Raw genomic sequence first — 144179 nt, 5'->3', positions numbered from 1 at the left:
TAATTACGGCCATAATCGATGTATTGGTTTGCAATAAATTAGTTGTTTGTGTACCGAAATGGCCGGCTTTGTAGTCTTTGGTTGCTTAGCAAATTCATTATGATAATTATTGTTATAGAATGCCCACATTACCTAAAATTCTGATTAGATTTCACTTTAAATTATTTCTAAAATTAATGAATTTATTTATTTATGCTTTATTTAGTTAGTTCACAATATTTTAAGAACTGATATATACTTTTAATAACATTACAATTTTTTTATCAAAATTTCTCAATTACATTTTTTTTAAAAATCAATTTTAAATATTTCAATCTTTTTTATCTCCTTTATTTCTTCAGGTAACTCATCATACAGCTTCAATCTCTTGTATAATAAATTTTGAGATTCTGTTTTTCTCCTCATTGGTAATCTTATCTTTTTTTTATCCCGTGTTTCATATATTATGTATGGCATTGTTGGTTAAATTTTATTAATGTTTTTATTTTATTCATCCCCCTAATTATTTTATGTATAAAAATTGTTACATTGTATTTAATTTGCTGCTTTACTGTGAGCAATTCATTTTTTTGTGCATTAATTCTACATTAGAATAGATATTTCTTTTGAGTATAATCCTCATTGCCTTATTTTGAAGAATTTGTATATTTTTTATTTCTCTTTCATTACATTAAAAAAGAATGAAAGACCAGTTATTTGTTCGTGGACATATGATTGTTTTATATATAAGAACACTTCTCTTTATATATATTAAATTTCTCAATCTTCACATAAATGTTTTTTTTTGTTACATATTGAGAATGTGTTTTGAAATTCAAATATCTATCCAAGGAAACCCCGAGATACTTTCTTTCGTCCACAGAATTTATATTTAAATTATCAATATGAATATTTTATCATTGGGGTATATTTTTTCTCCCAATATTAATTTATTTTGTTGTTGAGATATTAAATTTTAATTTATTCACTTTTAACTATTTTGATTATTAATATTTTAGGTAATTACAATAATTCGGTTAATGAATAATAAAAATCTACATTTCTTGCAACGGAAAGGGAAAACATTTTTGAGAAGGGAATATTTATGATCTTAATAACTCACTAGGGCTTGAAACTCAGCCTGTCTACAAACATTTGGACATACTCAAAATATTGCTGATTAAACTAACTGGTTCATAACTTGAAAATAATCTTCAGGCGTTGGCTAGTAAGTGGCGGCCTCCGTGGTGTAGTGGTCAAGACGCTTGACTCACACACGGAAGGTTCCGGATTTGATTCCCGGTGAGAACGCAAAAATTAAAAGTGATTTTTCTTAAGCCTGGGTGTTCTATAATGTAATTCACCACTGTAATTAGGCCTCCTGGCCTGTTGTGGTGCAAAAAAATTAAATAAATAACTAACCTTATATATAGTGATATAATACAGCCAGATTAATTTAACCCGCAATTATAAAGATTTCAGCTCTTTTATTTTAAAATAGATAACAGATAAAAGAGTTTAGGAAATGTGGATGTTTAAGCATCGCCAGAATGGTGAATGTTACACAGTTTTTAAAGTGGCCACTGAAACCAGCCAATGACAGTTCATGAACCCTGTAAATGCTTAGACTTGTATATTTCCATCTCAAAAATGTTTTCACTCTATGCTTTTCAATTTATTTATTTCATACGTTTATGTACATTTCAAAAATATATTCAAGGCACATAACACGAAAAAAAAATAGCGATACTATTTGAATGTGACAAAATGGTAAAATAAGCATGCCTAGTAATAAGAGTGAAATCCTCTTGAGTATTCTTTCAGTAACACGACAGATGTCGATATCCGAAGAGATATGGTTGAGTATAAACATTGCTTTTCCTACTGGCATTACCAATGGCAGGCTGGTTCTGCAAGCAGGAAGATAAAACAGCTTAAGATGCCTTTGTCTAAGGTATCATTACTAACATAAAGAAAAATACCCTTCATTATACCTAAGCTGATCGTAATACCACGGATCAATCGGGAAAAATACAGTAGCAAATATGCCTTTCTTCTTTTCTCCAAACTAATGTAGCCAGCCATTCCCAGTACAAAGTCTTACGTTTGTTGCAACAAATTCTAAATTGTTGGATCGATTTTAAATAGCATTCTCGAAGATCGTGCAAATTTGGAAGCGTATTTCATAAATACATGTGATGTTTTTCAGTATCGCCGCATTTAATAACAGATCTAAAAAAACTGAACCGTAGATTCAGTACCTTGGAAACACGTTTTCAGTCAGATCTGAAATTATTCTCTTTCCTTTATATTTAACGCTTTATTTTTGGATGAAAAAACACCTGAAAACAGATATTCATAATTTACATCCGGGACCTCCCCCATTTTAGGGAAATTTCCATGCAGGAAGGAATCGAGCGGATATAACCCTGAAATGATTTAATTTCCATACCATTTTTGCTGATTATAAAAGCACTTGAAATGTAGGGCATCTGGGGTTCAGGCGTCAGGTTTCCTCCTTAGTTTAAGCGTCTGTTTTTGCTGTGAATTATTTTTCTTCGTTTAGTCTAAGACTGAAAAAAGACATTTTTTTATTTACTTAATCAATAAAGTATCTTACTCTGTCTTCAGATTTTTGGGGGGGAAACGAACATAACAGGTTTTGATTTGCATTTCTTACCAAATTCTTAAGTGGATGAAAATTACGGTAAAAATTAGCATTCAAAAACATCATGATGTTTTTATAAATATCCTTTTTTTGTTTCACAAAATACTTCTTTTTCATATTCTTTATAAAGAACTCACTGAGCAGAACTCGTGTCGAGTCATTCATTTACATTATTTATATTATGTTTCTAGTTCTTTTTTCTTTTTGTAAGTGGTGGGGGTTAGTGCTATGCAAGCTCTTGACGTCACTGCGACCTGTGAAGATCTTTTGTGACGGGTCCCCGTAAATAGTTCTCGCCCTCCAAGCCCAGGTCTATAAAGAGCCGGAAAACTGTGCGGAAGGCGAGAGTTTACATTTTGCTAAATCCTTCCTTCCAAGCCCAGATCCATAAAGTATCGGGCTATTAGGTGAGGGGCGAGTTCTTTAACATCCTCAGGTTTAACCAGTGGTCCCCTGAGGATGAGGCTCCTTTTATGATGTTAAGCATCACATTCACGTTTATTTTTATTTTTTATTTTATTGAAATAAACGGCACTTAGTGCCTTTTACATATTAGTTACAAATACAATTAAATATACATACATGTAAGCATAAGTAATACAGAGCATTTAAAACAATATTATTAATTAAGAAAGTCTAAGAAATAAAAACTATATAAAAGAATAAAATATTACCAGTTATAGAATTATCGATAAAAAAAGATAATTTGGTATTAGAAATACTTTGAACCAATTAAAAAATAACTAAGAAGTCAATTTTGAATAACATTAAAATATATATATATATATATATATGTATTATTATTGAAAACTAATATTTAGGTAAATAGTATATGTTTATGTATAAAAATATATAATGATGTAAAAAAAAAATGATAAAGCAAAATATTTTTTACTTATAAATTAATTAAGAAAAGAAACGAAAAAAGAAAAAAAAACACTAATAAAGAAGTTTAAAACAAATTTTTAACAAAAGTAACAAATAGTTACCTCAAACTATTACCAACAAAATAAAGAAGAAGAGCCGTTCTATATGTAATAAATTTCATGTGAAATGTATAGGCGTTCCCTCATCTGCACTGCAGAACCTCCATCTACAAGTTTCGGAATGGTTCATTCTAGCAAGGTGGTAGTTCAATCTGCAGTGCCCTGGGCGGGCTCTAGTGATAACCCCAACTTGATTTCGGCTGAGCTTTATTAGGTATGTTTCTAGCTACAATAGTTGGTAATTGGTTGGTTGGAAGAAATTGCCATTTGGCAATAAGCCCGCCAATGTACAAATAACATTATGTACAAAAAGTTAAATAAATAAATATTTACAATAATATATACAAAATATACACACATGAAAATGCATATCTGTAACTTAGAGGATAAAACACAGAAGTTCACTTTCTTCTGTTTTGAAGTTAAAAATGCAGAAATTATCGTTAAAAGCTGCTTTATATGTGAATAAAACACCGAAGTCCACTTTCGCCATAAAAATGCATTTTATGGTTAAAAAAAAATCTAAAGGTCACTATGTTTTAATGCAAAAATCATCAGTAGTCCCGTCCCAGTAATTATAATTTTAATGTGTACTATTGTTATCAAAGTATATATAATTGATTTTTTACATTGAAAGTTCTTTATGTATTGAAATTATCTCATTTTTCACCAATTGTAAATAATTTACTATTAGAAAATGGAGATCAGTTGTGATGGAATGGGGTTTGAACCTCGGATCTCTGATCTGCGAGTCCACGAAACTAGCCATTGGACCACGAACCAATTTAAATGCATACAATAGCCCAGAAATGATGTTTTTCACGATTTTACGGTTCGATTTTATTTTCGATCGGTGAGCTTTTCTTAAAATTTTCCATATTATGTTAAGTTTTTGAGGGATTTTTTATATTTTTTTAACTATGAGATCTTTTGGAATCATAAATCACAAAATCTTGTTGCCTGAATATTTCGTTCAATGTGATTTCCGCGGTTTATCCTTTAAGGTACAGATATCAATACATACGTAAATAAATACTAAAAACTAATAAAACAGAGTTAATATAAGCACAAAAATATAAGTACTGTACTGAGCCGAGAAACAAGCCTGTGTCACGGTATATTACTTTAAGCTTGTGCCTACAGCTAAGGAATTGTTTTGCGCTTTTGCCTACATTTAGTTATGATGATTTGTGTCGACGTATTACATACAAAAATAATAGCTTGTTTGTACTAAACATTACTTATTTTTCTTAGCGTACATATTTTAATATTTTTCTGTTTCGGTTTTGGCCAATAAAACTAGTCTTCTCCGCGGTTTCGGCTCAGCTAAAACCTGGGGTCAGGATGTGTCGGATTACGTTCGGCTGTACTCGGGTGCATCTTATGGCTCGTGACTCCAGTAAAGTTCTCGTGAGTTATAATAATAAAAATATTTTATAGTTTTATTCCACTTTTATTTATAATTATTTTATATTTTTTTACCAGTGACCGGTCTGACGATGTCGGTCACGACGAAACCCGGTCACAGGTAAAAATTTATAAATTAATTATAAATAAAAGTGGAATAAAACTATAAAGTATTTTTATTATTATAATTAAAATGCAGTTCCACCAAGAAATGTCAGTCGAAAAACTCAATATATTCTCGTGAGTTCTTATATCTTTTATATTTATATATTGTAATTTATTTATAGTTAATAAGTTTATGTTCGTATAGCTACATTGAATAACTGTTACATATTATACAAGTTATATGTATAGCATAACATCGAACCATTCAATTTATGCCTTTTATTTAATTGTGTATTTTATTAAACACTTATTTTAATGAGAAATAAAAACGCCTAATTTTGAGCATTTTGAAGTAACAAACTAACTAAAGACAAAGTGTAGGACGTGCAAGGAGCCTTTATGAGTGGACGTAGATGCACCGATCAAATTTTCGCGCTACGATTTCTAATGGAGAAGTTTTTGGCAAAAAGTCAGAAACTATTCTGCGCATTTGTTGATTTGCAAAAAGCGTATGATAAAGCAGATAGAATGAAATTGTGGGCCGTGTTGGAAAAGTATGGAGTAAACAATAAACTTATACGTGCAGTATCATCTCTCTACGAGGAGAGTTCAGCGTGTTTAAGAGGGGGATTGACATCATGGTTTGCGATCTCAACAGGCGTGAAACAGGAATGTGTAATGTCACCATGGTTATTTAATCTTTACATGGACAACTGTTTGAAAGAGATATAATGTATGGGTATTGATAACTTTTCAGTAAACTGAAAAAATGGATAACTTTTAAGTAAGCTGCTTGTTGTACGCTTATGATGCAGTTCTTTTAGCAAGTGGCTAGAAGGATTTACAACAAAGAGTCTCTAGAATGTATGCCTGGAGGGCGAATAGGTGATAAACGAAAGTAACTCAAAAGTGATGGCATTTGAAAGGGATAATGAGGTTACTGACTGCATACTAAATGTAAATAACCTGGGAAGCATGTTTTCAAGAGATGGAAGAGTAGAAAAATATGTTGAAAGGAAAGTGAATGCGGGCAACAAAATGAACGGCGCACTAAGCACAGTAATTACCAATAAAAATATGTCAATCTAAGCTAAACTGGCACTGCACAGCGGAGTTTTAGTCCGAACACTTGTGTATGGAAGTAAAATATGGTACTGGCTGAGGAAGGACGAAAGCCGAATGAACGCGGTCGAAATGCAATCTCTTGGAATGCGTGGGAAATCAGTCAGGCTTACGAATGATAACATCAGGCGAGAATGTAAATTTGAGTTAGGTATAATTTATAAGTTTATAAGAGATTCTTAAATAGTTTAGTCATGTAGAACGAATGGATGACGAAATAATGGTAAAACAAGTATATATGGCGAAAATGAACGGTAACGTGAGACGAGGACGACCAATGAAGACGTGACATGATCGGATAAACTAAAATCATAAGTCTGGTCATGTCAAAAGCAAACAGAACCGAAGGTCATGCATGGCAAGATGTATAAATGTAAAAAGAAGCTATAAATGTATCGGTTTCGGCCGAAATTAGAACAGAAGTCGAAATTCGGCCGAAAATCTTGTTTCGGTCGGTCACAATAAATTAATCTTCTCTGGGCTTCTCTGTCAACTACCAGTCTGCGACCAATTCAGCCATAAGAACATGGTTTAGGCTATCTGCATTATGTCACCGTTTACTTAACTTACGTGGACTTTTTATCTTTTATTTTCAATGTTTTAACTTTGGCTATTACATTTTAATATCGCTCTTTTTCCACCGAGGTGTGCTTTTAAAAATACCTTGTCCGCCTGTTTATTGGTCGCTGGGGGTCAATTTAAAAGAGTTTTTTAATGAAAGAAAAGGAGATGAATCGGCGGTAAACGACTGTTCTTGTACTCCCACTCGAGATATTATTTTTAATATAATATCAAGTTTTTAATTCCAGCTATTCATACACCGTTGGGTGATCCAAGCATAAATTATTATTTCAACTGTAGTCAACTAAGGATATAAAAATGTAATTTGTATTATGTATTCGTTTTATTTTAGAAATTATTATTTACGGTGCCAGGGTTATTCCCGAACAACGTTTTTTTTTTAATTTAGACGAAACGTATTCTTACGCTAGACATTTTTCTTTGATATATTTCACATACTGTTTGAAGTTTTAGAGAAATTGATATTTATTTCATAACATATATCGTTGCCGTAGAAGTCCCTAACCAAAATACAACATTTAAGAAACGCAGTTTGAAAGTTAAGAGACCAAGGAAAAATCTGATGTTTGAATTTTGATAGTTTTATGCACGCAACAAAATTTATTTATGTTTTTTTAACAAATTCTATATTTAAAATTTTCTCTCTGATACATTAAAAATTATCTGGAAGGTTTTAAATGAGGCAAGGAGGCTAAAATTTGCTGGTTTATAATCTGGACAAGGCAATCCATGAGAATAGGAAACTGTCACATACTACGAATACCGATAAAAATATATTAAATGGATTTAGAACAATAAATTGTTCTTTCAAAATCAATATGGATATTCTTGAGAAATGTTTTCATACATAAATGCAAAAAAAAATTGAATAAAAATACGTGTTTGGCCTTTGGTTGTTGTGACGTGAAGATTCGTGATAATGTTCTAAACGAATTAGCCAGGAACAAATAAACATGAATCAGGACGTATTAAGGGCGTGGCCAATGGAATGACCGTTTTTGCAGGCTTTCAAAATTACATTTTTTTTTTTTTTTATGCGTCTAATAATTAGCAAACAATTTTTTTTACTGGACAGTATTTCATAGGCCTTTATTTTTTTACTTTTTATTGATTTTTTTTTTTACATTCACGTATAAAAACATTTCTCTACAATATCCATATTGATTTTGAAAATACCATTAATTATTCTAAATCCATTTCTCAGAAAAGACTCAGATTATGTGCAACAAATCCTGTCCTGACCCTGATCAGCCTCTCTATAATAATGGACAGAGGATTGAGAAAGTTGACAGATTTAAATACTCGGGAGTACACATAACTGAGGATGGAAGCACTCATAAAGAGCTCGCAACCAGCCTAGGAATTGCTGGAGCAACTTTTAACATGATGCGTATTCTCTGGAACTCTAGTCTATACTAGGTCAAAACAAAATGCCGATTATTTAACTCTTGTATAATGCCAGTTCCCCTATATGGGTGCGAATCATGGCACCTTACCAAAGCTCAAAACACTAAACTTCTGAGTTTTGAGAGTAAGTGCTTGAGAAGAATATTAGTTATAAGGTGGTTCGATTTTATAACTAACATTGAAGTCCGAGAACGGACGCAGCAGCCTCCTATAACGAGCGTCTTGAGGATGCGGCGGTGGACCTGGCTTGGACACGTGCTGCGCATGCCTCGGGCGAAACTAAACTCAAGATGCCTCTTCTTTAAACCTGCGGGTCATCACGTCGTCCCGGAAGGCCGTCAATGACGATCTTTAGACTTTATTCGGTGGAATTAATGGGCGCTGGATTGACATGGGAAGAAGCGAGAGTGCTGGCTGGCGATAGGGTCTCCTGGAGGCAACTGGTGATGTCCACATGCTCCACAAAAGAAGAAGAAATCCATTTCATATTTTTTTATCGGTTTTCGTAGTATGTGATATTTCCCTATTAAATACTACCCTATTAAATATTTTTTTTATTACCAATTTCCCCTAGCACTGAACTTTTAATTGTCGTTATTATACAAGTGAACTCTCAACAAATAATATAATTCTAGATCAAATCTCACCTTAATCTGGCCTGAATACAGCGAGCAGTTACTGCGATCAAAGTTTAGCATTGTTTGTGCGCTTGTAATCTGTTTATCAGTTCAAATTGATTGCAGTCCCACGTCTATACTCCAACTTTACTCTACCTACTAACTACTAGATTCTCGATACCATCACCCAACACTCAAATCTCGGGGCTCAGTTTACCGATTTAAGCTATCATTGACAAATTTTATAAATTATCAATTAAAAATACCCGTAAAAGCCTTAAATTATGATTTTCTTAAAAACTAAATGAGATTTCTATAATCGTCAGTCCAAAGAGTTATATCTGATTTGTTATTCTTATTTATTTATTTATTATATATATACGGCCTAAGCCAATTACAACAGTTACATGAAGAAACATAAATGCAGGAAACTGAACAAAGAGAACATAAAACTATTTAGCAAAGACAAACAAGGGGAAAACAATTATAGTGTGCAATATATTAAAAAAACGACAGACCAAAAACTTTGAGCTAAACCATGCCAATCCAACTTCATCCCACACCGTTTAGTCGCGAAGAGATCTACGAAAAGCCGGAAGATCTATCCCAAAAAATTCCAAGTCGTGTGCTGAATTGACTTATCTACACATTCTGAACATTGGGGCATAAAAACCAAAGTTGCTCTTAGAAGATTTTATAAATAGCAGATTTTGACTTCTGGTGACACGGTTGGGAACATGAAAAGAAATTGATTGCAACAGAGATGGGACATCACTTAAAGCATTAAGTATTTTGAAAATGCATAAAAGGTCCATCTCAGTTCTAGGTCTCTTATGTAAAATAATGAAACCCATACACATATACACACACCCTCACACACCCTAAATATATATACTCACCCTAACATACTTGTAACAGTAATAAAACGGATACACTAAATAAGAGTACGCATTGTTTTTTATTTTTTTAATTTTATTGTGACTATTATTACTATAATTATTGATATACATTAAAAAAATACTTATTTCTATTACAAGACTTTATTAATAATCTAGTAAATTATATTCGATTGTATAAATTGCATCTATCTTAAATTTTATTTTATTAAAATTAATCTTATATAAATTCTAATACACTGCTTTAATAACATATAATGAAAACTAAATTTTGGTCTATATACAATTTGTTTTTCGTGACTATTGGTGTTCACATATAATTGGTGAAAGATGTGTAGTGTTATTATTTTTTTTTATTTTATAAATTGTATCTGTATTGTGATATCTTTTACTGTTTGTGAACTGAAAATAAATAAATCAATAATTGACATTCCTGCTCTACTTGAACGTATTCAAATTTAAATACCTGGTAGGTGCACTAGAAGTAAAGAATATTTTTTTGTAACAATTCTTGAACCAACTTCAAAATGCATTCACCTTTATCCAGGATACATAGGTATGGAAATAAGTTTGAACAAATATTTGATATTTTCAATACAAACTCTGTGCATTCAAATGTAATCTCATTGTAAAATTGTAAATATAATATATGCCTGATTGTAAATAGTAAATTTATCGAACTGTTTAGAGATGTAATTATTTCTATATATATGGCATTTATACTAAAACTTATCTTTTTACAAGTATGTACAAAACTGATTTAAAAAATCATGAAACCTTATTTTACTTATAAACTCTTTGTGTATAACACGGATTAATTTTGAATATGAAAACATAAACTGCAAGATGAGAATATGCGATATTTTATGGAAAAGGGATATATTTGAAATGTGAGATAAACATAAATACTTATACCGACTATTACTCATAATGTTTAACCAAATTAATGTTAAATTAAAATTTCCATTTGCACTGTAAATAATACATACCTCTAAAATAACAAAACAATATTTAAGAACAATGTTTGATTAGGTCCAAATGCTTGCAGACTGGCTGGATTTCCTCCCTAGGGAGTTGTTCATATTCAAATTTATTTTAACAGATAGGGAAAAAAAATTTGAGCAGGGAATATGAAAGTCTAGGCATTTACAGGGCTTATGACTTGTCATTGTCTGGTTTAATGGAATAGTTTTCAGGCGTTGCTTAGTAGGTGATTTGGTTCAGCCGGATGAATCTCACCCACGCGATAAAGGTTTCAGCTCTTTTACTTCACAAAAGTCCACAGATGGAAGAGTTGAGGAAATGTGGAGGTTCAAACATTGGCAGAATGGTGAATGTAACACAGTGTGTAAAGTGGCCACTTAAACCAGCCAATGACAGGTCATAAGCCCTGTAAATGCCTAAACGTCCATATTCCCTTCTCAAAGATCTAAATTTCGCTGAAAACCGCACTTAAATCGGTTCAGTACTTATTCAGTCTATCGAGGACACACATACGAACATTGCCTTTTATATACTCGTATATAGATTTCTATGTAGTGTTTAATCGAACCAAAGTTGGCCGGCCAAACATAAAATAGCGGCCTTCGTGGTAGAGTGGTCAAGACGCTTGACTCACACACGTAAGGTTCGGACTCGATTTCCGGTGAGAACACCAAAATGAAATGTGGTTTTCCCAAGCTTGGGTGTTCTGTGATCTAATTCACAACTGTAATTGGGCCTCCTGGCTTGTGGCGCAAAATATAAAATACTATTCGTTTTGTTTTTTATATTATTTACTCCAATAGAAGATTAATCTTTTAAAATCATCTTTCCCAATATTTTTCCCGCAATTTTCATCGGTTTATAGAATTTTTAGCTTAAATCAAAACGAAGGAGGGTAATTTAATAGCATTTATAAATCAATTTCCGTTCTTAAGTAAATTAAAAGGTTTTCATTGTCTGGCCTCGATTAATCTTTTAAGCTTTCGAGCAGTTAAGAGCTCTTACAATAATAATGAATTACTCACAAAGATTTAATAATTTTCAATTCTACAGGTAAGCACATAATAATTGTTAAGCAGTCGTCACTAAATCTTAATTTTATTTTGCATTACCTGTTTTATGTTGAAAATCATTGATATTTTTAATTTATTTATTTCGAAGTTTTAAAGTTATTTTGATTATGAGGACACAGGTCCAAACCCTATGGGATTCCAAATCCTGTTTGGGTAGGGAAATATTGTAACATAAGTTATCAAACCAATATGAGATTTCTGGCTAATCTTCTTGCAAAAAAAATTAGTGGATTAGTTACGACCGACGCCGACGTAGACATTTACTTCCACTTTCCATTAAAACAATAAGTTACTAGGAAATGTTTAAAAAGGCTGTATAAAATTAATAGTGGAGGTAGGTATAAGTAAAATGGATTGTATCATTCGGCCAAACCAATTTTGAAATACATGCTCCACAAATTTATCATTTATGTTTAAAAAAAAATTACGTTTTATCATACAAAATAAAATATGGATATTTAAAATAACGTATAGAAATTAAATATACATATGTGTAGTGTTTTAAACTGTTATAATTTTTTGTAAATTTCTCTTATGTATTTTATGTTTTCTATGCATATTCTTACATATAAAAAAATAAAAAGTATATTGTTATAATATGTCCTCGGCCCAGGTTACCTCAGTGAAGACACATTATTTTTACCATTTAATATTGTATACAATGCGCAAAAAAAATAGTTTGCTTGGTCATAAATAAATATTGTGAACGTTTTGAAAAACTGGATTCTCCTTTATCTTTGACTGGTTCTAGAGCGGTAGGACTAAAGGAAATCCGCACCTAAAGGCATCCACTTGTACGTAAACACAGTTAGATACAATTAAGTTACCCCGAGGAAGTTCATTGCTACGGGAAATCAAATAATAAAATGTTTCCATTCGCGCGGTAAAAAATAGAATATTAAATTGTACTGCGAAGGTTCTTAAAAATAATAAAAACGAACTTCTTCGGCGTCACTAGTTCTTAAATCAACCAACGATAGAGTATTGTGATAGATTTCCGGTTTACATAGGCCAAAACCCCAATCTGCAGATCTCATCAAAGAGACCTTGTGGCGTCACACGCGAAGTAATTTCAAAATTACATAATTTAAAAAAATCATTCTGCTGATACATATTATACTCCTAAAATCATATTATATTCATAAAAATATTTTTCCATTTTTTTTTGCGTTGCTTGATAGTCTATTAATATATTTTCTTAAAAAACGCATAGTTTGCAATATTGTGTTAAAAAAAATCCAAATGTTTCGTCAATTTTTAATACAGAATGTTTTTTGCAGGTTTTTAAAAATTTTATTTTATTTGGAATACCAACAGTTCTACATACATATTTACTGTAAACAAACATATACATATATAGTGCATAAACTCAGAACCAATAACAGATTTCTACATCTTCTAAGTATATAAAGCTTGTGAAGAAATTATATTACATATTATATAAGTACATGTAAAAATTTTATTTTCATGTATATATTTTTTTATAATCAAAGTTTTTTTTTTAAAAGAACAGTAAGTTATTGTAAATTGGGCGGGATTAGGACAATGATGCATGAAGATATGATAAGGAGGGGAAGGGAGATGTACATATTTATTATTAAAATGTTTACTAAGTTACATAATGCATTTTGAGTGTAAATTTTAAATCAGACCGAGAGACGTTTGTGTAGTTTATGTCTTTAAATTTTGTATTGTACACTGAAAAAGTCCTACGAAAAAAGCATTTTTTACATACGATGTTTTAATTATGGGTACATGAAACAGGTGCTACCGTCTACAAATCCTGGCTGGCACATGTTTTGTTATTAAACTAAGTAATTCTCCACATTCAACTATTCCTGTCATAATTTTGTGAAGCCGAAGTTGGTCCGCACACACTGCGGTATTGTAGAGAAGTGATTCCATGGTAGGTGGAGGCAGCGAGAGTTGATACATAAGAAATACTGGTTCTGTATTTTATGTACTTTATAAATTTGTTTCGAATATTTTCTATTCTTTAGTTAATGAGAAAACATTTCAATTTCATGCATTATGCAGTTTTAAAAAAAAACAATTCATCTGTTCTGGGTGATGTTATGAATTTTTCATCACTATCTTCCACATTCTCTCTTTCCGACTTCCTGACAAGCCTCTAAAATAAAGGCTAAGAAAGTAATTCCTTTAAATAAATAAGAATAAATAAAAAACTTAGAGAAATATTAATGTTTAAACCAGACAAAGACATACCAGAAGCCCTGTTTTAATGCCTTAACGTCTATATTCCCGTTTTAAAAACTTATCGATCTCTACAATATTTGAGTTTGTCATGTTCGTAGACAAAAGACTGGATTTCACCCCCTCGGGAGTTATTAAGATTAACAAATTACAACAGGGATGGAGAATACCTTGAATAAGGTAATATTGAATATATTGTAATTAAACCAACTGGTCCAAGAAGAAGTGTAAAAATTGAAAAATTGTTTCAGGCGTTGCTTAGTATGTGAAATAATTCAGTCAGATGAATCTCTTTACAACAATAGAGGTTTCAGGTCTTTAATTTTACTAAAATCAACAAATGGAAGAATTGAAGAAATATGGATGTTCAAACATAGGCAAAATGGTGAATGTTACACAGTGTGTAAAGTGGTCACTTAATCCAGCCAATGACAGGTCATTAGCCTTGTAAATGCCTTGACTTCCATATTCCCTTATTTAAGGTATTCTCCGTCCCTGTTGTAATTTGTTATTGATCTCTGTTTAAATGTATATCGGTAAAACATTGGTCGTAATGCAACTACCGTCGACTGTATCTACGTTTAGTATTTACGTATTAAGTTCGTAATCAAAGGTAAAATAAGCTTTGTAACTAAACAACCCTCGTTAAATCTAAACCCTCTATTACTTGCTATACTCAATGACAATAAATAGATACGTTATTCAGCTTAAGCAAATATTACGTTGTCCTCAACAATTTAATATATACACATGCAAACATTCGTGTGAGAAAGGGATCCATATTTCCTTAGTCCGTACTTCTTTGTTATTATATACACTTCTTTTTTCCACATCCGCTCCAAAGTGTAGGATGTGGACATCACCAGACGCTTCCAGGAGATCATATCGCTTAACAGCACTCTGGCCTCTTCCCGCGTCAATCCCGTCTGCCTTAGTTCCGCCGAATAAAGTCAAAAGATCGTCGTCGACAGTTTTTTAAGACGACAAGGGTCCGTCAGTGTTAAGAAGAGGCAATTTGGGTTATGTCTCTTGTCTTGCTCTTAATCATTTAATCAAATGCAATACCACTCCTTATCAATTTCCTTGTTTTCCTTCGCACTGTCTTCTTGTTTGTCCATATTTATTTTATTATAATACATAGTATATTTATTATTTATATACCTAGTTTAAACCGTCGTCGCTTTATTGTAGTAAAATTAAGTGAATACATATTATTAGATGGCAAGCCCTATATATATATAGGCCCAGGTTACCTCAGTAAAGACACATTATTTTTACCATTTAATATTGTATACAATGCACAAAAAAAATAGTTTGCTTGGTCATAAATAAATATTGTGAACGTTTTGAAAAACTGGATTCTCCTTTATCTTTGACTGGTTCCAGAGCGGTAGGACTAAAGGAAATCCGCACCTAAAGGCATCCACTTGTACGTAAACACAGTTAGATACAGATATATATATATATATATATGTTTGGATAATTAATATCGCGCCATTTTTATGAAAATCACCTTAAGGGGGCTGTACAATAAATAAATATCCCAGCACGTCTTGCAGCTACAGAGCGCTTGGACGGTTGGGATTCTAGTTCCTCGTCTCCAATTATGATATATAACAATTATGATATATAGGATCTAGATAACAGGACGTCTTGCAGCTATGCGCATGGACAGTAAGAAATCTAGCCCCTATTTACATTTTTAAATTTATTTTTTTGACATTGAAGTTTCAAGTTTAAGTGATATTTTAAAAACGAAATAAAAAGCAAATTTATAAAAATAAAAGTTCGATAACAATAAGTCTTGCAGCTACCGAGCGCATGTACGGTTGAAATTCTAGACCCCATTTACTAAATTTAGATATTTGGTAGTTGATAACATTTAAATAATATGATAAATTTAATTTTTACAACAGGCCAGGGGGCCTAATTACAGTGGTGAATTACATCACAGAGCACCCAGGCTTGAGAAAAATCACATTTTAATTTTTGTGTTCTCACTGGGAATCGAACCAGGAACCTTCCGTGCGTGAATCAAGCGTCTTGACCACTACACCACGGAGGCCGCCTGATAGCTAACATCACAAAAAGTCTCGCAGCTTCAAAACGCATTGACAAGTGGAATTTCAACAATATAAGAATGATTTTGAATGGTAACAATAAAAACAATATTGAAAAAAAACACAATAATAATACATCGAGCAAAGAACTAGTAAGTATGGCAATTAACTACTATGTATACATTTTTTATAGTTTTTATTTATAATCATTTAACCTGTACATCTGTTTTTTTCGAAATAAATTAAATGAAATAAGACTCTCGTTAAGACGTTTTTTTATAAAAGCTGCGGCGTCCGTTCTTGGACTTCAATGTTAGTTATTACTACAAACGGAAGCTGAGTCTTACAGATATTTATGTTTAGTTTTACTAATGTTATTATTGTTATTATTGGAGCACATAGGGGAATTTGCTTATGTGTGCCCTACTTCAAAGTTTAAAGTTACTGTTATATTAGTATCATTTAGCCTCTTTGAAAACAGAAACAATTAATACTAAACTAGGTACTACCAGAATACACACTACATAAACACCACATCTTATACACATCACTCCATACACCTCACTCCACGCACTACATTTCATACTCACAACAATAAAAACACAATCACTAGTAAATTCACACAAAGCACACATTCTTCTTACATCTTGTTGTACTGTTAGATAGTTGTTTCATATATTGTGTTGTGTACGTAATTGGTGCTGTGTTAGGTTTATTTTTTGTTCGTAATATTGTCTAGATTTATATTAACATAGCACTGTGTGCACAACATTAAATTTAAACAAATAAATAAACAAACAAACAAATTAAATCAAGCCGCCTTATATTCTCCTCAAGCACTTTCTTTCCAAATTTGGAAGGTTGGTGCTTCAAATTTTGGTTATGTGCCAGAAATTGCACCCATATAAGAGTACTGGTATTGTACAAATGTTGAATAATCGCAAATTATTTGTCTTTTGTTATTGTTTATTCAGGTACTTTAAAATTGTAACAAATGTACTTAAAGGTATGGCTAATTGTTTCCTTAATCAATTGGATTGTATTTTTCACAGCTGTGGTTTAATAAGAGCATTTTCTTACCTCACAACGGCATTTTCTTGCGTAGCGTTACTTCTGGCCATGGCAGTTGTTCGATCAAATATGAAACCAACTATGGTAATTACCTACCAATTGAAATGCCATCGACTACGCGCCTTTACTGTCATTGGTTGTACCTGATCCGCTGTTACAAGTTATTTTTAATTGTCTACTACTACTACTACCACCATCACGCCATTTCCCAGTAGGGGTAGGCAGAGAGAATGGACCGCCACACACGTCTATCCTGGCATACATTCCTAGCTTCCTCCACATTCATACATCTTGTCAAAATTGCCCTTCGTTTCTGTCTGCTTTTGACATGACCAGACTTAATATTGACTGTGGAATCATCTCCCATCCACCATCAAAGATGTTACTACATTATCTCTATTTAAATCACGTCTGAAGAAACATCTCCTTTCTCTTCCTTAATCTCTCCTCCTTTCCTTTTTCCTCTTTCCGCTTTTTTTCCTTTTTCCCATTGAGTAATAGTTTTGATTTAAGGTAATTTATAAACAAATACGTTTATTTCTATTTTTATATATTTTTCACTTTTTAATCTTTTTTTTTTTTTTCTATTGAATATGTTCTGTTACTTGAATTATAAAAATAAAACTTTTATTTTATTGGTTGGTTGGAAGAAATTGCCATTTGGCAATAAGCCCGCCAATGTACAAATAACATTATGTACAAAAAGTTAAATAAATAAATAAATAATATTTTCGTTTATCTGATCATGCCACGTCTTCCTTGGTCGTTCTTGTCTCACGTTGCCGTTCATTTTCGCCATATATACTTGTTTTACCATTCTTACGTCGTCCATTCGTTCTACGTGCCCAAACCATCTCAGAGACCCTTTCTTAATCTTATCAATTATACTTGACTCAGATTTATACTCTCGCCTGATTTCATCATTCGTAACCCTGTCATACATTGATTTCCCACACATTCGTCTAAGAGATCGCATTTCAACCGCGTTCACTCGGCTTTCATCCTTCCTCTGCCAGTTCCATGTTTTACTTCCATACATAAGTGCTTGGGCTAAAACTCCGTTGTGAACTGCTAGTTTAGCTTCGATTGACATATTTTTATTAGAAATTACTGTGCTTAGTGCTCCGTTCATTTTGTTGCCCGCATTCACTCTTCTTTCAACATCTTAATTTTAATTATCTATTAAAAAAAACGCATTTTCAAGATATATATTAATCGTATGATTTTTCGAAACACGTTCAATTACTGGTTCCTGACGAAGATACGTTTTTTTTTATATACAAATATGCACATTTTCGCACAGGAAATCGATTTTACTTTATAGACAATTAAAGATAACTCTGTTAACTTTCCACTGTAATCGAGGCCCTGACTACAATAATATTTCCCCGACTGACTGTTTAAAGAAATATTTTTACTATGTAATAAAAATGGGATTTGGGATTACAGTCAAAGCGTTCGTCTTAAACTGGAAAATTTTTCGAATGCTTTACTTGACGCGTTTGGAAAGAATGTTCCAGCTTTAATGTGCCGTTCCTTTAAGTTATTCCCTAATAAATTCTTTGTAGTTTTATGATCATCCTGTACGCTTTTATTGTTATTTATATAACAATTCCGATATAAAATAATTATAATCAGTATATATGTAAGAACGATATTGTAGAAATGATTTATTTTCTTTATTATTATTAATATTTAAAGCGTTTACTATGTCGTCAAATATTTCAATAAATGTCAAAAAATACAAATGTCATTTATTTTTTTGAATAAATATATTTTTAAAATTTTACTTATTAAAATAAAATAACAGCCGTTACAACAAAAAATAAATATTTATGTAAAAACCAAAATTATAGGTCAAATATAGTTTTCTATACATTGCTAAATATAATGTGGACCTTATATGCATTTTCAAAATACTTAATGCTTTAAGTGATGTCCCATCTCTGTTGCAATCAATTTCTTTTTATGTTCCCAACCGTGTCACCAGAAGTCAAAATCTGCTTTTTATAAAATCTTCTAAGAGCAACTTTGGTTTTTATGCCCCAATGTCCAGAATGTGTAGATTAGTCAATTCATCACACGACTTGGAATTTTTTGGGATAGATCTTCCGGCTTTTCGTAGATCTCTTCGCGACTAAACAGTTTGGGATGAAGTTGGATTGGCATGGTTTAGGTCAAAGTTTTAGGTCTTTCGTTTTTTTGAATATATTGTATACAATTATTGTTTCGCCCTTGTTTGTCTTTGCTAAATAGTTTTATGTTCTTTTTGTTCAGTTCTTGCATTTATGTTTCTTTATGTAACTGTTGTAATTGGCTTAGGCCGTATATAAATAATAAATAAATAAATAAATAATGTCAAAAAAGAAGAAAAAAAGCGTACCTTTAAAAATCCACTCCGTATCATTCCACACGTAAAAAAAAAGTGTACTTCGCTTACCAACTTTTCTATGTTAACTGGTTTCGAGACGTTCAACATCAGGACACTGATAAAAGTTGCAGAAACGTCCGAACGAATCCAACGGACACGGAATCACCCAAAAAAAAATTGTTTATTTTTTTTGTAGTTCACCGCTTACTGCCTGTGTTGAGTTAGGATACAACATAATGGAAAGTGTAAGCATGCATATTTTTTAAGAATACCAAAAATAAAAATTATTACATTAACATACACATTACATTACATTAACATACATACATAACATACATTTAAATAAACTTACATACATTTACTTACATACATTTACATACATTTACATACATTTACATACATTTACATACATTTACATACATTTACATACATTTACATACATTTACTTACATACATTTAAATAAACTTACTTACATAAATTAAGATACATAACATACATTTAAATAAACATCTGGACAACTCGCTTAGTAGTACATATATGCAATGTCTCGCAGCAGTCTCCTGCAATGGTCTCTTTCCTTAGACAAAATCCAAACTTTTACACCTCTCCTGAAAATGGCTTTCGTTTTGGAGAACTAAATATGTTCATCTAAGACATTGAACACTCTTGGGGCTATAAAAGAAAAAAATCTCTGAGCTAAAGTCGTACGTGTTTTGGTATTAAATATTTCAAATTACAGAAAAACCTCGTACCAGCTTTCTGCTCAGATATGAAGACTTCTTTTAATTTGTGAACAACTTGTGTCAAAAATTTTAACAACGTTACCAAATTGATAACCAATAATTTCCAACTTATTAATAACATTATTTTAAGTGACGTAAGTTCGGCAGTTTTCTTCTTTAAATAACATTTGTTGTCTTATTTGTCTTTACGGCACACGTGAATCATACATATTTAAATAATAGGTATTTTTACTAAGAACTTTTTCAAACACAGTCAAATGTTACATAGTCCGTAAAACCATGAAATTACAGGCCACAATTCCAGTAACAGCATAGACTTTAATTTCTTAAAAGTATTACAGTTTAACTGAGATGTGAATTTAACACATAAATAATTTAAAACACCCAGTTAATTTACTACCTAGCTTTATTTTTATCAGTCATGTAATGAATCTCCGTTCTCCATTACATTTTTTCAGTAAATCTTCCAGTAAGATATTTTAAATAACTGACGTAGGGTCCGGAATTCAAATTGGAGATTTTCATGATCATCAACCCCAATAAATCGTCACCGGACCTTTGGGCCAAATGATAAAGATCCTATATCGTGCTTGCTAAAACGGAAGCACAGAACTTTCTAGTTTTTTGTTGAAAACTCGTTATAATATCACTTCAGTGAATTGAATCTGCGAAAGTAATCGTTACTAAAATACAGGTTTTTTCTGTTTACACGTACAATTGGACTTTTATGTCAGTTTTTTTTCCCTTTTAAAATATTGTGCATTTCTCAATTATCAAGTTTCTTGGACACGATAGCAATTAGTGTCATATACATGTTCGCAGCCAACCCTTTCAAATGAATTATTGTATTTATTTCATAAAGGATTTTTACAGCTATTACCCAACAATAAAAATAAATATGTTAACAATGCTAGCGCGAATTTAAAAAACTGTTAATATAATAATACATAGGTAATATAGAAGTAGATATTTAAATTTATTTCAACAGAGAGGGAAAACATTTTTGAGAATGGAATACGGAAGTCTAGGCATTAACAGGGCTTATGACCTGTCATTAGCTGGTTTAAGTGGCCACTTTACACACTATGTAACATTCACCATTCTGCCCAAAGCGGCCACTTAAACCAGCTAATGACAGGTCATAAGCCCTGTTAATGCCTTGACTTCCGTATTCCCTTCTAAAAAATGTTTTTCCTCTCTGTTCAAATAAATTTAAAATGAATAACTCCCTAGGGAGGAAATCCAGCCAGTCTGCAAGCATTTGGACATACTCAAACATTGTTAGAAGTAGATATTTAAGATAATCGTGTGTGTTCAACGTTCGTGTTTATGTGTGTGAGGTTGCGTATGTGAATGTAAGGGTACATGTGTGTGGGTGTGAGTTAAAATGAGGAAATTCAGTGGTTTTTTGTTTTTCAATTGTTTGTTAAAAGGGCTATAAAACTAAGCCAAAAATATATTTTTTAAACATTTTTAAATATCGTCTTATCAGCGCGCTGATGATTGATAGATGATTTCTAAAAGTTTTGTATTTCTGAAATTACTCCGCATGTGACGTCAAAAATTCTCTTCCGCCTATTCTCGGTCAGTTCTGCCGATTGGTCTGTTGACTGTAAGTAAACAGGATATCTTTCGCAGCTCTCTTATCATTGGTTTATTCATATCGTCGGGACCGTAGAACAACGACGGATGTGCGAAAAATGACTTTTTTTTATGTTTGATTTTGAAAAGTTGTATAAAGTTTTTCTTTTCCAGGTTTGTAAAATAAAAATATATATATAAATCACTCTAGTATCAAATGGTATACTTTTGTTCTTATCAAGTTGTGACATAGTGTCAAAAAAAAATAATCACATTGCTCTCACGTAAAGTTGAAGAAAATCACATGCGTCGTTATTCTACGACCCCGACGATACGAACAAGTGACGTTTTTCAAAGTAGTTCGTTTATATTAAAATGTCTTTTATTATTTTTTTCGTACATTTTCCAGAATTTTTGCCGTACAATTTAATGCTGTAATTTTTACCGCGCCCAAGAAAACATTTTTTGTATCCAATTTCCCATAGGGCTCTCATTGACAAATTGAGTATGTCAAAATATTTGTAGACATGGCAAAATTTTATTCCAGTGAGTCATCATGATTTTAATTTATTTCAACAAAAAGGGAATTCATTTTTGAGAAGGGAATATGGAAGTCGAGGCATTAACTATATCCAGCCAGTGACAGGTCTTAAGCCCTGTAAATGCCTGGACATCCGTACTCCCTTCTCAAAAATGTTTTCCCTCCCTGCTGCAATAAAGTTATTTATTTTATTTTTTTTTTAAATTAAAAAAAATATTAATGATTAAGTGTTAATTTTAAAATCTTGAAAAAAAAGCAATAGTGTTCTAAAACAGGTCAGCGTATTTTTTTCCTTATACTGGAACGGGCCAGGAAACCTAACTACGGAGATGAATAACAACATGGATGCCCCAGGCTTGAGAATTTTTTTATTTGTACTTTTACAATGTTTGTATTCTTTTTTTATACAAAATAATGTTCCCTCACTGGGGTGTCCCATGCCGAGGGAAACATTTTACAATAAGTAAAACATGCCGTAAATTAGTTATTTAACAAAGTTAACATAATAATAAAATAAAAACGTTATTAATCTATTTAACCATAAGGTGATAATAATATCATGAACATAATAAGCATAAGTCTAAAATAATCATAAAAAACATAACCAATTAAATATAGACCTGCAGACCAAATTTCATAAACAGTCCACAAATTTTTACCTATTTGGCTTGATCCACTCATCGATCCGTGCGCAACCCACCTCCACTATCCATTTCTTAATCAAATTAAATTTTTGTTTTCTCACCGGGAATCTAACCAGGAACCTTCTATGCGTATTTAGTACATTTGAATTGAGTTTTTTTAGGTGATTTTTGCCTACTGTGGTGGAAAGAATATAATAATTAATATAATGCGTTATCTGAAATAAAATACTGTCAAATGCAAACCAATAATAGATGTATTAATTTTCTGCTTTTAATTACACTTTTCCGTGATCATTTTCCTTTCATTATGGGTCTGTAAAAACCCTACGTTAGCGTGGATAGTCATTTCCCTTATGAAAAGGCGTTGACATGTTTCAGATGCCCCAATTAAAAGCCTTGAGCCTATTACATCTGGTTTGAATGTTTGTTTTAAAGCTTCATCGCTCTGTTTTACCCTTAAATATATTCTGACTCGGATAAGTAATGAATTTGCATTCTCGTGGGACTCAATTTGTGTTTTTAGTTGATTGGACGGGCTGGGTAAGACGTTCAAAGATAATTTTTAATCCTAAATATTTTGATCATGTCCAAATGTTTCTAAAGAAGGCTGAATTTTACCCCTTAGGGAGTTATCAAGACTTAAACCAGCTTCTGACAGGTTTTAACCCCAGTAAATGCGTACACTTCCACATACCCTTCTCAAAAATTGTTTTTCTCTCTGTTGCAATAAATGTCAATCTTAGTAAATCCCCACGGGATGGAATCCAGCTTTGTCTACAAATATTTGAACATAGGTACTCAAAATGTCGTTGGTTCAATTAAATGGTGTAAGTTATTTATTTATTTATTCATTCAAAATTACACTAGTTTATTAATGAACTTATTAAGGCTTTTTAGGCTTTACCCGTGTCAAGCCACAATAAATAACAATAAAAATTCACAGTAAAATTAATAAGATCAAATTATAATGACATAGAATAACAATTTAGAAAAAAAAGGAAAAGTAATAAACAATAAAATTCCAAAGAATACAATGCAAAAAAGATAATCAGAAATAATAGCTAAAATATAAATTATACAAATTAAGAATCACACATAATCAAATATACAAAATAATTGTATTATAAAAATCCATAAAACAATTGTAAAATATAGTAGTATTAAAAAAAACAAAATTAGAGTATCATTGAAATCAACAGAAAAAGAATATATATATATATAAAAACATAATTGAAATGACAATTGAGATAATTGAGAAAGTTGTGAATAAATTGAAAGTATTTTCGGACGTTGCGTAGCATGTGAAAAAATTTCTTCCGAAGTATCTCACCCACATCAATTAAGCAGTTTATGAAATTGGGATGTTCAAACATATTTATTTATTTTGACACTTTATATTTATTTTTTATTCATTTTTTTCACATTATCACATGTACACTTTACATACATTTGCATAAAGGCGGGCATATTGTCTTAAGGCATTTTTTTCCCACCAACCCAAACCGTTCAATTTGAGAAAATCAGTGCTTATAAACATATTGCAGATGTATTATAATGTTTTCATTATTAAACAAAACAATTTATGAGTGTTTATTTTTTTGAAATTGTCTTAATATCTACACTATACTATGGAGAGAGGAGGGGGTAAAGAGTGAAGAAAAGAGGGAGGAGAAAGGAAAAACTCAAATATTCAGGATGTGACATCTCGATCGTTATTGGAATGTGAAAAAGAAGGGGCCACATTAATGGGTAGATTATTCCAAAATCGAATAGCTACTACTGTGAAAGAGGAGGCAAAAAAAATAGCGGTGAATGGGTATTGAAAGGGTTCTCTCATATTTACAAAGAGATAGCCCATGCTGTGATGGAGGTTGGAAGAGCTGTCTCAGGTAAACAGGCGAAGGGGGATTTTGTAAAATATTGTGAAGAAGTTATAGAATGTTTCTATGCCTGATACTGAGCCAATGCAGTTGCGTGCAATATTCAGTTATGTGGTCAAATTTGTAAAAAAATAAGTAATTACGTTTACATTTCTGCAATTGTTCCATTTTATCAAACAATTCAGAAACATAGGCAGAATGGTAAATTAAAATAATAAAAATACGTATATTGTTTTATTCCACTTTCATTTATAAATTTTTACCAGTTACCGGGTTTCGTCATGACCGACATCGTCAGACTGGTGGGAGACTAAACAAATTTCTATGTTATTTACAAGTTCACGCAGGGGTTGTAAATCATGATTTTATATAATTATAGAAATAAAAGAATATAACAAATATAAAAGAATGATAAATAGTACACGCTATAAAGTGACCCTTCAAATTATCTGATGACAGGTTGTAAGACCTATAAATGCCTAGATCTCTTTTTTCCGTTATGTAAAATGTTCTTCTTTGTTATATGTTAAAAAAATCATAAATATGGTTTGATGTTTTGAAACATCTGTACTTAAAACTCCAACGAAAACAAAAATATGTTTTGTACAAAATATTTTATTTTCTAATTACCTTCCTCACCAAGTCACTCAGCAACCTTGTATCGAGACGGGAATCACTCTTTTTTCGTTTGAGTCAGTGGGTTACTCAAACACACCTCATTACAAATGAATTCTTTAACTTTTTATCTATTCTCCATCTATTTATGTCCACTTTTTTATTTTTTATTCCTTGAACTTCTGCGGCTAGCCGTTAAAGACTCTTGATCCTATGAACAGGTGACTTCGCTGTCCGTACAACGTTAATTATTTAGCTTATTTAATAAGTTATTTACCTGAACATCTCGTTTTTGTTTGTGTATATGCATGTTATATTGTATCTTTTAAGATCTGAAACAGAATAATTTTTAGAAAGCTTTTTTTTGGTGCTCATTTGCTCATTTGCTCATTACGTTGAACCATATCAATACCCCTTTTGTGGGTGTACGGATGAGCGCTTTTAAGAGGACTTTTTAATTAATGTTTTTTATTTTTGCTTTCAGATTTTCCAAGACCACTACCATTTCCACCACAACTCCGTCAGGCGAAGGTCAATATCGCCTTCGAACTACCACCACAGAAAGCTGTCTGCAGACGACAGAGTCAGGTGGGCGAAACAACAGAGGATACTCTCCAGAAAGAAGCGAGACTTCCTCCCCTTTACCGATGTTCAAGGGACCACCTTCCAACCGGTTCGAAACGAGCCATCAACTGTACAAAAGACTGTTGATCCTACAGCCAGTAGTCAAATTGTAGCGTCAATCTCAACTAGTGCAAATTACAAAACGACGGAGAATAGTGCTTCCAATGTTGGACAGAGTACTGTAAATAATTTAGTAGCGAGTACAGCGGGACCCAATAGGACAGACAGAGATCTGTTACTTCCATTTATGACAAAATTACCTAGTAATTCTTATCCACCGGGAGCTGACACAAAATTTCCGCTCAGCGATTCAAAATGGCCGCAAATGTGGTATTTGGTGAGTAACATTTTGATTATTTATATTTTTTTAAAACCTTTTAGATATAAGTTACTATTTTTCTATTACTGTACTGTATTTCTTTTTTTTTTCTCTATTTTTTTAATCTGTGATTCTCCTTTAAATCTCGTTTTAGTTCATTTAATTTTTAAAAAATTGTTGCCTATTATTATATATTTTTTTTAAGTGCTTAATTTTGCTTGAGTTTATTATTTATCATTTCTGTTTTTGAGAGTAGAATTAGATGTTGAAAGAAGAGTCTCTAGAATGTATGCCCGGAGGGCGATAGGTGATAAACGAAAGTAAGTCAAAAGTGATGGTATTTGAAAGGGATAGTGAGGTTACTAATTGCATACTTAATGTAAACAACCTGGGAAGCATGTTTTCAAGGGATGAAAGAGTAGAAAAATATGTTGAAAGGAAAGTGAATGCGGGCAACAAAATGAAAAGAGCACTAAGCACAGTAATTTCTAATAAAAATATGTCAATCGAAGCTAAACTGACAGTGCACAAGTTTTAGTCCCAACCATTATGTATGAAAGTGACACATGGAACTGGCAGAGAAAGGATGAAAGCCGAGTGAACGCGGTTGAAATGCGATCTCTTAGACGAATGTGTAGGAAATCAATGTATGGCAGGGTTACGAATAATGAAATCAGGCGAGAGTGTAAATCTGAGTCAAGTATAATTGATAAGATAAAAAAAGGGTCTCTGAGATGGTTTGGTCACGCAGAACAAATGAACGACGAAAGAATGGTAAAACAAGTATATATTGCCAAAATAAGCGGTAACGTGAGACGAGGACGACCAAAAAAGACGTGGCATGATCAGATAAACTAAAATCTCAAGTCTGGTAATGTCAAAAGCAGACAGATTCGAAGGGCATGTATGAATGTGGAAAAAGCTAGAAATATATGCCAGAATAGACGCGTGTGGCGGTCCATTCTCTCTGTCTACCCCTACGGGGAAATTGCGTGATGGTAGTAGTAGTAGTACTGTTTTTCATTGAACCCTTTGCAGAACGAGTTTTTTTTGTTTTGTTTTAATCAGTTTATTGTGTTTTGAAATAATGAAGTGAAGAATGATAAGTGCTGTTTTAATCATATTTTATGAGAAAAATTAAATCATAATATGTTTCCTATAGGATAGGAAACGCCAAGAAAAGGGCTAAATCTCGTTTAAGGTTTTATGAATTTAGATTTTTGTAGCTTTTTTTTATTTGTTGAATTGCTGAATTATGCTTAAGTTTATTTTTTATTATTTTTGTTTTAAATTTATTTGAAAAAAAACTTCATTAAATATTATTCTTGTTTTTTTTTTAAAAAAAAAAACACCATATGGATATTAAAAAAAGTGGAACAAATTCGTACTGTCGGATAGTTGCAAAATAAATGATTTTTTTTGTTTTGTTTAAAGAGCTTACTTGTTATCGTAATTATAACATTGAAGTTTGGAAAGGAGGAGTAATTTAACACAACCAAACGGATGACAGCTCTACGCAAAACTGATCCCCAGGAGTCATTTTTGGAACGAATCACTTCAAAATGACTGGAACTACTAAAAAATGACCAAATATATACCGACCGTTATTAGTTACATCGATTGCATTTTCATGTAAGAGAAGTATGAGTTCTTTTATATTTGGTCAAATTTGTTTTGACAGGGAGCAAAGGGTTAACCAATATGCAGGAAATTTCAAATTGAAAATTTAAGAATTACGAATTAAGTTTTACAAACTAAAAGTTTTATATTCCTCTGGTATCTTTACGTTCCCTTTTTTTATTATAAAGTTAATGTTAAACTTCTCGAAACGGAAACTGTAATACGTTAAGGAATATGTAGGAAAAGGAATGACTTCCGTTGAAGCATGTTGGTAAGGAGTACCTTTTGAAAGAAAAATTCAGTTTTTTGACGTTTTTTACTTCAACACAGCGCGCTTTTCACGTGAAAGCCATTGTGTTTCTTCATAGATATAACATAACGACCAAATGTGGAAAATGGACCATTCCTTTTACGTGTATGTTTTATCATAATGCTTAGAATGACGTTTATTCGATTCGTCTTCTCCGTATTTTCAAACATATTTTGTATCTTCTCGAGAGAAAAAAGCGTTGTTTAATACAATTTTTTTTTAAATTCTTTTTGTAATATTTATTTTACTTAAAATTAAAATATTGAAATACATAAAACATCACGTAATTAAATTCGGACGATTTAAAATTGCAATGGGAAAAATATGCACGCAAAAGCGCCATTTTTAGGGTGGTCAAAAATAAATCACCCTCTCCATTGTTTTAAGAAGGAACGAAGTGAGACTGATTGGTCTGTAGGACTTGTCCTCTAATCCGCTATCAAACGAGCATTTTTATAATTGTTTGTTATCACCACAAGATATGAAAGGCTTGATATACAAAAAGACAACTCAACTAATATCTCTATGAATGAAAATAAATTTATCTCTACCCACAAAACTTACTTCTCTTGACAGGTGTCACTTTCTTGTCTTCTTTGAACACTCTCATTCTCTTTGTGTTTCACCCTTGTGAGGGAAAAAACTACTTTTATTTGTTTTCTTCTCATATCTGTTAAAATACTACACTTCTGATACTATTACTGTACGTCTAATATTTTTTTTAAAAGATAAGAAATTATCCTTCCTAAAATATTCTGTTTTAATAAAGACTGTACACTAATTTCATTATGCATATATTTATATTATGTGTAAAATAACAATTAATTTATTTTCACGCTCTGATATAGAAACCGTTCCACATTTTAATTTTTTTATTTGTTCACCTCCATAGGACTATTACTTTAAGTTATCTTATTTATCAAAGTGCTTTTGTTTGTTTTTTTAAATTTAATTATGACATTAAATTTATTTTAAATTCAGCGAAACACGGTGACTCTAGATGGTGCTTTATCACCAAAAGTCGCAGCGAGTTGATCGGCACACTCTAACGGACGGTATCGACTGGGGCGAGATGTATAAAATATCAGATGTAAATGAAGCGGTACAATATTTTTATTGTATTGTTGAAGGTGTATTTGATTCCTGCTTCCCTAGAAAATCTCAGGCTACTGGTGGGAGGCGATATCCGAAGTGGTTTTCTAGGGATATTGTTAGAAACATACAGACTAAGCATTTCTATCATAAAAAGTGGAAAGCTTCTGGCTGTCGCGGTGATTATGAGATGTTTGGGTGTTACAGATCTGTCGTAAGACGTAGCATTCGATTGGCGTACCGGGAGTTCATTTCCAGCATGGAAAGCAACATTCTTCATGATCCTAATACCTTTTGGGACTATATAAGGTCACAAAAGGCGGATGGTGGGAGTGTTGACTCCATGACATGGGGTGAAAAATTGGTTCGAGGTGCAAACATAGCTGAAGCGTTTGCAGGTCATTTTAAAACAGTATATAGCAATGAACCTCCGCTTCTAGATGTTAATATTGCTAAGCAATGTTCACAGACCGGTGCACAGTTTATTGATGTTCAAAATATCAATGAGAAGGATGTGGCCGACACTATCAAAAAATTAAGTAATACTAATTCTCTCGGACCAGATTTTATTCCGACATTCTTCCTAAAAGGTTGTGTGGAACTGATCAAAAAACCCCTCTGTTTTTTGTATAATCTTTCTTTTAATACGGGAGTCTTCCCAGAAACATGGAAGACGTCAAAAGTAACACCTATACATAAAAGTGGATCTAAGTCATCAGTAGAAAATTACAGACCTGTAGCTGTTCTTTCTGCACCAGCGAAGGTATTTGAAATTATCATATGTAGAATCGTCACTTCCCGAGTAGAGCCATTTATTATTGATGAACAACATGGGTTCAGGAAAGGCCGCTCGGTTGAAACCAATCTAATGGTTTTTACAAACTACGTCACGGAAGCTCTGGATGCAGGACATCAGGTAGACTGTTCATATAATGACTTCGCCAAGGCCTTTGATACTGTCGACCATGATGTCTTATTAAATAAGCTGTATGAGATCGGTTTCTCGGATGGTATGTTAAAATTAATGGCGAGCTACCTCCAAAACAGAAACCAATACGTCTCCTACGGTCTATTCGCGTCAGAGTATTTCCATACTTTCTCGGGTGTCCCGCAAGGCTCTAACCTGGGTCCATTGTTGTTCTCAATTTTCATTAATAATATTAAAAATGTAATTTTGAACTCGCGTTTTCTGTTGTTTGCGGATGACTTAAAACTGTTTTTAAAGGTGACAACTTCTGACGATTTTCGTCTTCTCCAAGCGGATATATCTAATATATCTGAATGGGGAAGGCGAAACAAACTTGGGTTTAATGTTTCCAAGTGTTCGGTCACGTCCTTCACTAGGGCCCAAAAAACTCTTTTTTTTCGCTACAAAATGAATGACCAGAATCTGATACGAACATCGAATGTTAAGGATCTGGGCGTTAGATTTGTAAGCACTCTGACATTTCATGAACACATAGAGACAATCAGTGGTGATGCATTGAAGATGTTAGGATTTGTTCTGCGTACTGCCAGGGTTTTCGAAAATACCCGCGTACTGAGAACTCTTTACAACTCCTTGGTGCGAAGTAGACTCGAGAGTGGCTCGATGATTTGGGGGCCACATGAACTGAAGTACTCTCTTATGATAGAGAAAATCCAAAAGAAGTTTCTGAGATATCTCTACATGAGAGAGTGCGGGTATTATCCTTGGCTCTACCCGACCGAGTTTCTCCAGGGTATGCTTGGCTACAACAGTTTAGAGACTAGAAGGAATGTGTATTTGACCACACATTTTTATCGATTGTTGCGCGGTATGATCGATAATTCTGAAATTATGATGAGCATTGGTTTGTATGTTCCTGATAATTACCTAAGACAGCGTCAGCATAGATTGTTTCATATTCCGATATTCAGGACCAACCTGCCTATGGTTATGCCTGTTGGAAGAGCTACCGCTATGTTGAACAACATCGCTCTGGATATTGATCTGTTCCATGTATCCGAAGGGGTTTTCCGGAGCAGGATTCTTCGGCTCCTTTGACATGAGTCTCTTTCGTGTATTTTTTTTCCTTTTTTATAATATGTACGTATTGAATATATTTTTGTAATGTATATGTTATATTTAAAATAAATAAATTGAATTGAATTGAAATTGAACTGTATGTTTTTATGGTTTATTATTAAATCAAATAAAATAAAAGAAATAAACCATATTTAAGGCATTAGAAATTGGAGAATGAACCTCTTTTTTATATCTGTTACATATTTTCATTTTTTTTTGCTTATGGTAAAAAGATTTTCAACGATATTTTATAGAATTAAGACATAATATTATATATATGTATATAAGATCAAAGTTAAATGCACCTACTGGCGACCTATAGTCGTGCAGTTCAATTAGACTTGATAATTTGTAATATTTTTGTATATAAATAAATAAAAAATAAATAAACGACAAGTTTTATTAAGAAATTAAAACAAAGCTCATCGTTTATTTAAAAATAAACTTAAAGTGGTGGATGATGCTTGTCAATTGGCAGCATATTACCAGGGAACCACTCAACTATTAAATTTGTCATTTGAAAACTCCAGATCTTTAAAAACGTTTATTTGATTGATTTTACGCAAAATAAAAACCTGCGTTATTAAATGACTTAATATTGTCCCTACACTGGCCCCTGAATCGTAAGACTGATCACCTTACATTTAGAATAATAATAAATTTCGACAATTTTTATAGCCCTGTTTTCGTGTGTAATCACAAGGGCGCTGTACATTATACTTAAATTTAAAAAGTTATATTTATTTATTTATTTTCTATGTATGTAACAGACGCTATCATAAACACAAAACAAACAAGACACTAAAACTACGCTCTATCGTTTTTGTTCCGTTTTTTTTCCATCAATGTAATGGATACATATATGCTTCTAATTCCTTTAAAAATACACTACGACAAATTTTACCTTGCTGCGGTAAATAGACCGTTTTTATACCGCAGGAAAAAACCACCCGCCACCACGTAATAATATAGGGTGGTTTTTTAAAATGTATTGTATTTGCGAGTTATTTGTTTTTGTTTTATGCGAGGTTTTCTCGAATATTGATAATTTTTCTTGAAATTGTATACAGTAGACTTTAACTTTCTTCCACCGAAGATAACAATAATAAAACATAATTATTTACATATCACTAAGAAGCAAGAAGCATTATATTATAATATGTGGTGTGTTAGTGGTTTACAACATAAAGTATCGAACATAACCAAATTTTTTCCAATTCATCTAACATTGTGTGCACTTAATCCTATCATAATATATTTTTTTAAATTTTTTTTAAAAATTTATTTCTTAAGTTAGCTTATATTAAAACTAATATAAACTATTATGTACATTTACATCATCTTTAGCGTGAGTCTTGTAAATTTTAAATATCAATGTATATGTTCCTTATCAAATAGAACTTAATATTCTGTTCATATTGTATTTTATAACATTATGTACCTAGCTGCTTTAAACCTTTAATTGTATTTCTTTAGCTTATTAAAAAAATAGAAATATATATATATTGCTTTAATTTTTTTAAAACCAACTTAACTTTAAAACACAGTTCTATATTTTATTACAGTATATTGTATTTTTTTTTTAAATTTATGTTGTTAATACACTCATCTTTTTATTTTTATACCAACTATACTTCTTAACACTGTTCCTTTATTTTGTTCCTTTATTTTATTTTTTTATATTGTGTTTTTTTTTTAATCTATGCTGTTTATATACTCATTTTCTTTTTTTATACCAACTTTACTTCTTAACACCGTTCTATCTTTTGTTGCTTTATATTGTATTTTTTAAATTTAATGTTGTTTATATACTTATATTTTGTAAAATTTTAATGTATGTAAAAGCCTTATGGGCGTGAAAAAATAATAAAATAAAAATAAAAATAAAATATATTTACATTTCCTTACAGTAACTTATACATTTATTTTTAAATTCTTTCAGACACTTTTCATTCTTCATACATTCAGGCATCTCATCATACATTTTTAAACCCTTATACATCAAACAATTTTGCGACTCAGCTCTTTTCAATAATGGTAGTCTTATTTTATCCTTTTGTCTAGTAGCATATTCATGTCAATTTTTGTTTAAGACAACTTTATCCTTAAAATATTTTGGTAATTTATCGTGAAAAAATTTATGTATAAATATCAACATATTAAATTTAAGTCTCCTTCTTACAGATAACCATTTTAGTTTATCTCTCATTTTTTTTACATTGCTATATTTATTTTTCTTAAGAACTATTCTCATCGCTTTATTTTGTAAAATTTCTAGTTTATTTAAATTTCCTTCGTTCGCTAAAAATAATATTGTTGAGCAGGAATCTATATGTGGAAGAATGATTGTTTTGTAAATTAGTTCTGCAGTATCTTTATTTAATTTATTTCTCAATCTACTAAGGAAAATTTTTTTTTTTTATATTTTTTTATTAACGTGTTCAAAATTTGCATTTAATGTCAATTTTGAATCAAGTATTATCCCCAAATATTTCATTTCATTAACCTTTTCTATGGTTTCATTATCAAAAAGTACATTCATCCTTGGGTTTGGCTTTTTCCTTCCTAACTCCATGTATTTTGTTTTTCCAACATTAAGCTGAAGTTAATATATACTTAAATTTACAAAACAATATTAACCCTGCAACGCTTAATGTAGACGATTTGCTACATACAGATAATCGGTGTATAAAGGTGATTTCAAACATGTTTATCACTTGACGAGTAGTTTTTTTATATTGTACACATACTAGATTAAAAATCGCTGCCGGGGTAAAAATCTTCGGCAAAATTTGAAACAAAAAGTAAGTTTTACGTATTCTGTCAAAAGTGTTATTCAGCTAACGTTCAAAAAGTGTTTTTTTTTTAAGACCTAAAGTTATAACTGTTCCTGCAACTTACATTATACATAAAAAGATATTCATAAGAATCTTTATTTCTTGTTTTGCGCGCATAAACTAAAGTATGAAATGAAAACTGAAAAAAAAACTTTTTTATTCATTATTTTTCCCAGTATTTGCATCATAAAATATAATATTATGCATCTCAAAACATAAAAATATGTGAATAAAATAAAATATTCTCCATCCCTGTTGTAATTTGTTAATCTTAATGGCTCCCGAAGGGGTGAAATCCAGTCTTTTGTCTACAAACATTTGGCCAAACTCAAATATTGTAATAAAAATTTGTTTTTATTTAGAATTAAAAAATGGGGCATTGGAGGGTTTAAATTTATTTCAACAGAGAGGGAAAAGTTTTTGAGAAGAGAATATGGAAGTCAAGGCATTTACAAGGCTTATGACCTATCATTGGCTGGTTTAAGGGGCCACTTTACACACTGTGTAACATTCACCATTCTGCCCATGTTTGAACATCCACATTTCCTCAACTCTTCCATCTGTCGACTTTTGTAAAGTAAAAGAGCTGAAACCTTTATTTTCCAATTTTTATACTTCTTCTTTTACCAGGTAAATTGTTTCCAGGCGTTGCCTAGTAGGTGATTTGGTTCAGCCGGATGAATCTCACCCACATAATAAAGGTTACAGCTCTTTTACTTCACAAAAGTCAACAGATTAGAGTTGAGGAAATGTGGATGTTCAAACATGGGCAGAATGGTGAATGTTACACAGTGTGTAAAGTGGCCACTTAAACCAGCCAAGGATAGGTCATAAGCCCTGTAAATGCCTAGACTTCCATATTCCTTCTCAAAAACTTTTTCCCTCTCTGTTGAAATAAATTTAAATATGAACAACTCCCTAGGGAGGAAATCCAGCCAGTCTGCAAGCATTTAGACATAATCAAACATCATTGAAGGGTTGATTACTGCTGTATGTAGGAGGTTTGTGGTATGCACTGTAAAAATGAGAAAGTAATCTCAAACACCAGAAATATAAAATTATACGCCTTAACCTCATCGCAACACAATACAAGCTCATAATATTTTAAATAACGTCAACTGTTATTATGAGTAGGGTTTCGTTGTTTATACCACACTAGAATAATATACAATCAAATTATGCATACGTCATACTGAAAGTTATAAGTATATTATTGTCATAATAATAATCGCACATTAAACGCAAGTTTCCATAGAACGGTAACATTTCTCGTACAAAACAGTATAACTTATTAATCTTTATATATTTTTTGTATCTTCTTATTTTTTATTTTTTTTCCTTTAAAAACAATAATTGTTTTTATGTTAAACTCATTCTTTATTATGACTTAAATTGATGTAATTAAGATACACGCTTATTTTATATAATTTACTAGCTGACCCGACAGACGTTGTCCTGCCCGAACGTCGGCTTGCCATGGAAACATTTTATTGATAAGGTACTTGGTACTTGTTTGTGATTAAATTCTAAAAGTAAAAATTGATAATATTTAAATATTGAATTTAAGTAGGTTTATGGTTAAATTCCAAAACATAAAATAAATATTTTTTTAAATATGGCATTCTTTTTGCAAACGTCAAACTCTGGTGTTCTCACCAACAGAGGGGGTGTACTTATGTAGGAATACGTTTTTTTTTAAATGTAATGAATTTAATATTTTTTAATATTACCAAAAATTCAGTAAAAAGAAATAAATGGGTAGAAATTATAAAGAATTTATGAAAAAAATCTGATTGAGATCCACAAAAAACAAATGCTGTTTGTAAACATTCCAAAACAAACTTTTTTTATACACAGAAAAACAACATCTTTCCATTTTTTTGTAAATGCATTCTCCTCGAATGCAACTCTAGTAGATCGATGAATAAAACATTTATGCTCCTTACTTCGTTTTAACATATTAGATAGAAGATTTTAATATCTACCAACACGCACAGCGCAAAGATCTATATTTCTCTGATAATCGCACGTAAATCGGTTAAGCCGTTTAGGAGGAGTTCAGTGAGATCACACGTACAGAGGAATTTTATATGTTAAGATGAAAGATGGTGGAGTTCTATAATTGAGAATATTTATGAAGAATGATACCAATACTTCCAAATAAAATATAAAAATTAAAAAAAAACAAATTATAAATTATCAAATTTAAAAACAAAAAGAGCTGAATACCACCCTTATCTTAGCCTGCTTAATTGTCCCTGTAATTAATCTATCAGTCTCTCTTCGCGTACTCGTATCATTACATTTCAGAAGCTATATAGGGTGGATTGATTTTTATTGTATTGTGATCTTTTTTTGTTTATTTATTAATTTTGTGGCAATTAAACCAGTACACCACGACGCTGACTAATTTCAACATGATTTCTTTTTGTATTTTTTTTACCTGCGAATAGAAACTAAATAAATAAAACGAAAGAATAAAATAATTAATTAAATCCCATCCATTCTAATTTTACATTCTGACAATAAATGTTGAATAGGACATAGTCGTTAATAGTTATTAACTCCCACTTAATTTTGAATTTTACACACATACTTATAAACGTCCGCACATGTATGCTCATACAAATATGTACACACATGTTCAACCTAATATTTCGTATGTAATTAATCATTGCTGAATTTATGTTTCTATAAAATAAATAAATAAATTAGGTACGCTGCATTTGGTACAACATTCAATACCCTTTGGACCAACTGGTGAGAATAAAAAAATATGATAATATTTAATCAAATTTTCGCAGATTTTAAAGTAATTTAAAATGTACGGGAGTTGTGTAATGGATCCCGGAGGCACAGTGTTGTATCACCAATTAGAGCAATCTCTTTTTTTAATCACCCTAATATGGTGCGTTGTCGCCAGTTATATAAATTATTTTTCTCCATTAATCAATCAACGTTCCCGCGGCTAGAAGATGGATTAGACCAAGTGTTGGTACGATGAGGAATTTCATATAAATTAATGAGAAAGTTGATTGAAAGTTTTCCCACAAAACGACCGTAGTGTCGGTGCCTCCTCCTATTTACAGGGTTAATTAGACGTCACGTAGAGGTACGATTTTGAGGTGCGTTCTTCCTAATGTCTAGTCATTTTTCTACCAGGTGAAAAAAATATGATACTTTCATTTGTCATTGAAACATAACATGAAAACAAGACCCTTTCATACTTAAAATTATTCCTGTGAACGTACCAAATATTTCGTGTTTGTGGCCATGGGGTGTATTGAAACGTTTATTTAAAAATGTTTTTGAAACATAAGACTGATAATTTTACATTCAACAAAAAATGATCAATATAAGCTGCGGTTGGTGTACTAATGCAGTGTCTTATGCACCATTAGGTGCCGAAAAAGGGGATGATAATGATGCACTAAATAAATTGTTTGAAAACTTTTGGTTTTAATATTGTAAAAAAATGGCTACTTGATTAGGGTCCCGAGAACTGTCTTGAGATGGTCTCCCCACCAAAGCAGTAAACTTGTTAATATATAATTATTTTTGCATTTCGTGTTTTGTATTTATATCCACACAGTGTCTCTATGAATATATGTCATATACTCATATATTTGGCATTTGTGCGGATGTTGGGCCACCGGGAGCTGACAGTAGCTTGTTACTTGACCTAATGTCTGCACAGTAGTTAAATGTGTGAGCTGTACTAATAATATAATGTTTTTTTTCTTTTTATTTTTTTTTCTCTTTTCATATTATATATGTATATATATCTGTGTGGATTTAAATGTGAATATGTAATATTCTATATGTATTTTACATATAGTGTCTCGCAGGAGGCTAAACTAGCCGTTCACAACGGAGTTCTAGTGCCAACTCTAATGTATGGGAGCGAAGTGTGGAATTGGAAAAATGATGATGAAAGTAGGTTGAATGCTGTCGAAATTTGATCCCTCAGGCGAATGTGTGGTAAAACGATGTATGATAGGTGCACAAATGCCGAGATCCGTGAAGTGTGTAAGGCTAAGACATGCATTATCAACAGAATCATGAAAGGGGTGCTGCGTTGGTTTGGACATGTAGAGCGAATGGACAGCGAAAGAACGGCTAAAAGGATCTACGATGCAAATGTTGAAGGATGCAGAAAACGAGGAAGACTGAGAATGACAATCAAGTCCATCAAATACTTAAAGATAGAAATGTCAAAAGTAGGAATAATCGGCGTGCGTTCATGTGAAGATGTATGAATGTAGAGGAAGCGAGGTATGTATGCCAAGATAGAGTGTTATGGCGTTCTATCCTCTCTGCCTATCCCTACAGGGAAACGGCGCGATGGTTTGTTTTTTAAATTTAATATGTTCAATATGTTAAATCATGTAAATGAATACCTCGACACGGGTTGTGCCCAGTAAGGTATTCATATGAACAAAACGAGTTTTATGTAAAACGTGAAATAATAAATAAATATATTTTTTAAATATTTTAAGCCCGTTGTTAACGAGCTTTTTTGGCAACCGATGGGTACCCGTTTTTCGAACCGGACCGTTTTTGAAATTTGACGCTACTCTCAAAATAAATCCAAGCATCGTCATTGCATCGTTAGCTAAAAAGATTATGCTACCTGTGGGATCCCATACCTCGCTTAAGCCCGGAAGGGTTAAGATTAAATCATTACTGTTGTTCTTTAATTTAATTAATATTTTCGCCACAGTAATTATGAAAGTATTCGTTTAAAATCCAAAGATATGCTTATTTAAAACGTAATTGCTTGAAATGAACGAATTCTCTTTATTCAAGTTTTTTTTAAATAATCTTCAAGAAGGACGTTTGGTTTACCTATGGAAAGGTCATCGTTCAATTAATTGAATGAGTATTTATTTTAATCTGTTGAGATTTGAGATCTTTTCATTAGATGCTGCGATTCTCATCTGCGCAAATTGTTTTCATATAAAACGAAGAGTCCTTCATTTCTGTACCTGTCTCTTGAAGATTTTCTCCCCGAGTCTCGCATTAAACCTCCATAAATATTTAATTAAAAATTATTTTCATTTTTCACGAGTTCTCTTTAATTAAACGTTGAATATCACAAAGGCTCTTTGCGTTTTAACGGTCTAAATAAGGTAAATATAATATTTTCTTTAGCAGGATGGGATTGAGTTTCATTTTAATACTAACTGCATTGGGCGTATTCTAACTAGCCCAATTTTTTTTAAATTCAATTTTATAATACGCTTAAGGGAAATTTATAAAAATAATACAGGTAAGTACAGACATGGTAACAAAAAATAAACTACGCTCTAAATTTATGTGTTTTTAAAAAAGACCTTTTGAAACCAAAAAAGGCTGTTGCATTGCAAAATCAAAAGCAAAAGTTAGTGTAATAAAAAAATATAGATATAATCTAACATTAATATGATAATTAGGTATTAAAAAAAGACGTAAAAAAACAGGTACCTTTATTAAATAAATAAGAAAAATGTTCGAAATAAAAAGCAAATTGTAAATATTTTAAAAAGATATAAAAATAAATAATTAAAATTGAATTACAGAAAGTATAAAAGATAATAATGTAAAATGCAGGTGCGATACTCTACTGTTATCACACCATACAGATACAGCTAGCATCTATCTCGGTACGGGTTTACCTACATAGATAGATGCAACAATAGAAATAAGGTTGGAAATATACATAACATATTGTACTCTACTATTAGGGATTATTTATAAATATTCTTTTAATGTACAAATCGTATTAATATTATTTTTGATACGAAAATGTTTTTTTCTTTTCTTTAAATGCCCTACAAAGATTATTATTTTTATTATTATATGATACACATATTTAAAAAAAAATTAGTAATTTCAGAAAAAGTATAAGAAATCATTACATTATAATTAGAACTGTTTAATATTTACCTTTAAAGAAATTAATTTTAAACATTAATTAAATTTGAACAAATATTTAAGAACGTATTAAAATGAATAATTGCCGTATGACTTGATGTTTTTATCAAAGTTTGTACTAAAATTATGTATTAGTCTGTGTCCAAGTGAATGAAGAGTACAATTCTGAGTGTGAAATAGAACCATATTTCTGTACGAGCTTTATTTAAATCGATGGCTGCTCTCAAGTAAAAATCCTGAAAAAGAAAATCGAGTGGAGAAAAGTCCATCTCGTTGTAGCGGATTGCGTGTTCGCCTACCATGCTGGAGATCCTGGATTCGATTCCTGGGAGAATCAACATAAAATATTTGTTTATAATGTGGTTTTCGCTGAAATATTTCACTGGCACCTGAAGGGAAGACTAATGATCTAGGTACGCTGCAATTGGGGTTGCAAATTTGGTGCCCTATGCACCACTAGGTGCGGGTAGGGAAATTACGATGATGATTTAACATCATCTTAAGCTTGATTATTAGAAATCCTTTTATAATTTCCCCTCATAAAGAAAATAGCTTAATACAAAGCTAAACGACTTCATATCGTTTATTTTTATCTTTTTTTGCGCGTATGATTTTATTTATAATACTCGTCATCATTTGACAGATCACTTTGATGATATGTTTATCAAAATAAACGTAATTGGCTGCCTCAAATGCCGCATTATGATTATTTATTAGAAAAAACATGTAATACATTTGTTTGTATATTTATTTCCCTACCGCATTGCAATATTGCACATGCAACACTTTTAACTTACAAACGAAAAACGTTTTGAATGGTTTTTATGCACGTGATTATGTAAATAAATTATGAAAGTTGGAATCATGTTTATTTTATTCAAGAATAAAACGATTGAAATTACGGTGAATTAGTAGGCAGAAAATAGAAACCACAAAACCACAAAAGCACAAGTTCAAAGTATTTCGCACCCGAGCGATCATAAAGACACAAGTCCAAAATACATTAATACATCGCATCTGAGCTGTAATAGTGGCACAAGTACAAAATACATCGCACTTGATTGGTAATAACTCTGTTTAAATCACTTCTGAAAAAACATATCCTTTCCTCTTTCTTCCTTTTCCCCATTGGGTAATAGTATTGGTTTATGGTAATTTATATGCCAATACATTTATTTATATTTTTATATAGCTTTTTTATTTTCTATTGAATATGTTAAGTTACTTGAATTATAAGAATAAAACTTTTATTTTATAGGTTGGTTGAAAGAAATTTCAGTTTGGCAATCAGCCCGCCAATGTACAATTTATATTATGTGCAAAAAGTTAAACAAATAAATAAAAATACCGGCACGAGTCCAAAATACATCTTACCTGACCAATAATAATGGGACAAGTCCAAAGTTGACGTTTTTTATTTAAGCATGGAGAAATGCTGCTAAATATATGTTCTATGTATACAATTATGTAACGTTACGATTCTTTAAAATATTCATGTGGCCTTTAAAGCATACCATATTTTTTTTCTCAAATTTAAGAAATATCATATTTGTAGCCCAATGATCATTATGCCATTGCTATTTCTGAAAGCATTTAAATCTAGATAGCACAAGTGAGTAAACTTAAAGTTGTGACTTTGTTTTTGCGATCCGCACTATAGTTGACGGATATTAGTCAACTGATAGTGCGGATCTATCTAACTATTCCCTTATAAAAATGAGTTTTTTTTAATATGTCATTGTTATTCCCGGGGTGCGTCATATTTGATTGTATAGATAAGTATCAACAACGTTGACGTTGTATTGTGCATTATACTTAAAAACCTATTCTATATACGCTATTGTTAAAAATATGAAGCGCTTTTTGAATATATTTCATATTTTCCTCTCGCTTTTCCAGTCGATGTACAGTTGAATATATTTGAGTCCTGATTCTAAAGGACGACTTTAGATTTCCTGCTAACTTGAAAGCTCCGGATGCATTGCATTTATGAAAGTGGCAGTCAAATTTCCTGCTTGTATCTGAATATCGGGGTAGTAAATTATTTACTTGTCAAAATTCACGAACGAATTTTGATGTATTCGCTGTATTTTCTCAATATTTGGTTCTTACAGAGACACTTCCTTAATATTTTTTTTTTATTGTATTCATTATTTAAAAAGAACGAATTCCAATTTGAAACCCTAAGATTCAAAACATTAAAAAATTTTAGTGAAAAATATTTGTGGAAGAACATCATCATTTAGTATAGAAATTCGTGGTCTTTTATTTCTTCAATACACTTTGTTTATTTTTAATTATTTTTTTATTTATTTAATTTTTCGGTACGCCCAAGGGCATTTACAAAAATTATACGTTAGTAATAATTTAAAAAATAAACAACGCTTTTTTGTATACACGTAGAAACAATAAAAAGCATACTGCAATGCAAAATAAAAAGTGAAACTTTGCAAAATAAAAAGGAAAATATTTGGATAAAAAAAAAGTGTTAGAATTAAAAAGCAAATTGTTAATAACTTGTACAAAATTTAAACAAAAAAAAAGTACATACGTACGTATAAAAAAAATGGTACTTACAAATTAATGTTAAAAACATATTATAAAAATTAGTTAACTGTTTGGATATAAAAGATAATAGTCTCTTTAAAAAAAATATGCACAGGTGCATACAATATTATTTCACATAGTAAAACGTTAAATATCAAACAATGTTTGTCCCTATAACCTATTAACTAATGGCTATCATCGGATGTTCAGATTAGTGTTAATAAATACAAAATAAAAGAGTACGGGACATATTTCAAATAAAAATACTACCCTGAAACTGCAAGTAAAAGAATATAAAATTATGAAAAGTGACAAAAACATGTAGATACATATGTTCATAAATGACTATATTTTGTATACTCAAGTTTTTCTAAAATAATGTAAATTTGTACTAAGAAATATCAAGCCAAAAAATATTATGTAGTATCATTTGTAGAGATGCCATGAATAGTGATTTGGGCGAATAATGGATGGCCACGCTCTCGGCCGAAGCACCGAATATTCGGCGGCCGAATGTTCGCCAAAAGATGTTTTGCGCGTGACAGGTTACGACCTGTCTTATTGCGGTGCTTCCGAAGGTGTCGGGGCGGGCGTATTTGTTTATTTTGCAAGTAGATCATGCCGCGACACGTGTTATTTGTTCATTATTACAACACGCTGTGTTATTAACAGTCCTTATTAGGAATAATTATTCGTGATTAGTAATTATTTGTTCATTGTACATCATGGCTCAATTTAATAAATAATCGCATCTTAGTGAATATTATGAGATTTGTATTAAATATACAAACTGGGTATGTGACAAGATCTCGCGAGGTATTATTTATAAAACCTATACAATTCAACTACAAACTAAAAAATACTTCCCTTCCAATGGTTTCGTCAATAAAGGATCTTGGCATTACTTTAGATAGTAAACTTTCCTATCGTGAACACATTGATAATATTGTAAACAAATCTCTCAAACTTCTCGGTTTTATCAATAGAGTGACGGCGGACTTCAAAAATATTAATACCATCAAAACTCTTTATAGCTCAATAGTTCGACCCCATCTAGAATACGCTTCCCCTATTTGGTTTCCATTCTACAGGACTCATATTGACCATATCGAGCCTGTCCAACACCGTTTTCTAAGAAAAGTGGCATGGTTGCTCGGATTACAAAGGGGTAATTATTCCTATTTTGAAATAGAGCAATATCTTAATCTGTCTTCATTGGAGAGACGTAGAACTGATATGGACCTTATATGCATTTTAAAAGTACTTAATGCTTTAAGTGATGTCCCATCTATGTTGCAATCAATTTCTTTTCATGTTCCCAACCGTGTCACCAGAAGTCAAAATCTGCTATTAATAAAATCTTCTAAGAGCATTTTTGGTATTTATGCCCTAATGTCCAGAATGTGTAGATAAGTCAATTCATCACACGACTTGGAATTTTTTGGGATAGATTTGACTTTTCGTAGATCTCTTCGTGACTAAACAGTGTGGGATGAAGTTGGATTGGCATGGTTTAGCTCAAAGTTTTAGGTCCTTCGTTTTTTTTAATATATTGGATACAATTATTGTTTTGCCCCTGTTTGTCTTTGCTAAATAGTTTTATGTTATTTTTGTTCAGTTTCTTGCATTTATGTTTCTTCATGTAACCGTTGTAGTTGGTTTAGGCCGTATATATAATAAATAAATAAATAAAGAATAGCGCAACCGTTTGCTACCAACAAATGCTAAAAAAATGTTTTCATTCATCACAACTTACCACTGATAGATTTTAAGCATTAAACTAACAATTTTTTAACATTTTAGAGAATGAAATATAGTTTAGACATTTACAGGGCTTATGACCTGTCATTGGCTGGTTTAGGTAGCCACTATTTATTTATTAATTAATACTTTTACAATGTTTGTATTCTTTTTTTCATGCAGAATTATGTTCCCTTACTGGAGTGTCCCGTGCCGAGGGAAACATTTTACAAAAAGTGAAACATGCCTTAAATTAGTTATTTTACAAAGTCAACATAATAATAAAAAATAAATACTACTATGTTAAATAAATACTACTACTATAAATGTTACTATGTGTAACATTCACCATTTTTCCTATGTTCGAACATCCATAGTTCTTCAATTCTTCCATCTGTTGATTTTGTGAAGTTAATCAGTCAACGACAGGTCGTGAGCCCTGTAAATGCCTAGACTTCCACATTTCCTCAATTAAAATGTTCTCCATCCCTGTTGTAATTTGTTAATCTTAATGACTCTCTAGGGGGTGAAATCCAGTATTTTGTCTACAAACATTTGGACAGACTCAAAATATTGTTATAATTTGTGATTAAAAAAGGTATTTTTTTTTTTTAGTATGTGCCTGTTTTTTCATGATTTGGCATTCGATATTCGGCCGAATACCGAATATTTAAAAAAGTAGCCGAATAGGCCGAATACCGAATAGTAGCCGAATATTTGTGGCATCTCTAATAATTTGCATATATATTTTGCCTCTCCATTTTGTATTTCGTTACATTTTCCTTATATTTGAGAATCCTTCTCGCCTTTGATTCTTTTGTTACAAATGCATTCTAGGAAGAGCATAAAATTGCGAGTCGAATTTTCTGTAGAACTTTTATGAAAGCGTTAAATCTAGCAGGGAATATTTTTGTTTCGCGTCAAATAAATAAAACATTATTCAAAGTTGCTTCAAAGGCGATGCTACTCGTATCTTGTAAAGGAGAAAGATAAGAAACAAGTAAAAAAGGAAACAAAATGGTAATTTGACCGCCTTTGTAACAATTTTAAAATGTTTTTTTTTAAATTTATAAATTAAATATACAAATTCAATCAATTCTTTCGTTATTTATAAAAGATAATAGATTAGACATTCTCTGAATTATCAAAAGCAATATTATTAACTCCAAGTTCTTCACAAATTAAAATATTTTGGAAATTTTTGTTTAAATATTTTAAGAATATAATCTTAACCCATTGCGATAATCTGAATTTCTATAAAAATATTGAAAAATAGGTGCGAAGGTTTTCACGGTCACCGTTATAAATATGTTTCTTTTTTGGGTGATGCCGTGTGTGTTGGATTTGTTTCGACATTTCGGCTACCATTGCAGGAGCCATCTTCAGGAATGAAACATATTGATAAAATTATTGGTTTTACGTTTTTAAAAAGTTCGTTCTTCAACTCTTTGCTCCCTGACAGTATAAATTTGTTGTGTTGCAAAATACTTCATATGAGGCTATTAGAAGCAAACTTAGAAATCTCCATTGAAGTACCAAGATATTTTTTAAACGAAAAACTCAAAAAAAAATTTGTGAGATTTCTAATTGAACGTAGTTATGCAGAAAGCAGCCAGTCCACAATTTTGGAAAAATGAGATATTGACGTTATTGGGTGCAGTAAAGCTAGGGTTTCCTGGGACAGCGGTGCCCGTATCTTACCGGCCGTAGTGAATGGTGATGCGCTGGACAGCCGTCGTAACGGTGATTAGAGAGTGGTTTCCTAGATTGTTGTTGATAACACTGTTTTCTGAGGAAACCGCTCTCTAATCATCGTTACGACGGCTGTCTACCGCATTATCGTTCACTACGGCCGTTAAGATACGGGCACCGCTGTCCTAGGAACCCCTAGCTTAAGGCCAATTCTATGTTTTGCAAAAACAGCTAGACCGCTTTTATACAAAAAAATGTATTAATCACCTTCTGAAAACAGTGTAGATTGCCATTTTTGTAATTCGCAGAAACCACCCACAGCACTAGAAAAATCTTACGGTTCTTTAAAAATCACAAAAACTGGTCAAATACGTAATTAAATTCTTGTTTGTCTTTTAAAAAAACATATGTTTACATTGTTTATTATTTGTTTAAGTCAAAAACCTTCCAACTGTTGTGAAGATTTGATAATTGACTCTTTTCACAAAAGTGGTATTATCTCAGATATATTTTTCTATGGCTGGCTGCTTTCTGCATAACTACGTTAAATTTTGATTCACTTAAGGTAGGGTTTCCTAGGACAGCGGCGCCCGTATCTTAACGGCCGTAGTGAACGGTGCGGTGATGCGGTGGACAGCCGTCGTAGCGGTGACTAGAGAGTGGTTTCCTAGGATGTTGATAACACCGTTTTCCTAGGAAACCACTCTCTAGTCACCGTTACGACGGCTGCTCACCGCATCACCGTTCACTACGGCCGTTAAGATACGGGCACCGCTGTCCTAGGAAACCCTAGCTTTACTCAATGGAGAATGCTTCGTTTGCGGTGTCAAGTAGTATAATTGAAATCTTTAGAGACGGTTTTGAATTACGCTATTATTTAGGTAGGTAGGTTTTTATGTTATTTTGGCATCAATAACTAATTTTCCGTTTTTGGTGGAAATTGCTAAGTTTGCTTCTAAAACCCTCATATATTTCTTATATGATAATGAATTTGATGTAACTAATCAATGAGGGTACATTTTCGCACGTTTTTAAATAGTTTCGGCCATTTTGAAGTAATTAAATCCAAAAAATTACTCCTGGGATCGGTTTTGCGTAAAGCTGTCACCCGTTTGGCTGCGTAAAATTGCTACTTCTTTACAAACTGCAATATTATAATCGTAATAGCAAGTTTTTTTAGCATTTTTTTTGTTTGCTAATAATGTTGGTTTTTAATTTGTTTATGTAAATACCTATATTGTATTAGAAAAATAACAGATTTTTTAAAATTGAAATTCTCTGACAAATTTACAAATGATAAACAAATATGTACCACGGTTTTTTTATTTGTGCAATTTAAAAATAAAACAAACAAAAATATGCATATTTGTTTTCAAGCTATAAAAAAGATAATTCAAAAGGAAAACGTTCAGAAACTCTACTTAATCTATGTTCAGAGATCAAAGGTTTAAACTATGCGAAGTTACACAAAAAAATGCTACGTTTGTACTATATGTGTGGTGTGTTCAGAAAATAACGGGAGTTTTTAAATTTCGCGGATTCGGAAAGTCCTATTGTCATTTTTTTTTTAAATATGTTGGTATACATGCTCCTGAAGTATACTAAAAAATTCAGTTGCTTTTATTGTTTACTTTGTCTGTGTAACATAATGGAGACAGATTTCAATAGTCTAGCTGACTGAATGAGATTAAATAAATTAAGTCTGAATGTTAAAAAAACATCGTTTATGATTTTTGGGAACAAACAGGACTCAAATATCAATATTTATCCCGAACCTAGCTATATTGAAAATACCAATTTTACTAAATACTTAGGACTATTTATTGGTTCCAAACTTTCATGGAGCTACCAATTTGAACATGTTAAATAAAAAATAGCACTCGTAACTGGCGTATTGCATAGACTTCGTGGCTTGCTTTCTCATTCCGTTTTATTTGCCGTCTACTACGCTATGATACATTACCATCTATCCTATCTATCATGTTGTAAATAAGGTTTTTCGAGCAAAAATCAGATCTCGGAAATACAAGTTCTTCAGAACAGAGCTCTGAGAAACATTCTTGGACTAAAATGGGATTACATATCAAGGATATCTACCGACATACAAAAATACTTCCTTTCAAGGTGATGCCCCTGCATGACATAACTAATACTATTTTGAATATCATAAACTTTTCTGCTCACACAAATTTAAAATACACATTTGGTCATGATATTAACAATTACAATACCGTTACTCAGGGAATCTTCATGTGTCTAAGTTTTGCTCAACGAAGTTCGGCAGAAGGTCTTTGGAAAATATTGGCAGTTCCGAATTTAATAAACTGCCCGATGAGCGAAAACACGAAAAGTCTATTAAAAAAATAAAATGAAAAATACAAAATTGTCGCAATTAAAAAATATTACTTTAATCTTTTTGATAGTGATAGTTATCAATGTAATTTATATAGATGGTGTAAAGTACTGTTTTATTTTTTTAATATTATGTTTTATTACTATTTCGGATGATTGATATTATGTTTTGTCACAAAATGATTTTTTATAAGTTCGGTCCCAAATGATTTTTTTTTAATAACTCCTGGGAGTATAATATGTACTTTATGTATTATATGCTTTATTTATAGTAAAAAATAAATTAAAAGTGTGTGAAATGTTAAAACAGACCTATAGTGAGTCTGCCATGAGTAAATGAAGAGTTTCCGAGTGGTATAAGCGTTTCCAAGATGGCCGTAAAGACGTTGAAGATTACGAACGATCTGGACTGGACGCCCCAGCGCATCAACAACCGATGGGAAAAAGTTAATGAAATTTTTCTTAATTATTTCTGTTTATTAAGTTAATCTTCTTTATTTATTCTCAAATGTAAAAATACATTATTTTAAAAGTATATTGTTAAGTGTCCTCAGCGCGGGTAACCCCAGTGATGTCACATTGTTTTATTTTTTTACTACAGTTTGTAAGACAAAAATTTGAATAAATAAAAAAAATGGTTATGAATTTATTTATTTTATTTTATTTGGGATTTTTACAGCTATTACATAAACAAAATAAGTAGAAAAATATTAACAATACTAGAGCCAATTAAAAAAATCCACTGTAAATCTAATGACACATAATATATATGAAAAGATTTACGTAATTGTATGTGTGTGACGTTTGTATTCATGTGTATGTGAATGTGTGTATGTGGGAATGAATGAGGGAGAGGGTGCATGTGTGTGGGTGCGTAAGTATTAAAAAAATATATTATTTACAACTTGTAGTTATATTAAAAATGGTACAAGAAAGATCTAGGTAAAAAGTTTGAAACCTTTTTGTTAAAATTTAAATCAAGAAATATTATAAATTGTATTTTTTTAAAGTATGTTAAATTTCAAAACCGTATTCTGAAAAAAAAACATTTCATTTTATTATTGATTTATTTGTAATTGCCGAATCACAATCAGAGAAGTCGCTAATTATGTTGGCATATTGATTGGCTCATGCCATATATATTTTTTTAATGTTTTGGGTATAAAACGCGTGGCGGCAAAATTTGTTCCAATTTTTTTAATTTCGAACAAAAACAGCGGCGAATGGAAGTTGCTCAGGTGTCACTAAATGAAGTCAACGACAATGCAGAATTACTTAAACGTATTATAACAGGTGACAAAACACGGGTTTACGGATATGACGTCGAAACAAAGGCTCAATCGTCCCAGTGGAGGCATTCTGGATGGCCAAGACGAAAATCCTCGAGCACGCCAAACACGTCTTACCTTAGCGGCTGCCATAGACAAAGTAAATAAGAAATACAGCTCAAAATTTTAGCATACTTCAGGGGCATGTAAGCCAACATAATAAAAATTGACAACCGAACTCTCCAAACCCGCGAAGTTTAAAAATTCTTGTTATTTTCTGAACACACCTCGTATTGTTAGTAATTTGCTAACAAGTATTTGGTTAACTCATCGAATAACACTTTTCAATTCCCACTATTTCTAAAGTTGAGTATTCGGCAACCAAATAACTGTTTAATGTTGCTTTCACTGGTAAAACAATATTAAATAAACAATACGAAGGTCCATTAATTTTACATACGAATCGAGTGTAGGAGTGTTTAATGTCCAGAAATATATTTCCCAATTTCGCTAACGTAAACTGTTTATGTTCACGGAATAAACATTTTCAATTCTGACAAGTGTTTGTGAATTTAGGACTGTTGCGCACGACCGATTTTCCGTCAGCGTCGATAACCGCAGTTTTTATGTTTTTTAAATATGAATATGAAAAGCAAATTCTTCAAGAGTGCAAGAGAGACAGCGTTCTTAAAAGGATCGTGCAATGCGTAAAACAGAGTTCATTCGCCAAGCATTACAGAATGACAAACAAATCATACATGGAGCGCTGAGATTTTCGTATAAATTTCATCTGAATACAATATGTGAAGTTTGATGAAAAAATCTTATATTTTTAAACCACACCGATTCAAACCAACCTTAAAATAAAATAAATAATATCCCATCATCATCATAATCATTCCATGTCCGCTCTCTAGTTAGAGCATATTGTGTCTACAAACAACCTTCAGGCCTCTATGTCTTCTTTTTCTTTTTGTGGCTTAATTCATCTGGCTACTGGGATGTTCTAGTCAGAGGCAGAGTCGTGTATACATTTTTTTATTCGTAAGTTACATATACAAGTTAGTTTGTTAGTTAAAAGAGCTGATACCTTTATCATGCGGGTGAGATTCCTCCGGCTGAACCAATTCATCTACTAGGCAACGCCTGAAAACAATTTTCCAATTTTGTAAACTTCTTCTTTTACCGGTTTTCAACAATGTTTTTTACCAAATTTATTTGGACATACTCAAAACATTGTCGATGAAAGAATTTTTTTTTTCCAATTATCATTGTTAAAAAAATACTCTTGGCAAATTTTAGGTGTCCTTTTATGCGGGTTTTTGAGGAATATTGTTTTTTATTATTTATAAATAAGGTTTTAGTTTGAAGTAGTATAGGGTTTTACTGTATGTAGGTTTTTTTATTGTTGCAAGTATCTGAATTTGAAAACTCTGAAATATGTTTTGAGGAATTTAATCGGTCAAAATGTAGATTGTCTGCGTGGGCCTTTCTGATGAATTTGCGCTGATAAGTATATTTTTCATAATGAAAAACAGCTAATATTTTTCACTTAACTTCGCATTTGTGTTTGATATTCATTTCTTTTTGTATCATTTTGATTGATTGCTTTCAGGTTAATGAATAAATTATCAATTTTACTGTGTTAATGAAAAAATATCACCAACCCAGAATATTTGTATTTTAGGGATGCATCATTTATTAATTTGTCGTATTTTATACAAATATTAAATAATCTTTTTTCAAAACACGTGGGTGCTTCTGGTTACGTTATAAAAACGTTTGTTTTTCTTGATACTCATTGAGGATTATTTAATTCTTATATTTAGTTAGTTGTTTTTTTTTTACCTACGTAGTCATATTTATATTTTCAATAACTGTCTTTCTATATCAATATAAAATAACCTACATTTAATTACTGAAAAAAAAAATCTTTCTAAAACGGTCTGAGTCGTGTTAGTTAGCGACTAACCTAACCAGGGCCCCAATTACAATAGGAAGTTAACAGAGTTATCTTCGACTGTATATGAAGAAAAACTAATATTTGTGTACGAAAATGAGTATATTTGCATAAAAATTTAACGTATCTTCGTCGGTAACCTATAATTGAACATGTCTAAAAGAAAAAAAATGTATTCATATTTTGCTTTTTCTACAGAAAACTTAATTTTACTTTGTAGATAAATGTTAAATTCCCATTGTAATCGGGGCCTAGGGTTGATATTTCAAACGCTCTCGCGGCCGTAGAAAAAGCTTTTATCTCGCGTATTTTGTATGTAAATACACGAAATAAGATTTTTTTTAAAGTCGCGAGAGCGGTTCAGAATAGCACCGCAGAGGACACTTTATATTCATGTCTCCTTATAATCCACGGCTACAATTATCATTTTCTATAAACAAATAAGCAAATTACAGTACGATAAATTTTCTATGGTGGTTTTAAATACGCATATTTAATTACCTGTAAACGAGGTTTCGCTCCCTATGAGACATACGACACGTATTACGTTACTGCGCCATAAATGTACGCAATGTTATTAGAAGCGCACTGGTCGGGCATGACGTGTGACATGAAAGTGAGCCCCCTTTTTTTTACTCGTTTTTTAACTCAATTACGGATTACGGATGAAAACTTAATTTTCATACATTGAGAGTTACTCATATACACAAACTGATATAAAAAAGGGTGAATAATTTTATTGCAAATAAAGTCATAAGTGTGCATCCAATTTGAATAAATCTCCTCCAAAGTACTCTCTTTGGCTAGCGAAGCACTTATCCCAACGTTGATTTCATGATTGAAGGCATTTCTGGAAGCTTTCTTTAGAAAGGGCCTTCAGCTGCTCCGTTGTTATATATTTATTCGTTTATGCTTTATTAAGTTAGTTCATAACTTCTTAAGAACTAATATAAACTTTTAATAATATTACATTTTTTTAATCAAAATTTCTCAATTTTTTCAAATTAATATGAGATATTTCAATTTTTTATATTTCCTTTATTTCTTCGGGTAACTCATTGTACAGCTTCAATCCCTTGTACAATGAGTTTTAAAATTCTGTTTTTTGTATTACTGTCTTCCTCATTCTTTACATTTATGATAAAATCTCCGGTAATGACATTTAATTGCCTTTCTTTGATATTGTGTTGGCACCATTCGTCAAAATATTCCATAAATTCATTTGATTTAGCGTTTGGGGAGCGATAAACGATTCAATCCATGGTGGCTCTATCAGTGTCGGGAATAGTGTTAAAACGTTTTCTTTATAGCATGAATTCTATTGTTGAGAAGAGCCAGAAGTTACATGGTGCTAAAATCCGAATATCAAGGTGGATGTGGGCAGACAGGAACCTTTTTTTTGGCCGAAAACTCGCTCAGACACAAAGTTTTGGGACAAATTTTGCACTCACTCGTTTAGTCAATAAAAGTTTTAGCTCTAATAAGAGGTAAGCTCTCGAATAGACAATCTCCTGCTTGAATGAATTATTTTTGTCACTTTTTGCACGTTTTCATCTGTTTTTGAATTCAAAGGAGGTCTTGACCGTTGCTCGTCTTCAGTTGTTTAATTTCCGCTTTTAAATAGCTCATACCACTTGTAAACAGTCTTCAGAGTTATCACGTTATCGTTACACGCTGATTCCAACGTTTCCTGGGCTTCCTTGGAACTTATTTGCCATTTAAAACAAAACTCAGCATTTTTTTTTTTTTTAAATCGGTTCGGAAAAAAAATGTTATGGAGAAGACTCGGAATGATCTATTTTTTTATTTTTTTTTCAATAAAAAAATTGTTTGTTAAAATAAATTGGGCCGTATATGTAGCCGTACACGCACATAACTTGGCCATATTTGGCACTTCATGCACTTATAACATGCTGACGCATCTTTCTTGAGAACAGAAAGAATACGTATAATTTTTTATACTTTAAGCCAGATATGGCTTTGCATGTGGTAAGGGGTTAAGTCGTTGTTCAAAATCCACGATGCACGGCATACGCGGTAAACACGACCTCACTCTTCCGGCTCTGGAAGCTGACTGACAAACTGACAAGTCACAACTTATTCAAACTTGACACTGACTATCTCAACGGATCAGGCTATCGGACTTATTGCTGCGAATGGATGTAGTTTTAGCAGTTGCTGCTATGAATGTTCATTTACCATATTTTTTATCAGCTCTCGTTAAATTTCTATCTAAGCATTTAACATATGTATTTACTTTCAACGTGATTTCCGATCTTTGAAAATACCCTATTGTAAATTACGGAAAACCATAATGTACAAGAATAATGTTGACTTCGACGCGAGTCTTATAAAGGAATGCAATTATACAATATTTACGTTTACTGTCGTGACAAACGACAGTCTGTTAATAATCTCGAAGTAGTAAAAATATACTGAAATAAATTCCAGAAGAAAATTTGTCACTTTGAGCAGTACCGTTTGTATGCGCGTTGCTATTTTGGGTGTTATATTCAGGGATTCCTGACTGCTTCTCATTTCTTATAATAAATTTCTTCTCCTTTTTTTCTTTGTATTCTTCACGCCCTTCTTATTATTGTATATAAATATTTTCATAAATCATATTATTATCCTCATTTTTTATTTCAAACACAGTATGCATTCAGAGTTGATTATTTGAAATGTTTGCTGCATGTACTGTACTGCGTGGTTCATAATGTGTACATGCACCGCATGAAATACATGTTTTATATATTCACGTGTTTGCGTGTGTTTTATTTGTACATGTGTATGTAAATGTTTTCAATTTCAGTGCTGCAGAGCAGCGTTTATTTAATAATTAAAAAATACATATAAGAATTTGTTACCCACTAAGTCAAAAGACTTTTCGGTGGGACACACTTTTTTTTTATTACAGGTTTATATTACGTTTGTTTTATTTATATTTTACAAATTTGTTTATAAACAGGCACTAAAAAGTATCTGGAAGATCTTCAGTTCTTATTTTTCACTTGAAGATCTTTCATGTTAATGATGATTATGAATGCATGTGGCTTATGTATAAGTCACTGCACAACTCGGCTCCGGAATATCTAAGGGAACTATGCATTCCAGATGAACTAGCTGACAGGCGTCTCACGCTTAGATCAGCTACGTCTACGGCGAGAGGAAAAGTTATTATACCTCTACGCAAACAGCGCACTAAATTTGGTGAACGCGCATTTGCGGTCGCAGGCCCTATGGCATGGAATGCTCTCCCAGCAGAGGTGCGAGGCTGTGAAAGTGAAGTGATGTTTCGGAAAAAACTTAAAACCCACTTGTTCTCTAAATCATTTGAATAAATCCGTAGCACGTGACAACAAAATAAATTATTTTAAAATAAATTATTTTAATTAAATTACAAATTTAAAAGCTTCAATTAAATTAACTTAACAATAGAATCACCATGTAAAGCGCCCTTGAGGTATTTTATTACGAAAATGGCGCTATATAAGTTATCCACAATTAATTAATTAAATGTGCGTATTTATGTGTGTATGTGTATGCGTTCTTACGCGTGTATGTGGATGACTGGGTGTGTGCATTCGGTATTTTTATTTATTACCCGTGGAAAACGTAAACGCTAACGATTGTTCTTTTTTCTTTTCTAATTTTCTGTAACCCCGTGGTCTAATCTGCCTGCCATGCGAGAGGTCTCGAATTCGATTTCCGACGTGGTTTACATGAAATATTTATTCAGAAAAGTGTTTTTTCGCACTTACATTTCATATACCATGGACTGGCACCTAAAGCAAAGCGTAAGACTGATCATCTTACCTTCATCTAACAATAGTGACCAAGATACGTTGTGGTTGATAAACCAATACCGTGCTCTATGCACTATTAGGTGCAGATATGTGTTGGTAATGATAAAAAAAATTTTGTTTACATAATGAAATGAAAAAAACAGATGTACACAATAACTATAAATATTTATACCTTTATATATAATAATAAAAAAATATGTACGAGTATCTTAATGCTTATTGAAAATAGCTCCCTTGGATGACAGAATTTCGAAAGCTGCGAACAAGTAGTTTATCATAAAATGTTTTCTAGCAGTGAATCAAACAAAACAAAAAAAAATGTGTTGCCAGAAAAAAAAACGCAATGTAAATTCCGAAAAAACCACAAGTAAATAAGTCCAGTACTTACTTTGCAAATAGTTTACAATGTTCGTGTTTCTTTAAAACAATTCTGATTTAAAAAATGAGTGCTGCTTTAATTTAGATATGTGGAGCGAACGGGCAGTGAAATAACTTGAACAAATTCGACCATGAGGAATGTTTTTATAGGTTGATGCTTAGTTCTTGGTTTGAATAAGTTGATTCTGGGAATATAATGGATTTATGGACTTTGGTTTTTTCTTTAGGCTTGGTAGATTTAAATTTTGTATATAATTCTGAATCAGGGTTTCTTTAAAACAGGCAAAAAAACGTAAAAATGTCACTTTGTATGTACTGTTACATAATGGCCGGCGGAGGGTTTACAAAGGCTCTGGTGTTACCCGCTCGAGCTTAGTTCTCTCGGATTACTAACAAGCTAATGAACTAACATACCCTACCATCGTCGAAATTGGAAAATCATATTTATGGTGACAGACAATTTTTACCGTATACGCTGAGGTGCATTGACGGTGATAAGGGCGTTGAAAACAGTAAATGTAAATTCTAAATAATATTAATAAAATAAAGTAATTGACTGTTTGTTAAAGCAAAAAAATAGTTTTTGCTATGTACGGATCTGAAAAGATGCCAGGATACCTCTAGAACAGATTCGGGTAAGTGAAGAAGGCTTTTATTGTACCCCCACAGCGTGGTGATTTGTGTGTATTTTTTCAAAACTTGATACCCAGAATTTAAGGATTTGTATGATATTAAAATATAAAAATTGCTTTTATTGTTATTATAATAGCTGCTTTGTCTTATTACACCATTGTTATTGTTATTCTGTACCGTCTTTATATTTCCATTTTTGTGAAACTCGCCTCAAGGGCGCCTTATAATTAATATCCCAACAAGTCTTGCAGCTACATAAGGCCTGGGGGGTTGGTACTCTAGTTTTCTATTTCCAATTATGAATACATAATAATATAAACAACGGCCCTTGCTTTCTACAAAAACATTACGTTTCTCCTTATAACTGCATTAATTTCATTGTCTCAAATTATAGCCAAAACATTTTGTGAAGTGTATTTTCTAATTTTGCTCTTTTTATCAATTTCAGCATCGAGGGGGTGGTTTGGACATGAATGTTATCCCTGCCTGGAGAGAGGGGATTACGGGGAAGGGGGTTGTGGTCGCCATCTTGGATGATGGATTAGAAATGGACCATCCTGATCTCATTGCCAACTACGTAAGTGCATTCTGACATTTATTAAATTAATGTTTTTTCTTGAACTTTATAAAAATAATGAAGTATCCTTTTAATAGTGTGGAATGTTTTAAACGTTTTCTTTAAGAGAATCCACAATGAGTATTTTTTTAGCAATATTGAAAGAAAAATGGATAAACATGTGCAGGATTAAATTTGTACCAATCATAATTATTTCGTTTTTTTTATTTATCTCTTTCATATAAAAGTATATAGTGTCAACAATATTTTAAGTTAGTCCAAATGTTTGTAGACAAAGGCTGAATTTCATCTTCTAGAGAATTATGAAAAAAACGTATTACAACATATATTATGGAGAGCATTTTATAAAATAAAATATTGAAGTATATTAACTTACAGGGCTTACATTTTTCTTTTTTTTGTGCATAATGCAAATTGTGCATTGGCGGGCTTATTGCCAAATGGCAATTTCTTCCAATAACCAATAAAATTTTTAAAAATACTCATATAATTCAAGTTACAAAACATAATTAACTGAAAATAAAATAAGCTTAAGATGTACAAAAATAGAAAAACCTATTTATTTATATTAGTTAATTACCTTAAATCAATACTATTACTTAATGCAACAAATGAATAAAGACAAAAGAGGAAAAGAGGAGATATTAAGGAAGAAAAAGGAGATGTGTATCTTTAATAGTGGATGGGAGATGATTCCATAGTCGACTTACGACCTATCTGGTTGTTTAGTTAGTGCTAGGGTGGTATTCTGAACGCAAAAATGCGCGTAGAAAATGCATTTTTAACGCATATTTACTTACTAAATACACGTACACGAAAATAAAACTTTGTTATTTGTGTAACACAATTAAATTATTTTACAAGAAGTTTTGGGAGAGCAATCCTCCCATCGACGGGTTGCATTAAACTTACTTTAAAGTTTATATCATTCCAACTATTGTACCGAATGCTCGTCACGATATCGGCCGATTTTAACGCAGATATTTTTATCTCTGATATAAAAGAGCGCCCTGCTATTGAGGACTTACTCTTGACGGAAATGAACGGAATTAAGTCAAAAGTAGTGGCTAAGTGGCGGCGACTAGTGGCCACTATTAAGCCACTAGCGGCTGCGATTGGTGACCACGTCTAGTTGCTTGACTGAGCCACTAGTGATCGCGTCTAGTGGTCGCCACCCGTGGCTCAATGTGCGCTATCCCTAAGGGCTCTAGTGACAACCCTCACTTGATTTCCGCTGAGCTTTATCAGGCCTTTGCTAATAATCCCTTTTAAGTTATATTGCCTATTATATTAAAAGATCACTCCTTTTCAATTCTACAAAGGTATAAATAACTCTTACAAATCATCGGTTTTCTCTCAGACAGATATTATCATATGGAAATAAATAAACTTTACAATCTCTCAGCTCCATAACTTTTATATTTGCATAAACAACTTTACTCTTAAAACTAGTAACCATTGTGTTTATATTATATTAAAGATATATATATGTATACCTCATAACCTTTTATTAATATGACATACATAAATTAGTTGTTTCAAATCAATTTCAAACAGTCAAAACGTTGGTCAGCCATTTCTCAAAACTATTAATTTCTAGTTAAAGCTTTATGGAACTGAGCCATCGATTTTATTCTTTTTCGATTTGTTCCCTTTACAAGTGTGAACCCTCTTCTTGATACCCTTGGCGATATTTACTTTCTTTACGGAAGCCATTTGAATTTGATAAGAAGTTTAAACCCTGTAGCCGCTTCTTTAACCTGTGCAAGGAATTCTTTGCATACTTAATGTTTAGTTTAACGGATTCCCCAACAAACTAAAGCGATCTCACGTCGACAATAGTTCTAACCTGTTCTGTACTAAGTTTTAGCAATCTTTTTTAAAATTTTAAAAATTTTCATAAAATTCAAGAAACTTCCATTCGTATAAACTAGTGTTCAACCTTTATGAATTTGCGACCCCTTTACGAGTAATAAAAAACATGCAAACCCACCCCCGGGACCAGCTTTTGCCTTGTTTGGAAGGGTCGCAGTCATGAGCAATGCAAAAGTTTTTGGTCTTGAGGCGGGGGAGGAAGGAGCGACCGATTTCTTAGGATCTGGAAGTACCCTCCCCCCCCCAGGATGCCAGTTTTTCATCCTTTACATTTAATAGGAAATATGCTTGTCTAAGCATTTACAAGGCTTACGACCTATCATTGGCTGGTTTAAGTGCCAAAAGTATTTTGCATTGTTTGGGCCCGTGACCCCCCTAGAAAGGCTCAACGACTCACCAGAGTGTCGCGATCCACAGGTTGAAAGTCGCTGATTTTTACAATCCATTTTATTCACAAAATCATTTATTTATTTTTTTGATCAAGACCACTTTGGCAGGGTGGACATTAAATACTTATTTTAAAGGTTATATCAAACACACAAAACAAACCATCATGCCGTTTTCCCATGGGGGCAGGCAGAGCGGATATAATGCCATATCACTCTGTATTGTCATACAGACCTTGCTTCATCTATGTTCATACATCTTTTCATGCGCGCACGATTATTCTGACATTTCTATACATGTCTATCTTCAAGTATTTTTTAGATTGAGTCACACCATGTCTTTGTCGGTCTTCCTCGATTTCTGCATTTATCGCCATTCGCAACCTTATCTTTTTAGCCGTTCTCTAGCTGCCCATTCATATAATATACAGATCTCGAAATTTGTGCACCTATTGTACTTAGTTAGTCCACAAATTTGTCTGTGAGATAGTATTTTGACAGTGTTCACCCTTCTTTTATCGTTGTCTTTCCAATTCCATACTTCGCTCTCGACATTAAGGTCGACATCAGAACTTCATTGTGAACAGTTAATACACTAATTCCTTTACCTGTTTCAGTATTGTATAAACTGCATTGAAGATATGATGTATTATATGCATGTGAAATTGTATCAACAATTACCTTCAAATTGTATGTTTCCTGGTATGTATCTTTGTTGAAATACCTTATAAAATAAAATAAATAAAAATGAAATAAGATAAAATAAAATAAAATAAATTAAAATAAAAAAAAACAAAATAAAATGAAATAAAAAAAAAACAAAATAATAATAATAATAATAGTAATAATAATAATAATAAAATAAAATAAAATAAAATAAAATAAAATAAGATAAAATATAATAAAATAAAATATAATAAAATAAAATAGAATAAAAAAGAATTGAATAAAATAGAATAAAATAAAATAAAACAAAATTATTTAAAAATAAAAAATTAAGTTAAATAAAATAAAATAAATAAACAAAATGTTTAATTGTTTCTGGACTGGCACATAAAGCGTAGGACTGATCACAGTACCTTTATGTAACATATGATCGAAATACACTGCGTTTGGTTTACATATACAGTGCCCTAAGCACCACCTATGAATTTGATGATATTAATAAAAACGCTTAATTTATTTATACCTCTGTGTTTTATTTGTGTCATTTTAATGTAAATGACAATTCTGGAATATTTTTCACGTACTTGTATCTGTGGAAATGGGTACGTATATTTAAGTTCCGAACTGTCCTGGACTAAAGCCAAAGTGTATTGCTGCGTATTATGTGATGGAAGTTGTGTATCTTCTGGCAAACACGGTACCGATTCGGCGACATGCTCTTATTTCCTGTTCTCCTGGTACCTACTCTTCCCCGCTGCCTCACCCTGTCCATGTTCACTGTCCACCCCGTATCTTCGTCCCCTGTCACAGCCACCCACAGCATCCCTGTCCAGTAAAAAATACCCCTTCTACTGTACATGTCCATCGATAGATCCTAAAGGTGAGGCGGTTCAGCGTACTGAAAATCACGTCCATCTAAAATAGAAAAGCCTATAAAGTTTAAAAAAAAAAAAAAACTGAATTATTTTACTCCTTCACCTGAATAATTTATTGTCGATATAAAAAACATTTTGTAAAAATTTTATATATTTGTGTGCTTAAGAAATTTTTTGAAAATTTTAAGTGTTTTTTTAAAGCAACTTAAATATGTACCTGCCAACTTTAGAAATTATTTCATGTTTAGTTTAATGAACAATGTGTCTTAAATGGTAAATCTATATATATATAATATGTAATATTGAATCAAATTAGTTTAATTTTAGTGAAATATAATTAGAACTTGTCTTACATTGTATTCATACAAATTATTCGGTGACCTCCGTGATGTATTGGCCAAGATACTTAAGGTCTGGATTCGATTCCCGGTGAGAACATAAAAATTAAACGTGATTTTTTGTTAGCCTGGGTGTTCTGTACTGTAATTCACCACTTATATCAATAAAAAATAAACTCGACGTAATTAACAGGAGTAAATCAATCTCAAATTTCATGTTTTGTTGTACAGGTTTTAATGTTTATACTTAAAGACTAATAAAGAAAAATAGAATACGTATTAGAACCTGCCATCTAATTATATGTTTTCACTTAATTTTAGTCAAAAAAGCGACGGTTTGAACAGTAAAATGAGTAATTAAAACAATGTTCTTGATATTTACTTTCACTTTTTCAATAATCAAAAAAATAGGGACAAAATAAAGAAAATAGTAGGAAAGGAAAAAAAAGAAAGTGATCAGGAGAGGTGGAAGATGAAAGAAGAAAAGTAGGAGTGTAAAATTTCATTTGATTCGGTGAGGGGAAATTAAGAGCAAAAAAAAGTGACAAAAATACCAAACGTCTTTTCTCTGTTATTGTGAATGAAGCTTGTGATAGTCCTTAAAATATAGCTTGATTAGAATAACAGCTGTCAAACAAATTTATTAGTGATGGGAAATTACTGATCACTGATCAAATCGATTTTATCAGTTATTTCATGCAATCGTGAAACTCTGTTTCCAAAAATGGATATAAAAAACGCAAAAACAAGCCTATTATAGTGTTTTAACACAATTATTCACTAAAAAATGAGACATTTATACTTTTTTCATGAACCACATCAAATGAACTATTTTTTTATTCGATCAATTTACATTGATCAATTTGTCCCATCTCTAACGTTTTTGCAAAATGATGTAACCTTGTAAGAACGTCGTTAATAATTAGATTTATTTCAGTTTTATTTTAGTTTTAAAGCTGATTTTATAGATTAATGTTGATTTACGTTTCAAGAATTGTATTAAAAAAATAAATTAACACGCCAGATACAAATGTTTTTTCGTGCGTCAATATAAATAACTCCTTTGGCGTTACTACAAAGTTATGTCGTCACTTTTTCTGATAACTTTCATTCTAATAATGTTACATTTTAAGGACTAAAGTTCTTTATTCGTTTTCGAATTAACACTCGAGATAAAAGGCTAAATTGAGCCAAATCATCTGTATATTTAAAATGAAAAGGTACAATTAGATGCCGAGCTAGAATTATGACAGAAAAAGAACTCATAAGTCCTTGCAGGTTCGTGTACCCTGAAAAATCGAACGCCACGGGGGGGGGGACGTAGGTAGAAACGGGCGTAAATTTTCACTTGAGCGTTTAAGACTGAAGAGTCACCAAACCAGATAAGTAAAGCTATCAATTTTGGCACAGTCAGAAAAAACTGGATTCGATTAACCCAGCACTTAATAAATTTCATAATAGCTTAGACTGAAACATTCTAGATTTCAGATTAACCAGCCGCATATAGCGATAAATGCCAAGTACATGGGATTACATGAATACTGGCACTCATTACATCAGCCTTAAAGATCGACCATGTAATGCGTTCCGAAACGTCGGGAAAGAGTGCGAACGGCACAATAACCCAGAAACCCTTATATTGCATCTGAACGGCCGTAAAAATGTAAATTAGTAGTACGTATATGTCTTAAGAACAATAATAAAGACACTTACATAAATATTCATCATTTTCTTATCCGCCCACTGTGGAACTCCACTGCAGCGTGTCTAGATCATTCCATACACGAAGGCAAAATTATCAGTCTTACGCTTCAGGTGCCAGTCAAGGGTCAATAAAATATAACAGTTTCGACTGCCTCATGTCGGGAATCGGGATCTTAAGCATAGTATACGAATGGGCCAAAGACTACATAACGAGGCCAATCAATTCCTAATCGGTTTATTTTTCAGGATTTTTACCTGAGAGTCAAACCGAAAACACTTGTGCAGAACTCAGGTTCCATTGTATTTTTATATATTCATTTTAAATAATAAAATAGGCCGCACATTAACATTTTACCATATAGTATGGTACTACAAATAACATTGCATATAATATATATTTAATTTGTAAATTTTGAAATTTGTCTTAACCTTAAACGAACACTAACTTTGCGATTTTATTTTTCCCATAGTAAAGCAAACAGTTATATGCGGTTCTTGTTTCCTAATTGCTTACAATCTTCTCTTTGGCTTCTATTTTTGTCCGTTAAGTTTCGATTCGTAAACCTGCCAAAAATAGCATTTAAATTTGAAAATTCGACTCTCATTAGACCACTTGATTCTTTCCGCTATTATTTACAGTATTTCAAGTCAATTGCCAACTGGCCTATGACCTTATATGTTTAAATCTATTTTTTTAAAATAATTATTTAATAAAATGGATTTTGGTATGTATTTGCAACTGGTATTTATTTCCCATGCTAATAAAAACCTATTTTAGACCTTATGAATTTTTTGAACTAACATAAAAATAACTTCTAAACTATTGAAGATTCCAAACGAATATTTTCAAATTATTTTCTCATATCAAATATTTTTTGACACTGCCAGTTTCAAACGGTTAACTTTGAATTTTGTTTTTTTTTCATAATGTTTTTTCTCGTATACTACAATATAAATAATATTAAAAAATATTTCACTTATAGAACTGTATTATTTCCTTTGTTACGGATACATTTCTTTGTATACTATTTTATATATCTTAATATGTTTTTTTTTTTCTTGTACTATAATGTCACTTTTTTCATAAATGATATTCCAAAATAAATCATTCTCTTTGTCAACATTTTTTGAAAAACGCGTAACTTTTTCAATATATTCCTTTCTGTGCGATAAAACCCGTGTGTTTCAGAAGGAAATACAGAAATTTGCATAACTCATTTTCTGTTTAGTATTCAAATTGCTTAGTTTTATTGAAGCCATAAATATTTTAACAGTCTCTGATACATTAACACTTTTGTGTGTTAAATCTTGAGGAATTTTATCCAATTTTTCACTGTTTGATCAGTAAGCCTACGCAGTAAGACCGTTTCCTATTTCCTCTGCAATTTTATTACACTCTTGATGTTAGAAATCTCTGCACTCTCAGATTACACGTTTTTTGCTATGATCTTGATTTTAAATCCCGCTATCTAAACTCTAACCCGAAAGCTCTTGCGTTTTTCAGCAAATAATAGCAATATTTGAAAAATAGTAAATCGTATAATATTGAGTAGCAAAAGATGTTAAAAGGAGAGTGAAGGCGGGCAACAAAATGAACGGCGCATCAAGAACAGTAATTGCTAATTGATTTATGTCCATAGAAGCTAGACTGGCAGTGCGCAACGGAGTTTTAGTCTTGACACTTATGTATGGTAGTTTAACATGGAACTGGCAGAAGGATAAAAAATCAAGGGAAGGATGGAAAATCAGTGTATGACAGGGTAACGAATGATGAAATCTGGCAAAAATGCAAATCTGAGACAGTTAAAACAATAAGAATCAGAACGGGTCCCTGAGATGGTTTGATCGTGTAGACTAAATGTGTGACAAAAGAATGGTAGAACATATATAAATGGCAATAATGAACGGTAACGAAGGACAATGACGACCAAAGAAGACGTGACATGATCAGATAAACCAAAATCTTAAGTCTGTTCATGTCAAAAGCAGACAGAGTCAAAGATCATGTTTTAATGTCGAAGAAACTAGGAATGTGTGTCAGGATATACGTATGTGGCGGTCCATCCTCTCTGCTTACCCTTACGGAGATGGCGTGATGGTGGTAGTAATAGTAGACAAAAAAAGAAGAAAAAAATAATCAACTCTTCTTTGAATGCATTGTGTTGAAACGGGTGGTTGAAGAGATGACTTATAACCAGTAATGGAAAAAAGAAAAATATTCATTGCAACTCTCACAAAATATTTTTATTTATTTTATTGGGTAAACAAACTGCACGTACAAAATATATTGTCAATTTCTTTGTATATGAGGGGAGGACACACATGCACATACAAAAAAAAATGTTTACAGTTAAGACAATAGTTTAAATTATGTTAAATATAAGAAATGAAAAAGGTGTGTACTATATAATAATAAAATTACTTTAATATCTGCTTCTATTAATATTTCTGTGACTTACGAGATAAATTTACATTCATTGTCATAAAAAAATATTAGCCTCGGTAATTCTATAGTTAAATTGCTCGCATATTCTAGGTATTGTAGATTGTTTGCAATAGTTCGTTGACGCGTTGTCTGTGTAAAGCAAAAGATTTTGTCTTATCGGCCTAGATGGCACACGGAATGTAAGTCTTTCAAGTTGATTAGGGGAATCAATTTTATTGTTTATTAATGTGTACAAAAATAACTGGTCTTATATTATTCTTAGATTTTGAAGACAATTCATTATATGGTTTGCATACTTTCAGCATACTGCATAATAGAGTATTTAAGGTTTAACCTGTAGTCGACATTTCAAGAATTTTTGTTGGGCCCTTTTTAGTATATTGATACTAACATTATATTGGTAGTAAAGTGACCAAATAGAAATAAAGTTCTAGCCGGGGATGAATAAATATTTCATCAAGCTTTTCATAGTCTCTCCACGTTAAAATAGTTTCGTTACTCGCGTGATAAGTCCGGCCACTTATGTTTTTTTCACGACTGTCATCAGTCTTTCCAAATATGAAGAAAAATGTAGTCGCGTGCAAAAAGTAGAATTTTTCTCTACCCCTGCGAGAATAGCGCTCTGGATTCCTAATCATACCTTCACAATGAGAAAGTTCAGTGGTTTTTTTATTTTTATTTTTTATTTTCTTTTATTTAGGAAACATACAGTACAGTTACAAAGTTTTATATTTTACGCAGTTAGACTTAACTCTAAAGGACCAGTGAAGTTTCTATATTATAAAGTAAGGTTATCAATGAAAGTACAAAAAAGAGAAGTAAAAAAAAACATAAATGGAAGTTGTTTAAAAATTTAAATTTAAGTAAAAAAAGTTATTTTAAAGTCTGTAGTTTGTAGTTATTATTTACAAATGGCAATAATATTAAAAATGAAGAAAATTTGTAAAAGTAATTAAAAGTTAAGAATTAAAATAAAGAATGAAAAACATGCTCAGATGTAAAAATAAAATAAAATAGTAATAACATTTAAAAAAAGGAAAAACATAAATATACATAAAACATAAATATTTTAAGGGATTTAAAGAAACGATGAGAATAATCTTTAAGTGAAGTATAAGACAATAAATTTAAGTCAATTTAAAAAACTTCTTCAAAATTAATTGCACTTTATAGTAAGAGCAGCAATATATTGATTTTATATACATAGAAAAAAGAAAGAATAACAGGTATAGCAAGCAATCTTCAAATTTTGAAAAAGCTTTTTTTTATTTGTTAATAAACTATCAAACTAAGCAAAATCGTTTTTAATGTTTGTGTATCGTATTATCAACTCTTTGATTTTTTCAACGTTTGGCGATTTTAAAATTTTTCCGCCTGTGACATCACAAGTTTTCTACGGTCCTGATTGGTGGGTTGGCTTCCCAGAAATATGTCACAACACTCTCATTGGTTGATTTTGGATAACTGGTGACGTTGTTCAAAGTAGTTCATTTTTATTATTTTTTTCAAATATTTTAGAGAAACTTCGTCGTAAATTAAATGCTCCAATTTTTACCCTGCCTAAGAAAACATTCTTTATATCCAATTTCTTGTTGCGCTCAACTTTCTCATTAGGTAATAATCACTGCAATTTGTATAGTTTTATTTTTTATTTACAGTAATTACCTTATATATTTTATTGTTATAAAGCTTCTCAGTTGTAATAAGAGAAGCCTTTAGTTCTCTTTTAACAAAACTTAATTTCATTACATCATTAAATTTATGCAAGCTACCAGACTTCAAAATGTTATTTCTCCGTAAAAGATTATTTTTCTCAACTCTCAAGAACCGTCTGCATTACTATTCCCTAACGATTGATTTCCAACTACTAAGTATTCACTGATACACTCCTTTGATCTTCAATTTTTTACCGATCTTTTTTTTTTTACTATCGTGATGGAATCTACATTGTTTTTATTATTCCTTTGTACGATGTCTAAAACGTACAAACCAAGTCTTGAAAAAAAACTTTATTTGCTGATTTGAAGTACGGTTAACAGAAAATAGGAAAAAACTTTTAATATGCCAGATATACATAATAAGAAAAGAAATCGAATATGGACTTTTTTTAATACTAAAAATACAAAACCATTCCTTATGTAATCGATTTTTGCTACCTCCCCCATACAATTATTATAAAACAATAATAAATATAAAACAAGAATATGTCGACACAGAAATTACTGTTCTTCCATTCTTTTTTTACGTAATGAAGAAGAAATTCAAAATATACAAATTCTTCAAAATAAGGCAATGAGGATTATACTCAAAAGAAGTATCTATTCTAATGTAGAAAGAATGCACAAAGAAATTGGCTTGCTCACAGTAATGCAACAAATTAAATATAATGTTGCAATTTTTATGCATAAAATAATTAAGGGGATGAATAAAATAAAAACAATAATAACATTTAACCAACAATGTCCTACATATGAAACAAGGGGTAAAAAAAATATTAGATTACCAATGAGGAAAAAAACGGAATCTCAAAACTCATTGTACAAGGGATTGAAGCTGTAAAATGAGTTACCCGAAGAAATAAAGGAAATAGAAAAAAATTAAATATTTCTTATTAATTTGAAAAAATACCTTATTGAGAAATATTGATAAAAAAATTGTAATATTATTAAAACTTTATATTAGTTCTTAAGATTTTATGAACTAACTTAATAAACCATAAATAATAAATAAATTATTTTTCATATAAAATGAAATAAAGAAAACTTATGATTTTTTTTTAAATCTCTGATTTCCCTTATTCCTTTTAGCTTCAATTCCCGGGATTAGTTTGCCGCAAACACCTGGGCCCGTATTCCAATTGGAAGTTCACAGTTATCTTCAATATTGTCTTCAAAGTCAAATTAAGTATACTTTATGAAAAAAATAATATATATACATTTTTTTTCTAAACATGTTCAGTTATAGGTTACCGACAAAAATATTTTTAATTTTCGTACAAATGTACACATTTTCGTTAATAAATATCGATTTTACTTTACACCGTCTCGATATGTACTGATGAAGATAGCGTTTTTTATCGCGGACCTGCATCATATCGATCATTTGTGGCTATTTTTAAGCAATAAGGCCTCATGATGAAAAGTTTATACCTCTATTAATTCGCCGGAATTGTTCTTGTCTATCGTTTATTCTAAAATAGTATACAGGAGATTGATCCGATGAGGAGGCCTTTTATATATCGTGTTTGCGAGAATAGATCTACACCAAAACTGTTTATTATTTAATTGCTGAATGCGCTTTGTTTTTTTCCCGATGTCTCTCAGCCTTACAATAACATACACTACACACACTTTGATTATATTTTCATCTTTTATTGGACGCCAATTTTGCTTGATTTTAAATGCTAGTTTTTGTCTGTGTCCAGATTAATGCAGAAAATATTTCTGCGTGTGAATTAGAACCAGAATCCTAGAAGAGTGTTTTCGATTCGATGATGAAGTCAATCGAGTGGGGATAAATTGGCCTCGTAGTGTAGTGGTTGTCACATTTCCCTACCATGCTTTTCAATGTCTCGGGTTATGTTTTATTCCTGGCAGAGTCGATGTGAAATATCTGTTTAAAGGGTGGTTTAATTTCTAAGGCAGCTGATTTTTTTAACGTGTAATAAATAATTAAGTAATTATTATAATATATTAATTATAACAGTGGTGCTTGTGTACCTGAACATTGCACGAAACGCAAGACTGACCAACTAGGGCGGCGCTGTCAAAACGTAATAAAACAAAAACATAAGAGAGATCGCTTTTTTTCCACGCCAACAGCCTCCCGGCGAAATACTTGATGTTTTAATCTCTATAGCTCTTGATTATAAATTATTCTTGCCTTTGTAAACTCATTTAGTGAAAAATAAATTTCATTTAGGTGATCTTCATCGCGTAGCATTTAATATACATGGCCTACATAATTTTAAATTTCTGTAATTAAATCATGCCAAATCGGGATAATCTTCCAACAGATTATATCCCCACACTACGTACAAGAAGCTTTATTAAGTTGTTTATTTTATTGTCATTACATACTTTTGTAAAACTTAATCGCGCAGTCAGAATATACTAGACTTGTTGACAATCCGCCGAATAATTTATTCTGAAAAGCTTTCTGCCGCTTTTTATGCTAACTTCATAATTCAAAGCCTTTTTTGCTGTCTGTTAGTTATGAAAAATCGCTTTCATGAAACACCCTTAAAGTTGCAAGCGCCCGCGCCCGTCTGAATATTGTTTTGTGTTTATTTTCGTTTTACGCCATGTAAAATCTAACCCTCAAATTGCATCTGACGACGTCCATAAATTTCGGCGACGTTAATGAAATTCGGCTTTACGTCGCGACGCCGACGCCTTCAGCCTACCATGCCGTACTATTTAAGTTCTTATAAAAATCCCATTTACGGTCACGTTTATAATCTTCTTTTATATCTGCAATTTTTCAAATTGTACTTTGATGAGAAATTTATGACTTGCATTATTCAACATCTAAAAATAATTCAGTAATTTTATGAGATATATGGATGTATTTTTTTAATCTATTTTTAATTTTAGAAATACCTTAGGATTATGTATATATAATATTATTTTACCACTCCGTCGCGCCGCGCTGTTTCTCGTAGGCAAAAAAAGTGTCATACTACCCCATTTTAGAGAAAAAATATTAATTAAATCATATTTTAAACACCTTACTCGGCACAGCGCGTATCGAGGCATCTTTTTACACTATATAATTTATATAACTAATTACCTAATACCTAAAGGCATATATTTCTAATTACTTAAGCAAATTAAACAATAACAATAGTAGCAAAAAATAGATAGTAGGTAACAAATAATTAATAAAGGAATTTTAAAACTGTTAAAAAAAACATAAACAATAATACTAGCATGATGCTAGCAAAATAAATGACATTAACCAATATACTTCCATATTCACTCATCGTCATACCCTTTTCGCGCCTATTGGTACATAGGGCACTACATTGTTACACCAATCGCAACTTATCTTGATCATTTTTGTTACATGAAGGTAAGATGATCAGTCTTACGCTTCAAGTACCAGGGACTATGAAATATTCTAGTGTAAAAACACCCTTTGAATAAATATTTCATATCAATGTCAGGAATCGTACCGGAGATCTCCTCCATGGTAGGCAAACGCGATGGTCATTACACTACTAGGCGACGAATTCCATATTTACTAGACGACTAATTTACCTTTTATTTATGTATGGTTTTATAATTTTTTTAGGCAAGTTACGCGTGACTCCTTTGACCAAACGAAAAAAAACTTGTACATATAATATATATACGTAATTTTGTTTTGTAATATGTACATATCGCTGCTTTAATTCGAAAGGGCCACAAATTTAGTTTTATTTCAAAAATGATATTTAAATCGGTCATATTTTTTTAAAAGAAAAAGACTCCCATGGATATCATTACATTACATTTGCATTACAAATGACCCAAATCGCACAACAGCTTTTTTGGCATTTTTCGTTTTGGTAGCTAACTTCAAAGTAAAACCGCCATCTTTTGCTAAAGAGACTTACTTATGTGATGTTTTATGTTTTTGGGTGATAATTAGCACAAAACTACATGATTAGATAGATACAGCTTTAAATGATACTAACAACATAAATATAAAGATGAAGAATATTAAAAATGTGTAAAAAATCATGTCAAAATCTTTAATTGGCTCTAGTAAAAAAGTCAAATTTCGATGTATTATTTTTGAAAATTTTAAACTTAAACAACGAAAATCGAACATTTCCATCAATATTAATACATGTGGTGTATTTATGAGTCATTAGTTATTCTTTTCTGTTCTAGTATCATCAAGCTTCAGATATTCCCCCTGATACCACTCATAAAAGGAATCCCAAGCAATAATATCTCAGATCGCTTTTTGATTGTCCCTCGTATATCGGAAAAGCAATGTTATTGGAGTCGAACTAGGGATGTCCATATCCGAGTAATAAAAAAACTCGTACATGAATAACCGATACTATTTTAAATGCATAATATGTCCTAATCTAGAGGTTTTCAGGGCTTATTTTTATATTAAAAAATTCTTTCTTGAGTTAGTTTATATTACATAGTATATAAACTATTATATACACTTACTTACATATTCATTCATATCATCTTACAGAAAACATAATATTTTTTCCAAATCTGTTGCAACAGAGAGGGAAAACATTTTCAAAAAATAATAAAATAGATATGCATTGAAATTTACTCCGGTCGGAGTTTTTTTGCCAATGAAAAAAAAATTTTTTTTACATAATTTATTTACCAAATTTATTGCAACAGTAAGAAAAAACCTCTTTGTGACGGGAATATGGAAGTTTCAGGCATTTTCAGGGCTCACGACTTGTCATTGGCTGGTTTAAGTGGCCACTTTACACACTGTGTAACATTCACCATTTTGCTTATATTCAAACATCCACATTTCCTCAACTTTTCCATCTGTTGACTTTTGTGAAGTAAAATAGCTGAAAACTTTATCATTTATCATGTACACAGATTTGGATCTAAGTAACTCCCTAGGGAGGAAATCCTGCCGGTCAAAAACATTTGGACATTATCAAAACATTGTTGAAATAACATTTATTTTTAAATTCATTAAAACTCTTTTCATTCTTCATACATTCAGGCATCTCTACATATATTTTTAAACCTTTATAAATAATGTAATTGAGGGCCGTTTTAACAAAGCGAAATATCTACAAAATGTAAAATTTTCAGGAGAAGGTTTTTTCATGTTGAAAATAAAACTATTACGATTTTAAATAAAATAAAATAACGTTTTATAGATATATAAAATTCTTACTTATATACTAAACGTCAACAAACTAGAATCAGTAGATATATTTATTCAAGTAAACTTACGAATTTTCACAAAAAAGAAATATCTACATATTTTTGTGATGGGAATGTATAGAAAATTGATTAATGTTGGGAATTTAATTAGTTTACTATTGCGTGAAATCATTTTAAACAGATTTTTTGTAAAATTATATGTCTACTGACATATATAAGTACCTATGTAAATATACGCATTTAGGTACTTACCTCCTATATATTTTTTACATATATAATTGCACAAATAAAATGATAACAAAATATATTTCAAATAATATTATTTTATTATTGTTATACAGTATTCCAGAAGTTTCTTCACATTTTCTTTTTTCTTGGCCGAAAGTTCGTTTTTTGTGAATTTTTTTGGATTTAAAAAAAAACTTAACACCCCAAAAAAAAATTTAGATATTTCGCTTTGTGAAAACTCTATGAAGTGTAGATATTTCGTTTTGTTTCGTTTCAACGTGGGCGCAATGAAATTATAATGAGTGTATTAATTGTTTACTATTCGAGTATCCTCGTAAGTTTTTAAATTTAATCCTCGTAAGATTTCATTTAAAATTACAGATTCTTTTTATATCGATTTATATTACAACTGAAATAAAACAAATATTGAGAGTGGGGGAATTAAGGCATTAACAGGGCTTAAGAATAACTTGTAAAACTATGCTTATAATTATACTGTTTAAAAAAGGAAGTGGTTTTAAAAAAAAAAGTATTTATTAATAGATGAAAATTTTATGTCGCTTTGATTTTTTAAAGTTTTTTATTTCTGAATTTACTCCGCGTGTGACGTCTCAAGTACTTCCGCTTCTTCTCAGTCAGTTCTGCCGATCGGTCCATTCACTTACCGTAACCTGGAAATCTTTCATAACTTTCTTATCATTGGTTGATTAATGTAAACTAGTGACGTCGATCAAAGTAATTCGTTTTTGTTGAAATTTTTTTTTTCATACGTTTTAATGATACTTTGACGTACGATTTAATGCTCTATTTTTTACTGTGCGTAAGAAAACATTTTGACTATCTAATTTCCCGTAGAGCTGAAGTTCTTCATTGTTCTAAAATTGAAATATTTGAATATGTTTTGCAGCCCCCATGGTGCAATAGCTAAAAAGCCTGCCGCACGCATGGGGGATCCGGTGAGACTATTCGTAAATACCCGACGATTATTCGCTTAGAATGCTTTGGTATTATTCGGAAATATGTTTTCTTTTGGAATGATTCGGAATCACTCAGGTGCTCGTTATTAATTAGCATGGTTTATTTTAGTATCGCCTGCTAACGTCACTCAACATAAACATTAGAAAGAAAGTTTGCGAGTGTTTAAGATTACTTCTTCATTTTTAACACTATAAACGACAAACATTCAACATACAGCAATAATTAAGTTAATTTTAAACATTTTTCAGCTTTTCTTATAGTTTTGTTTCGGGGATCTTTAAAGACTACGATTTGATTTGTTGAAAAAGAATAATTAGTAATAAGATAGACAAATATCTATGTATATATATATATATATGTATAATAATGATAACTGTGTCAAACATCAATAACTATTTTCATAATATTTCGTTGTGTCATTTTAAATATCTGATTTTGTTTTTATTTTTATCTGCGGAGGTGAAAAGTTAAAATCTTCTTAACACAATTTCAAGATATATATTTTAATATTCGATAAAATTTTGTATATAACAAAGGCATGGAATAAATTATTTGCAACTTCAAATAAAAAAATATATAAACATTATCGTTTTCATTGTAGTATCACCGTATCACGCCTCTGCTATAAATGGTTTATATAATAATTTGGTTTGTTTTGGTTATTATCGGGGTGAATAACGAATTAGATGTCCTTCCGACACGTCTTCCAGTTACGAAGCCACTTCGGGAAACTTCGGAAAGATTCCGAAACATCCCGAATGGATATCGCGTCGGATATTTACTAATGTGCATCCCGTGAGCGATTGATCATCATCGTCATTCCATGTCCACTCCCTAGTTGGAGCATATGGTGTCCACAAAAATTTCCCAAGCATCTCTGTCGGCTTCCAGCTTTTTTGTATCCTCCCAAATTAGGTTCGCGTCCCGTAGTTCTGACACGAGCTGCCGACGATTAGTCTGCAGTGGACGTCAGGACGTCGAGAACCTGATGCCTTGTAAAGTAGGCAAGCGTGGTTAAGGCTCTTAGGAAGCATCCGCAGCACGTGGCCAAGCCAACCGTATCGCCTCCGCTTGATGACAGTTGTCACCGGAGTTTGCTGCGCCTGTTCTTGAATTTTTTAATCCTTACGAAGTCAAACCACCACGCACCTAAGATTCTTCTGAGACACCTATTCTCAAAACTCAGAATATAGCTGTTTTGGGTCCTAGTGAGGTGCCACGATACGCATCTGTAGAGGAGAGTAGGTAAATAGAGCGATTGATCACAATAATTAAATGTGATTTTCTAAAGTCTGATTGTTTGTTTCCTGTAATTCACCACTAAATTGCCTTTTCAACGTGCTATTGTGTAAAAAAAAAGTTAAAGCGTATTTTTTTAAATAATGTTAATTACATACTGCTTATTCTAGATTACGCTGATGTTTCCATGACTGATTTAAGCTGTGAGCAACTCGATAAACTTGAACGACTTCAGAATACATGCATAAGGTACATTTTTGGTCTTAGGAAATATGACTACATTTCTGATTATCGTAGGCAACTGAAATGGCTCAAAATTACACAGCGGAGAGACTATCACTCCCTCTCACTTCTGTTCATTGTACTTTATAGTCTTAACGCTCCTATATACCTGCGTGAAAAATTTCAACTCTCATCAGTTCATGGTTTACCTCTTCGTTCTAATTCTCAAGGCGCTCTCTTAATACTCATCCACAATTCCTCTTTCTTCTCTAACTCATATAGTGTCCATGCGGCTCGACTGTGGAATCATCTCCCATCCACCATCAAAGATGTTACTACATTATCTCTGTTTAAATCACGTCTGAAGAAACATCTCCTCTCTCTTCCTTAATCTCTCCTCCTTTCCTCTTTCCCTTTTTTCCCTTTTCCCATTGAGTAATAGTTTTGATTTAAAGTAATTTATTACGTTTATTTATATTTTTATATATCTTTAGCTTTTTTATCTTAATTTTCTATTGAATATGTTCTGTAACTTGAATTATAAAAATAATACTTTTATTTTATTGGTTGGTTGGAAGAAATTGCCATTTGGCAATAAGCCCGCCAACGTACAAATAATATTATGTACAAAAAGTTAAATAAATACATATATTTCAAAGGTCATCTGGACAACGCGCTTAATAGTATATAAATCTATGCAATTTCTCGCAGCAGTCTCCTGCAATGGTCTCTTCTCTTAGACAAAATCCAGACGTGTACACTCCTTCTGAAAATGACTTTTTATGAATATGAACTGAATGAAAAATTGTATGTTACAGTTGGCCACAGCTGATAGATTTATTATTTTCTTTTTTATTTTTATCGCTTTTTTACCATTATTTTATATTAAATATTTCTGTTAATTTTGTGTGGTTTTTTTCTAAAGTCTGGTTGTTTATTTCCTGTAATTCACCACTAAATTGCCCTTTCAACGTGCTATTGTGTAAAAAGTGAAAGTGTATTTTTTTTAAATAATGCTCATTACATTTTGTAACGCACATCACTATTTAAATATACGACCAGCTCGTTTGCTTTGATAACCACTTGAAGTTTAGCGGATTTCTGAAATTACAGCCGGGTTTACGACTCCTCGAGTTTCGGTAGGAGATTCTCTCAATAATTGGTCATTCTAAAGGATCCAAACACTCCAGCGATGGGATAACATACCTATTTGCACAAATATTTTGAATTTATAATATTTTTTTGTCTAAATATTTGTACACATAAGACTAGTATTATGTTTTATTTATACAGCCTCGTCATTTTGTATAAAAACTTTTATTTTTTTATTATTTTCAATTCATTAATTAATTTATTTATTTATTTATTCATTCAAAATTACACTAGTTTAAATATAAATAAACTTATTAAGGCTTTTTAGGCTATGCCCGTGACAAGCCATAATAAATAACAATAAAAATACTTAGTAAAATGGATTTGGTTAAATTATAATGACATGTGATGCAATAGAATAACAATCTAGAAAAAAAGGTAAAAGTAATAAATAATAAAATTCCAAAGAATACAATGCAAAAAAGATAATCCGAAATAATTTTTAAAATATAAATTATATAAATTAAGAATCACACATAATTAAATATACAAGATAATGATATCATCAAAATCAACAAAATGATAGTAAAGTATAGTAGTATTAAAAAAAAAAACAAAAAAGAGTATCATTGAAATCAACAGAAAAATAATGTATTTTATTTTTTTTTTTTTTAATAATTTAATCCAATATAAAATACAAATACATAGTTAGCAAAAATGTTTATACAATAGGTACGGTACATTCAATATATATATATATATTTATTTATGGATGTAGCCACTCCACTGGCCCACAGGCACGTTCCGGAGTGTCAGTGTATTATTTATTTTATACATAATTGTACATAGTTTCACATCAATTGTGTAAAAATTCAAAAGAAATTTAAAAAAATAACAAATGAAAACATACCTACATCAATATATAAAAACATAATTGAAATGATAATTGAGATATGTTTTCTAGAAACTCACTCAATTTCATAGTAAGAAATATAAGAAAAGGGATCAATAAATCATATGCCAAATAATAGTACGTTCTAAATTTAATAATACAAAAATTGACAACCTTGTCCCTATATATAAATGAAGAGTATTCAAAATATATTTGTTATCATAGGCAACATTTCAATTATGTCAAAAGAATGATAGCTGTCATTTTCGCTTTAGACTTTCTTGTATTTTCGAATAAGAATATTTTGCTAATCCTTTCTTTTCGAGTAGATTATTTCAAAGCGAATAATGAAACTTTTTCAAATTATATTCAAAGCTTATTTCAGTCTCGTTTTTTTCCAAAGAGCCCTGTTGACTGTTTGCCGAGCAATGATATTTGAGGCCGGAAAAGTATCTCCTAAATCCCCGCTTATCTTCTGCCGTTTTTACTTTTTAATGTTTGAATGTTTATTAAGACTGTAATTTATTTAATTTATTGTAATTTCTTTGTTTATTTGTAAATCATATAACACATTACATTTTTAAATATGATGCATTACATTATCAAAACTTAATTTGGGACGGAAATAGTCATATTAACGTATTACATTATTTAATATGGTGCATTACATTATCAAAACTCAATTTGGGACAGAAATAGTCTTATTAAATTATTATATTATTTAAATTGATGCATTACATTATCAAATAACAATTTGGGACAAAAATAGTCATATTAACGTATTACATTATTAAATATGACAAATAACACAATCAAAACTCAATTTGGGACAGATATAGTCATATTAAATTATTATATTATTTAATATGATGCATTACATTATCAAATCACAATTTGGGACAGAAATAGTCATTTTAATGTATTACATTATTAAATATGATAAATTACACGATCAAAACTCAATTTGGGACAAAAATAGTCGTATTTACTTATTACATTATTAAATATGATGCATTACATTATCAAAACTCAACTTGGGACAGAAATAGCCATATTTACATATTCGTTAAGATATTATATAATTAATATTATATTCTAACGACAGGGGGACAAATAATAAAAATAAAAATATATTCATAGGAAAAAACAAAACATGACAAAAAATAACAAACAAAAATTGCGTTTACATTTTTACTACACAAACATTTTTTGAGTTTATCCTTAATAATAATAATGGGAATATGGGACTTAAACGTGAAATTCGCTTAAAAAATAATACCTAGATCTTTAATTTGGTAACTGCGTGGTAAAAATACATCATCAGGTTGTAAAGAAATAGAGAATATGACAATATTGTCTTGTCCCAGCTCCGTAAACAGCCTTGGCCGCGGAGACAGAACGCTGGGACAATACGAAAATTCGACCACAGTTCACACGTGAGGGCCGTGAAAATGAATACTTGACGGCGTTTATTACGAGCGAGTTTTCAAAAAGATGTATTGAAAAAAAGAAAGAAAAAAGTCTTAAAGAACGGACTAAATAATAAAAAGGATTTGTTTCTGCCTCCATTTTCGGCAGAAAAAATGTGGGGGAGTAGCACGTTCACGTCGAGCAAATCGATATTGTCACAAGGTCCTGTCAGCGCGTGTTCAAGCGATGACAATGCGGCCGCGCGCGGTATTGCGGGTAATTATTGTTCCGCGAAAGCAGCCTGCCCGTCTATCTCGGTGGCGATGTCTCGGAATATTTTTCACAAATTTCTGTTAACACGTGGACAATAGTCGAGTTCTTGGATAAAACAATATTGTATTGTCCACTTGTCAACGGCTTTTTAGGATAAAACGTAATGGAAAATGTAAGCATACATATTTAGAAATACAAAATAACATATAATGAACAACGATTTCATATCACCATCTAAACAACACGCAATACTATGTGTGTACAATATTATGATTTAAAATAAACAAATTTATGCAATGTGTCACAGCAGTCAATTATTGTTTACATTTTAAATATTTATATTTACTTAAAAATAAATATACTATACATAATGGACATATTATTGAAAAATTTCCAAGCGTTCTAATCTATTTTTAATATATATCTTAATAAAAAGTACTTTGTTTCGTGAACCACTTTATTACACAACATTTTTTTCATTTCCATTTTCAAAAAAATAATCCGGTCGGAGTTTTTTTGCCAACGAAAAAAATTTTTTTTTTAATAATTTATTTACCAAATTTATTGCAACAGTAAGAAAAAACGTCTTTGTGACGGGAATATGGTAGTCTAGGCATTTACAGGGCTTATGACCTGTCATAGGCTAGTACTTATGGCCACTTTAACACTGTGTAACATTCGCCATTCTGCCTATGTTTAAACATCCACATTTCCCCAACTCTTTCATTTCTTCAACTCTTTAATTTGTTGACTTTTATGTATTAAAAGAGCTTAAAACCTTTTTTGTTTTTCCTCCCTTTGCAATAAATTTAGATCTTAATAACTCTCCGATGAGTGAAATCTTATCTGCCTATAAGCATATATACTGAAAATATTGTTAATTTATTTTCTTTTTCGCTGAAAATCCTAAGTTTGTTATGTTTTTCATACATTACATTGTGCTGTTACTTTTTTGTCCCCATTGTATTTAACTTGTCCACCCGTGATTCCGAGAGTCTTTAAGGATGCGCGGTAAGAAATAATTCTCCAGTCCGTGGTGGTAATTCCTTCCAGCTTTGTTAGCGACTTCGGGCGGTCATTTGGAGCGCTTCCAAAATCCAGGCGGAGACAATGTAAAGAAAATGGTCGCTCTTATTTTATCGCATTACGGGCCACGGGAGATAGGAACGCATCGCGAAACTTTCGCATATAAAATTACTATCGCATCGCTTCGTGCCATTTTGCAGTGTTGGTTTAAACAATGTACATTACTGTGAACTGTCGCAAAATAAATAGCATCGGGAAAATAAAATAGCGTAAATGACCGGATTTTCCCATAAAATATTCGAATGGTCAGACTTGTTAACAAAAATCAGGATTTGAATTATGTTGGTTGTAAATAAATAACTTTACTACCCTTGAGATGGTCACCCACCAAAGCAGTAGACTTGTTAATATAAAATTATTTTTGCATTTCGTGATTTGTATTTGTATCCACACAGTGTCTCGATGAATATATGTCATATCTGTGTGGATTTAAGTATGAATATGTATTATTTTATTTATATTTTTAAGACATCATAAGTATATATTTAATCACGTAAATGAATGCCTCGACACGGTTTGTGATAAAAAAAATATTTAAAAAAAATAATTCCATTTCAACCTCGTTTTACATTGTTTTTTTTTTCACGTTTTCGAAATAACACGGTTCTAAATTTATATCAAAACTTAGGTTTTTTAAAATTCATTTTTAAATGCGTAAATAAATTATAATTTAACATAGTTATGTAGAAAACAGCCAGTCCATAATTTTGAAAGAATAAAATATTGGTGTTATCGAAATTTAAAAAAATAAAGAAAACGCGGTATATTTGAAGTTGCAAAAATCATAAGTTATTGATTTGTTTTGTATTGTTGCAATGTATAATAAAGCCCTTAGTATAATACTAACTGTCTCCTGCTAAGAACTCAGGGGCTCTCAACCGTTTTAAAAAATATAAAAATAAAAAATAAATAAAAAAGAAACCTTTTAAAAAGTCAAGTATAAAAAATAAAAAAAAAAATAAATTAAAAACAAAAAAAAAATATATTTAGTTGTACGTTTATTTATGCATTTGACGTGTATTTATTTTCATATTTCTTTTTCGCATTTTACACATAATCATAAATACTTATACAGCAGTCAGAATCCTAAATTATTTCTTTAAAAGCAAGTTTAAATTTCATTTGGCTAGAGTGAAAAGTGTCAAAACAACTGATCTGGTTCCCTAGACTGTGCAATTTTGGAATAGGTGAATTAATAGCAGCAATATCTATATAAAATGGCACATTATGTCTAGTAGTCCTAACAGGTATTCAGAATTGAATCATATTTAGCAAGTCAGGAGAGTCCAACATTATCTTAAAGAAAAACATTAAATCGCTCAGTTTCCATCTTCTGAATAAACTTTCCAAATCAAGTGTATTCATTAAGAAGTCATTGTTTAAAGATTCAATAGGAATAGATAGCTTGTAATTGATAAAACGTAAAAAAATTCTCCGCACTCTCTTAAGTTTTAACTAATGAACTCCGTAAAATGGGCTCCAGATACTTGAATTGTATTAAAGTATGCTCTTGACAAGTGATACATACAAAGTTTCGGAAAATAAAACTGATTTGAAATCTTTGACCGTTCTTAAAATACATGCAAACGATTTCATTGCTCTATTAGTAATCTCATTAATAAGAGGTATGAATGACAGTTTTTGATCAAATACAATACCTAGATCCTTGATTTCAGATACGTTTAGTAAAACATGTTGATTTTTACTTTACTCATCTAACAAAGGTTGTTGTTTCTTGCAAAAAGTTACAGTTTGACATTTGCTAATATTTAGATGCAATTCGTTGTAAAAACACCATTTAAATAATTCATTTAGGTTTTCTTGAAGAAAACAACAATCGTCAATGGTTGAAATAGTTTTAAATATATTGATGTCATCAGCAAACATGAGAAATTCAACATCGTAAAATGTGCTTGCTTTATCATTAATTAACAAGGAAAATAAATTTAATCTCAAATGAGTCAATTCATGGTGTATATCACATATTAAAAGAAAGCAAAAATTTTTTTGTTTTTTTTAATTATTCAAGAATTTTATCGCCGTCCTCAAGGAGCTAAAAATGAGTGAAGGAGAATACATTCGCTACATCATTAACAAATTAATTCAATAGAATAGGTGCTAGATGCGCACTCTGAGGTACACCCGATGTAACATCGATACTGGCTGCCAAAGATAAGCTAATCCTAACCTTTTGCTACCTCCCACTTAGATAAGATTATATAACTGACGATTATAAGTCTCTTAATTCGAGAGCATGTAGTTAAGCAATTCAATTATTGATGGATGCAGAAAACGAAGAAGACAGAAAATTACATGGCATGACCAAATCCGACAAATACTTGAAGATGGACATGTTAAAAGTCGGAATAATGAACGTGCGTCTATGATAAGATGCACGAATGTAGAGGAATCATCGACTGGTTAAAAAATTTACTTTAAAATCCGTGTAATAAAAACTATTTTGTGTTTGTTTAAACGTCCATTTCTCTTCATTTCCTCCATAATAGATTCTTGCATATTATGCTGATTTCTATATGCGTCTACATCTCTATCAAAATATCTACCACCTTTGATATTTCAAATTTATTCCCTAGTAGATTAGTAAAGTTTTTTTTGCATTGTTATGATCCTGTTATTATTTTCAAAATAAATAAATCTCTCGTATTGCTACTTAGAAACATCAAATCTACTTTAATATAAATCTCCACCTAATATACATAATATTTCATTTGAACTTGTTGCGATAAGGGTGCGCCCTACCACTAATGAAGGGTTCCTATAAATTCTAATATTCGTCCTTTGTTATAAATTCAGTTTTCATAACTTTAATTAATGAATTTACTTACATGTTTCATTATCATTAGGGTTTATAGTTTTCGTCCATTTATTTGTCAAAGGATTATTAAGATTAAATTGAAGTATATTGTTAATGTTTTAATTTTAACTTTGCTTCGTATCCAAATAAACCTTTGTTTAGTGTGATAAAAATATTATTTTTAAAGTTTGCTGTAAACTTAACCGTCACTCAGCAATGTTTTGAATATGTAAAAATGTTTGTAGACTGGCTGGATTTCTTTCCTAGATCTAAATTTGTTTAAACTTTATTACCTAACAAATTAACAGATGGACAGATGAAAAATGGACGATTAAATAAAGATAGAATGGTAAATGTTGCACAGTGTATAAAGTGGCCACTTAAACCAGCCAATGCCAAATCATAAACCTTTGAAATGCCTAGACTTCATTATTCCCTTTTCAAAAATGTTTTCCCTCTCTGTTGTTACTGTCACTCATTAAAACATGTCTAAATGCTGAGAAGTTCCTGATTGGCCCACTTAAGTATATTCTTCCTGATCTCAACAGTTTAGATAAATTAAAAGACCTATAATTGCAGAAAAATCCTCTTTTGAAATATAAATCTTAAATATTATACTGCCGTCTTAACAAGGAAGGGCGTTTCTACATAAAACAATAAACGGAGAAAATAAATATTTTGTAACTCGGAGATTGAAAAATTCGCTGTGTGAAAAATACTACAAAAATTAAGTATAATTTTTTGCGACAGTATGCATTATGGTTTGCCCTAACGGAATATATATATTAATTTTAATAAACCTTACGTTTTACATTTAAAAATTAACATATTCATCTTCTTTTTAGTAAAAAAAATACATGAAAATACTTTTTATTTCAATGAAAAGGCGTTTTTAGCTAGAAACGCCCTTTTTATTTAGTAATTAAGTAAACCTCTTTCTTTTTTAGTGATAATATGTCAATTGATTCTATTCAACTAAATGAAATAGACGTTACTGGCCATTTACTGTTTTTCAAACTAGTAACGCGGACCTAATAATCAATATACTTCGAAATTACCAGCAGATCTTAAATTTAATGGAAAACGAGCAAGTACATTCATTTCAGATGTTTTCAAAAACGGAATAGAAGAACAAATATGTATTTTAATCTGTCTTCTCAGTAATCTTCAAGACTTTTTGCAGTTTAGTCTCATTTATTAGTGAAAATAATAGAGTTGTGGTTATTTTAGGAAAATAGATGTATATATAGTAGATGCGTATTTTTCCTAATTACGAATATGTATTTAACAACAATATTTTGAGTTTGTCCAAATTTTTGTAGACAAGGACTGGATTCAACTCCCTGGGGAGCTGATGACATAAACATATTACAACAGAGATAAAGAACATTTCAGAAAAGGTAATATAGAGGTCTAGGCATCTACAGGGCTTATGACCTGTCATTGGCTGGTTTAAGTGGCCACTTTACACACTGTGTAAGATTCACCATTCTGCCCATATTTTAACATCTATATTCCTTCGATTCTTTCATCCGTTGATGTAGTATGAATATTTAGGTGAAATAATTTAATCACACGAATCTCATACGCATAAATAAAGGTTTCAGCTCTTTAACTTCACAAACATCAATAGATGAAAGAATTGAAGGAATATAGATGTTCAAATATGGGCAGAATGGTGAATCTTACACAGTGTGTAAAGTGGCCACTTTAACCAGCCAATGACAGGTCATAAGCCCTGTAGATGCCTAGACTTCTATATCTACAATCTGGGCTCCTCATTATTCTAGGCACCAATATTGTATTGAAAAGGTCAAAAATAAGTTTTTACGAATTATAAATTGTAAATTAGGTGTTGGTATTGAATTTTTAAGTTATAATTTGTTACTGTTTATTTTGAAATTATTAAGACTAAGTGATAGGAGAGTTATAACTGATTTATTAAATTTATATAAAATAATCCATTCTATGTTTGACACCCCTGCACTTTTATCACTAATCAATTTTAATGTACCGAAAAGGACAACTTGGCAAACCTACCAACACTGTGGCAACAATACTTCGACATCATATGGTAAAAATGCAGTCATCAATAGACTTCACTCTCTAGGCAATAAGTACCAGGACATTGGTGACTCATTTCACATGAAATTTAGTACATATAGAACGGCTCTTCTTCTTTATTTCATTGGTAATAGTTCTAGGTAACTATTTGTTACTATTGTTGAAAATTTGTTTTAAACTTCTTTATTAGTGTTCATTTTATCTTTTTTCGTTTCTTTTCTTGAATTAATTTATAAGTAAAAAATATTTCTCTTAATCATTTTTTTTACATCATTATATATTTTTATACATAAACATATACTATTTACCTAAATATTAGTTATCAATAATAATATATATATTTTTTTTAATGTTATTCAAAATTGTTTTCTTAGTTTTTTTTTTAAAACTGGTTCAAAGTATTTCAAATACCAAATTATCTTTTTTTATCGATAATTCTAAAACAAGTAATATTTTATTATTTTATATAGTTTATATTTCTTAGACTTTCTTAATTAATAATATTGTTTTAAATGCTCTGTATTACTTATGCTTACATGTATGTATATTTAATTGTATTTGTAACTAATATGTAAAAGGCACTAAGTGCCGTTTATTTCAATAAAATAAAATAAAATATTACCTTTTCTGAAATGTTCTTTATCTCTGTTGAAATATGAATATGTATTGAACTAATTTTCAAAAAAGATGTTAGTTGTGTCATTCTTTCTTATGGCAGTATAAGCAAGGTAAAAAATAATGCAACTCTTCTATAAAAAAACATAAAAATAAAAACTGTCACTCATTCGATTTATTTTATATTTTTATAGCGACACAAAACGGAAAAAAAAATAAGGTGGGATTATAGAAGTTCAGGAATTTATAGGGCTTAAAGCTTGCCATTGGATTGTTTAAGTGATCGCTTTATACACCGTGTAACTAAAGTCACATATGAAAAATAACTCGACTGCGAAAAATCAGGCTAAAATCAGAATCAGTCTTAAAATTGTAGCGATGTTGAAATCACATGCAATAAGCAAAATAGTCAATGTTGTGATCACTCAAACCAACAAATGACAGGCAGCCTTATAAATGCCTAGCCATCCCCATTTCCTTCTCAATTTTATTTTCCTTATAGTATGTTAAGATTGGTCAGCGAAAAATTTCGTTTTAAAAATGTTCACATTTAAAAAAAATGTATTATGCGTGGTCTGAATCAAAGTCCTGGACGAGTGTTTTCCGTCCGACCATCCGCCTCGCAGTGTAGTCGTTCGCGCATTCGTCTATCATGCTTGAGATCTCGGGTACGATTCCTGGGAAGGTTTGGCGTAAAATATTTGTTTTTAAAGGAAGTTTTACAATAAAGTTTTTTATTTTCCTTGGACTGGCACCTGAATCGTAATACTGATCACTTTATTTTTCATAGTTCTAAAATTGTTCAATGCTTTCCTTAATATACTCTTTAAGGCACAGTTTTTTATTTTTATAAAAAAAAAAAAACGAAATACTAATCTAACTATTGATGTAAAAAAAAAAATTGGAAACGTTTTTCCAGGTTGTATGAATTTGTCTGCCACCATGCTTGTAAGGGAGAAAATAACTCTTCAAATCATACAGAGAATAGGGACATATGTTATATCCTTCGTAATCTCCCAGTAGCCTTTTTACATCATGTTAATAATTTTCATGACAAAAAATTGTGTTCTTTTTAAGTGCCAAATACCTCTTTATTGTTTTTATTTATATGTTATTTTTACTTTTTCTATTTATTCATTTACATTTATATTAATTTTCTTATTATTACTAGTATTTACACGTATATTTCATGACTTAATTATAAATGGTATATTCTATAATGTATATTTGTTCTTAAATTTTTATTATTATCGGGATATTTTCAAATTTATATTTATGCTCCAGTTTTTATTATTATCGGTATATTTTCCAATTTATATTTATGTTTCATTTTTTAATGACTAATGCTATATTTTATCATTTGTATTTATGCTTCAATTTTTATTATTAATTCATATTTATATTTATTTGGATTTTTTATATATTATTATTATTTAAATTTATTTAGCGTCATTTAATGAAATAAAAAAAACACATGTAAAAAAGAAGGTCCTCCCTAAGCTCAGGAATTTCCTAATTATTAGGGATTTGAAACAAAGAAACTCCGTACATTTTAAAACTGTTAAATACATAAATAAATAAATTTAAAAACATGTTTTTTAAATATAGACCCTTTCACAGGACATGCCTTTGTCGGATGTTTTTTTTTTATGTGTTAGTGTAATTTTTAATTGTATTATTTATTTTAAAAAGACAATAAAACAAAAAAACTTTGCATTCTTGTAACAGATGATCGAAATACTATACTTTATTTTTAAATGCAGTACCCTATGCACCAGTGCCATGTGCATGATCATTTATCATTATTTTTGCCAACCCATGTTTTTACAGATTATTTTTTGGTCTGATTCAGAGCAAGACACCAGTCTGCGGTTGTGGTCGGACGATTATTTTGGGAAACATAAAGTGTATATATATATATATATATATAATACGTATTTATGGTGGAGGAAAGAAAGTTTTAATTGTTACCACCCACAGTTTGGAAGTTTAAGTCACGGGGGAGGCGAAACTATAAAATATTCACTGGCCTAAATTAACTGTCCTTGGTAAATAATTATTCTGGGATACGTGCAGCCATGTTGAATTGCCTTTTGTTTAACAAAAATAAAAAGCAATTATTCTTGACGCTTATGTTTAACAATCAAGCAAGCAATTTAAGAAGCAAGCGGTGTTTTCTCTCCTGACTCGCGACGTCACACTTGCCATTTCCGCCTAGCTTATGCCTTATGCTATATACTCATTTATATTTTTTCTACCGACCGGTTTCAAAGCAACAAAAGCTTCTTTGTCAAGGTATTATTTTCTAATGAATCTTATCCTATTTTATTTTTCATCTGTGTTTACTCAATTAAAAATAGAAACATATGGAGCTAATAAGTTTTATTATTAATATTCAAAGCATTAACTTTGTGGTCCAACATTTTAATATTATGTTTATATTTTTTTTTAATTCGCCAACCACGTTATAGACTCAAATCATGAATTTAATAAAGATACCGGTGTTCAAGTTTTACACATAAATAATAAAGGACTGAAAGTAAATAATATGGAGATTTTTTACATAAAGAAGGCTTTGAAAAATAATGTCCCATTAATTAATAATCAAGTAACTTTCCAATATAGTCCATTATTCGATATTTCATTGTAATGGTCACCCTACCCTCCCCCTCTTTTTCCTCCTTTTCCGATTGTTAATCCTTTTGAAATATTAGCTTCATAAGTCATTAACCCTCGGTGGTGGCGTAGTGAAGCATGTGTCTAACCTGCATGTCGATTTTATATTTTTGCAAATCTACTATGGTGAAGGTGTGTAGTAGTATTTGCGTGTTGGTGTAGTGTTGTTGTCCTGACGAAGAGACGGGTTGCGTCTCGAAACCGGTAGACAGATAAGTCGGTGAGTGGTTTTATACAAATTTTTGTTAACATAATACTAATAAGTTTTCTTTATCGTGTTGTTCTTGTAAAGGTGGGAGGTGTAGAGTGAGATGGATACGATCGATTGAGCTTTGAACCGGTCGGTTGAAAAAATAAGTGGGTGAAAACAAATTAATTTTATTTCTTTATCATAATAAATAACCGCAAAGTTACTACTTCAAATATAAAGTTTATACTTATAATATGTTTGCAAATATTTTCCTTAAAGATTTAAAAAAAAAAAAAACGCCATTAAATTACCCGCTTTTTGGGAATTAAAAACTTAATTTAATGACAGGTCATTCGCCCTAAAAATAATTTCTTCATCTCGGTTGTGACTATTATAAAAAAACTTATTTCCTTTCTCTCAGTTGAGATATTGTTATTATTAATTTTTTGTAGTCAATTTTTTTTCTAAATGTTATTAAATATGTGTATATAACCACTTTCTGACTTTCGTATGTCTACCGGTTTCAAGACGTAACAGTCTCTTCGTCGGTGAAGGTGTATAGTGGCTTTTGCATGTTAGTTGTGTCCTGACGAAGAGGCGGGTACACTTAGAAAAGTCGGTAAGTGGTTAAATCAAATATTCAATTACATTTACTAAAGAAATGTGCCACTGAATAATTATTTTAATAAATAAGAACAAGACAATTTTAGGATTTTGTCTTCTAAAAAAATAAACTACAGCGAAATTAAGGTTAAAAACAGCGAAAAAAGGTATTTTTATAACGGTAAACATTGAACTAAATATAATTGAATTTTTCTTATTTTAAATGTCTAAGGGTGTTCTATCACTACATTTTGGTTTATCATTGTAGTCTGGCCACCCTGTTTATGTATATAATTGTATTGTATTGTATCTTTGTAATTTGTAAGAATTAAATAACATATAGTTTCTTATTTTATTAATGGATTATTGCTAGTTGGTGCCCAGTAGGATTTACATCCTCCCTGCACCTAACTGTTGCCTAGAGCCAAGCAAACTTTGCCAACACTTTCCAGCCGAAGTAATGCCGAAAGCTCTCCCGGCAATATATATCTAAGTTAAAGCTTCGTCATTAGATTTACATTGGAGACTCAAATTTGAGGTTGAGGGACATTCAAACTTTAATACGGAAGCTCTTAATAAGTTTGCCTAACGCCTTGACGTCATCAAATTTCAACATTGCTTAAAATGTACTTATTTGCTTAATACAAACTTACTGGCTGTTTTAATATAGAATAATGTAATCGTGTTACCTACTTATGTTTCGTTGCTTTGTTTCAAATTATTCGAAGCACGCAGTGTTAACTGAATATAATATTTTTTATTTAATATAACTCAAATTTTAAATTTAAGTACGTACGCTTTTAGTTCTTAATAATGTTTATATTACTTTTTTAATTTATATAGTTTCTCTAACGTTTTTCTTTGTAAAGGAAAAATAAAAACCTGCCGAAAAGCCGGATTCTCGGTTTAGTGGGTTTCATTATTTTTCCTTTTATATTTTCTGTTTATGTTCACCTTCTTAAATAAAAATGAATACAAAAAAAATATGTACGTATACTTAAAAATACAACTCCAAACTACGTTTTATTTTATTTTGTCTATGAAAAACGTCAAAACAGTAGCCTTTTTCTGTAACTAATTCTATAATCGTATGAGAAAGAACGAAACTTTTCTGCCCACACAAATTTAAAATACACATTTAATCATGACATTCATAACCATAACGCGTAACTCAAAAAATCTTCATGCTACTAAATTTCGCTTAACGAAGTTCGGAAAAAAAGTCTCTCGCAAATATTGGCCATTCCGAATTTAATGAACCGACCGATGAGCTTTAAAACAAAAAATCGAATAGCCAAACCAAAAGTGTCGCAATTAAAAAATATTACTTAAATCTTTTTGATAGTGTTAGCTATTAATGTAATTTGAATAGAGAACAGAGTGAATGGTGCACTTAAATCAACCTTGGCAAATAAATGTGTGTCACAAGAAGCAAAATTAGCAGTTCACAACGGAGTCCCGGTCCCGACCCTGATGTATGGGAGCGAAGTATGGACTTGGAAAAACAGGGATTAAAGTAGGCTGAATGCTGTCGAAATGCGATCTTTCAGGCGAATGTGTGGTAAAACTATGTACGATAGATGCACAAATGTTGAGATCCGTACATTATGTAAGGCTGAGACAACATTATCGACAAATCAAGAAAGGAGCCCTGCGCTGGTTTGGACATGTAGAACGAATGGACAGCGAAAGAACGGCTAAGAATATTTACAATACGAATGTTGATGGATGCAGAAATAGAGAAAGACCGAGAAAGACATGGCATGATCAAATCAAATAAATACTTGAATATGGACATGTCAAAAGTCGGAATAATCGGCGCGCGTGCATGGGGAGATGTATGAATGTACAGGAAGCGAGATCTGTATGCAAAGATAGAGTGATGTAGCGTTATATCCCCTCTGCCTACCCTTACGGGGAAACGGCGTGATGGTTTGTTTTTGTTGTTGTTGTACTTTTTTTTGTTGTACGAGTTTTGAGAGTAAGTGCCTGAGGAGAATATAAGGTATAAGGTGGTTCGATTTCATAACTAACATTGAAGTCCGAGAATGGACGCAGCAGCCTCCTATAACGAGCGTTCTGAGGGTGCGGAGGTAGACTGAACTTGAACACGTGCTGCGGATTCCTCCGTTGAGCCTTAATCCAAGTAGCCTCTTCTTCGCACGCTCCCGCTGGCCTGGAACACCGTCGATGACGATCTTTCGGCTTTATTCTGTGGAACCAAAGGACGTGAGATTGGCGTGGGAGGAACCGAGAGCGCTGGCCAGTTAAAAGCGTCTCCTGGAAGCGTCTGGTGATGTCCACATAGAAACGGATGTGCAAAAAAAGGAGAAATACACAAGGGTTTTAAGAATCATAAAAGTTTAAATTAACAAATTTAGTGGCAATTTTCAAATAACGTTTGTTTCTGAAGATCAACGAAAACAAACAAGATAAATGACTTTTAACTTCAGTTTAAATTACATCTTAAAACTTAAATTACTAAAGCGATGCTCGTCTCAGGAATTCGCCAGTAATGGCAAGAACCGGGTGTTTACATCGACCAGAGAAAACCTATGACTTAATTTATTTGGGCAATGTGAATTTATGTCCCAAGGAGTAAGAAGTACACGACTTTCTCTCTTCTCAGCCTCCATCCATCTATGGCGCATGTCACTTGCGGTGGAACAGTACGAAACAAACTTTGTTTAACTTTAACTTCGTCAGCGAATTTAACTCAAGTTAACTCAAGTTAAATTTTCATACACAGACGCCGCTCGTAGGGGTGATTTAATTTTGTCTCTTAACACAAAGTCGCTCTTATACTGTCTGTGAACAGCGATCTGGCTTCTAAGGTACCTATCGTTTAAATAAAATATTAAAGTATAATTTCCATGTTATGAACAAGACTTTGCACTTACTCCAAGAGCCTTCGAATGGAAAATACATTAAAAAGTAAGAAGAAACTTCTTGTTGACGTGAAAACTTGTATAGGCGCATCGAGTACATATACATTTTTGCCTGACATTGAATGAGTCTGATCCATCACGCTTTAAAGTGAAACGCTCATTCGTCTAAACTCGCAGAAGCCGAACAGCCGAATGAAGCGCGGAAAAAATCTTTAGCGCGTACTCTTTTTTTTATAGGATTGAATCTAGTTGCTGTTCACACTACTGGCGCTCAGGATGCGTATTTCAATACATATATATTAATAAGATAATCGATTACAATAGCCATAAACTTCAAATCTTTCACGTTGTTCGTCCGTTTCCAAGAACTCACTATTTTTTATTTTTAGTTTTATTATTACTGGATTTTTTTAAAGTTGTCAAAATATACATTTTAAAAATTATTATTTAAATGATGCGTCCATTAACAAAACGTTTACCTATTTGCTGCCAATGTTTCATTTGGGATTTTTTACGATATCGAAATTTCGTTTTACTTCCCCGATTTGTGACAGTTCTGGGTATTTTTTTACTTTTAACTCACGCATACTATTAATGAAATTGTATTTCTGCAGTACGATTTTTAATCAGTTTCCATTTGATTCCCGAAATTATTGCATTTTTCTTGGATCGATTAATTTGCAATTGTGTAATGAAAACCGTGAGTATTACTATTTTATTATAAAACCGTTTGATAGCATGTTCTATTTATTCAAGTAAAGTCAATAACATATAAAAACAAAAATAAAAAAATAAAAAAATTAAAGCAAATTTAAAAAAATATATGTTTATAATTTTTTGTCTGTTCGTAAATGAGAACATTTGGTATAATCACGAAAAAAAACTGTGTTTGGAAAAACTATTAATATCACCTGTGAATCGTATTTTTATATTTGAAAATATTAAAATGAGAGAGTTTCCTCTTGGTAAATGCAAAAAAAAATGTAAAATGTAAAAGTGAAATCGTTGGTATCAATATAGGAAGTTCATTGGTTTTTATTTGTTTATATATTATCAAACTAAGCTTAATAAATAAAAAAATTATCAGCTCTTTGATTTTTCTAAGCTGTGTAATTTTGAAATTACTCTACGTGTGACGTCACAAGTTCTAGTCGGTGAGTTTCGCTGACTGGTGAGTCGGCTTCCCAGAAACCAGAATTCTATCACAACGTTCTGTCATTGGATGATTCGGTAGATCTTGTGACGTAGTTCTGATTTTTTTTTCATACATTTTCGAAAAACTTCGCCGTACAATTGACTCCTCTTATTACCTTGTAATATTTTTTTATCCAATTTTACGTAGCACTGAACATTGATGATCATTGATGTACCAGTCCAGTCCCGATGCCCCGTGGAACACTGGGTAATAGGGAAGTTTTTTTAAGTTTAAAAAAAAATCTGACACAAATGGTGCTTAAATCTTAACCTGTTTTTTTTTGTTTTCTTATTGTTTGATATTTAGAAATTGATATTAATTATGTTTTTTTTACCGAATTACCTAAATAATAAAAAAAAATATTGTTAATCGGGAAGTATCACATACTACGATTACCGATAAAAATATTTGAAATGGACAACGGAAAAATAATTAATTGTATTTTCAAAATCAATATGGATATTGTATAGAAATGTTTTCATACATAAATGTAAAATAAAAATTAAATAAAAATATATTTGTAGAAAAAGGCGACATGTTTGCCCTTGGTTGTTGTGACGTCAAGATTCATGAAATTGTTTTACACAAATTTCAGTAGCAGGAACAAATAAACATGAGTCGTGACGTATTAGGGGCGTGGCCAATGGAATCACCGTTTTTGCGGGAATTCAAAATTACAAATTTAAAAGTAATTTTTACGCTACTAATAATTAGCTAAAAATTATTTCTTTTACTGGACAGCATTTCATAGACCTTTATTACTCAAATGTAAAAAAAGTGATATTTCCCTATTGTGTTTGGCACGGGTAATCTCTGTTAGGTCACATTATTTTTATTATTAATCATTGTTTATTATAATGTAAAGAAAAAAAGTTTTTTTACGCACCTCTGTATTTTATACGTGTTTAGATATTTCTACAATACTTCCATATTATGATAATTTTATCTATAAATGAATGGCCATTTTACTCGTTAGCGCGAATACTGGTCTTTGTTCTAAGAGGTTGAGTCGATTCAAGCTTTGGGAATTACGTGAGCGTTGAAAGCAATCTATTGAACATACTGGTCAAAGGGCTTTTAAGCCTGAGATGTTAGAACATTACAATTTCCCGTTCACATAAATGTTACACACGATACAGTTCTCTGGGGAGATTACGTTACACTGGACTGGCTACCTATGACTTAAAAGCAAAATGCCAATTCACTCCCCTTAATAATAAATTTATAGAAAACATAAGTTTTGGCCTTTTTTTTCAAATTTAAAAATGAGCACCAAAAGTAAAACCAAATTAAAAAGATTATACGTCATTAAAAAAAAAAGTTCTACAAGATATTGTGTTTGCTTTTATAATTCGTGTATTATTTTATTTGATTACAAATCTTCAAAATGGAATGGTAAGAAGACGAAAGTGAGTATTTTAGACACCTCCATCTGTTTCCGTTTAACAGAAGTAATAAAGGGGAAAATTATCTATTTCTTTTAATGAATTTTTTTTACTATTTTTATTTATCTGTAGATATGAATTGAAATTTTCGATTTATTTTGTTTTATTTTTTATTTTGTTTTGATTACATTTAAGAGCACACACTATTTAAATATATTCAAATAAATGGCTATTCTTTAGTTTTAAATGTTTTATTTTTCTCTATTTTCCCACTTTAAAAAAAATATTTCAAACCTTTTATCTGGTTTTGTTGATTATTTATTTTCTATCTTTTTAATAATATTTTCTAAAGCGTATTCCTATCCGTTTAACCAAGAAGATATTTTCGCAACAGGGAAATATCAGGATTTTTTAAACATTTTTAAGTAATAAAAGTTTTTAAAATACTGTCCAGTAAAAAAAAAATTTTTTTACTAATTATTAGTAAGTAAGTAACCTAAAAAATATTTTTAAATTTGTAATTTTGAATTCCCGCAAAAACGGTCATTCCAATAGCCACACCCCTTATACGCCACGATTCGTGTTTATTTGTTTCTGTCATTCAAATTTGTTCTGAACATTTTCACGAATCTTGACGTCATACTTCTTTCATCATCAATTAAAAACTGACTAGTTTGAACGACGCGTAGTGTTTTGTCTCATACAAACTAGACTCTAAAAATTCTGTAAGGTCTCGAAACCCATTTGTGCGATGTATTGTATCCTTACATTATGAAAAATTGTATTAAATATGTTTTTTTTTTAATATGCAAATATGATAGTTCACTGAAACAAATATATAAACCTCTCGTGGTATTGAAATCTACGTAAAAGTGTGTGGTTAAAGCGCCAAAAAAAACATTTTTAGCTAAAATTTATTCATAACATTATTATACACTGCCACAAACGTATCTTGCTTCAATGAACTTTCATTTTTAAAAAAATCTTGCTTGAAAATAGTGTTTGAAAAATAAAAATAGTAACCAGGTTTTGCGAGACGAAAACGCTAATAGAATATTACACAAAATTATAAAAATAAATTTTTCGATGTCTTTGAAAAAAGGTCGAAAAGTTGAAAACCAAAAAAATTTGCCCATGAAATTACCAAATTTGTTATTTTTTTACAGGAACACCTACCATGTTTCAAAATAAAATATGAGAAAAAAACTATAGTACATACTTGTACCTTTAAAGAAATCTCCATTTTTGCTGAACAAAAATAATCACTAAACTCAAATACAACCTTGACCGTTGCGCGACAATGAGCGAATGGATGCAGAAACTAAGTAATCACAAATAAATATATATACCTTGTGATCCAATAATTCGTAAACGCATGAATTAGTCAAAATAATTAAGCATGCATTTGTCAAGCTTTATGTAAATGTGTATTATGTCAAATGTTTTTTTTGTTTGTGATTTAATAGCTACCAAATAACATTATTGGTTTTAATTAAAATATTGTAAAAAAATAAAAGTGTAAAAGAAAAAAACAGAAATATTTTCGTGAAACATAAAGTTTGTTTTTTATTCCATTTCGATTATATTCTCTACAATATAGTGTGTATGTAGTATTTATGAGATCGCGTCTGCTGCCACAGAATACTATTCTCAGTGGATGTTTGCAACAGAGGCGTCTTTTGCCCACAAAGTTATTTTACTTGCAAGTCATTTAAAATATCTCGCAATTTTTATATTCGTTAACCATGTTCGCATTTAACTTATCCTAACTTTTTTATCCATCATATTTATTTTATTTTTTGCCTTAATCTGCCCCATAATGTTAAGAATTAACTGCACTCAGCGGTCTATGGAAAGACAAGTGTTGGGCGTCTCCTTGAGAGACCCAATAAGGAATGAAGGGATAGACGTCATACAAAGGTGACCGATGTTGCAGAAATAGTGTGAAGACAAAAATGGCAGTGGGCAGGTCATGTGGCGAGACAAATGTTGATTTTTGGACTGGACCCCCAGAATGCTAAATTGGAAACCCTACGAAAATGAAAGAAAAGTACGGAGACCATAGATGAGATGCACTGACGATATCGAATTCGTAGGAAATGGGTGGAAAGAAAATACTCAGAACAGAAAGACATGTATATTTTTGGAAGAGGCCCATATCTAATAGTGGAGAGAAATGAGCTTATACGAAGATACATGTTACGAATGTATCAAAATTATTTATATATTTTCTGCCGAATTCTTTCTATTACTTTTCCCCTTGATCGATCCGAGTTTTTTTATTCTACATCATTTTGTATGAAGGTTGCATGTCATGATATTATGCTGTTAATGGTTTACGCACTATCTCATTTCCCCTCTCAACTCCCCGCTGTACCTTCCTGCTAACAGGTGGCGTTATTTTAGATCAGTGCTGTTTAACGTGTCAAAGCGAGTAGAGCGCGATGTCATATAGCATCTTTTTGCAACAGTATTTTATGAAAAGATAAATTTTCAATTTCCTGAAAACTTGAAATATTATGAATTTATTATAAAAACACTACCATGGAAATAATTACATAAGTATTTTTTATATTATTTTATCATGGTTTATTCCTGGTACCCTCTTCCAGAAAACGCGATTTTTTTAACGCTTAGACTCTGAAAGGTTAAAAATACAATTTTGTACTTAATTAGTTTTGTCTTGCTGGCATTACCTACATGTAAGGCCATAGGTACTGATAGCAGGACAACCCTCATTCAGCCATACACATCGTTGCATAAAATTAGTCTTGCTGGCAGGACCCGTTCCCCCCGGGCTTTTCCTCCGGAAGCGCCTTCCAGAAGGACATGGTGTTAGACGTTATATCATTAAAATTGTCATATAAAAAGATTTTGTTTTACCAGCCCGGAAGAAAAAAAAACTTTTACTTTTAAATATTTAAAGTAATATTTTTATTTTAGTTATAGTACGCCACTGCTGGCCAGGTCCCACGTGGACCCACAAGCTAGCTGTATCTTGCACTAGTACCATCCACACTTTATCTATTTCCCAAGACGTTATATTGAGGATGAAACCGTAATAAATACATGTTTATTCGTTCAAGGAACTTGTGAACATATAGATACATTCGGATGTAAGTATTTGAATGACTCAATTTCAATTTGAGAAGAAAAAAAACATATTTTATTTTTATAACAAAAAAGAAGAAACAAAATGAACAATGCAGCAAAGATCAAAAACAACACTGTCAATAAATATTAATGTCGGTCTCAATCTTTGAAGCCAATGCGTGAACAGAGGTGAGTGGATCCTTTCCGCTTGTGGAAGCGATTTTAAAGGCTCCAGGCTCTTTGGCGAATGAGTTTACCTGTCCATCCGTAATCATTTTGCAATCACTGCATTACCTACGCAGTCTTAACAGAGGAGCGCCTATGTACATTGATGCATTATAATAGAAGACTCTGGTAAAATAAACCAAAGTAGGACACGAAATGCATAACACTCTTCTAGTGGAACGGAAGGCCTGTTGATGACTGTCAACAGGCTAGCTTCTTCTGAAGAGTTTTAAGTGATTTCTTCTTTACAAGAGCAAATGTTGAGAAGTTCCTAATTGGCCCACTATAGAATATCCCTCCTGATTCCAACACGGAAAGAGAAAATAAAAGCATCTTTATAACAGAAAACATGCCTAAAACCTATATAGCTGGCAAAAGTGTATTATATCCAATGTTAATTTTACTTTTAGAAATATAATCCCTGTTCTTAATAAACAAGGTGAATTTTAAATGCAACTTCCATTTAATAAAAAAAAGGAGACTTTTAACTTATTCCGCGTGGTCTGCGTAGAATTATTTTCTGCTCTGAGAAAAGCGTCTTACTAGCATAGACGCCCTTATATTAATGGCTCTTCTTATCTCTCTCCTGGTCATCTTAACTGTCATCAGTCTGAAGTTAAATCAGAATCTAATATTCGGACTCACGGGCCAAAAGTGCGTGGTTCAAATCCCTCTCTACCACAACTCGATTTCCATTTTTCCAGCACAAGTTATTTACGACTTTTAGGAAATGGTCTGAAAATTTTAATATTTGAATAAATAATAAGTACTCAAGTATCTCTCTTTTTCTTTAAAAAAAATCATTTATTATAAAAATAATAATTTTAGATTTAATTGTATTTTAAATTCGGAGTAGAAATCAAATTAGTTTAAACGCTGATGTAATTATCGTTTTACAAATACAGCTCTATTTCACGTCTTTAAACTTAATTTTTCACAAACTCGTTGACTGTTTAGGCTGCAAAACTGTAGAATGATTTTCTACAGAATCTGAAATGTGCGTCTTCATTAGGTTTTTTTTTAAGAAACATCTAAAATATGTATATCTGCATTTTTTTTTCACTTTATTCTATCATATATAGGTACATACTACTTCCTCTTTAACCCCCCTTTGAATTCGTTTTCCACGTTTCGCAATAAACCCGCCAAGTAATATTAAAAAAATTAAATTTAAAATAAAAAAACACATAAGACCCACCCTTTTCTAAACTTCATACGGTAGAAAATTGTGTATATTTTAGAATATAATAACTAATTTGAAGGAATCTGTTCTATTTGGTAAAAATTAAATGTAAATAAAATATTATAATACATTTATATATATATATCTATATACATTTTTATTTATTTATTTATGCTTTATTAAGTTAGTTCATAACATCTTAAGAACTAATGTGAACTTTTAATAATTTAACAATTTTTATCAACATTTCTCAATAACATATTTTTTCAAATTAATTTTAAATATTTCGATTTTTTCTATTTCCTTTATTTCTTCAGGCAACTCATTGTATGTACATATAAAAATAAGAACTAATGTTAAACGAATTCCCACTCTAAACACGAGTTTTCACTTCATTTGAGAGGTAGAAACGTTATAATTAACTATGTATGTGCAAAACATTTATAGCTTTATACTTTGTCAAAAAAAAACTCAGTAAAAAAAAAAAGTACTCGAGTACATAACCTACGTTTGAAAATATTGTGTAAATTGATCTAAATTAAAAAGTTATCGAACAATATTATGAACTAGAAAAGTTCTATAGCCCATGAATTAAAAATATTGCCGAAATATATTTGCTTCAATTTTCATCACCGTTTATTAGTATGAATTTTTTCGAAGAATAATAATTATCGGCTGAAAAGTAGAGCTTTTACTGTAAACTGCTTAAGAATTCGTGCATTATCTTCATCTTACGCCAGATTATATTTCAAAGGCACGACACAAAAGAAAAGCTCGGTGGAAAAGTGAACATTTTCCCGGGTAATGCAAACTTGCTGACGTTAAACAATGTATCGGAAAAGTTGTAAATTATGGAGCAAAGTTTCTTAATACGCGTTGCCTTGTGAATGGGAAACCAGACCGCACCACCAACTCCATACTTCTTTGTAGAGTTTATACAACTATCGTTAGTGTTTTAACTTGCAATAAATAAACATTGACATTTTGATTATTATTTTGAGTCAACTATTTCGGTCTGTTAAAAAATATATATTCATGAAAATAGGGTATTTTAAACTTTTCTTTATTTTTATTGCCTTCAAATGGCTTATGTGAACATATTTTTTTTGCTGAAAACATCCTGTAGGAAGTAGAAATGAAATATTTCTAACCAAAATATTTTTATTTTTTTTAATTTTATTGATAAACCCTTACGGGTTACATACATTTAACAAAATGTTTTCACTTTTAAAATTCAAATTCTACTGTTAATAATAATATTTTTAACATCTTTTGTAAAGGTTGCCTGAGTCTTTTGTTTAGTTTTGTCCGGTAGTTTATTGTATAATTTCAGTCCATGGTTTATAAGTCTCGATTGTCCTTTTCTCGTTTTAAAAGATTGTATATGATATTTTTCTGAAATTCTCGTATTGTGTTCATGTTTACTACAATTTTTTTCAAGTTTTAATTCTTCGTCTACAATTACATCAGTGGCTAATTTATGAATAAATTTTAAAGATTCTAGTTTAAAGAGTTCAGTTACGTTTAATTGTTTAGTTTGTTCAAAAAGTTCTTTAGTTGTTGTTAGATAGGGAAGGTCATATACTAACTTTAATATTTTATTTTGCTGTCTTTGTAGTCTGTTTATGTCATTTTGATATCCTGTTCCCCATAGTAGTTGCATATAACATATTTTAGTTTTAACATATGCTTCATACATTAAAATTTTTTCCTTTATTGGAACAAAGTTTTTGATTTTAAAAAATAGACTCGATAAAGTTGCCACTTTGCTAATTAAATTGTTGATATGAATTGTCCATGTCAATTGTCTGTCTATTGTTAGTCCTAAATATTTAACATGTTCAATTTCAGTTAGTCGTTCATTATTTATGTAAGCATCTACTTTGTGACATTTTTTTCTAGATTCAAAATGGATAATATTGCATTTTTTTTCATTAAGTGTAAGTAAGTTTGTGTTTGTCCATTTAGTCAATATAGTAAGGTCTTCGTTTATGTCATTGTTTGTTAATACGTCTGTTTGATTTTTATAAAAAAGTCCAATGTCGTCGGCATACATAATAATTTTCCCTTTAAAATTATACAGTGATAAGTCATTAATATATAAAATATATAACAGTGGACCCAAAATAGATCCTTGTGGGACTCCAAAATTTACTGTTTGTATTTTACTTTTTTTTTCATTTACAAAGGTATACTGCTTCCGATTAGTTAAGTATGATTTTAATAGTTTGTATTCTTGAGATTTTACTCCTATATCATTTAATTTTTTTATCATGGTCTCAATGTGAACCGTATCAAAAGCTTTTTTAAAATCTAATATTACTCCTGTGGTTGGAATTTTAGCATCCATATTTGTTTGAATATAATTAATCAAATTTACTAGAGCGGTTCCAGTTCCTTTTTTTTCTTGAAAACCATGTTGGTTTAAGCATATTATATTAAGATTTTTAATATGTCCCATTAATCGTTTATGAATACATTTTTCAAAGATTTTATTAAATACAGTTAAATTTGCTATAGGTCTATAGTTACTAGGTTCCGTTCGATCTCCACCTTTAAATATAGGAGTTATTCTTGCAGTCTTTAGTTCTTCCGGGTAGATTCCTAACTTTATATGCATGTTCATTAATTTTGATACGACCGGGCTTAAAATATCTTTGAGATTTTTTATGAGTGAAGGTTTAATTTTATCATATCCTGGCGATGCATTTTTTTTAAGATTGTCAATTATTTTACACACTTCTTTTGTCGTTGTTGGTCTAAGAAAAAAGGTACTATTTATTTTTCTTCTTCGTTTTTCTGTTATGTTTAGACATGGTCCATCTAATTTACTTGCAAGGTTTTGGCCTACATTGGAGTAATATTCATTGATAATGTTTGATATTTCTTCTTCATCATTTGTGAAAATCCCATCTTTTACATTCATTTCTTTTATACTAGCTGACTGCAATTTTTCTCCAGACTTGATATTTTTTATTATTTTCCAAAGTTTATTGCTGCTGCCTTCTGCTGATTTTATATAATTCTGGTAATATTGTTTTTTTGATTTTCTGATTTCATTTCTTAAATCTTTTTGAATATTTTTTAGTTCGGTTACAAGTTGACTGTTATTTCTTTCTTTAATCATTTTTTTATATACTTGATTTTTATTTTTTATTTTTTGAAATATGTTTTTTGAAATTATTCTTTAACCTTTTCTGTGCAACTAAGTATTGCTAGAGCAGTTCCTAACAGAAACTCATTTGAACCGCTGTCGAGTCGATAATTTTAATTATTCCTCGTGTTCTAGTGTTTCATCAAGCTTATAACAGATGTCTCTTAGTGTACGAAATCTAAAATCGTTCGAAATACTTGACCTCGACGCGTATTGGCTGGCCCTCCGAACACGGAAACGGAGAGCGTGTTAACGCGCTCATGGCATTTAAGCAGTTAAAACAATTAAAAAAACCTTATTCCATAAAATGGGTTTGAGCTAAAAAAAAAATTGTATGCGATGATTGAAGGCATAAGAAGTTTTAAGAAAAATACCACAAAATATGTTTGATTTACAGTTCTTAAAATAAAAAAGGATTTTGCTTCGAGCACTTTTCAGATTTCCATGTTGCCTGTTCAAATATGATTTTGTACCGATTTTCTAATGTCTACTGATTTGGAAACGTACTCGTCTTTTTGTTGAGACCTTCACTACGTTGACATGTAAATACTAAAATACACCGATATCTACCTTTACCAAACTACATGTCACAAGTGTCGGGTTCAAACAAAGATACGGGTTCGGTAAGTGGTTGTACAAAAATATTTTTTAAGAAAATTTTTGACTACAACGTCAACACATCTCTTTTTTATCGCACCGAGAGTGTTGAATATTTTACGAAACGAATTTTTTTTTAAGAGAGGGGTTTAGTCTAAGAGTAATAACATCTAACAGCCATAAAATGCTATTTCACTCTATTGCATCGAATAAAACCGTTGCAAATGTTTGTTTGGATTTTAGTTTAAAAACGGTTCTGCGGTTGCGCTTGCGATTCTCGATCTGAGTACCTAAGGGCTATTGTTAATTTATTTTTATTTGGGAAAAAAACAACAGTTTTTACATATATTGTATACAGAAAATACGAATATAAATAAACGAAAATTGTGAAAACGGTCAATAAAAATTTTCCACAGTTGTGTAAGCTATTGATTAAGTACATTATCGGTATCAAAATAACAGCAATTAACAATTAAGGAGTGTTAGGCACTTAGAATTTGCAAATAAAATAAAAATATTTATATTTATAAATAGTTATAAAAATAAAGTAAATAGAAACAAGATAAATTTTAATTCAAAGAATAAGAAAATAAAAAGTTTAGCTGTAATCTATAGATAACTCCGTGGCGGCCTCCGTGGTGTAGTGGTCAAGACGCTTGACTCACACATGGAAGGTTTCGGGTTCGATTCCCAGTGAGAACTCAAAAAATGAATGTGATTTTTCTCAAGCCTGGGTTTTCTGTGATGTAATTCATCACTGTAATCGGGCCTCCTAGCCTGTTGTGGTAAAAAAAAAAAACTTCGTGGCTGATAATTCTAGAATGATTATTGTCCTAAAGCTAGGGTTTCCTAGGACAGCGGTGCCCGTATTTTAACGGCCGTAGTGAACGGTGATGCAGTGGACAGCCGTCGTAACAGTGAATAGAGTGTGGTTTCCTAGGAAAACGGTGTTATCAACAGCATTTAACACCGTTTCCTTAGGAAACCACTCTCTAGTCGACGTTACGACGGCTGTCCACTGCATCACCGTTCACTACGGCCGTTAAAATACGGGCACCGCTGTCCTAGGAAACCCTAGCTTTATGGGGAGCTCTATAGCGGTAGCGTGTTATTACCCTGAGAGCTCAGCTCTTCAGGATTTGAGTAAAAAACTGTTTGACATTTTTTTAAATATCTAAATTCGTTTCATTGGCACCACAACAGGCCAGGTGGCTTAATTACAATTGTGAATTACAACACAAAACACCCAGGCTTGAGAAAAATCACATAAAATGTTTGTTTTCTCACCGGGAATCGAACCCGAAACCTTCCGTGTGTGAGTCAAGCGTCTTGACCACTACACCACGGAGGCCGCTGTTTTGTTTAAGGTTAATCAAATACTTGTCTCTGTTTTTTTTTTATATTGGTGTCCGTGTGTTATTTTTTTAATGATGTTCTTCTTTTGTACAATATTTGTTGTGCCATATTGTTTAAGCGTATTATTATCATTATGGATAACTTATATAGCGCCATTTTCGTAATATAATACCTCGAGGGCGCTTAACATAGTGATTCTATAGTTTTTTAAAAAAATATTGAAGCTTTTAAATTTGTAATTTAATTAAAACAATTTATTTTGTTGACGCAGGCTACGGATTTATAAAAAAATGATTTAGAGAACAAGTGGGTTTTAAGTTTTTCCGAAACATCACTTCACTTTTAAGCCTCTCACCTCTGCTGGGAGAGCATTTCAAGCCATAGGGCCTGCGACCGCAAATGCGTGTTCACTAAATTTAGTGCGCTGTTTGCGTAGAAGTATAATAACTTTTCCTCTCGCCGTAGACGTAGCTGATCTAAGCGTGAGACGCCTGTCAGCTAGTTCATCTGGAATGCATAGTTTCCTTAGATATTCAGGAGCAGAGTTGTGCAGTGACTGATACATAAGCCAACAGAGTTTGTATTCGACCCTCTGTGGAAAACGTAGCCAGTGTAGTTCCCGAAGTAGTGGAGTGATGTGACTGAACTTAGAGATTCCGAAAATAAGTCTCGCTGCAGCATTCAATACAGATTGTAGGCTAGTCTTTTTGTTCACTATACATCCCTACTCAATACGGGACTTAGGTCTCATGGAGTTGGTCCCATGTCTCAAAATTTGTTAATTTATTAAATGCTGTCGATAAATAAATGCTCGAAATTTAAGTAAATATCTTTTACTAATTTTATTTTTTTCTCTTCTAGGATCCTCAGGCATCGTATGACGTCAACAACCACGACGAAGATCCGTCTCCTCGCTACGACATGGTGGACTCTAATAGACACGGCACGAGATGCGCGGGAGAAGTAGCCGCTACAGCGAACAACTCGCTATGCGCAGTTGGCGTGGCCTATGGCGCTAGCGTCGGAGGTAAATTTTGAATTCTGAATTGGAACAAATAATACTATTGATGTTTTTTGTTGATATTTCTTGATAAAACTCCATAATTAATGATTATGATAAAATTATAAATAAACTTATCAATAAAACTTCTTGGTTTAGTTTTACTTTTTATTATTTTGACCAACGAGCGCTTTCGCCTAAGTAGGCATCTTTAAGACTGGTGAATTGTTTACAACATTTACAGTTTTCATACTATTCTTAACATATTTTGGAGATAAGATCAAATAAATATTTTAACAGGGAACAGAAACATAAATATTTACAACTAGTTTGCTAAACAGTTCATTTTTGGGAGTTTTTGGACCGAAATTGGGATTAAGCTTTTATTATTTAAAAGGTGGGAAAGGAACACATTGCGAAATACAACAGAGTAGGAAATACAAATTTTAACAGATAAAGTTAGCATATTACTTTATTGACAGGGAAGTTTACATACCCATAGATAAATGACAAAATATTTTAAGATACATACTTAGATAATACAGTGGTGCGAGGCTGTGAAAGTGAAGTGATGTATTGGAAAAAACTTAAAACCCACTTGTTCTCTTAATCATTTGAATAAATCCGTAGCACGTGACAGCAAAATAAATTGTTTTAATTAAAGTACAAATTTAAAAGCTTCAATTAAATTAATTTAACAATAGAATCACTATGTAAAGCGCCCTTGAGGTATTTTATTACGAAAATGGCGCTTTATAAGTTATCCATAATAACAATAATAATAATTGTTAATAGAATGAAGTTATTCATTTTGGTAGTTAATTTTATGTTAATTATATTATTTTAGTAGTAAATAATTCAATCAAAAGGAGCGTAGTTATATATTAAATTAATGGTTTAAGTAAAGGAGAGTTCGATAATTCCAATTGCTGGTGAATTATTACTGCATTAAGTTTAATTCCATTTATTTCTAATGATTTTAATTTATATAATTTTTTCCCTTTGTTTTAAAAATGTAGTAATTTTATATTTTTTTCGCTGTCAAAAGTAAGGTTATCTTATCTCCAAAATATGTTAAGAATAGTATAAAAACTGTAAATGTTGTAAACAATTCACCAGTCTTGAAGATGCCTACTTAGGCAAAAGCGCTCGTTGGTCAAAATAATAAAAAGTAAAACTAAACCAAGAAGTTTCATTGATAAGTTTATTTATAATTTTATCATAATCATTCATTGAAATACTGTCAAAAAACACATTTTTCTAATGGCGAAGTACTATGTACCTAGGTAACAAAAAAATATTTATTACTTTTTAGGCTCAGACGTTTCTTCAAAACGGTATTTTGATTAGTTTTATTGACAAAATATAGATTTAACCCCCGGAAGATTTTTTAGATTAATATCTTTTAACTAGACGAAAAAAATATTTACGAACGGGATGTGGACTTCTCGACTTCACGAAATTTAAGAAAGAAGTAAAATTTTCTTTCCTTTTATCAGTCTTCAGTCTTAAGGAATGAAAATTTTTAAAATGTATTTTCTTTTTTGTGACAATAAAAAATTAATGGCACATTATTAAATGGATAATAATAAAAAAAATAAAAATTATATGCCCGTTTATTCGCAATAATCAATCTAATGCTTAATTCTTTTACACGTCGTGTTTTTTCACAAAAAATGTTTTATCACTGTTTTTTTTATATTGAATTTGTAAAATAATGTTTTAAGCAAACTATTGGAAAGTAGGAATGGATTTATTACTTCGATTTTATCTCAGTATGATATAACATAGCTACGTCTTTTACGACCGCTTTCCGAGTTGAATCTTAATGCATTCAGTATGGAAGTTACATAGTAAAGACTTTGTCGAACAATTTTGATACAGTTAAGTTTTGAACTAAACCCGTTGGGAGCAATGACAATGTAATTCTTAAGTTATTTTCTACACCAAAATAAAACTTCCCTTTTATATCTTCTTTCTCATTCGTTTCCCATTGCTAAAGTTATTCAATATAAAAATAACATTTGCTGGTTTAATCCTTGGCTGACTGTATATTAGTTGTCTGTTTCTGTGTCCGGGCGGCACGCAAAATACAGTTGTATGTGTAAAATCGGATCGGAATCCTGAACGAGTATTTTTGACTCGATAGTAATTCTCAGGTTAAAATCCTGAAAACAGAAATCTAGCAGAGATTAGTCCAGCTAGTTGTTGGTAAGATCTTTTGCTTACTACTTCTGAGGTCTTGGGGTAGATTTATAAAAAGTTTAACATGAAATGTGTTAGTAATAATTTTAAAATTTCTTAATTTCACTACAATATTTTATAGTCCTTGGACTAGATCGTTTAACTCGTAATTTGTCTTCTTAAATAAGGAATTATTAAACAAATAATATAAAATAAATCACTCCGTAATGTGCCAATAAGCTACTGGGAATGGTTTCATCTTCAAAAATATGTGGATTGTAATAAAAACTGTATTCTGTTTCTTTGTTATTGGATTATTGAAATAAATAATTTCAGATCATTCCTAGAATTTTCTATTAGTTGTAGATAAGACTATAGTTACATAGTTCCTGTATGGTTTAAAATCGAATTACAAAATTCAATTTTACGTCTGTAGGCGTAGTCTAGAAGCTTATGAATCGCATCAAGATCAGCAAAAAAGCAGAACCCCGAGTTAGTTTCCTATATATTAATGCCTATTTGCTGCTTCTGAGCTTCTCTCCACCTTTCCTATAATTTATCTTGTTTTCTGTTATATACTTTTTACTATAGACCGGATTATGTGCAACGTAAAAAGACTAAAATATGCATAAAATATGCTTGAAATATGCGTGTAAAGTGTAAAAATATGCAAAATAAAATGTAAAAAAAACTACCGTTATTATTTATTTATTAGGAAAAATTTTATCTTTAAAGAAGCCACTAAAACCAGCTAAAGACAGATCATAAGCCCTGTAAATGCTTCAACTTCTGTATGTCCTTCTATAAAGTGTTCTTCATTTCTGTTTTAATATATTAATCTATGTTTGTTAATGTAAACGATAACGATTTTTCTACATTTTCTGTTGTGCGGTTGTGCCTTTTATCAGTCAAAATATTTGTATAAATTTAGAATGAACATTTCATGTCCACCGAGATTACCGGGCAGTGCTTGAAATAAGGTGCTTTATTAGCCCATACTGTCTCAGTCAAAATTTTACCGGCGCCATTAGTAAAATTATTAATATGACATAAAGGTTCGAAGCCAAGGTTGTTCTGTAAAATGTTTTCAAACTTTTCTCTAAGTTTATGCCAGAATTTCTCTGGCGATTCGGAGCTCAATTCAGGCTCATTCGAGCCGTGCGTTTCATTATTTAGGTCGGCTTTATTGCGATCTGTGAAAAAATCCAAAATATGCCTCTTCAGCAGGTTTTCAGTAAAATATGCTAAAACCTGGAAAAATAGCCAGAACATGCAAATACGAAATAGTATATAATCCGGTCGCTACTAATAAAAACAAACTAATAAATAGTCATGAAGATTGTATATTCTGGTTTACATAAATAGTATTTAAATAAATCCAAAAATTAAAAACACCAGAGTAAAAATCCAATTTTTCATTAGATTCGCAATTATTGATTTTTTACCTGGACACAGAAGTTGATCATCATTTGAAAGGTATAAAATAAATCTAAAACTTCACTATATTCACAAACGGTTAACGTTTCGTAGCACTTATGGAAGTAAGATGTGTTGTTTATAAAATTGGGCTTAATTTTTTTTTTTAACTCAACAAATTAAATCAGTTCATGCTTTTTAGTTTTTTCTTTTAAAAATAATTCATGCATAAATAATTAAATATGAATTATCAGTGTTTGAAATATTTTTTTATTAAAAAACGATGTAGTTGCGTGTCTGTCTAAAACAGCAAAGAAGCAAATATTTCTCGTGTATACGGCGTTGTATTACTGTAATGTATTATGATTTAGAATCAGCAAATAGTACTCAAACGTACTACTTGTTTGGTTAACAAACTAACTGTTATCTTCCAACTACAATACGATTAATATTCAGAATGTATAATATATGTAGCTCACGCAGGAGACAGTCGCCTCGTTCCACAATAGAGGCAGTGCCAGTGGGACATTAACTAGATAGGGAGAGTCCATCTATTGACCAACACGGACATTCAATAGACTCGGTCATACATTAACCTTATCGGGCTTTTCAAACATGAAACGCCATTCTATCCAATGCACCTTGATTTAATTATGTGCACTCTGCGACAGTTAGTTGAGATATGCAAAATCTCTTTATAAATCAGTCGTTAAAGCTTTTTTAAAGCGAATTTTCAGACGTTTTGTTAGACTTCAATCGAGTGATATTTTTTATCCCAATTATTTCTACTTTGTTTTTCGTATTTTTTATTTTTTCTATCTATTCTCGCCTCTGTTGTATACACCATGATTTGGTCTGACACACATTTTGTATATCCTAATTATGTTTTCAATAATTATGTGTTCATTGTACCATACGACATTTCTTAGGCATCCAGATGTTTACTAACTGAGATGGATGTGCTCTCATCATCACTATGGCAGCATCATCTGCATGGCATGTGATGTTAATGACCTTATCTCCCTTAGTAGATTCACTATTTTTTTATTTTTTTTAAAGCGTTTTTTTAAATATTTATTCTGCTTGTCTAAGAAAGGGTTTTTGGCGTTTATATTGTTGTGCTACGAGTATAATTAGTTATATAGGTGCTAAACTTGCTTTGTTTCTTTGTTGTTCTCATTATGTGTTATTTTCTAAATGTTAATATTATTTATGTCCCAAATTGAGTTGTTGTAACTCCTGAAAATGTAATTCAACGTATTATACTTGTAAAATACTTTGTGTTATATGATTTATAAATAAAAAAATATAAATATATTTGTAGTTTGTTGAGTTGGTATGTACTTTTTAAAAAAAGATTTTTTGAATTTATTTATTAAGGAAATCAAGCAGTCTTTATACAAATACAAGGTACAAAAGAAGAATAAAAAAAAATAAGACCAATTTATGTATTACGAATGCAGGAGGAAAGGGGAAAAAATAATTAAATTCTAAAAATATAAATATATATAAAAATATAAATATTAAATAAAAAGTACATAAAAGGGAGAAGACATTGTATAGCTCCAACTATATTTTCCTCCCCTCTCTCTCTGTTTCCATAAACATTTATATTTCTTAGTGAAAATTCACAACCAACAATTATTAATTAGACGCAGGTAGTAGATGTACATATCAATAAGTAAAAATTAAGAGTTGAAATCAAAAATTAAAATTATAAGTTAAAAATTAAAATTCAAAGTTAAAATTTAAATTTTAAAAAAGTTTAAACTAAAAGATAAAATAAAAAGTCAAAATTAAAAGTTGAAAGTAAGGCAGGAGATTAATTTAAAATGTCCAACAAAACTGATAAAAATATAGTATTTACAATGTAATATGTCGATGACACTAAAACTGTCATTAAAGGTAATCTGTATTCTTCTAAGAGTGCTTTTTTTAAAATAATTAGGCATTGACTTAGGAATGTCGAAGAGTACAGATTGACGGTTTTTTAAAACTGTTTATTATTTATTTATTTATCAACGGCCTCAGTCAATTTGCACAGCTTACGTACATGTTATTTGAACAAAAATAATTTATAAATTTAGAAAATAGTATTTAGGTTAAAGACAGAAATAAGGACAGTAAATTAGAACAAAGGTGTAGAAAATAAGTCTTACAATTGCTCAGTTTGGCCATGGCATCCCGCCACACTTTTCTTGACATTAACAAGAGATCTGCGAAACGCGAAAAGATCCAGTCCGTGAAAGTCTAACTCACTGAAGGAGACACTCACCAAAAGATTATTGTTTCTATAATTTTAATATAAAAATCCAGCTGTGATTTGTGTATATTAATTACGTTTAGTTTATTTTTTTGAAAAGGGGGAATTCCATTGTATCTGGCGGGACATTTGATTCCAGAATTTGGGCAATTTTAAGTTGAAACTATGTCATCAGAATTCATACAATAGTGAACCATTTTTAAAAAAACAGTTAATATTTTCTGCATTATTAGTCGAATGAATGTGACTGGTATGTCTCTAAAAATCACACTATTCTACCTTTGTGCATTTGAAGACAAATTTAAGCTTAACTACTCCATATTTATTTATATATCAACGGTTCAAAGAACCTTTAACAATTAAAAGTTTTACATAATCACAGCAGTGAACAATTCATTATTTATGTATTTATTTTATTTTATTTTATGTATATTACGAGTATATAACATGGCTCAGCGTGTTCTAAGATAGAGATTTATTATCTTTTAGAGAATAACTTATTAATAATAACAATTCTACGCTTAAACTTACATTCTAACTAAGCTAACACTATATATTTTTATTTCTGAGGCAGAGAGGATAGAACGTCATATTGCTCTAGCTTTGCATGCAGACCTCGCTTCCGTCTGCATTCATACATATTATTATGCACGCACGCCGATTATTCCGAGTTTCGCCATGTCCATCTTCAAGTATTTGTTAGATTTGGTCGTGCCACGTCTTTCTCGGTCTTCCTCGACTTGTGCATCCATCAACATTTGTATAGTAAACCTTTTCAACCGTTTTTTCGCCGTCGCTGATTTTAATATTTAAATAATAATAGTAGTAGCTTATATTAAAAATAAAAACAACGAAAAGCGCTCATTGATTATCCTATTAAAAATAGGTAGTAACGTTGCTAAAAAACAACATTATTTTTTTTACATTACAACAGGATTGCAGTACAGAGCACGCAGGCTTGAGAAAAATTCGTTTATTCATGTTTTTTTAAAAAATATATTTTACCCTTGTCTGTGTCCAAACGAGTGAAGAATATCGTTTTGAGTGTGAGCATTTTGTGACGTGAATATTTGTTTTAAATCTCTCGAATGTCACTTTAAGCGTAAGACTGATTTACCTACTCGCAATAGATGATCGAAATTCATTTAATTTAATAAGAACAAATCCACTTGTACATACACATATCGACATACTTAAGGACATCTTTTTTTTTATTAGGGGAAATTACAGCATTAAAAAATATATGACACAACATTTTAATATTTGAAAGCAGAAAATGAAGTCAGTTAAGTATTTTACAGAAATACAATTTTAAAAATCTAGTGAAAGTTAGGAAAAGAAAACATAAAATGCACTCCAAATAATTACTGTGTGCGTGTATGTGTAGAGGGTGCGTATGTATTGGAGTGGGGTTTGGTTTCAATGAATGCGATTGTGTGTGTGAGAGTAAATGAATGTGAAGATGGATTTGAATGGGTGAGTTTGTGTTTTATTTACTTTATTTTATTACTGAAAATATTTATAAGACGTAATCATATTATTTATTTTGTTCATTAACGCCCAAAAGGCATTTACAAAAAATAAAAATTAAATACATGCTAACATACTAAATAATAAACAGAATATACAGAAAAAATATGTGAAATTAGTTAGAAAGAATATGATAAAAAGTTTTACAAAGTAAAAAGAAAAAAACAATAATAACAAAGGTATGCAAGAAAAAACAGTTAGCATATAAACAAAAAATGCAAAGATATAAGCTTCTGAAATAAATTCTGTAAGGCAAACAATAAATAAAGTGTTACGGTAAGCAAGAAAGACATATATAATTGGCCTTATTGCTGATATTCAATACTTATTCTCATGTACACTGTTAGATCTTTTACAGTAAAGTAATTTATGTATTTTTTAAATGATATAAATTATTAACATAATCTGTTTTGTATTTGTATTTGGTATCCGCCTTTTTAAGGATTAGTTTTTCGATTGCCTACTTTTTGGTCTGTCTTGATTCGAAATGTGCCATCGATTTTAGGGTTCTTCGGTGCATGCCACACCCCATCCGCCTGTGCCTCCCCTTTATATCTTAGTTTACCTTACGGGTGAATAGTTAAAGGGCCTTTGACGGCCGGACGTTGGACCGTGTGGTCAGTTAGAAGGAACGGTTTCATGTTACGTTAGGGACAACTTCACTAACGAGAAAATCGACAGTATAATATTAGGTGTTAACACAAGTTGTGTCCGTTTGTTTCCAAATTAAAAAATGAGCACCTAAAGTAAAACAAAATGGTAAATGCCATACGTCATTCAAAAGAAAATTTTCTTCTCTACAAGATATGGTATTTGTTGTTGTTTTTTTTTAAGCTTTATTAGATTAGTTCATAACATCTTAACCCTCTCAGTTCCAACATCATTCCTCACGTACATGAAGAAAAATACTTATATCTTTTTCAAATATTTTTTTGGATTTTTTCTTGCAACTGGCGGGAATCGAACCCGCGACGCCAGTTTCACAGTTGGCCGTCTAACCAACTGCGCCACGGTGCCTGTTATCGTCATTTTCTTAACCAATCTGCCCCATCTTTTGCATACATCTAGCCAAAGATATATTCTATACAAAACAATTTACGTTTTATGTCGGAAGCCAACGCTTGTTCTGACCTTTGTGTTTTAAAAGTATTGTTTTTATTATTATTTTTCAATTTAAAAAAACTTCATAATTACTATTTTATTTTCTGTTTTCATATTTATATATATATGTATAATTTTTTTTATTATTCTTATATTTTTATTTATGTTACATGTTTTTAACAATTTTTTTACACTAAAAATATAAAACAGTTTATATGCCTTTTGTACTCTGTAACTTTATTTCTTACCGCCTGAGCCCTAATGTCATTCCCGAAGAACATGTTTTTTTTGTAAACTCTGCAAGCTTAAAAAAATATTTAAAAAAGTGAAAATATTTTTAAAAATAAAAGATTTTATAAATGCTACAATTTTTTTTGTTAACTCTGGTACTGAGAGGGTTTAGAACTTATCTAAATTTTTAAATTATTATTAAAAAATAACATCACAATTTTTTATCAAAATTTCTCAAGAACATATTTTTTCAAATTAATTTTTAATATATTAATGTTTTTTATTTATTATATTTCTTCAGGCTACTCATCTTATAGTTTTAATTCGTTGTACAATGAGTTTATAGGCGCTTTTTCTCTCATTGGTAATCTTATCCTTTTTATCCCTAGTTTTATATGTATAGCATTGTTCACCTTAATTATTTTATGTACAAAAATTGGTACATATTATTTTATTTGTCGCCTAACCATGGGCAAGCCTTTGCTTTCTACATTAGACATTTTTCTACAAACATTTTTCTTTTCAGTATAATTTAATTTGTATATTACTATTTTCTTCTTTGCATAAAAAAAAACAATGAAAAAACAGTTATTTGTGTGTGGAATGTCAAGTGGATGGTGTGCATTTTCAGCATATCTTTCTGTTCGTGTTCAATCAAGGGAATAGAGCTGCTCGCTTTATTTGCGCCTTATACGGTGAAGATGCTATGAATTATTAACTTAATTGTAAAATAATTAAGGAGATTACATTATTGACTAAATTATTTTTTTGTTGTTTCGATAGTTAACAACGGGCCCAATTTTTCAAAATAGTCGGTTCTTCAGATTTTTTTTGTCTACATCAGAAATAGTTTGTTTTGGAAAATAACTGCAAAATTATCCTAAATTAGTGCGGTTTTTCGAATTTCAAATATATCAACATGTCCTACGTCCTCAAATTTATATAATGTGATATAAAGCTCGGTTTCCTATATTTTTTTAATAGTTAACTTTGGATAAGAACCCTATAAATTAGTTCAAAAGATTGACTTATTATGAAAATAAAACTTTGTTATCAGTGTTACACAATTTTATTATTTTACAAGAACACAACTATAGTTTCGGGAGAGCACTCCTCCCATCGACGGGTGATTTAAAAGGAGTTTTATATCACCCGTCGATGGGAGGAGTGCTCTCCCGAAACTATAGTTGTGTTCCTGTAAAATAATAAAATTGTGTAACACTGATAACAAAGTTTTATTTTCATAATAATTTATAATGAAGTGTTACGAAGTGAATGCCGATTCAATTAAAAATACAAAAGATTGACTATTAAGACTAATATTTTTTTCCTGCAAATATTACTCGAACATTTTTCTCATTAAAGTGGTTTGTCAACTTTTTACTGAATAATCGAAGATTTAAGTTTCTTAAGAAAGATAAAATATTTTTCATATTGTGACTTAATAAAAAACTTATCTTATCCTTTTTTGCAAAAATCATCGTTTGCTGATAAATCATGAAATATAATAATAAAATGAACTACATCGTTAAAAATATTGAGATAAAGTGATATTGTGGAAGTGGCAGTTTCCGTGGTTTAGGGGTTAAAACACTTGAGTCACAAGCGGAAGGTTCCAGGTTCGATTCCCGGTGAGAATAAAAAGAACAATAATGTGATTTCTCTCAAGTAACCACTATAATAGTGCCTCCGGACTGTTGTGGTGCAAAAAAATATGTCAAGTATTTCGGATATAACTCAATTATTCTTGATTTAGATTTCGATCATATTTACCATCAATAAAATTTTATATCGCATAAAATTACTTATGCAAAATGCCCTGCCCTTTAGGTGTTTGTTATATTACAAAATTTGCGTTTTATAATTTATTGATAATTGTTTTGTTTTATTAAGGTCTATTAATTTCAAAAGAATAATTTGTAATTCATGTTTTGGATTCACATTAACGCGACTTACAAAGAAAACGTGCTAAAATAAAAAAAACACAAGTATTATTTAAATTAAACTAAAAAACACTTTTTTTAAACCATTTATTATTTATTCAATTACCGACCGCAGCTTATACGTGCTTTCTTATCAAGATACAATTAAGAAATAACTATCTCTTGATAATTTGCTGAAATCAAGTGTAAATTATCGAATTTCAATCTCCCTAACCCCTCCCTCCATATCTTTACAAACACAAAATAACACTCGACATAAAGGCTTGATTTATTACTTCTGTAAGTATAAGATTTAGGTAGACAATATAAAAATTATAAAATAGAGGTAAGGGCGGTTGACATTCGATCATTTACACTTGTTTTCAGAAAATTAAACAGGATATCATATTAGTTTCTAAATGATATCGTTATAAAGGAGAACGTAGTAGCCCAGAAACTGGTCAGTAATTAAATAAATAATAAACGCTTAAAACGGAGTGTTTATATTTTTATTATATACTGAGTAACTACAAAATTTGTATTTTTTTATAGATATACATAAATCGCTCATTATGTTTATTAAAAATCGTAAATACAATTTCGTTTAGATTTTAATCACATTTTGTTTTCCCTAGCTTTAAAATTCTAATTGAGATCCAAATTATCCTTTGGGAAGTAAAACGTAAAGGACATTCCTAATCCTAGCTTGGCTCGCATCATTTAATTTCCTTTACTGACAAATTTACCCAAAACACCTTTCAACGAATCGAAAAGAAAATCTAGCTAATTCACACCGCCATCGCCACCTCGCAGAGATTGACCCTAATCGTTCATTTGTCAACACGATACGATTGCTAAAATCGTCCTGAAATCCGAAATTAAGGTTCCCAGTACGTGCTTTGCCCCAGTCAACTTTATTCATAGTCGAATGAAAGATTTAGAGAGATTTGAAGGCTTAATCGACTAGTGAATATATAAAAACATCGCAGCTTTTGCACAGCTCTATAATCATCCCTTTCACTATGGCGTTCCCTTTTCCTCACGGCCTCCGCGAGATTTTAATATCTGTCTTTGAATCCAGGCGTGATTTTCCAAGCTAACTTTTTCCGTTCCTTTTTGAATGGTCGAAGCCCTGGGCATATTGGAAAACGGCAAATCGGTCAGATTTGAGAAAAACTCGTTCGCACTTGTGAAAGTTCCGAGCGTTAGGAAATCAACGCGGCCACTTTATGAGCATTTTACTAGAATTCAGTAAATCGCAATCGACTGGATTGAGAACTAAACTGTTCATAGGCCCCATGAAAAGGTTTCCTGGAAACAAATAATTGGTTTACTTATTTCTATACATCAATACGTTTACGGAGCTTTCAAAATAAAAGTTTACATTACTTTTTTCGTGTATCACAACTTAAAAAAACAAAAAACCTCAGAAAAGTATTATTTCAGCTAAAGAATACTTGAGAACATAAACAGACAAAAAATACTCATAACATCTGACTTATTAAATTATAAGCTTATAATTTAATTATTTATTTATTATATACGCTCATAGAGCGTTTACATGATGGTAAAACAAGTTAACATATTAGTATTTGTCTAATGAACAACATTTTTTCTAAAATTTAAGGTATTGAATCACATTATGGTTTATCGATAAACATAAATATAGATAAAATACTACATAAAAGTAGGCAGGTACATAATTAAATGAGTTTTAATTTTTTTACGGTTTTCGGCAAAAAAAAGGGTACAGCAGTTTTTAGTATTACCAAAGTACTGGCAAGCTAAATAGAAAACATCCCAGTGATTTTTACTGTATTCGAATGATTTAAGTTATTTTAATTTTCCACTCAAAAATTTGCAACGCTTTTGTTCTATGCAATGGGTAGCCTCCGTGGTGGAATGGCTAAGACACATGCCTACGCACGGAAGGTTCCGGGTTCGATGCCCAGTGAGAACACAAAAGTTGAATATGATTTTTCTCAAGCGTAAGTGTTCTGTGTTGCAATTTATAGCTTTAATAAAGTGAAATAGCGTCTATATAAACGTTAGACGCTGTATTACCATAGCTGGAATCAACGCAGTTAATAATTTATTAAAATTGGTTTCTTATGTACATATTTTTTTCAGTGCCAAAATACGACGTTCATTGGCAAAAAAGTACATATAATACTTGCAATACAAAATAAAACAAAATAAGTGCTTGACGTGTAAAAATTAAAATAAAATATTCCTAGCAACTTAACGAACCAATCTAATAAGATACAAAAATACCCGTTCTAATACAGTTGTATTTATATAATATATATATTTATTTGTTATTCCATAAAAACCCTGTAATATTCTTTATTATATATTTTATAACAAAAGTAAATTAAAAAATGTATCCAATGTGCAAAGAACCTTGAATCATCATTATAATATGTTTAAATATGTCAAACAAGTTTTACATTTAAATCTAAAATCTATGCATGTATTTGATTAGGAGTCCGAATGCTGGATGGTGACGTCACTGATGCTGTGGAAGCGAGATCCTTAAGCCTGAATCCTCAGCATATTGACATCTATAGCGCTTCTTGGGGACCCGATGATGATGGGAAGTCAGTAGACGGACCTGGAGAACTCGCAACGAGGGCTTTTATTGAAGGAGTCACTAAGGTACTAAATTGATTTACCTACCCCTAACACGTTTACATTATACATAATATACATTTTGCTTCGCGTCCCTTTGTATTAAGGAACAATGCCTTCCACAATGACGGCATCGTCTTCTGTTCTGTTAAGTACCGCTCAGTTTAAAACGACTATTCTGGGCGCTCATTGTACAATTGTTGTCCCGTGACTGCAGACTTCCAGGGCTGAAGAACTTGAATTAAAGTTGTCCAACAAAATGAAGGTTCTTTGGAGATATCTGCATTATATTTCCCATCCAACCATGTCACTAGTAACTCTTGCTATCTGAGGTAGCTGCTACCTGTGTCTTCTAAGACTTCTATTATGTTTTGATTAACAATATGTCATAAAATATCACACCCTCAGAAAAACACTGTAGTATGTACCTCTAAATTGCCCATTTTCTAGGAGAGCAAAAACAAACTTTTTGACATTGTAATGCCCAGTTTTCTTGTAGTTCGTTTGAATGCTGTAAAAATATGAGAAAAACGTCATACTAGTGTTCTTGATATTTAACTTAATTGATTTTTTAAATACTTCATTCTCCCCGATATTCATCGATTGCTTTCAAAGAATACTGATTTCAATTGTTTTCAAAGAATATCGAAGTGTGTGGCATATCTCATTCAAAAAAAATCATAGAGGTACGAAGTGGTCTCCTAAAAAAGAGAAAAATGCGTTTAGACTGCATTAATAACTCAAAATAGGCAAATTTTGATTTCTGGGGTGAGATATATTGTGATTCACGTATAAACACCATGTTTATTCCCAGGGTCGGGCTGGTAAAGGATCAATCTTCGTGTGGGCCTCCGGCAATGGGGGAAGAGACCACGACAATTGCAACTGTGATGGTTACACCAACTCTATTTGGACCCTCTCCATCAGCTCTGCCACGGAGAAGGGGGAAGTCCCCTGGTACTCCGAAATGTGCAGCTCCACGCTGGCTACCACTTACAGCAGTGGATCCACGAATGATAAACAGGTAGGAAAAATGCTGTGCAGTCTGGTTGGTTTTTAATTAATATTTCACATCAAACATGTCAGGAATCAAACCCGAGACCTCTTGCATGGCAGGCAAACGCGCGCATTGTAATAGTTCACAAACATTTTTATAAAATATGATTTAATGAAATATCAGTTTATTTTTTCGGATATTTATTATAATTCACAGTTTTTGAGCATAAAAACAATTTTTTAATAATACAACCTCCCCTCTTTCAAAATATAATATACCCATCCCGAGCAAAAAAAAAAATACTTTCGCCAGGGGGCTCTGTATAATACTTAGATGTTTTCTTTAATGGTTTTGGAACCAATTACGTAATTGAAAATTTCCTGTTTTCGTTTTCTTTTCATCTTTGGTTGATAAATTGAAAGGGGTGACCTATTTCTATCTTATACAAAGCAACTATTGTGCTTTGCTATACACGTGTAATATATCAATTCAATAATACACCATACGGTATCCCCGCATTTTTTTTTGTTTCTTCATTACTTGTGGTATTACTCAATGTGTTAATGGGACCAGAAAAGTTTGAAATTTCGAAAAAATCGATATTTGTTTTTTTACAAAATCGGTTAATACATTTTTTTAAGAACATTTTGGCACAAAAAAAAACTTCCGATATTCGCAAAATTGAATTCAGGAGAGCCAAAATTGTAAGGCCAGCAGAGTGTCCGTAATGGCCGTTATCCTGTTCCAAAATTTTGACTGCGTTTTTCTTAAAACATCATTTCCCGCTAGTTTTTCCACGATGACTCAAGAACGGCTAAATATATCGGTTTGATTTTTTAACACTTTGTATCCCGGAGCCGTGTAAACACGTGATTATATAACCACGCGTTGTGTCCCGGTCCCGTGTTTTCACGTGGTTTACCAGCTGTCTAAAAAAGTGCATTTTATTGGCATCTAGTAACTCTTATTAGTACTTTTTTGCTGCTGGTAAACAACGTAAAAACACGGGACTGGGACACAGCGCGTGATTATTATAATCACGTGTTTACACGGCTTCGGGATATAAAACACAAAAAAGGAGTGAGACCTGTATATGTGCGAGGATTGCAATGTGGCTCCCCATAAAGGCCAATGTTGACAAAACTATCATACAAAAATGAGTTATTAAATTGTTTCAAATAAATATGAGTTTCAATAAATTTAATCTAGTATTTTCATAATTATGTCGCTTTTAAGAAACCCTTCAAAATGCATGAAATTTCACGAAAATGGGCCGGGCACAGGGTAAATTCTAATTGTATTCGGCCTGTGGTCAAAGTGTTAAATGTCTGCATATGAAAATTATTTTTTTAATATCGTTTTAACCACAAATAACTTGAAATGTTGATGTTTTTGATTTCTTGGTCACCGTTGCTCTAATTTTGACGATTATTTATAGAATTTAGGTTCATTCCACAGAGGGAAATCTCTCCAACAAAATGACACTAAGAAAATAAAAAACTCTTACTCGTTCACCTGGAATCACGGAAAGCAGTTCGCGAGTTGTTATTACTCTTAAAATTAATGTTTTTGGAAATTTTCAAGCTTTGGTTCATCAAGAATGCATAAAAAAACATTCAAAAAAGAAAATAGGTTTATGTTTATCTCTCACCCAGTTTTCGGCCGTTGAAACGTTTCTGGTCCCCTTAAGGCAGATAGCCGCAAATTAAAAGTAGTCGTTTTGAGATAAACTTGTTTTTGTTCTGTTTTTTGCTGTTTTTTCTTAATTTAGGTTTCTAACATAACTAAGGTTTCAATGATAAGAAATGAGTTCTTTGATATGATTTAATAAAGTAATTGACATAAAAGTATAGTATATTCTATGTTAAAAAAGAAAAATTGATTTGCCGCCACATATTTGCCCGAGCTCGGTACTTGGTAAATAGTTACAATCTATAAGAAATTGATTTTTTTCGACAAAACAAATATCAAAATACGAGGTTTGTTTTTTAAGTAAGTCCCGTTTTGGTATTTTTTAAAATTCATTCGGCGGTCATAACACCCGACCTTAAAATAACGTGACGCTAACTGCTAGCCGTTTTTTGTGTGCCGATTTTTAAATCCGAAAATTAAAACTTGATTTGAATTAATTGATAGTTATATTATTAGAATTGTAAAATCCTATCTACATATTAATTACATTTCTAACGTTTTTACTGACTTGTGAAAATACCTTATTGAAGCAAATATTTACGGTGAACAGTAAATTTATGATAAAATAAAAACTGCTGAAATATTGTTTTTTATTTGACGTTTTGTATAATTTATAGTTGAGGTTTCAAAGGATAGGAATGTTTCAGGCGTTTCTTAAAGGTATTCAGAGAAGGTGTATTTCCACTTGAAGAGGTTATTAATTCTGTCTTTGGTCTAACACTGTGAACAAAAAAAGAATTACTAAATAATTATGATGTGATTAAATGTAGTTTTCATTTCGCTTGTCTGATTTTTCTTTGCCATTTTTTTTTATTTCCAGGTTGTGACAACAGATCTCCATCATTCCTGTACTACGAGTCACACGGGGACATCTGCATCAGCTCCTTTAGCTGCTGGAATATGCGCTCTGGTCTTAGAAGCCAATCGGGATTTAACATGGAGAGACATGCAACATATTGGTAAGAGTCTCTCTTCTTTTTTCTCGGAAGATATAGGCATTCATCATTGTTACAATGATATGAAACGCTCTAACGTCATCTAAAGCGTCTGACTTTTTCTCCTTTTAACAAAATATCAAGATGTACTGCAATGGGTGTACCAATACAGTATCTTGTTCATAATTTAGTTTAAAAAAGGATAAAACGAAGATGAACATATAAGTTGAATCAAAGAAAACTAACCAAATTAGATGTGATGCAGTGGTAAATCTGGATGTATCTGGAAAATTTGATTTAAAAGTATCTCATTACCATATTTATAATATCTGCCTCACATTTCCTCATTTATTTTATTTTTAGTGGTTCGTACGGCAAAACCAGCCAACCTCGCTACCAGTGGCTGGCGGACCAATGGCGTCGGTAGAAATGTATCTCACTCCTTCGGCTATGGGTTGATGGATGCTTCTGCTATGGTCCGCCTCGCTCGCTCCTGGAGAACAGTTCCTCAACAACGTCATTGCGAAGTTTCCGCTCCACATGTTGATAAGTGAGTACCATGCAAATGATACTATTACGAATAATTACTATTTATTCGTTTCTTTTGTTAATTTTGTTTTGCCTCTTACACGTTCCTTCAAGACTGATTTCTTATCCAGGTTGATTCCCGCCAAAAGCCAAGTTGTACTACAGCTTGCAGTAAACCACTGCGCCGGAGTCAACTACTTGGAACATGTCCAAGCCAAAATCACCTTGTCAGCTGCTCGTCGTGGAGACCTGCAAATCAACCTTACATCACCAGCCGGAACAAAAACTACTCTACTGGCATCTAGGTAAAGAAATACCCTTACAGAACCGTCAATTGTGTTTTGAAAAACACCTTTCTAATGATTTTCCTTATTTGTAGATCACATGATATTTCCCGTAATGGTTTCGTCTCCTGGCCTTTTATGTCAGTCCATACATGGGGAGAATCTCCTTATGGAATTTGGCAGCTGGAAATTCATAACGAAGGAAGATATTTGGGTATGGATCTTTTAATTTGTCTCGTTTTTTTTTAAATAACGTCGTTTTGTAATATACCATAATCAAACTAACATTAGCTGTAAGTTATATGATTTTAACTAAAATCTCATTGATCTAGGGTAATTTTCTAATTCTGGCTGAGTTATTCATATTAACAGAACAAGATAACGTTTATGCTTCCTAATATGTTTGTGTTGTCGACATTTATAGGGCGCGCCACTCTTCAAGACTGGGCGCTTATATTCTATGGCACAGCCAGCCCGGCTGACAAAAATGATCCCAGTCCTTACAATAACAATTTCTACAAAATTAACATAACCCAGACCGTCCTTGTGCCTTCCATGGTGATGCCATCTAATAAAAATAGAAATAAGAATACTGGAAAAACTCAAAGTAATGGAAACAACAATCTCTCTACCCAATATGTCGTCAGTTCCAGCGGGAACATTAAAAAAAATAAGAATGTAAAAAATCAAAATAGAAACTCTCAAGGTAAAAACAAGTCTTCCATTAGGCCCACTGTAACGAGTCTCAGGGGTATAACTAATAAAACCTCTTCTTATAATAGACAATATGGTAACGGAAAAGGTCCTCAACGACAAACAGACGCGTCTTCCGGACTTCGATCATCTTCTTCCGGTCAAAGGAAATCACATTTCACGTCCCTTGTAACTGAAAAACCAAAACAGGAAACCACATTTATAACGTCCGGCGTTACCAAAAACCCGAAAGAAAGAGTGTTAAAATTAACAAAAACTCACATAAACCTAGATTCATCTATTCCGCACCAAACCACAAAGTTGCAGAAGAATGTTTCAAAGCCACCAAATCTCGATCTTAATATGAATCTGAAATCTGAGAACCCTGTTTACAAAGTGGAGTCAGTTGCGAAGAAATCTAACTCCAGATTTTCGACTGAAGACGATTATTTCACAACGATGCCTTACCCGAGCACAATGGAAATGTCGACGAACCCACCAAACTTTAGAGGCTTCATTTTCGTAGATCAGCCCCCAGATGGGCACGTGGCCATGAAAAATTCTAGGATCCCGTCGTTATTCCAGAAATATCCCAAAATACAGCATATTTACCCTGCCCTGTTCCCGTACCCGAAGGTGGACGTTGTTGGAAACAAGCCATCCCGTCAGCATCCCCCTCTCTCTCAGTTCCACCCGGAACTGTTCCTGGGGGGTTTGGCTCCTCAAGATTCCCTGGACAGCGAAATGGATAGAGATCACCATGAATCCAGTCTCACGTCGGAAGACAAGGGTACTGCCGATAGCTTTTCAGCTTCATCAACATTTTGCCTGGCTGTTTTAAATCGCTTGTTAATTTTAGATTTCTCTAAACCTTTTTTACAGTGTTAAACGTGACCACTTAAACGTATTATCTATGTTTTATTATTATTTTGTATGTAGTTGTAAAAAAAACTACTTTTTTTCCAGATTACGTAGTAGTTATTACACATTATTTCCTTTAAATATTTATCTCATGTACCGTTTAATATTATTTTGTAGTTTTTATATCTCGAGCATGTTTCTTATTTATGTTGCTATATTGCACATTGTTTTTGTCGCTTTGTCTTTTTTCATTTAAACCCTGTCACTTTTGAAAACCTTATGATTTATTGTTTTAATGTTACTTTTTTCGCAAGCGTTCATATTATAGTAATTCTCAAATATATGTAGAAATAGTGCCATTAAAACCAAGTTATTGGTTCACTCGGAATGTTTAAGCTGCATGTTTGAATTTACAATGACTATGTAACAAACTTTGATCTCTACACAACTTGGATTGCTCATATCAAACACAAAGCCTCACTCGAATCATTGTATGAGAAACCAATAAACGCACGCTCAATACTCCCGATACTAGTTTTCTGAGCTACGTGCATGTTAAATGTTCGCTTTGTCGAATACGTGATACATGCCGTCGAATCACTACTAATTACTTAGAAATATATTTTCATACCTTAAAATATAATTAATTATCTTTACATAAACCACTTCAATTCGTCTATCTTTAAATTTAGTTTTTAAATATACTATTTATTCGTGTCACTTAAATAGTCATATTAAAAAAAAACAAACGAACCAATACAGAGAGACAAAATACATGTAACTTGCATTGCGTGAAATAAGTAAGTCACAAAGTATCACCAAATACTACGTTGTAACGATGAAATTATTAAAAATTTATACTTATTTTATTATCTTTTTTGTTCGTATTATTGTACTCGAAGAATACCCGAACGTAACGTCCGCTATTTTTTTATTTTTTTTTTATAAATAAATTTCAAAAAAAGGTACTTGTTTTTTAAAATTCTATACAGATCTACTTTTATACACATAGTAAATGTTATCACTGTAACTCTCCAAAAAAGAAGACTAACTCTTGTGCTTGGAGAGTGACTTACACTGTTGTAGTTGTTTACTTATAAGAGTTTGTATAATTTTAAATTTACGAATACACGAGAAAAAAAAATTAAACATAGGATATATAAAGAAAAAAACGTAAAATAATAATACATTCATACTAATTGAAAGTTAATGCAGTTTTTACACGTGTTCAAAAAATCTTAGATTTACTTTTAATTTATTTATTAATATATTATTTTTAATAGTTTTTAGTTCTTTGGGGAGATTATTATAGTTTTTTACAGCTTTGAAGACAAAGCTATTTTGACCATCTCTTGTGTGGAATTTAGGAATTTTAATATTATGTTGGTATCGAGTGTATTCATCTCAAATTTTTTTCTTCTTCTTGATAAATTTGTATTCTTTAAAAAAAATAGTGGAATTTATTTTATAAAGAGTGTCTACTGTATGAACCTTAAATATTTTTCCGACTTTAAATCCACAATTCATGTTACGACAGGTAATAAACTCTCTTAATATCAAATAATTACTTTGTTTCGGTCGAGATATTTGTCTCTTTATCAAGGCATTATTTTAATCCAAGAAGAATCTGTTTGACTGATTTGGGTTTCAATACATTTACATTATAAAGGTAAAACGCTTTAAAATGCCTAGAATGCAAATTAATATACCTTTGCATGAACTCTTTTTTGTGTTTCTTTTTTGTTCTTAGAAAAATATAGATCTATTGATAATATACTTTAGTCGCGTATTTTATTCCTAAAAGAATTGTACAGAATGATTTTAGGATTCTGTTGCTTAATAAACCGTCAACTCGCTCAAGAGGCCAATAACTTATATTTAATTACGGTTTAAAATACGACAAAACAAAAAACGCGATGTTTGTAGCTTCATAAATATTAGAATTTTTTTAATAGATGAGATGGTTCTACAATTATCAACATGCTGATGGCTTTGTGAACCTTTGACCCAATTAAAAAATAGATAAAAATTATTAATATTCTTACAAAAATGATACATGTTTTTTTTCTATGACAATCTACTTTTATATATCTTGGGTATACTGGCAAAAAGCTTTAACTCTCAAATCCCTGTTTTGAAAAATCCAGCATTTAAGTTCTGTTCCAATTTTACTTTTTTATATCTTATTTAAATACATTAAGATGTTAAGTGCTCATTTAAGAACATGTTTTTGATTTTTCCGTTTCTTAATTTTATTTTAAGTAAATATTAAGTTATTTAAAGCTTTTAGCCTGAATAAAATACCGGGTATACGACTTAACCTTAAATTTATTTTTAAAACTACAGATATATGAAATTTAATATGACTTTGTGTATTTTGCCAGTTTGTAGAGCGTTAAAAACTTTACAAAACTGCATCATTAAGTCAAATCCGCATATTTTGGAGTTAATTTTTTTTGCCAGTATACCCACGATATTAAGTTAATGTTATTTTTTTTATTTTTTTATTTATTTTTTATTTATTTATTTATATTTTTCTCTTACAAACTATAATTAATAATAAACATAATGTGACCTCACTGGGGTTACCCGTGCCGAGGACACTTACCAATATACTTTTTTGAAATGTTTTACATTAGAGAATAAACAAAGAAGACTAACTTAATAAACAGAGATAGTTAACAAAATATTCACAGTTTTAAAAACAAGGTATATATGTACATTTATATTTTTTATATTACAAAACGCACAATAAAAATAACAAAAACCTAACATAAGCTATACATTTGTGGAGCGGTTGATTCAATATTGGTTTGGGCGAATGAGACAATCCATTTTACTTCTACCTAGCTCCACTATTCATTTTTTTATAGCCTTTTTAAACATAACTGTAACTTTCCAAAAAACAGACTAGTTCTTGTGTTTGAAGAGTGACTTACACCGTTATAGTTATTTAGTAATTTAAAATTATCTCATTTCGATTTTTTTTTAAAAACAGAAATACTTTATTTTTGTGTACTTTGTACTTATTTTCTTTAAACGTACTTTGAATTTATTTAGTGATATATTAGTTTTTATTTCATTAGGGAGATTATTATATTTTTTTATTTCTTTGAAAGCGAAACTTTTTTGACCGTGACTTGTGTGGAATTTAGGAATTTCAATTACTTTCCATTCTTACAACTTCTCTACAAAGGCAAAACCATTTGTTTAATAAAATGATCGATTGTTTAGGTTCTTTATCTCAGTGGGGAATGATATTCTACGGAACCGAAGTACCAGCACAAGAGGGACTGGATCTGGTTCCAGGAACTGTACCGAATCCTTTGGGACAAGTAGAACTCAACATGGGCGAAGGAGAGGCCGGACAGCACAACTCCATAGAGTCTGATCGGACAAGTTCAAGGTGGAGGGATACTCAGAAGGTGGGTTTTCGATAACACTAGAACATTGCAGATGAAGTAAACTAACTGATATTTTAAAAGTAAAGTAAACTCGTTGCTTATTTATACTAGATATTTACATATACTTGTTTACTTACTTATTTGGTATACCTGGTATTATGGTGATAATAAGTTAAGTGGTCGGGTTGTGGTCGTGTGGCTAGTGTCTTGGACTCACGGACCAAAGGTCTGTAGTTCGAATCCCACTCTACCCCAACTTGATTCCATTTTCTAGTAGTGAGTTATTTACAACTTGCTGAAAATGGCCCTCAAAATTAAATATTTGGGTAAATCATAAGAACGCAAATATTTATTTTCTAAAAAAAAAAAAAGTAATTTATTAGTATTGTCATTAGGCAATAAGAATTTTCCCTGAGGAATAATATTTTTTCTGTACAGAAAGTAGCTTGTATCGATTGCCGATCCTCCAACTATCGCTATGAAAAAAATACGACAATCCCTTAATCTAAAGCGACGTAGTTTAATTTTTTATTTACAAATCTAAAATCCTACAATAAAACCGAAACGAAAGGAACCATAGATAAAGCGAATCAATTACAAAAAAAATATATTATTTTTGACGTCCCACCTTGCCGCCTACACATTTTCAAAAAATGATATGATAAATAAGTATCCTGTTTTATTTCTCACCTCTCCGGCTATCCCAATGCATAAAATTTTTGTTTATCAGTCGCTCCGTTGAGACGTGAGGAAAAAACAAACAAACAATCACATTTGCGCATTTGTAATATAAGTATTTATTTATTTGTCAATTATATACGCACAGGTGGCTTTTATATGACAGATACAAAATTGAAATTCAAGCGTTTTACGGTATAACAACTCAATATGTAGGTCTAATAACCCCGTCACAATAGATCTTCACGCAGTGACGTCAGGAGCTTGCACAGCACTGATCCCCCCAAGGTCTAATAAACTGTTTTTTTTAGTGTCGAATTACATTATGCTTTTTGGATATTCATTAACAAAGGTAAAATATTACATTAAAGTAGATAGGTACGTAATTGAATATTTTTGAAAAATTATAAAAGTTTCAGGTAAAGTATTCAGTAGGTATTATTTAAGTGTAGGTTAGTCAAATAGAAAAATATAGAATGATTTTTACAGCATTTGAATAATGTAAGTAATTTTGATTTTATCGCCGGAAGAATTTTCAATCTAAAAACTGACGATGGAAATCGAAACATATCAATATTTCGTTAAATCAGGGACGTCCGGTGTGCCAATATCAGTATAATCCATAAACCTCTTTTTCCAGGTTATCTTATGTACAAAACATCCATGTTATTTACAATTATCAAAACTGTTAACCAAAAAAAAATAGGCAAAAAAGCTCCATATATACATTTTTTAAACTATTTTGTCAGTTTGTTCACTTCACTTGTGTTCATTTCACTTCACAAATGGCTGGTGTTGTCATGGCCTTCAAGTAAAGTACTAGGTGATTTCTCCCTTTCTTTTCCTTAACACTTTTTGTTTTGGCTATCCGAAGTGTTATGTCTTTTGACATATCTTGATTCATGATTTTTCTCTTGTTTTATTCTTACCAAACGTTTCTATTAACTATTACATCTAAAAATCAAGAACAATGATTTGTTCCGTTGAAATAATATCGTCTTAAAACCTTTTACATTTTTTAAATCACTTTTATTTTTACCTCGTTGATTTTTTGGATTAGTTTGTTTTACGTTTTCAATGAAATACTGATCTTAGTGTTATAATATTTTATAATAATAAAAATACGTGTATAGTTTTATTCCACTTTTATTTATAAATTTTTACCAGTAACCGGGCTTCGTTGTTTCCGACATCGTCAGACTGGTGGGAGACTAAACAAATTTATATGTTATATACAAGTGCAAGCAGGGGTTGTAAATCATTGTTTTATCTAATTATGGAAATAAACTAGTTTAAATTAAAATCAGCTCTTTAACTTCACTAAAATCAACAGATGGAAGAATTGAAGAAATATGGATGTTCAAACATAGGCAAAATGGTGAATGTTACACAGTGTGTAAAGTGGCCACTTAAACCAGCCAATGACAGGTCATAAGCCCTGTAAATGCATTGACTTCCATATTCCCTTATTTAAGGTATTTTCCATCCATGTTGTAATTTGTTAAATTGAAATCGTTTAAGTTTAAGGTAATAACAATTATATGAATTTAAGTTTTGTGTAAATGTATACAATAAAAACTGTTGTAAATTACATAATTTTATGAAGTTTTGTAATGAAAATGTATTTGAATTAAATGTATTTAAATTTAATTAAAACTATAACAGGGGCCGCTAGTTGGTAGTTCCATCGGCAGCTATGTCCCCCGGGCCCGGGGTAATTAAGTGATTCTCTGAAAGCAAAATTCCCGGCAGTTAATTCTTATCGATGAGTTTCATTGTTTGTATTTTAATGGATACAATAATGGAGAATGAACGTGTGTTACATACCTGATCGTTTAATATTACTTTATCGGGGCAATTCTTTAAGCGGTTCATTTCTAAAACTTCAATTTTATCTAATTTTTCGCCTTTGCTGCATGTGTGAAGGAATCGAACATTTGTATTTTTTTATCAAAAACATGATTTGACTCAATACATTTTCTTTTTCATTACAAAACTTCATACAATTTACACCGGTTTTTATTATATACATTCAAACAAAACTTAAATTCATATGATTGTTATTACCTTATACTTAAATGATTTTAATTTCAACTCTTTTATTTCTATAATTATATAAAATCATGATTTACAACCCCTGCTTGTTTTTGTATGTAACATAAAAATTTGTTTAGTCTCCCACCAGTCTGACGATGTCGGTCACGACGAAACCCGGTCACTGGTAAAAATTTATATATAAAAGTGGAATAAAACTACATACGTATTTTCATTATTATTATTAAAATGCAGTTCCACCAAGAAATGTCAGTGGAAAAACTTGATATAGTTTAATATCTTGTTTTGGCAAGAGATCATTCGAAGTGGGTTTTATATAAGTTTTTATTTTTGTCACCAGATTCGCGAAGACGGGAGAGTAGACAAACAAGGAGCTCAGGATTCTATTACTGACGACTCTGCTGCCACGTCCGGTTGCCTCAGTTTTGTAGCTACGGAGCCGCAACACTGTATAGGTTTGTGTTTATTTCTTCTTGTATTGCTCCATACATTCAATATCCCATATGCCTCGCCAAGTTCTTCGAAAACTACAAAACGACGACCATCTAAAGTGACTCACAAGAAACCCGCCCAAGACGAATCCGAAAATGACCACATAACGGAATCTTCCGAAAACGACAATCATACGAAAAAAACTAATGAGAATGGGAGACGACGAAAAGAAACAACAATAGTTTCTGAAGAATATGACGCGCTCCTGGCTATTGATAATAAACTAGTTGATAATAAAAATGATTCGGTCTCAATTTCATCATCAAATAACAGCGCTAATATGTGTGAGAGTATTTTAAGTCAACTATCTACAGAAATATTAATTAGTCAATTAGAATTAATAGACGATCGCGTTGCGCGTGCTTCTCCTGACGCAGAATCGCGATCGTGGCCGAAATCTAGATTTTTAAATAATTATCAAGAGTTTACTAATAAATCTTACCCCTGTAAAGGCTCTATTTCACAGAGCTTAACTCGCAGCAGACTGAACGGAAATCGTTCGTTAAAAACATTCAGTGACGTAATTTTCGGATCATCAGGCAATTACCACCCTTCGCCAAGTGGCGATTTCGGTTAACCGAATGACTTAATAATTAATCTTCATCCTATGAATGTACCACTATTTAATAAAATAAATTGTGATCGAGGTATGTTTTGTACTTTTAGTTAGACAATTTTCAAATTGTGGTAAATACAAGTGTAAAAATGCGAGTACAATTAAAAAAAAGTTCGTCGGAAATTTCTAAATCGTCTTTCCAATAAAGAGCCTTTTGATGTTTGGCGGAAAATAAGGGGTCAACCGCTCGTCTATTTGTTTATTTAGATACTGAACTCGTATAATTATAAACGATAACCCTTTTCAAAAACAATAGATTACCCTTTTGTAACAATGTGACCCTGTTCTTTGGTCCATATTTTTTACCCTCGCAGAATATTAACAAAAAATACAATTAATGCATGTTTAAAATAAATAAAATGCTTTGTGTAACGAAACCATTTGCTTTCATAAAAAAAGGGATTAGAAATATCAATATAGTTATCAAATTAAAAAAATAAAAATTACGCTTTACATTTCCATACACATTTTTTATTCACACTTACTGGCTAGAGAGAAACTTTGAGTAATAAATCGATCATTACCAAGACAAAGGAAAATCGAAATTTGGTACAAACTTGGTATTTTTCTAATATTGGTATGGACATTTATTCTACTAATTAATTGTAAATACATTCATCTGGTTTTGTTACACTTAGTGTGTAATTTTGTAAAACAAAAACTTCTCAAAGGATGTTTCTTTATTTCATTCTTTCGTTCCTCGTTATTTGTGATGTGTTAACAATAATTGTAGATTGTATGTTTTACCATTTGATATAAGTTAATAATTTCGTCTTCTTATTAGTTCTTTCTACATCACAATTTGTAATTAATCCCAAATATTAACATCACAGAAACATCTATAAAAATGTTTATTTTATGCTTAAATAAATTGTGTATTTTTAAGTCTGTTTATATACATTTACTTGAGTTTTATTCCGTAATTTAAAATTACATAATTATTTATCAGATATTTTTATATTTTGTACATATTTGATTTCTGTTTTGTCTTTATTTTTCATAAATCAATTAAACTTGTTCATTTTCTGATAGAAAATCGAACATAGATTCCATTTGTAATATTTATAATAATTTACTTTAGGAGTATTACATATTTTTAATTAATCGTTATACATTATGCTTGCTTTATTGATAAAAATATACATTTGATAAATTGACGTTATATTATATATTTTACATTGGCCCATTTCACACCATGGCAAAAATCCACACCGCACGATAAAATAACATGGAGTGGATTAACATTTATATTTAATACCAAGCAAACGAAACACTATGAGTCCGAAAAATATGCAGGAATTTTACCTGATAGTAACCGTTGAATAGATTTGAAATGAATACAAAAGAATATAATAAATGTGAATTCACCTCAATTTTAGCGTGCCTTGTGGGGTTGGACGGTACGTCTGAAATGAGCTATGGACATAAAATTTAATTATGATTTTTTTTAAAATAATTAATTCAGATTCTTTGTTTTTTTTGCAATGAAATTAAATATTGTTTAAACCTTATCTGACACTGAATTAAAGTATATGTAATTGTTTCATTTGGTTCTATGTGTATATTCAAAAATAGACATTTATTAAACTATAATATAAAAATATTTCGACTTATTTCACACATTTTTTTTTATATATTATAAATTATTTTTAATTTTACTTCAGTGAATTTGATTATTTAATAATTGAGGTGTGAGAATTTATATAATTATTGTTACAAAATCGTGGTGATGATAAATCTTTTTTTGAAAAATTGAAATGTAAATGTAATTATTTGCCTTACGTCTGATTTTAAGCCATTGTCTTTATCTTGATCTAAGAATGTAATCGTATTTGGCTAGTTATCAAATTATTACAATAAAAAAAACTTGAATATAATAGAGGAGAGATTTCCAACAAATTTTCGTAAAATCTTCTTAAAATCTTCTTAAAATCGCCCAAAAGCGCTTTAAACAAGGCTTTAGAATTGAAGGATTGTTTTCACTAACCACTTACAGAATATGTATTATTTATTCCAAATAAATAATCCCTTAACCCTGCCTTAAATTTCTTGTTTTAAACTGAGAGGCAAATTCAGATATTTACCAACATTAAAAAAAAACACTAACCTTTTTTCAAGAACAGTGTTCTGTTTTTGTGAAAATAACTTTATTTAAACAAGTCATTATTTGTCTGCCTGTTTTGAATCACAGCTGTTCCTTTATCAATTCATAGGAATACGTTTCTATATTAAAAATATTAATTCCATGCGATGCGTATCGGCCCAATATATATAACCTTAATAAATAAATTGATTTTTTGACGTTCAAACATAAGCAGAATGGTAAATGTTGCGCAGTGTGCAAAGTTGACTCTCAAACCAGCGAATGACAGATCAAAAGCCTCATAAATGCCTAGACTTCCGTATTACCTTAGATACAATGTTCTTCATCTGTGTTTTAATATGTTAGTTTGAGTCCAGTCCTTGTCTACAAACATTTGGACAAACACGAAATATCGTTAAATATTTTGATGAGTTTTCATTCCATTTTTTTAAGATAAATAAGTTCTCATTCCCTTTCCTCGCCTGATGGTGTATGAGCCACTTTATGGCTTACTAGTTGCAGCGTATTTTGATCCTTTTTTGTTACATGAAGATAAAACGATCAGTCTTGCGCTTCAGGTGCAAATCCAGGAACTATGAAATATTCTAGAGTGTAAACACATTTTTTGAATAAATATTTCATATCAACTAAGTCGGATATCGAACCCAACGCCTCTTGGATGGTAGGCAAATGCGCTGACCATTTCACCACGAGGCGGACATGATGTCATAAATTGTATAGACAGATGTCATTACAATTTTATTGAATTATTATATTTCGTCTTTTATTTTATTTACTTTAAATTATGGTTAGTCATTCAATTCTTGTATCAACTCAATATTATTAACATATTGCAACAGAGATAAAGAACATTTAAGAAAAGGTAATATAGAAGTCTAGGCATCTACAGGGCTTATGACCTGTCGTTGGCTGGTTTAAGTGGCCACTTTACACACTGTGTAACATTCACCATTTGCCTATGTTTGAACATCCATATTTCTTCAATTCTTTCATTTGTCGATTTTAGTGAAGTGGAAGAGCTGAAACCTTTATTGTTGTGAAGAGATTCATCTGACTGAATTATTTCACATACTAGGAAACGCCTGAAAACAATTATTCAATTTTTAAACTTCTTCTTGGACCAGTTGGTTTCATTACAATATTTGAGTTTTTCCAAATGTTCGTAGACAAAAAACTGGATTTCACCCCCTCGGGAGTCATTAAGATTAACAAATTACAACAGGCTTGTTTGAAAGGAGAGTGATAATTTGCGTGAAATACGAAACGAAAAATTAATTCTCCCACTTCTAATGTATAAAATAATTCTGATTATTCTATGATCAAGATAAAGCTTATAACTTAAACCTCTCTAATCAACTATATTTTGTAAATATAATTCTTTAAGTGCCAATGAATCGTCTATCCATTGACAATACTTAATCGTGGTTAATTGTTAGTTAGAACCATTTGTCGCAATAAAATGGGACGTATGCCAAATTTTATACCATGTACCTTGATTTCTTTCGCACAAAATACATAAAGTATTCCTAATAAAGTTACTTAGTGGCAATTTGTAATATTAGTTTCGTGTAATATCGCGGACTTAAGAAATATTGCTTAAAATGTCAAGTGCAATTAACCTACTTAATATGAATGTTACAGAAGTATCGCACGTTACGATAAATTATAGTATTATTAATAATGAATCGATTTCATCCATGATTCGCTGTAAGTTCAAACATTCAGCGACATATTAGTGTAATTATCAATAAATTATAATAATAATCAATAAAACTCAAATACAAACGTGTTTTACTTGGTTTTAAAATGTTGTCAAATCCACGTTAATGGATATTAAATTTGCTTACAATAACATCCAAAAATGTTTTCAGAAATAGATTATTTAAAAATATTCCATTTGCAATAATGGCTAACAAATATTCATTTTTTTTCTATAAAAATACATTTATTTGCAAAAATTAATATTTCTTTCCTTTCTTGAAATAATTTAATAGTTGATTTTAGAAAATGGCGAATTTAATATTCATCGACCCGTTTATCATTTATTAACATCGTAGCATCACTTATCGATAAAATGCATTATTTTCACAAACTTTTTCGTTTTTAATTAGAAGCAAGACGTGTCTACGTTTTACAAGTAAAATTTTTGGTATTTTGTTTTTGTAAACATCTGTAAGGAATTTTTGAGATATATTTTGTTGCATACATCATCACTTTTATTTTAAACGGTTTTATAATAGGTTTTATTTTTGTATTATATGATTAGTGAAACATTTCATTGTTGTTTTCTGATTGTTACATTTGGAATAGTTTTTTTTTTATAATTTGTACGAAATACTCTCTTCAAATAATATTTTCTCTAACATAGAGACTTCTCCCATATATCCGAAGCAATCATCTATGAAATTTCAAACTCTCTTCTTTCCATTTATATTATTCTCGAAAATCCTCGTAAAACTTGGTTCGATCAGATAGAATGACGTCACTTTTCGACTAAAAGGAAGACCAATAAATCATTGTCATAGTTCAAAAGTTTTCACAAAATTGGAAGTATCAAGTCAACCTAGAGAAAGCTTTTTATAGAGCTATCAGCAAAATATTGGAAGCTTAAAATGTAGAAAATATTATATTTCACCGTTTAAATGTAATCAAACTTCATTGTGAGTTTAGTTATCACATTAATTACGTTCCTATTTTACAAAATTAAATATTACACCTCATTTTTATCACCCTTTGGCATTTGTTTCTCTGCTTTATTTTTATTTAAAATTTGTATTTTATTTTGATTAAGAATGTTTAATTGTTGTTTTTTATACATCACACTTGGTCATTTATTTGTAACGTTATTACATAATTTCAGCGTTTAAAAGATAGGTAAATTTTAAATACATATCTCTTACCAATAATTATAGCGTAGCTTAATATGTGAATATTACTTAAGACATGAAAATGCTTGGAGATGTTGTTAGTCAATGTTTGTAAACGTGGATCGGGGTTTATTTTCGAAGTCAAAGAGTAAAATAATAAATTAACATTACTTTATATTAGTTTTATATTTGAAGCACTAACGTCGTGGTCATTATGATAAAAAAAAGTGGATAAAAACAAATTCGTTTCTATTTATTTTATTATAACATTTCTATATTATACTATTCAATTTTAGTCAAAAATGTTGAAGACGCAATAGGTTTTTTTATAAAATAGGCTGATTTTATCCTTTTTTTTCTAACGGTATGTTGCAACAAAATTGCAGTAAATGGCCGTTATTTTTTTTATTCGCTAAGTAGTAAAATATAAGTATTTACACTACATATTATTCAGCAAAGCCATCTGCGACATGCATAAGCTATTATTAATTTAATTCCTTGAAAAATATCAACCAAATTTTCTTTAATAACTTTGTTATAGTTTACATCGCTTAATATGCATATTTTAAAATTATTTTTAATGTCATCTCAACAACTTACAAGTAATAATTGCACAGTTGGTTTAAACGCTATTTGTGGTTTAATTTAGGTAATATAATTTTGTAATTCAACGTTAATGAAATTAAGCAAAATAGATTTTTTTAAACTCTAGTTACCATTGTAACGATGCCATTTCATGAAAAAACTTTAACTTTACATATTTAGAAATTTTGTCGAACGTTTCGTGAGAGAATGAGAGCTTTTTTTTTGTAATATTTTTCGATAAATTTAATATTGATTCAATAAATTAAAATGGACGATATTTTACAGTATTTTATATTAAATCAGTCTAACTTTCCTTAAAATTACATTAGATCTTTAAAATCATTGTCAAATTAAGTAAATTTGTATTATTTTAGAGTTTTTACAATTAATTATGCATAGAATTATCTGTATTTGATTATAAACTTTACTGACTAAAATATTAACAACGCGGTATAAAGTTTGAAGTTCATGCAAAACATTCTTAAACTTATTTATATACTAATAATACCAATCTATCAATCTAACTGAGGTATTGACAATGTTATTTAGATATTGACAACGTTACTGATGTGATTATGACGCTTTTAAATGCATTTATTATATTTGAGAATACAAAAAAATATTTCTCTTCTTTTTTGTGATTGGACGACTGTGTACTACATTATATTTTTATGGAAAATACTCTTTCACTTCGAAATAAACTCGAGCATAGATAGCTAATAAAGGACATAATCATCTTATGACGAACATGGAATTATAAAATATCAAAGACTTGATCTTTAGATGTTTCACTTTATGATTTGTGATATTTATACTTAAATAGTATTAAAGAATTATAAGTATAAACTCTAAACGAATAACATTGCATTATATAACATAAACATAAATAAATTTTGTTTTCATTATTATAGGTTTTTCTTTCAATATTTTAATTTTGAACTTTGAAATCTGTAACTTATGTAAATGTTCCCGCAAAATTGACTTTTTTATCGGTTAACAATAAATGTAATTGAATGACGATATTATTTATTGATGTCCTAGAGGTGATTATTGTGTATCAAACTAACCTTAGTATCCCTTCAATAGTGTAAAATCGTATTTTAAATATTAAATTTTGACCCTGGGTGTAAATAAGTTTCAATTTGAATGAATACTGTTCTGTAATAATTATTTATAAAATATGTATATATTTAAAACTATATAACCTACGAAAGACTTAAATAATACAATAAAAATTGAAATGTTTTAATACAAAATATAAGATTTGTTTCATTGTAATTAAAACCCTTTTTGTTTGGCCTTTTCTTATGTTTGATATTTTTTGTTTATGTTTTTACTAATTTATGTTTATTTCGTTTTATTCTAACGTAAGTTTTTTTGGAAGATCTGTTTTACACATATATGTTATTGGGCAAACGACATCAACCAATTAAAATATAATTAAGATTAATAATTCTAATACAATATTAAGATTTAATAGACTTTTGCCCCATTTAAATGACTTTTTTAGTTTAATTTGAAGTATGACTTGAATTTTTTATTGGACTAAAACAGTCAAATTTAAAAACACTTAATTTTAATACAACACACCAATATTACTTATGTTTCAATTGTTGTGTACATGTTGATAACATCATTTTATCTATTTTGTGGTATCTTGAAATTAAATTTTTAACCAAAAATTGTTTTTTGTGTGTCTTTTTCCTCTATAACAAAATATTTTAAAATTAACCATTTAACATTTGATATTTTAAGCGTAACTTAATTTAAACTTTATCATCAAATCATAAATCAAATTATATTACAACCAACGAACATTTTTATAACCCCATACATTTTGACTCCTATAACCAACAACAATATGGACTATTTTCTACTGCTCAGGTGATTTATATGATAATATTTTTCTGCTTTCAATATTAAATATATAATTTTAAGGATTTAGTATTTTGGGTTAGATTTGCTGGTAAGTAAGGTCCAACAGTTTATAGTTAGTAGACTAATTGAAAGAAAAATTATGCCTGCATTAATTATTATAACCGTCATATGGAATATCGGCTTTTATAGTTCTATTTTTTTTTTACTAACGGACGTTATTATTAAGTTAATCAGATGCATTTTAAATTAAGTCGAAACTACAAATATAAGAGACAAACAAAAAATTTTAAAGTTTTGACAAAACATTCAACGTCATCAAGACATGATCTGGAATATTTATTTAATGCTCGTTTAAATCGCGGTAGACTTAAACGAAAATGTCCAGATATTGTCCTGAGTTTACAATACCACAAAAACGGGACATTCGTGCATTAGGGCATAGTTTTTTCTATGTTGATCGAGGAACAGCACTTCATCGTTTCTTATCAATAATTTTGGTAATAATGTATAATTTCGATAAATATCAGATTTTTATTTACATTTTTACTTACACTATCATTAATTAATTTTATTTATTTATCTTAGTCCTGAAATAACCTTTATAAATTTATTTGCAGAAATGTTATTTTTTCAAATACTTCCACCCGTTTTAGCTGTTTTATCATAATCATTTAGGATTTTTACTATTAATACTCGTATGTTAGAGAACTGAGGTTAACCCGTTTTTTTGTATGAAATACAACACACGAAGTTAACCCGTTAAATAATTTTACATGACCTCAAGGTTTGCAATTATAAAATAACTGTTTGTCAAAATAAATGCGAATTTATTTAAGTAATTTCAAAAGCCTTATGATAAATTACTACAGGTAATCAAATAAATTCAAGATGTTTTAATAAACGACTTGCAGTTAAAGCAATCGAGGAATTTAAGAAAAAGAAAGAAAACTTTAAACTTGCCGAATTGACTATCAGTATATACGGTATTACTAAACAGAATATCCCGTTAGTTAAACTTTGACTCAAAGTCCTTTTAGCGAGTAATCCTTCACTATTAATTTTTTTGAAAATTCAGTTTCAGTGTCGAAATAAAAAGTAATTTTTTAACAAAGATTAAAAAACTAAGTCTCAATTTAATATTTGGTAAAAATGTGTACAAGAATCTGTTAATATTTATCCTATTTACGTAGTAGTAATATTATATAATAATGATGAATTTGACTATCAATATTGCATCGCAATATATGTGTTCCTTAACTAGCTGGCCAATATTCTTATTCCTTCTGAAAAGCCGATATTTCGTATTAGGATGGTTTGGAGTATTATGCTTGTCGCCTAATTGAACGTATTCTGTCTCTTGTGTATTATCTGAGTTAACAGGTGGGGGTCACTTCTACTAGAACCTTCTTGCACCGAATAGCAATCCCTACAGTCGCCGATGGGCTCAGCCGAGATCTAAATGATTAAAAGATCGTTCTCGAAATCTTTATCGAAAATGTTTCTTATAAGGGCAAAAAACTGCAAAAGAGATTTAATGAATAAGGCAGGAATGGAATCTTTGTCTTCTACAAGCGGAGGGTGAGTGTGATTATCTACCCCGCCCCTAGTATTTTCTGTTTTGCTTCTATGCTTGTGCGGTTTTCATATCTCGTACTGTGTATAATTCTATCCCTCTTACTATTTTTTCTTCTCTGTACATTTTTAGATTTATTTTTTACCTCTTTCACTTGTTTAGTTATCTTTTCTGTCGTTCTTCGTTGTTTTAGTTGACCTAATTGGCATGTTTCGTTTCCTACTTGTATTTTTTTGTTTTGGTGTTTGGTGATTAGCAGCTGTTTTATGTTCTTTTTTTATTTTTGTGTACCTTTTAACCGAATGTGTCTACATTGCTTAGTGTATTCGGTTCTTTATTTACCTTTGTGAAAAATAAGAAAACATGTTATTCCTACCCGTGTAAAGAATATTATTATTATTCAATTATTTATCCCATCAAAAATTCTTAAAATTATTTCATTCATTCGTAGTTACTTTGAACCTAGGGTTAGTAACTATGTTACAAGACAATCGAAAATGCATATATTAAACAATTTTTGTTCTTTGATTTGACGTAAACATTTAAATTTTTTGCTTACCTATTAGAGTTTCTAGTCACTTTATTGTCCCATGTACTATAAATTATAATATATTATATTAATAACATAAATTAATGTATATTTTTTTGCTTTTGCTCATTTTCTTTCTGAAGTAATAAAAACATAGATTAAATCTGATTTCTAATGATAATCTCACAAATTATTTATTTTTTCACGCAATTATAAAGTGGCTTTTATTTATATTTTTCAAATAACTTACACAATTTATATTTGTATTTGTTGTTACTAGCTAAAAATGGTTAGCAATACCCAATGTTTTATGTGTATGGTTTTTTAACACGATTGCTTTTAAATTTCATACGCATAATTTTATGTTGCGAGTGAATAATGTTTTATTGTTGCATTTGAAAACGCGCATTTTTGCTTAAATTAAAAAGTATAATTCTTAAATTTACTAATTGCGCTGTTTCTTTCCCTACAGAGTGTCATCAAGCGTTCTTCCTCTACTCCGGTCAGTGCTTTTCCAAGTGTCCCGAGAAGACGTTCGCTAGTCGATCTTTCTACGAGAAGGCGGTCAAACCGAAGCCGATGGAGACAGTCTCCAACTTCGAGAGCATCGAAGCGTTGTCAGCATCTTTGAAGAAAAGAAGGTCGGTGAAAAAATCTTCTTCTGGGCAGAAAAACCAAGCGTATAGGAATATAATGAAGCCAATACCACCGAAGATCTGTTTGGATTGTCATTATTCTTGCGCTTCTTGCTCTGGGCCTTACAACTATCAATGTGCGAGCTGCCCAGATGATGCGCGGCTCGTGAATTCGTCTTCAGATGTTCCGGGAAGCATCTCTGAGAGTTACTGCTATCCACTGCAAGTTCTTCCTCAAATCCAGAGCGCTTCTTGGTTGTTTAGGCTGTACATTTTACTCGCCATTATCGTTGTTATTGTCGCTGGAGTAATGTTCTACTTCCTTCTTGCTTGTATGTTGACCAAGTTAGAAGTGCGCGTTTGTTGCAATGGCGGGATGGGGTCAGCTGATGTCAGTTACAGTAGATTAGGTAATACAGATAATTCTCAGCAAAAAAATACCAACATTGTTCAAGAAATCCACAGTGCCATCTACGACGGCAGTGACTCTGATAGTCCCGAAGAATAATTTAATCCAAGTTTACATGATACTTACTATTCAAAGAATTTAATTAGAAATGTGTGATGTTAACCAAATCAGTTTCCGAGTTTTTTTCTCCATAGTTTTGATTTTTTCAGCATTTTAAGATAATACTTTGACCCTTTGCTCCTTGACGGTACTAATTTGTCCCGGTGTAAAATAACTCTTTTATGACATAAATTTCTTACGTGAGAATGTAATTGATGTAACTAATCACTGTCAGTGCATATTTGGTAAATTTTTTGTCATTATACACGCTATCTTCATCTGTACATATCGAGAAGGTACACTTAACTTCTGCACCTTCTCTATCTACTTCTGTATGTTCTACCGAATTGTCATCTCGACGTCATATAATCGAATCCGACCAATGAACGACCCCGAAAATTCAGTCCGCTTTCCGCACTTCATTAAAATTTAAGATATTTCACATTTTTATTTCAAATAGGCTTCTGTGATAAAAAGTGTCGTAATTTAATTCGACTTCAAAATTGACTCTTTTCACTCAATTTTTTCTTAATACGTTTTTATCGAGAAGACTAGACCCGTCGTTATAAACCGATGTACTTACATCAAAACTTGAAGGGGGGGGGGGGGGGGGGGGTCGGTAGTGTATCTTCGTAATCGCTCGAGAGAATTTATCTTTAACTATAACGTCATGAATGCATGACGTCCTTAGCTTCCTATCATAATCGCGGCCCTGGGGATCAGTTTTATGTAAAGCTGTCACCCGTTTTTTTGTGTAAAATTACTACTCCTTTTCAATCCTCAATATTATGATTACGATGGCAAAATAGTTTTTTCTCAATTATTTTTGTGGTTTGATTATAATGCGGGTTTTTCATTTATTTGAGTAAATATTGTAAAAATAACAACGTTTTATAATGCGATTCACTAATTACAAATTTTTACCACTATTTTTTTTATGTAGTTTTTTTTCTAAAAAACCGAAAAAACAAGTAATCGTTTTTTAGCATTAAATAATATAATTCAAAAATAAAAATTTCGAAAACTCGACTAAATCCATGTTCAGGGAACAAAGGGTTAATTCTGCTTAGAGTATTTATTACATCAAGAATAAAGTTTCAGTGACACTATAAAAGCCAAAACTATGTTTTGATTTAGTATAGTTAAGGACAATATTTTTTTAAAAAAACGACTGGTCATTTGTATGTTTTTTCCCTTTTTGTGATTAATTTTTCAATCATTTTATTTTTCCAAACTATGTTCGAATTTCAAACAAATGCATTTATGAACAATATTTTGGGTATGCTCAATTCTTTGTTGTTCTTTGTTACTCTGTTCTTTGTTAATGGATTGATAAAAATATTCGCTTTTTCAACAAATACGAAGCTATTGAAAATAAGGTAGTCTAGTCTAACTTACCACTTTTCAACAATTGTTGTAGCTAATTTTTTCCATGCTTTTATTCTCTACAGTAAAGCAACACGCATGCAAGTGATAATACTTAAATATAAATTTAAATCAAGCACATAATATCATAATATGCCATACCTAAAGTCAACTATGTACTTTTAGTCAGAATGGTAAATGTTATACAGTGCAAAAAATAATCACTTAATATAGCCGATAAAAGATCGTGAGTTTTGTAAATGTCTAGACTTTCATATTCTTAAAAGCTTCTTTTCTGTTGAAAAAAATATAAATGCGTTTATTTTTATGTTCCAAACAATTGTCTTTTTAAAATAAAAATCTATGGCATTCCTATAAAAATAGTCGTCATTAGCAGTAGATGAATTGATCTTATTTTAAATTTAAGTACCCTCATAATTTTGTGTTAATTTAAAAATAAAGCCGAGTTCCCGCGGGGACAATACAATACACAAAATTACACTGTCCTGTCCCAGCTCTATGGACAGCCTCATCTGCGCAGGACAGGGGACAAACAATTAGACTGCTGGCGTTGTTCGAACGCGGAACGCCTAGAAAATTGATACGCGACGACGCGCGCGGTGGTCTGATATATCTCTAGAACAATGCCTCGGTCCATTGTTTTGTCTTTTAAATTTCTAATCACACCAGGGCAATAGGTCCGTAGCTGGGACAAGATAGTATTGTCCTGTCTTCG

The 144179-nt window shown here is 31.0% G+C and overlaps 1 protein-coding gene across 1 annotated transcript; it reads left to right on the top strand.

Moving 5' to 3' along the window:
- The first annotated feature begins 23855 nt into the window (after positions 1–23855).
- Positions 23856–142210, top strand: LOC148276947 (uncharacterized). Its single transcript, XM_088233557.1, has 14 exons — positions 23856–23879; positions 26032–26508; positions 57137–57265; positions 104748–104913; positions 118019–118191; positions 118979–119188; positions 121674–121812; positions 122152–122338; positions 122448–122621; positions 122696–122814; positions 123025–124083; positions 127389–127579; positions 130632–130746; positions 141408–142210. The coding sequence occupies exons 1-14, from the start codon at positions 23856–23858 to the stop codon at positions 142076–142078; spliced, it is 3834 nt and encodes a 1277-aa protein (XP_088089683.1). The 3' UTR covers positions 142079–142210.
- Positions 142211–144179: the final 1969 nt, after the last annotated feature.

Source organism: Micrasema longulum, unplaced genomic scaffold, assembly GCF_059751315.1.
Source record: "Micrasema longulum isolate JH-2025_06_02 unplaced genomic scaffold, ASM5975131v1 h1tg001120l, whole genome shotgun sequence".
Taxonomy (NCBI): Eukaryota; Metazoa; Arthropoda; class Insecta; order Trichoptera; family Brachycentridae; genus Micrasema; species Micrasema longulum.
This window is presented reverse-complemented; position numbering and strand designations above follow the sequence as displayed.

Coding starts and splice junctions, on each gene's coding strand:
- LOC148276947 (XM_088233557.1), top strand. CDS start 23,856: ATGTCGTTGGTTCAATTAAATGGT. Junction 57,266..104,747: donor CTGATCTCATTGCCAACTAC/GTAAGTGCATTC, acceptor TTTCTCTTCTAG/GATCCTCAGGCATCGTATGA. Junction 118,192..118,978: donor TTATTGAAGGAGTCACTAAG/GTACTAAATTGA, acceptor GTTTATTCCCAG/GGTCGGGCTGGTAAAGGATC.